Here is a 117,257-nt window from a genome sequence, read left to right as displayed (position 1 = left end):
GTGTGAGGGTTGAGTGGGGTGTGTTTGTGTATAGGGGTGTGTGTGTGTGTGTGTTTGTGTGTTTGTGTGGTGTGTGTAGGGGTTTGTGAGTGTGGTGTGTGTAGGGGTTTGTGTGTGTGGTGTGTGTAGGGGTTTGTGTGTGTGGTGTGTGTAGGGGTTTATGTGTGTGGTGTGTGTAGGGGTTTGTGTGTGTGGTGTGTGTAGGGGTTTGTGTGTGTGGTGTGTGTAGGGGTTTGTGTGTGTGGTGTGTGTAGGGTTGAGTGTGTGTGTTTGTGTGTAGGGGTGTGTGTGTGTATGTGTAGGTGCATCTGTGTGTTTTTTAATTATGAACTCATCCAATCCTCACCTTTAGTTACCTTTGTGTCAAACTAGACTAAAACACTAACATCATGAAGAAGACACTTTCTCCATCCTCCTTTCCCTTCACATGAATCCCTGAATCCCTCAACAGTGGACACCTTTGACACACCTACCTTTCCAACCCCAGCTAAATCAGAACCGTACTAAACACCTGATATAGTCACACAACTCAGCTTTTATTATCACATAAACACTTGTGTATTGCTGACAAGAGTGAGCTCATGTTCCACATAATTCTGGACAGAGTAGAGGACATCAAGCGCTTTTCCTAGATCTTTGAAAATCATCTTGACGTACTGTAGCATTTATCTGATTGGTGTGTTTTTTGAGTTAATGGGATCAGGAGCAGAAGCAGAAGTTTCCAGCAACGTTAAAGAGCTTGTCACTCGAATAATGAAGTCCTGTAAATTTTATACGAGTCCTTCAGCACCGAGCTGGAACTCGGACAAACTTCTCTGTGCTTTGGTAAAAAATAGAAATGAGCAAAAATTTAATTTTATTTATCTCCGTTTCCTGTTTTGTAGGTGAAGGACACCGAGTCTCGACAGAAAAAACAACATAAGGTCAGAAGAAGGAGGAATTGCATTAATGGCAGAACAAGCAGCACAGTCTGGTAAAGCTGAGCAGGAACTGGCAGCTCTCAGTGCTGATGACTTCCTGGATCTGGGGGAGTTATTGAAGATTAGATTCCCTAAAGGGGTTGTGACACCTGAGGCCGTCGCTCAGTCCACACGCTCAAACGTCATTGCAGATGCAGCACTCATTAAACAGGATCTGGAAAACTGCACGCTCCGAATCGCTCAGATTCCTCGACTGGCCTGTGGGAAAATCCATCAGGTGTTGATGCTGAAAGAGGAGAATAAATTTGAAGAAATCACAAAAACTATATTTTTTAGAGACTCGGAAGGAGAAACCCTGAAGAAACGATGGGAAAAAATCACTCAGGCTGGTTGTAGGTTCCGGATGAAAAACACATACCAAGAGACTGTTAGATGTCGCGGGTCAAGAAACTCCTTTAGGAATAATCCCGAAAACCAGTTGATTGCATTGGAGTGCCTCCATTTCTACCTACAACAGCTGGGGCTCACTCCAAATGACGTTGACTACAAAACAAACGGAAGGCCGGAGTTCGGATTCCTCTCTGGAAAGACCAACTTTCTAGTGGAAATGAAACACTCTCCTGAAGACACTTCACCATTTGAGAAAGTCATCATTAAATGTAACAGTTCAACAAGTGAGAGTGGAGGAAATATATTCATTCGACCCAAAGAAGGTCATCAGGCTGAGTTCCACTCTTCCCATCAGTCCTACCTTCAGGCTCAGGGCTGTCTGTTCATCCAGAAAGAGAAAGAGAAGCTGGAAGAGAATCAGCTTCCGATCAGAGCTGTGATGGTGAGAAAAGTTGAACAAACGTTTTACTGGGGCCACGTGAGTGAAGCCACGGAGAAGATCGAACAACTGAACAACTTCTGCAAAAATGAAGCATTGCCTCGATTCCTCGCTGTTCTCAGTCTGATCTTTGAGAAAAACAACTAGAAGTGTTCAGACGCCGTATGTTAGATGTCACTTCATGATTGTTTTACAAGAACCTTCTGTGGTTATTAGAGCCTCAGGAAGATGAAACTCCTTTTGTGTATGACTCTTCTTATTATCTTCTCCTTTTCTGTCACTTTTTTATTTATGATTAATTATAAAATGATTAATAATAAAATACTATGTTGTTTACAATTTTATGAAGTTCATCCAAAAAGAATAAAAACTTGACTAAATGAATTAATGAATCTGGATATGAATAGACTTCAGGTCTGACAAATGACACACAGATACACAACAACACAAAGAAACACAACAGATACACAACAACACAAAGAAACACAACAGATGCACAACAACACAAAGAAACACAACAGATACTGTACACAACAATTCAAAGATAGAAAACAGATACACAACAACACAAAGAAACACAACAGATACACTTCAGGAAACAAACAGAATAAAGATTGTGACAGAACTAACACTAATGATTGTCCTGCACTCGAAATGACTCTCCCCACACACCCACACACACACACACACACACACACACACACACACACACACACACACAGGAGACTCCTTTCACACAGAGCGTTCATTGGAACAGAAATCTTCACAATGTTGATTATTATAAAAACTGTTATTATGGAGTGTGTACTGAAGACATAAGTGTGAATGAGCTGTTACTATGGAAACAATATCAGAGCTAGTGCACTAATACAAACCTGCACTGCTGTCAAAAGTAGAATGAGAATGAATCAACCCTTCTGACCAATCAGAGACCTGATGGTGGTGCTGTGGTGGAACTGTTCATAGTAAATAAAGTGTGTGTGTTTGTGTCAGTGTAAGTGTGGGTTGTGTGAGTGTGAATTGTGTAAGATGTGTGAATTGTGTGTGTGTGAGTTGTGTGAGTGTGAGTTCTGTGTTAATTTCTTTATTAAAGCTCTGAGACCCTCACGCTCTTCCTCTCCCCTGCTGATGTGCCCTCTTCAGTTTCATCAATTATTCACTATCAGTGCCAGCTGAAAGGGTAACGGGAGGTGTGTATCACACAGATAAACACACACACACACACACACACACACACACACACAAAGATGTTGTATTTGTTATTAGGAGGTTGTAAGACATTTTTTTATTTATTGTTGTGTATCATGTAGGTTTTGGAGAAGTACTTATATAGAAATTTAAAGTAATGTAAAAACATTACACTTGTACATAATTATCTAACTGTGTGTGTGTATGTGTGTGTGTGTGTGTGTGTGAGTGTTGGACACATGTATGAGTTGCAGCTGTCATTCAACAGGCAGCAGGATGTGAGGAAGGATGAAGAGAGATTAAATAAAAGAGAGAGAGAGTGAGAGAGAGAGAGAGAGAGAGAGAGAGAGAGAGTGAGAGAGAGTACATCAGCTCTAATCTTTCATCCATTGCGGGTATGATGGAGAGACGGAGTGACACGTCTTTCTCAAGGAAGAGGAGTTTTACGTTTGGAGCGTATGGAGGGTGCGTACACTGTTTATGTGTGTATAAGTGTGTGTGTGTGTGTGTGAGTGTGACACTCAGTGAGTTCATTAGTTTAGAACAGTGGTGTTACAGTGCAGTGGATTATTTCTGTAAACACGATTAGAGACTCAGAGTGTAACTGTCACTGGTATTAATGTACACACACACACACACATACATACACACACAGACAACTATATCTTTATTGTGTTACAGGATTGATCGGTTCATCAGTGACAGTGAGAGCAGGTAGAAAACACACGCGCACACACACACACACACACACACACACACACACACACACACACACACACACACACACACACACACACACACACACACACACACACACACACACAAACACACAGGTTCTCTTTATTCGAAACTTTCAAAGCTTCACTGACTCATATTTGGTTGCTTATGTTCTCGTGTCATGTGCATCCAGTCGCTCTGAGTCTCTTGGTCACAGCATTCTGGATATTTTAGACTCTCCATCCAATGAGACTAAACCCTTCGTCCCCACAAACTCCACCCAGAAGGTAAAATACTCCATTTTAATTTATTTGATCAAAGCTGTTCTTCCATATCCTTTGATTGTAGATCAGAAAATAAAGTATTTTTAACAACACTTACTTAAATAAACTAAAGGTTTAGAATAAAGTATAAGAATAAGGATTTAATCAATTCTGAGAATGTTATTTATTTCTAAACTTTCCTCTTTTCTTTCACTAATTCAAGTAAAAAAAGTTAAAACTTACGGAATATGAACCTTAATGATTTAAACTTCTTGTTGCCTGCAGGTGACGGAGCTGTTCGAGATCATTGAGAAGCTGCAGGTATTCATTCATGTTTACATTCATTCATGAGGTCTTTGTGTGTGTGAGTGTGTACGTGTTTGTAGGTTTGTGTGTTTATGTTTCTGTGTGTCTGTGTATGTGTGTGTTTGTATGTTTGTGTGAACGTGTGTTTGTGTATTTGTGTGTGTGTTTGTGTGTTTTTGTGTATGTGTGTGTTTGTGTGCATGTGTGTGTGTGTGTGTAAAAGTTTTATTTGTTAGTTGATTTTTGCAGGGCAGCAGATTAGATGAACAACGCTGTGAGTTTCCTCCACCTTTTAAAGTACGTTCTCTTCACCACCTCATTTATTTTACATTAAAAACTTTTGTGTTATTTTTATGAAAACATCATCAGATTTTTCGAGACTTATAGAAATTCTTATAGATATTTACAGAATTCTGTGTGTTTGTGTCTGATCCGCACCGTCGGTTGTCTCATAGTCACGGCTGTTGAGGATAGGGGACGGTCTGCCCCTCATTCTGCCCCCAAAATCTGGAGGTTACTGGATCGACCCTCCTTTAGACAGACGTGTGGAGACGAGTCCCACTTCCTTCAGTCCCTCCTTCGGCCTCGAATCCTACGACATCATGGAGCGAGACAGCGAGGCCAAGATCTACCAGGAGTTTTTCAGACACAGGGTCAGAACCTACTGCCCTACTGTCCAGGCTCTCTCACATGCTAACTGCAGGTCTGATCATCTGTCTGATCTCCTGAAGGTTTGGAGTGGGATCAGGATTAAACAGGATGGAGTGATGTTTGGTTAAGAATGAAACAGGAAGTTGTTGTGCCTTGATGTACTTCCTGAATCATTACTGAGTGAGACGCTGAGCTACTCACAGTATTGTGCACTTGTTGTGTTCCCTTGTTCCAGGATTTTATACTGTAGAATTCAGATTAACATCAGTGTTTCTTTTCCTCCCTCAGTACCATCACACGTTCACTGCAGTAGATCCCTCTCTCGGGCCACTCGTTCTTTCCATCTGTCTGGAGGAGGAGGAGAACCGACTGAGGGTCATTCTCAGGTCAGATCTGTCTGTCTGAATCTCTCATTGTCTCATACACACACACACACACACACACACACACACACACACACACACACACACACACACACACACACACTGACGTTTTCCTCTTTAGGATGAACGAGTGCTCCCTGCACGCCACCTTCTCCGTCTTTCTCTTCCAGAACTTTCCAACAGCTGTGGAGCTCACAAAGGTATGAAGGTTTCACAATACACTGTGACACATGTAACTGTTAATGACAGTGAGAGCTGAGATTGAGAGCTGAGAGCAATAGCTGAGAGAATGAGAGTTGAGGGTGAGAGAGCTGAGAGTGATAGTAAGAGTTGAGAGTAATAGTGAGAGCTAAGAACAGGAAGTGATAGTGAGAGCTTAGTGTGAGTGCTGAGAGTGAGAGCTAAGAATGATAGTGAGAGCTGAGAATGTTAGTGAGAGTGAGAGTGAGTGTGAGAGCTCAGAGTGATAGAGCTGAGATTGATAGTAAGAGTGAGAGTGAGATGGAGCTGAGAATAATAGTGAGAGTAATAGTGAGAGCTGAGAGCTGAGAATGATAGTGAGAGCTGAGTGAGAGTTAAGAGTGATAGTGAGAGCTGAGAGCTGAGAATGATAGTGAGAGCTGAGAGTCAGAGCTAAGACTGATAGTGAAATTGAGAGTGAGAGTGATAGTGAGATGTGTGACATATTTGCAGATGCTGTGTTCCAGTGTCACTGTGTCCAACTTTGAAGTGGTCAGTTACCTGAAGGTCAGAGTTTCACTTTAGAAAATATGTTTGCGTTTAACCCAGTGCTTAATATTCCTACTCATACAAACCATTGTGTGTGTGTGTGGTGTGTGTGTGTGTGTGTGTTTGTGGGTGTGGGTGTTTGTGTTTCAGGCTCCAGAGCTGATAACAGCATTTGATGAACACAGAATGTCTCAAAACTTCAAATTTGGTGTTTTATATCAGAAGGAAGGACAAGTAATGCAATTCTTCTTCTTCTTCTTCTTCTTCTTATTATTATTATTATTATTATTATTATTATTATTATTATTATTATTATGTTGGCTTTGTAGAATCCAACATTCTGATTTCCGTTATAAGCTTATTATTATTATTATTATTATTATTATTATTATTATTATTATTATTATTATTCTTAGACAAAAATTTATTTAAAAAAAAGCGGCCTAGGGCATTCGAGCCACATGCACCAAATTCGGATATGTCGTAGACCCTGGTCTGAAGTTTGTTGCTTCTATTTTTCTAAGCGATCGGAATTCCGGCATTCCCGGTACGGAAGCTCAAAGTGGCCTTTTTTCCCATAGACTTCCATTATAAACTTTTGAGGTTTATAACTCGGCAAGTTTTCGAGCGTTTTACACCGAACTCGGACAGGTTCTTTAGGACCTTACTCCGGACGAAGTTTTTATTCCGGAGTTCCGACGGAATTTTCGGTTTTCCCGTAGTCGACAATCGAACATCCCATAGACTTGAATAGGGAATTCCGAAAAGTCCTCTAAGCTCTCATACAAACAATACATCCAACATTAAGAATTGCATGTACTGTTCTATGCAGTATAATAACTAGAATCCCATAATGACTGCAGTATTGACATGAAATGTCCAAACCCTCAGTAGCCACATTTTGCCAAAAGTATTGGCACCCCACCGGGTATTCTGGTGACGTCACTCGAAAACAAGCAAAATCAAAAATTTGCACAACATGGACATGTGACATATCAAAACACTCAGCACAATGAGGGGAACTGCCCCAGGGGTATTCTGGTCACGTCACGTGACGTCACGTGTAGCCCCACCCCCAAAACTATAGAAATCAAAAATTTGCACAACATGGACATGTGACATATCAAAACACTCAGCACATTGAGGAGAACTGCCCCACGGCTATTCTGGTCACGTCACGTGACGTCACGTGTAGCCCCACCCCCAAAACAAGCGAAATCAAAAATTTGCACAACATGGACATGTGACATATCAAAACACTCAGCACATTGAGGGGAACTGCCCCACGGGTATTCTGGTCACGTCACGTGACGTCACGTGTAGCCCCGCCCCCAAAACAAACGAAATCAAAAATTTGCACAACATGGACATGTGACATATCAAAACACTCAGCACATTGAGGGGAACTGCCCCACGGGTATTATGGTCACGTCACGTGACGTCACGTGTACCCCGCCCCAAAACAAGCGAAATCTAAAATTTGCACAACATGGATATGTGACATATCAAAACACTCAGCACAATGAGGGGAACTGCCCCACAGGTATTCTGGTCACGTCACGTGACGTCACGTGTAGCCCCGCCCCCAAAACAAGTGAAATCAAAAACATGCACAACATGGACATGTGACATATCAAAACACTCAGCACAATGAGGGAAACTGCCCCACGGGTATTATAGTCACGTCACATGACGTCACGTATAGCCCCGCCCCCAAAACCATCGAAATCAAAAATTTGCACAACATGGACATGTGACATATCAAAACACTCAGCACATTGAGGGGAACTGCCCCACGGGTATTCTGGTCACGTCACGTGACGTCACGTGTAGCCCCGCCCCCAAAACAAGCGAAATCAAAAATTTGCACAACATGGACATGTGACATATCAAAACACTTAGCACAATGAGGGGAACTGCCCCACGGGTATTTTGGTCATGTCACGTGACGTCACGTGACGACACGTGACGACACGTGAAAATTAAAAATTTGCACAACATGGACATGTGACATATCAAAACACTCAGCACATTGAGGGGAACTGCCCTACAGGTATTCTGGTCACGTCACGTGACGTCACGTGACGACACGTGACGACACGTGAAAATTTAAAATTTGCACAACATGGACATGTGACATATCAAAACACTCAGCACAATGAGGGGAACTGCCCCACGGGTATTCTGGTCACGTCACGTCACGTGAGGTCACGTGACATCACGTGAAAATTAAAAATTTGCAAAACAGGGACATGTGACATATCAAAACACTCAGCACAATGAGGGGACCTGCCCCACGGGTATTATGGTCACGTCACGTGACGTCACGTGAGGTCACGTGACGTCACGTGAAAATTAAAAATTTGCACAACATGGACATGTGACATATCAAAACACTCAGCACAATGAGGGGAACTGCCCCATGGGTATTATGTTCACGTCACATGCTCATGTCCACTCACCTCCAAAAGTATTGGTACCCTAGCGGTCCAGTAGCTTTCACAATCTTTCTGTCCACTCGCCTCCAAAATGCACCGGCCTTTGCGAATACTTGCACCGTCAAAGCCAACATCAAAGTTTGTCGCGACGAACTTTACAAATCTAGTTATTATTATCATTATTATTATTATTATTATTATTCACACACACATGCTCATTTGTCTGCCATGGGTACAGTCAGGTGTGTGTGTGTGTGTGTGTGTGTGTGTGTGTGTGTGTGTGTGTGTGTGTGTGTGTGTGTGTGTGTGTTTTACAGTTAACAGAGGAGGAGATTCTCAGTAATAATGAAGAGAGTGAGGAGTTTAAACACTTCCTGTCTATTCTGGGACAAACCGTTAAACTACGAGGATTCACGGGGTAACACAACACACAACAACACACCAGAATATCACCACACACTAAAATAACACACTCTGTGTGAGACTTGTGGATGTTCAGCGTCTCAGCTCAGGAAGTCTCGGTGTGTCTGGGAGAAACTCATCCAGTTTGTGTATATTATGAAATGAAATATGAATGTTTGTGTAATAAAGTGACCGTGTTGATTGTTCAGCTTCAGAGGGGGCCTTGATGTGTCACATGGCCAAACAGGAAGTGAAGCAGTGTTTACATCCTTTCACGGCCGTGAGATCATGTTCCACGTATCAACTAAACTGCCCTTTACAGACGGAGACACGCAGCAGGTAGGACAAAACAACCCTAATTATTATTATTATTATTATTATTATTATTATTATTATTATTATTATTATTATGTTGACTTCAGAAATCTGACACAATGGATTTAATTATATTAATATTATTATTCTTAAATGTGCAACATTTTTAATGATCACACTTAGAGCCACTATGTGTAGTGAATGTTGGGTGTAGTTTGGGACATGCCCACAGAGCAGTGATTACACTTGGACTCAGCCACATACACTTTCCTCTCATCTCTTTCCTGAACCATGGGCTTTCTCTGCTTTATGTCCACTGAACCCAAGAAGACTTCTTGTTCTGCTCCTTGGCGTTCAGTTGTGCTGTGCAGCAATCTAAGAGAACAAAGTTCAGCAGAGGGAAAGTGGAAGAAATCACAACTTCTGCACAAGCTTCTGCACAAGACCCTCGTAAGCTCCACAACATCTTTTCTTCTCTACTCAACCACCTGGCTCCACCTGCATCCTCCTCCCTGACTGCAGAAGAAATTTGAAGATTGAGAAAATCTGCAGGACCTTCCACCCTCAGATACCACAGCTTCTGTTCGGATCTCAGCATGTCTGGCAGACATATCATTGTGGATGACGACTTATCAGTTGAAGCAAACCAACTAAACTGCTGATCATCCTAGGTGATTCATACCCAGGTCATGATCTTGCACAACAATCTGATCTCCCCTTCAGTCACAGCCTGCAACCTTGGGGTAACCATGGACAATCAACAGTCATTTTCCTTTGCATGTTGCTAATGTGATATGTTCATGTCGGTTCCTTCTCTACAACATTAGAAGGATTCAACCATTTTTTTCCACACAGGCTGCTCAGGTACTCTTGTCATCTCAAGACTGGACTACTGTAACTCACTGCTGGCAGGTCTAATTATAAACGCAATCCATCCTATGCAAATGATCCATTCCTTGTTTACTACCTGCCAAAGTTCTCAGATACCACTCCGCTGCTGCACTCCCTCCACTGGCTTCTGGTAGCTACATGAATCAGATTCAAAACACTGATGCCTACAAAGTCAAAAATGGACCAGCTTCCTTTTACCTCAAAGCCCTTACCACTCCTTGCACTGCACTTTGCACCCTAAGAGCTACCAGCACTGCTTGAATGGTCCCACCATCTCTCAGGCTAAGACGTAGGTATACAAAAAGACTCTTTTCTGTTCGGGCACTGAGGTGGTGGAATAAACTTCCCCTAGAGGTCTGGACAGCTGAATCACTGGCTAGCTTCAAACGTCGGTTGAAGACCTATTTCTTTATGAAAATACTTGAACTAGCATTCTCCCCTGTTTGTTGTATGTGTGTATTTCAAAAAAAAACTTTGGATAGTGTTAAGTCTGCAAACCAGTGAACCAGAGTTAATGTATTCAATGACAGAGAATTAAAAGCATCTTTTGTACATTGCTCTGGATAAGGGCATCTGCCAAATACTGGAAATGTAAATGTAAATGATGACATGGAGTGTGTAGTGAATGTTGTGTGTGGTTTGGGACATACCCATAGTGCACTGGTTGTTTGTTCAGCTCCAGAGGAAGCGTCACATCGGTAATGACATCGTGGCCGTAGTGTATCAGGAAGGCAAAACGCCTTTTCTCTGTGATGTCATCAGCTCCCATTTCCTGCACTGCTTCATCGCTGTGAGGAGAGTCAAACGAGAAAACGGGGCAGATGGAGGGGACGGGGGGGCATTTCAGGTAGATGACTGTGTGTGTTTGTGTGTATGTGTGTCAGAGACAGTAATTTCATGTGCAGTATAACTGACTCTTTTATTGACAGGTGTCCATCACAGCCAGAGAGGATGTGCCCCCGTTTGGCCCGCCTCTCCCAAACCCTCCTATATTTACTGAGGTGAGAATCTGCTCGTATGAAGATGAACAGAAATACGACAAACTCATCTGAAGAGTTTGTGTTAAAAAATACAAAACATCAACACTGCCCAGTGGCTATACAGCCTAGCATACCTGTCTCAGAGCTAGCATGTTAGCATGTATCTCGGAGTTAACGTGTCTCAGAGTTATTGTGTGTTTTAGAGTTAATGTGTGTCTCAGAGTTAGCGTGTCTCTCAGAGTTAGCATGTGTTTCAGATTAAGTGTGTGTCCCAGAGTTGGTTTTAGTCTCAGGGTTAACTTGTGTCGCTGTGTTAACGTGTGTCTCAGAGTTAGCGTGTGTTTCAGAATTAACGTGTGTCTCAGACTTAGCGTGTTAGCATGTGTCTTTCAGGGTTCTGTGTTCCGCGAGTTTCTTCTTACCAAACTGATCAATGCAGAGATTTCATGTTACCGAGCTGAGCGCTTCAGTAAACTGGAGGTAATCAATTCCAACTCTCTCTATCAGTCACTCTACACATGGACACCTGTCTCATTTTCTCTTTATTAGTCTCTCTACACTAAGACACCTATCTTATTCTCAGTTTCTCTCTACACAGACACACATCTCACTCTCTGTCAGTCCCTACACACAGACACCTGTCTCACTCTCTCTCTTTTCCCTGAAGCTGCGCACTCGTTGCTCTCTGTTGGAGGCACTGAGGTCTGAGCTATCCTCACGCTCCCACTGCATGATGGGAAACTCAGCACCGCACACCAGCACAGTAGCCCCGCCTCCAGAAGCAGGGGGGGGATTCATTGAAAACTTTAAAGTGAGACTCGAAGATCATCTCATACAGTGGTTTATTAATAAATTACTAAACCCTGATGTAGTTAATCTGTCTGTCTGTCTCTCTGTCTGTCTGTCCTGTAGAGAGCTATACGGGTGCGCAGTCACTCTTTTGACACATTGGGAGTTGTAAAGAAGACAGGAGGCCAGAAACAACGGGTAAACACACAAACTCACACAAGCACACATACACAAAGCTGATATTTAATGCCATAGTGATCCACACGATCAACACAAGGACGTCTTCTCACTGGTGTTTCTGCTTTTCTTACAGGATGCTGAGAGGTGAGTCAGCTTCTGTTGAAATATTCTGTTTCAGTAAAACTGCCCTGGTTTACATTAAATGAAGAAATAAAACTTTTCTTCCATCCCACAGTGAAGCTGGACACTGCAGCCCACTGGAAGACGTGTGCCAGCCGTGACCCTTATTTCCTGTCTTAGAGGAGATAGAAGACATTCATGACCATAGAGACATCTGCAATTTCTAGTTTTTAAGCTCCAAATTGACTCGTCTCACATCGCATGACAGGACTGGCACAAGGGAAAATCCCTGGGGCTCGGCTAGTTAGCATTAGCATACATGATTAAGAGGACACAGTGACACTAATAAACACATCTACCTTATGTTTCACAAAACACAGCTTCGTAGAATGATTTAATTTAACCTAATGTGGGATATTTTAATATTCAATATAAAGAACATGGCACATACTAATTATTACATATATTACATAAATCACTTTCACAGTCTCACTGTCTACACACAAAAATCCTTCAAATCATTTCATTCTGATTGTAATTCTAATTCATACTCTCGGTGTTGATGTGTGTTTTTCAGACATGGATTATACATTCTATTTATATATTTATCAAGTGATTATATTACTGTGTAATTCATTCTGCAGTCCCCAAATACATAATTCAATAAAGACCAAAGAAAAAAACTGAATATTTGGTTATTTTGTTTCTGATGGAGAAAACTTTAAATTTTCTTTGAGCTGAAACAGAAACTCAGCATGCCCCATGGTGGTCACTCCACTCACTCCTCCACTCTCACATGCACAATTTGTCTCATTAATATTCTTCTATTTTGTTAACAAATCAAAGCCGTACTGGAGTACTGTACAGTACTTAAGTAATGGTGAGAGTTAAACTGTTTAAACGGCTCAAGCCGATCCTCTATTTTCAGTGGCAGATTTAGGCACGGGTGACATAGGTATCCCAGGAAGGCACCTTGCATGCACAAGCCAAAAAATTATTGGGTAAACGGGATCTATGCTGACTGCACAGGCCGTGATGTGAGTGAGCGCTCGCTTGGTGCTTATACTTTGATTGACGGGTCTGCGCAGGCAGGAAGACAGGACCACAGAATCAAATCAAACACACCTGTACTCTTACTGAGCAATACGAGAAGGATGGGCAGGGGATGTTGACAGTTGACCCCTCTTTAGGTGACAATGACATCTACAGAGAACAGCAGGAAAATGGAACAAGCAAGTGAACTTAACACAAATTGTAAGCTAATGATGGACAAGAAAAAACAGCCAAGACCATCAGGGGCCCAATTCAGAAAAAAGAACAGAAGAGGAGGAAATGTGTGATAGATAGTTTGTTTAATGCTAAGAATTTTGTTAAGAGCATGTAATGAAATACGCTAATATATCTCTCATGCTGTGCTATGTAGCTATTGCTAATGCTACTACATTACCTATGGCATATATAACCTATATAGAATATTATATAAATAGTATAGAAATTATCTTTTGTTTTGTATGTTGAGACAGGTTCTATCTTTAATATAATTAGTTCTTCTGTTAGTTGATCAACTGTACTGTACAGTATATTGTTGAGAATGACATGCATTCATTGTGTATTCACAGAAATTGTGCAACAAATGCATTCAAGGTGTCAGAGTAATATGTTGTATTTTGTGCAAATTCAGAAGCTCTTCTGAAATATTTTGGAGTACCTTCTGACACCAGTCAGAATGAAGAGCCATCTAATTCTTCCTTAGCTATATATATATATATATATATATATATATATATATATATATATATATATATATATATATATATATATATTTTTTTTTAATCATGTCACTAAACCAGAAAAATAATAAATAAAATAACTGTTTTTTAATAATTTACTTTTATTCCTGTAACACGAATTGAATGAATTGAAACACAACCCTGTTATCATGAAACTCCATCTATTGTAGTATTGTTCTTTCATTTCAGTTCATTTCATTTTTTGTGTATTTCAGTCCATAATGAACGAGTTAGAGAAAAATTCCCTGAGAGTACCTGAGGAAGAAACCTTGAGAGGAACCAGACTCAAAATGGACCACATCCTCTTGTGTGTGAGGCCGAATAGTGTGATTCTAAATCCTTTGTCTTCCATAGCTGTATGCTGTAAAGTCCAACAGGACCAGTGGCCCTGACGCTGGTGGAGCAGGACCATGTTTTGGTTTAAGGTACATTAAGGTGACATCTCGATATTTCTGCAGGAGTGACTTATATCCTATGGTTCCTAAAACACACAGAAGACAGAAGCGAACTTCAGCGACTTCAAAGTGTGAAGGTGGTGCAGAAACCTGGACTCAAGGGATTTCTTAACCTCGTAATTCTTCTCAAGATGCACGCTGAGTAAGGACAGGTGCTCAGTGTAAACCCGCTGTAGACCATAGCTCTGTGGAGCTCTCTGAGTGTGCTGTGCTAGCATGGGCATGGCTCAGCTTACAGTAGGCTGTCCCTGCTATCCAGGGAGGCAGAGTGGGCAAAGCCACACTTCTCATTATAAATTCATGATCAATCATCTTTTATGGATAGATTTCTTTTTTAGATTTGTGTTGATGAAGTTATCCAGATCCTGGCCATCAGTAGGAGCCTGCAAAGAAAAAGCACACTGTTAGACATCAAACTCACAATAAAATCAGCATTTTCTCAGTTTACATTTTTTCTTTGACATGAGTCTTTGTAATATAACTTCACAGCAATCTCTGTTAGAGAACTCAGCACTGATCCAGTATGATCTCAATACTCTGGATTAATAGTCTCATCTCAGCATCATCAGGTCTAATTCTCTCACCTGGTCTCCAAACTGAATCTCCTCCTTTAACCAGTCATGGCTCAGGATTTCTTCCAGAGTTGGCCGATCTTCAGGGATGAGATCCAGACACCACATGAGCAGGTTGTAGCACTCTGTATGAATTGATGAGACAGAGATTTGAATTCACAAACAAAAATGAATCAAGTTTAATGTCATTCTTTTGAGGCTTACACATTTGTTATACCGGAATCAGTATGACGCTTCTCCAGTTTCTCACCTTTAGACAGACCACGGACGAACGGCAAAAACGAGTCAATAATCTCCTCATCGCAGTAAAAAGGCAAGTCTCCACTGACCAACTCATACAGGACTATACCCAGACTCCAGACAGTAGCAGGAACCGCAAAATACTGACTGAAGAGAACCCACTCAGGAGGGCAGAAAACTGGAGTTCCTGAATTAAAGTCACAGAAAAAAATCCATCAGAAACAAACAGTTCTACACTGCACTCTATGACTCCATATCTGTTGTGAAATTACCTGAATAACTGTTGTACAGATCGTCCTTCATCAAATCACCACAGCCAAAGTCGATCAGCTTCACTTCCAGGGTGTCCGGATTAATGATAATATTATCACTTTTGATGTCGCGGTGAAAAACTCCACGATCACAGCAGTGCTTAGCAGCCCGAGCTACCTGCCTCATGATCATCTGACACGATGCTTCAGACAATTGGCTTCTATAAATTTTACCAAATTTGAGGAGGTCCATGGAGGGGATGGGTTGCTCCAGCACCAAGATGAAAGAGGTGGGCGTCTCGAACCATTCAATCAACTCCACTACATTCTCACAGACAGGAGGCTTAGACACTATCTCCAATAACGCTATCTCCTTAAACAGTTTGCGTGTCTGTCCGGGCTAAAATCACACACACACAAACACACACAATGTGTTAGCATTGGGTTTGCACTGCAGTAAGCAGAGATGGTAGAGGGTAGGAGAGTAGCTTCTCTACAGAATCTCAGATGTAAAGGAAGTTTACTTACGATGGTGATGTACTGATTGTATTTGGTCACATATTTAATGGCAACCTGTTCACACGGACAGAAGAGAATTAATCATCTGTACAAGTCATCGTTTTATTAATGAGTCTAATTATATATGTTTAATTATTTATGTTTACACTTAATTATTACCAGTCTCCCGTCCACTTTACTCATTCCAGAGAGCACAGAGCCGAAGCCTCCACTGCCCAGAGGACTTCCAATAATGTAACGTGACTCGAGTTCCTCTGTGTCACACACCCACACACACACACGCACGCACACACACACACACACACACACACACACACACAGTGGTTATTACATGAGTCTTTGAATCTCTTACACACTCTGCACATGGAAAATCTCAAAACGTCCTTTTTCACATTTCTGTCTATAGTCTATCGTCTATGTTTCTGTCTGGAGTCTACAATAACTTCAACATGGGGCAGATACAGATATCAGGATATTTTATCAACCCCAAAAATAAATCCCCACGAATTCACATAACATCACAAGCATCTCTCAGTCTGTCTATCTGTATCTCTCTCTCTCTCTCTCTCTCTCTCTCTCTCACTAATAAGCTCACGTTTGGACTTCTGATCTGTAGATAAACGTGCCCTGACTTGTAACATTTCAGTAAAAGGGTCAGCACTAGCTGTTTTCTCTCTGTGCAGCTTGTAAAGTTTCCACAGCCACTTAGGTTTTTTCTCCTCATTTTGAAGCAGCGACTCACACAGCTGAAAACACAGAGAAAGTAAACCAACATTGAAGAGTGTGTATTTGAAATTTGGAGATATTTTACAGGACACCAGTTGAAGTCTTTACCCTTATAATCCGCTCCACATAGACGGTTTTGAAGCAGTGAGGTAATGTGAAGATCACAGCAGCCAAGCTCTGGCAGTAATTATACACCTCACCAGTAAGACCAGCCTTAGCTAGCTCACGGGTGTAAAGGTACTTGAAGTGCTAAAGCAGAGAGAGAACATTCATTATCAGTGTGATGGTTCCTGGTTAAATTGGACACGAGAAGAAGAGAAATTCTAACCTGGAAGTATGGCTGGCCGAACCCTGAGGTCAGAGACAACACGTACTCATAGACCTCAGTTCTCTCCATCACCTCCCTCATGGCTGATCTATCATTTGGCCAACTGGTGCAAAGAGGAAGAAGATTAAAAAAAGAGTTAAATAAGGAAACACACACCAAACACACGTACCCGTACACAAACACAGACAGACACAAACACAATACCTTTCGGTTCCAATCAGTTTAAACTGTTGCCGTGATCCAAGCTCCATTTGTACCGCCACATAGCAGATATGTGCTGCATAGATCAATCTATTGGAGGCTGAAGATGAAAAATGAAACAGTATGTGATGATCAGGGGTCTTAAACCTCTTCTCTTTATAAGGAACACTGGCTCAATATGCGATTCTCTAATCAGCCAATCAAATTTCTGAACAAAGAATAAGGTTGTTCCAGTGGAGCATATTCATACCTAAATCATCTCCCATTTTAATAATGGCTTCTCTGTGTTCATCTTCTGGATCAGATGAGGACAAAAGCAAGGCCAGAGGAAGACACCACTCCTCACTTCCTAATCTCCTAGCACGTCCCTGCTGTAGCAGAAAAGGTCATGTTAGTCCAAGTGATTCTCACTATCACAACACACACAGTACAGGCACATGGTGATGCTGGAACACTCACTTGTCTCCTCAGTCTGGCGTAGCCTCTGAAGAGCAGTGCGGAGATTTCAGCCATCATTACTTTCTGGAAAAGAAAAATGTCTTTAACTTGACATCTACAGAACAGATATTTATTAATCTATGAACGTTTTGTTGTTAATCGTCTTGATTAAACCGTCCTAACATAATAAACTCCAGCCTGCATGTACCCTGTTGTTATTATAGCAGTGTTTCATAATCAGCCAGAAAAAAAAGGATTTCTCAGGTTCATCCTGGTCTAGCAGACACTCCTGACATTTCCACCGGATAAATCTGATCAGGTTGTCCTTCTGCAGCTTATGACTGGAACAGATGTTGGAACAGCAGGTTATATGTGGATTACTGAACCACACACACAATTTAAACACCTGATAATCTGCTTTAGAACATTACTGCTGAAACACCGAACATGTGAGAGGAGAGCGACTCACCTTAACAGAGGGCCAGGAAACATTACAGGGTTGTCAGATTTATCATTGGACTGAACATCAGAGGGCAGGGTGCTCGACGTCCCTGGAGTCTCATTCTTAGTTAAAGCTACAAATGAAGCACAGAGTAACAAATGTTAGTCATCAAGGCTGGAACTGGATCCTAACTCATACATTTAGAAGTTCAGAAACAGATCGGAAGCTCCACCTGTCCTGCAGGGATGATGATCAGCTCCTTCTTCATGCTGAGGTGAGAAAACCTCTGTGCTTTTTGTCAGCTCTTGTTCACGCATCACGTTCAGAAACATTTATCTATCTCTAGAACAGAAACAGTTTCTATGTTTCTTGTTGTTTGTACAACACTTTTCACGCGTTTCTTTCGTGCTGAACTTTATTGACGGTCCCTAAGCTTTCAGTGAGAAAATGTTTTCCTCCCTCCGGAGTTTGGATGAAACGGGTGGAGTTTTTGTCCCAGTAAAAATCCATAAACTAAACCTAAATTTATGCCTGAAGTTAAAATCGCCAGAAAACCTCGAAACTCGATAAACCTCGATAAATAATCCATCAGAGGAAACAATAAATAACGGAGGATTTATAAGTTTATTCCGAATGCGACAACGAAAGATTTCAGACTTTAGAGAACATTTTAAAGGCATTTCCAAGTTTTGCTGAATGAAATCTAAGCAGAAATCTCTCTTACCCAAAGGTCTGTGTGTGATTCTGTAGAAATTAAAGATTCAGCAGCGAAAACGGACTTCATTCTAGAGCTGTGTGACGTCACCGAGGTTCACAGGCCACAGAATTAGAGTGAAAAAGACTTTCACTTGGAAACAAAACCTGTTGCAGTTTTCCAAATAACCATTAAATGATGAAATATAACATTTTATTTTGCTGTCAATTATTTTGTCTATAGCTTCAATAAAACTTCCATTTGTGTAAATTATTGCATAAAATGAGAAATAACTTTCATACCATAAAAATAAATAATGCTTCAGGTGCCTTTGAAATGAACAGAAACTAATGTGGGGGTAAAAGGTCAATACAATTCACACATCTACTGTCCACATTTCAAATCTGAGCTGTTGATCCATCAGCTCCAAGATAGTTTACACAAGTATTTAAATGCAAATTTGTGCTCATGGTGTTAAAATGTTTTAATCAAAAAGACCATTTAAATGCCTGATCTTAGTCCAGTCATCTTGTATTTAACAAAACATGAACAAGACTAAACAGTATAGAATTACCATTCACCATGTTTCTGCACTATGTAGCCATTGGTTTCTGTGAAACAGCATGTTAGATACGACCAGAAACATAGATTTAATTTAGTTTCCATCAACACAAACCTTATAAATGCTCTATGAATCCCTTTATGATTCTGTCTGCTAACCATTACAATGAGCAGCAGTCCAAATAACGGACACAGACCGTAACAGCGTCTTAAACATGATTAGGTTGTAGTGAAACTCAGACAAGGATGTGGGTCAGAAAATTGTTTATTGAAAAAAAAAGCAGAGAGATCAGACAGCAGCATCCATATCCCTGTGTGCCGATTTAGTTTAATCCTCCTCCTCGTCATCTCCTCCTCCTGCTCCACCCTGGCCCTTCTTAGCGTTCTTTCTCTTGACACGGCCAGGACGTCCTCCTCCGTATGGAGAGCGCAGGGAGAAGTCGATGTGCTTCTGACTGTCCAGGCGCACCACAAATGATGGGATGTTCACCACCTGCTTACGAACACTACACACACACGAGAATAATTAACACACTGTACTGTAACCAGTCAAATCACATCACTGAAAAGTGCAATCCAAGTTATACTGAGCAAAGCAGACCTTCACTTGTTTGAGGGGACCAAAAAAAAAAAAAAAAAATCATGGTGGAACAGGCAGTTCAAACAGGTCAGTTGTAATTGAATTTGAGTCAGTGAGTAAATCGGCTCACAGTGGGCAATTCAGTGAGTCTTCCCCAAAATATTATGGTCCTGATCAAGCAATTCAGAGTGGTTAATTCAGTCAAGTTAGAGGCAAAGTGAACTAGGATCTAAAGAATCATTACATTCCACTCAAATGGTTCCAAATGAATGAATTAATATTTAACTCAATTCTGAAAGCTGAAGTCAGAGCTGCACAATCATTTTAAAACCTGGACCACGTCATCTTCAACACACAGTCTCATCTCTCACTCAGGCCTCATTGACGAGGAATTCGTGACACCACGGTTAATCTGACGCTGTTGGTTTAAATCATCGGCCGAGAGTGAGAGCGCTATCGTTAGCTTTATAGACAGTATGTTTGGGTCCGGGGGTGTTACCTGAGGTCTGCAAATGGTTCCGGTCCATACAGCCAGCTTGGGGCTCGACACACATTAACACAGGCAAAGGTATACGGCTCAGTGCCGAATTGACCTTGCAGAAATTTCACTTGTGCTCAGCAATGGCTAACGAGACAGGAAGCACAGCCTCAATACAGGAAGTAAACCAACTGTGCCAGAAATTACACAATTCTCTAGTGATGCTTCCACCTACAGGATTTTCAATGTCATTTAAACAGCATTTTGTGACTGGTGACACAGTCAGTGTCATGGTAACAAAATAAGGATAACGTTTAGGTTTGAAGCCTGGTTATAAGGAATGGTTGGTTGGCATGTTAACAGACTATTAACTTTTTGGTAAATTGTTTCGAATCATCCTTACTGTTTAGGGGGTTCAAAGCCACACCCCAAAATCACAGATTAGCATTCTATCTAGTCAATGCTGGGATTTTAACAGAACATGGTGTTCAGTGAAAATTGTATATTTAGCTTAGTTACATATTAAGATCAGGCGATGCATGTAGCACACTAAAATTCATAGCATGTTTAAGACATTAGCAGTAACAAGTGGATGGAAACGTCGCTGGAGTAGCCCTGCCTCGTCAGGGTGCCTGATTAGTGTTCTTACCGGATGTGTCTCTGGCGAATGAGGACACGGGCATGATGGATGCTCTTAGCCAGGCCAAGTTTGAAGACCTGAGTCTGGAGCCTGCGCTCCAGAAAGTCCTCCACCTTCAGACCCAGGATATAATCGAGCTTCATCTTCCCTTCGTCCAGCACACCGATGCGCACTAAACGCCTCAGCAGGGCATTACCTACACACGGAGTTCTTTAATTATAGAAACGTACACATAATTCTGCCACAGGTAACAGCAATTGTGAGGACTGGGACTGAGAAACAATACTACAAGTTAGAGTGAACACACAGCTGTCATCATTGTAACTAAATAAAACCTCACCCTCAAAAAGACGCCTGGGATCCTTCTCATCCAGAGTGAGCAGCTCTCTAGCAGCTTTGCGGATTTTAGCTAGAGTGAACTTCACCCTCCAGACCTCACGCTTATTCCTCAGACCATACTCCCCTGTAACAAACACCACAATACAGGTCAACACATCAGTAAGCTGAAACTAACAATAGTTTATTATAAAAGTTCAAATCCCAGGTTCATCCTCAGCAAAGATTATGCCACACTATTAGTAACAGGTCAAAGTACATGACGTGAATCTGAAACAAATCCTCACCGATGAGCTTGAGCTCCTGGTCAAGACGAGACTTCTCGAAGGGACGACGTGGAGTGACATACGTCTTACTGCACACCCAAGTGCGGGCAACCGGCATGGTGACTTATCCACACCTAACACATACAAGGAAAATAAAGAATTTATATATTTATTAAAAAAAAAAAAAAAGGCTTTTGATCTAAAAAAAAAAACAAACAAAAAAAAAAACTCAGGCCTCATTGACGAGGAATTCATGACACCACAGTCACATCTGATAGAGAGAACTTTAAAATCATCAGCCATGAGAGAAAACAATACAAAACTACTTGCTTTTTCCTTTAAAATAAACTTTTTATAAAATGTGTAATTAGCATGGTTTAGCCACGTGCTCCCTCTTACAGCACTTCTAACAAAATAAATAAAACAGTAATACACAATAAATCAGCCAGGAAAAGGTTTAAACAGTGACTTGTGACACTTTACAGCCTTAACCTGCAAATAAAAATTCATTATTAAGCCCTTCCTCAGTAACACAGCTACACTGAAGCTAACAACATGGCGGCTGAAGGCCTGAGTCTCTGTCTCAGCTCTATACTGTTCTAATCACACACGCAGCTCTTTCACAGGGAATACGGATAAAAATAACATTTAGAACATAAAACATTCAAACGAAACCCAGCGAAAACTGTACGAAGGTAAAAACGTGTCCTAATTCAGTGCAAAGTCAGTCCCCACCTGTCCTCCTCAGAGTCCAAATGAAAAAGAGAACGAGCGGAAGTGACTGAGGGCCTTATAAGATCCACGTGCACGCGCCTCGTGTGCGCGCGCGCCACTAGTGATGCGCATGCGTACATCTAGTCGATTTGTTATACCGAGACCCCGGCTTATGTCCTGTAGATGGCGCTGTGCACGCTGTCTTCACTCCGAAGGCTGCACAAGCAAATACTACTGAAACAAATACTAAAGAAAACATGAAAATTCATGTAAAAGCTGAAAATTCGTGCAAATACAGAAACAAAATTGTGAAAAAACCTGCAAATGCTGAAGAGATAAATGTAAATACTCTAAACAAATACTGAAGAGAGACATGTAAATACTCGAAACGTGCAAATACTGAAAGCGAATATACATGTAGACAACAGCAAGGGGGTTCAGCACCATTCTGTGATGCCGTTCACATAGAGAGCAGTTTTACTGCAAAAAAAAATCTCAATGGATAATTACTACTACCACTAATAATAATAAGTAGGGGCTGAGTAACAGTTATCACATTAAGTAACTTATTAATCTGACCTAGTGCTTGAAGCTAAAATGTCTCCGAGACCCTCTATAGGAGGCCCTTTTTTATTTAATCTTATTTCAAAATTGTATTTTATTTTATTTAACAAGTTACATGAAGACACTAAGCCTAGGATAGTCATTCTCGTAAAGGTAAAACCTTTAGATTCATTTGAATATATATGACTAAGCTGATGAGTTCGGCTTCTTGTCCTAGATCATTTTGTCACACATTCCTCAGAAATATTTCTGTTTTACAGTGTAAATCACACGTGTATTTTCTGGGTTGTTGCAGGGTTCATTTTCAGCTAACACAAAGGCCAGAGTCTCCATATCCATCATCAATGTGTAGAGGTTTTTTTATTGTAAGAGCTATCATTGCACAGAAACAGAAAGTAAATGTGTTACAGGAAACTCTGACTTCATTCACTGAGTGCTGGTGAACTGTAACCGTGTGAAATTACAGGAAATGACATCTAGATCCCCAAAGGAACATGAACAGATTCTTATAAAAATGTTTAGTGGTAAAGAATATACAATTGTGATATAATAAAGCTTAAAATATTAGGATATTAAGATAAGACTGGTTTTAATATCCAGTCCTATTACTCAAACAGCATGAGCAGCAAAAAAAAAAACATCACGTACAGTTATATTGCTTCACGCAAGTATAATAATAATAATAATAATAATAATAATAATAATAATAATAATAATAATAATAATAATAATAACAGTAGTAGTAGTAGTAGTAGTAGTAGTAGTAGTAGTAGTAATAATAATAATAATAATAATAATAATAATAATAATAATAATAATAAATTGGTTAGAGTAACAGTAATAAATTTGAGCTGCGCATAGCCATACATTTTATACACAACACATTTATCTGTTCATCCTTTTTTTGGGTTTAAAAACATTTTACAATTTTGATTTCTTATAGTTCAGTTTTACTTCACTGGAGTTGGATGTTCTGTTCACCAACTGTGTTAGCATTCTCAGTGTCATAGCTGTAATAAACAGAGAAGAAACTCATTCATACACAGTGCATAAACTCAAGGCTCATCTTTTGCACTACATTATCAAGTGGACATGAGTGTGAGTGTGAGTGTGAGTGTGTGTGTGTGTGTGTCTGTGTCTGTGTGTCTGTGCGTGTGTGTGTGTGTGTGTCACATACCCGTGATGTTTCTTATACACCACTATAACAACTCAGCTGAGGAGGAAGAGGAGGACAAGACTGATGAGGCTGATAATCAGTGGAGAACTCATACCACTCATACCATCTGAGCAAGAGAGAGAGAGAGAGAGAGAGAGAGAGAGAGAGAGAGAGAGAGAGAGAGAGAGAGAGAGAGAGAGAGAGATGATGATGATGAGATATATACAACTGAAACTAAACTGTGAGAAAGTGAGAAGCTGTTCCTTGTTCTCATTCATGTTGATATCTGTGATACGCTCCTCTATATCCCATTATGATTTTAAGTTTGTTTCAAGTATAAATATTGCTCATGCTGGCTGAGAGACAGGACAGCTTTGAGTTATTTATTTCTTCATAAATATTTTTGGAGTCTGTCCTAAAACTTAGAAATAAATAAACTACTAAACATTAATGATACTATAACATTATTACTACTATTAATAATAATAAATTATGGATAACGTCTGGGATGTGTGTACTGTATGTGTGCTTGTGTGTAAACTCTCCTGGTTTCTACCATAATGCATCTAAAATCTCACCGTTCATCACCAGATCACCCTTTTCTGATTCACACAGACCTGCTGAAATACAAACACACACCAGACATGAGACATACACACACACATACACACACACACACACACACACACACACACACACACACACACACACACACACACACACACACACACACACATATTCTTTAAATAAACTGATATAGACTATATTAATGTACCTGTGCAGTTGATTACACGCTCCTGTGTAAAAACAGTTAACACATAATTACAATCAGTGTTGTTAAGGAAAATGAAATTATTATGAATATAACAAGAAGTAGTTTAAATGAAACCGCTGACACACCCCCCCAGACAGACAGTCCTCTCTGACCCACACACCAGAGTCTCGACTCTTCATGGTCAGCTCACTGTGTTGGTACGAAACAACACTGTTGGGATCAACATTACCTGAATCGTCCACTACCATCGTTCCCTAAACACACACACACACACACACACACACACACACACACACACACACACACACACACACACACACACACACACATACAGAAAATGTTTTATACATTCAGGTGTCATATTTTTTGATCTGTTGTGTGTGGCTGTGTGTGTGTGTGTGTGTGTGTGTGTGTGTGTGTGTGTGTGTGTGTGTGTGTGTGTGTGTGTGTGTGTGTGTGTGTGTGTGTGTTGAGGATGAATGAATCCACATGCTGCATTTAAACATAGCTTGACTGTGATCTGAAAGGCATGGTGTGTTTGTGAGTTTCACAATCACGTCACCCACATCCTGCATGAGCCAGGTGATGGAGCAGTCAGGAGGCACTTTACCCCAGAGCTTGTAGACCAGAGAGTTGTTTTTATTGCAGCAGTGAAGTTCAGATAGCACCAACTTCACCAGAGAACTCAAACACACACCTACAGAGAGAAGCAGAAGAAGCTCAGTGTTCTCTAAAAAACAATAAGAACCTTCACTTAATGCCACAGTGCAGTGTATCACACTCTTCCACACAATTATTCACTAGATAGAATAAAAAATAAAATATAGCTAAGACGTTGCTAAAGAAGGAGGAGAAGGAGTTACTAAATTATGACGTCATTATGCACTTCCATATTTTGGATCGTTTGGATGTGTGTGTGTGTGTGTGTGTGTGTGTGTGTGTGTGTGTGTGTGTGTGTGTGTGTGTGTGTGTGTGTGTGTGTGTGTGTTTTACACCTTGAGAAAAATGTTAAACGCCAAAAAAAGGCTGTAGTTAGATATAGACATCTAGATCTAGATCCACTCAGTGCTAAATCAAAACTAATAAATAAGGATAAAAAAACAACAACACGTATGCAAATAAAAATACAAGTTTTCTTAGATCATGACTTACTAATCAGAATAAAACTAACCTGCTCCTGGTTCTATAGATGTTGAATAAAGTTATTGTAAAGTTGCAGATACTCACAGCAGAGCAGAGAAGAATTAAACCACCACATGCTGGAGGCAAGTGTGTATGTATGTGCGCGCGTGCGTGTGTGTGTGTGCGCGTGTGTGAATATGAATGCAACGTGAAGTGAGTAACCAGTTTCCGGAAAAAAACAAACAAACACAGCTTACTGTAAGTGATTCTCTGATTGACAAACCAAAGTGTTACTATAGTGAAAACACATCCGCCAATTCATTCACCAATGAATCGAATACTAAAGAAATCAGTTCCTTATGTAACCCTGAACCAGATAAATGCAGGAAGATTATGACCGGTGTTTTTCTTGAAAATGGTTTGATTAATAAGGAATTATTGCACACGTGCACTGAAAACAAATCCAAACACAACATTCAGCAACCATAGAAGCATTAAAACTGAAGATAAACATCACCTCAGAGTCAAGTGTGAAAGACAAAAGGAGGTGAAGGAAAGAAAGAAAAAAAAACCCACATAAATGAAATCAGTAATAAACTGTACACACAGTGGCACAGACTGTGAAGGTACAGATTCTTGACTCTGACACTGTTGCTAGGCATCATAAACACATCTTACAAACACACATTTCCAGGAAAACAGCAGGTTGAGTTGAAGTTTGAAGTCATGTGCAGTATGAATACTGTGCAGAAAACGAACTCATAACCAAAGCGAGAAACACCTTCAGTATGATTAACATTTAAATGGAAGATCATTCTCTTGTGCTTTTTATGCCTGGTTCAATGTTTACTTTACATTGGCACAGAAATGAGAGTTGATGTGTTTACGTTACACAAAACACACTTCAACTTAGAAAGAAGGAACCAGTCTTATGAAGTTGAAAGTGAGTTTCATTTCTACCAGTTTCATAATCTCTCTCTCTCTCTCTCTCTCTCTCTCTCTCTCTCTCTCTCTCTCTCTCTCTCTCTCTCTCTCTCTCCTGTTTTTAATGTCAAAGCACTACACATACAGACGTATATTATCATGGAATTGATGATGTTGAGACGACTGTGTCTAGGGTTTGTTAATAAGATTAATTCATGTTTACCCTGCTAATTAAACGCTTACACACAACTGAATCAAACACTCGACTCATTTAGGAAAAAATAATGACACATTACAGTCACCTAATAAAGTTGAGTCAGTGAGTAGACATTTTTTGTGAATGACACACACATACACACACACACACACACACACACACACACACACACACACACACACACACACACACAAAATGGTGGTTAGACCATTTTGCAAAATGAGCTGTACAATTTCTGCCTGATGAAGTGCGTGTTATGTGACAAGTCCAGAAAACTCCAGGCTCTTTAGGGTTTTTCCTAGTTGAAGGTCGGACAGTAGCTTCAATTCAATTAAATTAAATTCAAGTTTATTTGTATAGTGCTTTTTACAATAGACATTGTCTCAAAGCAGCTTTACAGAACATAAACATAGAGCAGAAGGTAAACATAAGGAATGATAAAAGAAATAATGAATAATAAAAGAAAAAGAATTAACAGAATAAAAAAATTCAAGATTATTATTAGATATATAGTTCACAATCTGTATGTATTTATCCCCCTATGAGCAAGTCGCAGCAGTGGCAAGGAAAAACTGCCTTAAATTGGTAAAGGAAGAAACCTTGAGAGGAACAAGGGGGACCTCATCCTCATATGGGTGACACTGGGGGTGTGATTGTAATATACAGTCAGATAAATGTTGTATTGGTGTAAGGATCATGGACTTCAGATGGACTTCCTTAGTATCACAGAGTCATAGAGTCGGCCTCGGCTCAGTGGACGTCCAAAGGCTACGTCCCACAGAGGACGTTGGGAGCTGGTATAATGTAGCTCCTCCTCATTCTGTCTGTGTTTACCATCATGTAGAGGAAGCGCTGTCCTGAAGGCAGCAGTGGGAAGAGTCCATTGTTCAGGTGGCCAGCATCCTTTACTATACTCCTGGTCTTGGTCAAAAGCCACTTTCTATAGATAGATGGCAGGTTGGGGGGCAGTGCAAATAATATGTTCAGCTGATCGCACAACACTATGGAAAGCCACCTGTCTGGTGCTGTTCCCAATCCAGGATGTGATGCAGGATCCAGGACCTCTCAGGATGCTCTGAAAGGTGCAGAAGGTCCTTAGCACTTAATTGAGCAGGACCATGAGGAGATTGTTCTCCTGGCACCAAATCTCCAGGTTTTTAATGTCCTCTTGGTAAGCTGTCTCATCATTGTTGGAGATCAAGCCCACCACAACTGTGTTCTTGGTGATGGTTGTGGAGACGGAAGAGGCCGTGCAGTCATTATTGTAATGATTAACTGTCTGGATGTTCCTTTAGGTGTCAGAACTGTGCTTGCACATTCTCTGCTGGAACATTAGGGGGCATTCTGGCAGCGTGTTGTGTCACATGCTTTCGCTCAACTGATTAATTAGTCTTTTCTTGTCTTACAGTTTATATTTTCAGTGTTTGCCTTTGCTGTGTTATTTTCCTAGTTTTTGTCATTATTCCCCTGTCTATGTTTGTGTTTTAGTTAATAAATGTGTTGTTTTGGGGGGCGCTGTTGAGCAGCCAATGGAGTAAGATGTGTGATTTGGGACTCCTGCAGAGTTTATGGTAATTGTTATTTTATATCGCAATTTGGATTACCTTTTTGATATATTCACCCGTGGGATATTGTGTTTTTTCACCACTTGGACATAATATCATGGCTGGTAAAACAGCTGGTAAAACAGCTAAAACCCGTGCCACCACGACCCAACAACTGAGGCCTGCTACACAGATAACGACCCCGGACCCTGGTGCTCTGTCTTCACCCCGCAGCTCCACCTCTCCCAGGGAAGTCGCCCAGGTAATTGATGCGGAGTCCCTGAAGCGAGAACTGCTAATCTCTTTAAAGCAAGACATTGCTGAGATTTTTAAGACCGAATTTCGTGCTGCACTGGGTGATGATTTGTCCACAATTAGAGCTGACCTACAGTCAATAAAAACACAGCTGGTGAACGATAAGGGCCCCTCAGACGCAGAGTTGGCCGCACTCAGAGGTACAGATGTAATGTATGCAAGTGTAAGAGTGCAACGTCACTAAGCACGTGACATATACATGTGGAACAACCCGGAAGTAAAGAAAACATGTGAGTTCTAGAGCCAGCGCGTGTCGTCTCATTTTATTGCTTAACAAACAACATTACATGGTGTCAGAAGTTGTGAGTGCAACGGAAAAAAAATGGCACAGTTACAGCCACCACCGAACCTAATTTTACAGGGAAATCTTGCCAAAAGCTGGAAAATTTAGATACAAAAGTTTGACTTCCTAACGGCTAGCGGTATCACGGAAAAGTCAGAAAAAGTGCAATGTGCCACGTTTCTGCACGTCGCGGGTGAGGATGCAATAAAAGTTTGCAATACTTTTGAATTTCAGGAAGATGAGAAGGATAATATTAACATTCTCAAACAGAAATTTAGAAACTATAGTGAACCGAGAAAAAACCTAACTTATATACGTCACATGTTCTTCACGAGGGCACAAGGACCTTCGGAGAATATTGATGCCTACGTCACGGAGCTAAAGAACAAGGCGAAAGACTGTGAGTTTGGAGAATTGCATGATTCACTTATTAGAGACAGAATTGTTTGTGGCATAAGAAATGACACAGTAAGGGCCAGATTGCTAAGAGAAGCAGATCTCACGCTAGCAAAAGCTGTGGACATTTGTCGGGCTAACGAAATAACGTCTAGCCAAGTAAAAGCACTAAATGAAGAAGTAGACATGCACAAGATCAAAACTGTGAAAATTAAGCGAAAAATCAACAAGAATGTGCCAATAAGGAGTGATCTGTGTGAAGACATAAAAAGCAGCAGATGTGGTTATGAACACGAACAGAGAAAATGCCCTGCCTATGGACAAACATGCAAACAGTGTAATAAAAAGAACCACTTCGCAAAAATGTGCAAAAATGAGCAAAAACACGCCAGTAAAATGCACACGCTTGAACAGACAGAGGAAGGTGACAAAAATATGTTCCTGGGCACACTAGAAGTTCAGAGAAACAAGCTAAAAAATGTGCAATCTGTCACTACTGAATTCCATAAAAAAGAAGAGTGGTCTGAAGTGCTCAAGATAAGAGGCAACCATGTGAAATTCAAGTTGGACACTGGTGCAGAATGCAACGTTATGTCATTAAAAACTTTCAAATCACTGAACATAATGGACAAGCTGCTGAAATCCACATGCAAGCTAACTACATACTCTGGACACCAAATGTCACCATTGGGACAGAAACAGCTAACGTGCGAGTACAAAGGTCAAAATCACAAGATTCTGTTCCAGATTGTTGAAAAAGATGCTCCTGCAATATTAGGAAGAGCCACATGTCAGACATTAGGTATGATAAAAAGGATACATGAAGCATGCCAGGATATCATCATATTCAAACTGATCCATCAGTAAAGCCTGTTATTCATGCTCCAAGAAAAGTTCCAGTTGCACTGAAAGAAAGAATAATTGAAGAATTGCACCGGATGGAAGACATGAAAGTTATAAGACAAACAGAGCCAACTGATTGGGTAAGCAGGATGGTAACAATTGTCAAGCCAGACAAAATTCGTATATGCCTCGACCCACAAGATTTAAATAAGGCAATCAAACGTGAACATTATCCTCTACTTACAGTAGAAGAAGTTGTGGCACATATGCCAAATGCCAAGATATTCTCAGTACTTGATGCAAACCAAGGGTTCTGGCAGATCAAATTGGACAATGAAAGCTCCAAGTTGTGTACATTTAATACGCCTATAGGAAGATACAGATTCCTGCATTTACCTTTTGGAATATCGCCTGCATCAGATGCACAGATGATTGAAGACATGGATGGAGTGATAAACATTGTGGATGATTTATTGGTTTGGGGCGAAACAGTACAAGAACATGATGCCAGACTGAGAAAATTGCTCCAAAGGGCAAGAGAATATAACCTCAAGCTGAACAAAAAGAAATGTCAGATCAGAACATCACAAATCAAGTACATCGGTCATGTACTTACAGCAAATGGACTGAAAACAGATGAAGAGAAAGTTAGAGCTGTAGTTCAATCACCTACACCAGAAAACAAGCAAGGGCTACAAAGATTTCTGGATATGTTGCAGTATTTAGGAAAGTTCATTCCCAATTTGTCAGATGTAAGTGCTCCAATCAGACAGCTGCTAGAAAATGACGTGATGAAGAGATGAGGAGAAAACTTTTCAGAGGCTCAAAGCTTTAGCAACGAATGCTCCAACCTTGAAATTCTATGATGTCAAAAAGCCATTAACATTGTCAGTAGATGCCAGCTCCGAAGGCATGGGTGCAGTTTTACTACAAGATAACAGACCTTTAGCATATGGATCAAGAGCGCTCACAGATTGCCAGCGTCGGTATGCTCAAATAGAGAAGGAACTACTTGCAATTGTATATGGATGTGAAAAGTTCCACCAATACGTATATGGCAGAGACATTCAAGCAGAAAGCGATCACAAGCCACTTGAGAGCATATTCAAAAAACCTCTACATCAGACACCATTGAGGCTACAGAGGATGTTGCTCAGACTCCAAAGGTACAATCTGAATGTTACATACAAGCCGGGCAAACAGATGCACATAGCAGATGCATTGAGTTGTGCGTACCTTGATGAACACACAGAAGACCTGCTTGAAGAAGAGTTAGAGGTGAACTATGTCACACCTCAGCTACCTGACCTGCAGATGACCTGCAGAAAAAAGTTCAGTGGATATTCAGAAATATTGGACATTTAAAGAGGAACTCAGCTACACATCAGAGCTGATGTTCAAAGCTGCAAAACTCATAATTCCAAACAAGATGAGAAGTGAAATGCTGGACAGAATTCATGAGTCACATTTGGGCATGGTGAAATGCAAGGAAAGAGCAAGAGACATCATATATTGGCCAGGCATGTCAGCTCAAATTGAGAAAATGGTATCCCAATGTCCCATATGCAACACTCATCGAAATAGTCACACAAATGAACCTCTAATATCTCATGCATTGCCTAGCAGACCATGGGCAAAGGTTGGTACCGATTTGTTTCATCACAATGGCTCTGGGTATTTATTGTGTGTAGATTACTACTCCAAGTTTCCAGAGATTGCAAAACTAATGACACTACAAGCAGAAGTGTTATCATTGCATTAAAATCAATGTTTGCAAGACATGGCATACCGGATGTGATCATATCAGATGATGGTCCACAATATGCAAGTCAAGAATTCAAGTTTTTTGCAGAAAATTGGGAGTTTGAACACAAAACATCTAGTCCGGGATATGCTCAGTTAAACGGACAAGCTGTGAGGATAGTTCAGACAATCCAGGGAATGCTTACAAAGTCACAAAGTGAGCATGGAGATCCACATATTGCGTTGTTAGAATATCGCAATACTCCATTAGATGGCATTGGTATGTCACCAGCACAACTACTAATGGGCAGAAGGTTGAAAAGTAAATTGCCAACTTCCACCACACTGTTGACTCCAAAGGGAACTAAACAAATTCAAGAAAAACTCAGCAACAGACAGTCAAAACAAAAACTTTATTATGACAAAAACGCAAAGCAATTGCCAGACATATCACCAGGAGACAAAGTGAGGATACAGCAAGGACAAATTTGGAATCCTGCAACAGTTCTGAAGAAACATGATTCTCCACGGTCATACATTCTTCGCACACCCGATGGAAGGATTTACAGAAGAAACAGAAGGCATCTGTTAAAGACAAAAGAACAAGAGTTTCCATCCAGAAGTGATCGAGATGACTGTGACAGTGAGTCAAGCACTAAGGCAAACCTGGAAAGTGAAAGGACTCCAGACTTACCTGTTGTGGTAGAGCAAACACATCAAGAAAAATCTTGTGAGAACGAGCCGATTATCATAACAAGATCTGGGAGAGAGGTTAAAGTTCCTGCAAGATTCAAAGACTTTAAAATGCACTAACACAGTTGCTGAAGTAAATGCATCAGAGTAAATGTTTTAGTTATATAGTTAAGGAACAATGTTTGTGTTGATTGATGCATTACTTAATGTTGAGAACTGTTTATTTATTTATTTATTTTTAAAGGGAGATGTAATGTATGCAAGTGTAAGAGTGCAACGTCACTAAGCACGTGACATATACATGTGGAACAACCGGGAAGTAAAGAAAACATGCGAGTTCTAGAGCCAGCGCGTGTCGTCTCATTTTATTGCTTAACAAACAACAGTACAGGAGAAATGGGGGAATTCTCTCTCCGTCTGTACTGATGATGTAGCAGAGCTTAAAAACAAACTCGCACATTTAACCGCTGAGTTTGTTTCGCCCTCGAATCTCGGTCGCGACGTAATAATATTAGGATAGTCGGGATTCCTGAGGATACCGTCATTAACAATACAGTTGTCTCTACACTGCTTAAGGAAACTTTTAAACTTGATGAAACACCGCTAATAGACCGAGCACATAGAACCTCTCAGCCGAAACCCAATACGGTGAGCGACCCCGCACTGTTATTGCCAGGTTTCACTATTATAGCGACTGTGAGAATGTTCTACGGCGTGCCAGAGAGAGACGACAAGAAGCTGTGGGTGAAATAAAGATGTCCGTTTTCCCCGACCACACGGCCAAGGTGGCTCGGGATCGAGCTGCATTTAATGAGGTCGGGAGGCAACTGCGCGGCCTGGAAGGGGTTCGTTATGGTCTTTTCTTTCCGGCTCGTTTGCGGATTACATATAAAGGCGTGGAAAAAGACTTTGTCTCTGCAGAAGAGGCCAAGAAGTATATAAAAACGATGAACATTGGGTAGCGTTTCAGTTTGCAGTAATACGGTAATATCTGTGTGTGTTTACTTCCTGTTTATATAATGGGGTTTTCATTAATAATATTGCCTAATGTTCAGCATTAGACTCTGTGGGAGTTATCTATCTCTCTACTGCAGCTTAGTCTCAGGCTATTCTCCGAGTTGATGTCACAATCCCGTGGCATCAATGTTTTTTTTTCTCTTGTTCTTGTATAGTTTTTACTATTACTGGCCTCTCTCTCTCTCTCTCTTTCCCTTTTTTTCTTTCTTCGGGGTGTTCGTGTGTGTGTGTGTGCGTGTGTGTGTGTGTGTGTGTGGGGGGGGGGGTCCTGGCCATTTGGTACTATTCATGTGCACTTAAATGAGTACTGTTAAATTGAATTCCGGTAATCCTGGTGTAGGCCCATCTGTTCGTTTCACTAGCTGGAATATACGTGGCATGAGTAGCCCATCTAAACGTGGAAAACTTTTTAGCCATTTGAAACGGCTTAATTCCGACATAGTGTTTTTGCAAGAAACTCATCTCAAATCTAAAGATCATTATAGGCTGCAGGTTTCTTGGATAGGGCATGTCTTTCATTCTAACTTTAACTCTAAATCAAGAGAAGTTGCTATTTTGATCAATAAAAATATTCAGTTTCTACCTACTGATGTCATTGCTGATAAAAATGGCAGATATCTTATGGTTGTAGGCATGTTAATGCAAACAAAGGTGCTGCTGGTAAATGTCTATGCACCTAACTTTGATGATGTTGAATTCGCCAACAGATTACTTAGTAGCATACCTCATTTATTGATTTTTGGAGGTGATTTGAATTTTGTACTTGACCCAGTGCTAGATAGATCCAGTTCACGACCAATATCTCAGTCAGCTATGTCAAAATCCTTTTCTGACTTTATGAACCAGAATGGGTTGGTTGACCCTTGGAGAGTTCGTAATCCTTTAATTAAAAAATTCTCCTTTTTCTCTCAGGTTCACCAGTCATACTCAAGAATAGATTATTTCTTCATAGATAACAGCTTGAATTCATCTGTTGCTGCCGTTGATTATTCAAGTATTTTAATATCAGATCTCACACCATTATTTCTGGATATTCAGCTGTCCACACAGAGATCTACTCCCCCCCCCCTTTGGAGATTTAATTCTCTATTGTTGGCAGATAACAAATTTTGTGAATTTCTGTCCAATTCTATTGATTGAGTTTCTCCTTTTTAATCAGAACAAACTTACATCATCATCTTTACTTTTGGAGACACTGAAGGCTTTCCTTAGGGGCAGATTATTTCATACTCTTCACATTATAATAAAAAACATAAGGCCAAGCTTACAGAACTCACTTCTGCCATTGGTATCCTTGACCAAGGGAGTGCGCATCCAAGCCCTTCCCAGAACTGTTTAAGAAACGTCTTAACCTTAAGACAGAATTAGATTTTATCTCCACTAGGGAAGTAGAGCGATTGTTATTACAGACATGCGGCACTTACTATGAACATGGGGATAAAGCGAATCGACTATTGGCTCACCAATTGAAACGTCAATCTGCCTCACGTTTGATACCTAAAATTAATAATAATGTTAATGTAATTGTTACAGACCTGGTAGAAATTAGTGCCACGTTTAAATCATTTTATACCTCTTTGTATAAATCCGAATTTCCGGATGATACCGATATTATGAATCAGTTTTTGGACAATCTTGAAAACCCTATCATTGATTCTGACCATGTACAAAAACTAGATGCCCCACTCTCCCTTGAAGAAATAAAATTCTCAATTAAAGCGATGCAGTCCAATAAAGCCCCGGGACCTGATGGGTATCCTATTGAGTTCTTCAAAAAATTTGTTAATAAATTAGCACCTCTACTTTTGTCAGTGTTTAATGAATCCTTGGAAAATGGTTTGCTCCCAACTACTATGACCCAAGCTTCGATAGCTCTTCTTTTGAAGAGTGACCAAGATCCAACTTTGTGTGGTTCCTATAGGCCTCTATCTTTGTTAAATGCTGATGTTAACGTTCTGGCAAAAACTATAGCTCTGCGCTTAGAGAGAGTGTTGCCCAGCATTATTTCTGAGGAGCAAAACGGTTTTATTAAGGGACGTCATTTATTTTTCAATACTCACACTCTTTTAAATATTATTCATACTGTACATTCCGAAACGGTACCTGAGATTGTGATTTCAATGGATGCCGAAAAAGCATTTGATAGGGTAGAGTGGGAGTATTTATTCGCTGTATTAAAAAGATTTGGTTTTGGTAATAAATTTATTGGTTGGGTGAAATTACTTTATACATCACCTCAAGCCAGCATTCAAACAAACAATGTGTGTTCAGAGTATTTCCCATTAAAACGTGGGACACGTCAGGGCTGCCGTCTCTCCATCTTTATTTGCCTTGGCCATTGAACCATTGGCCATTTCATTACGATCCTCTACTTTATTTAAAGGCGTCACTAGGAACGGCATCGAACACAGACCATCATTGTATGCAGATGATTTGTTGCTCTATGTATCAGACCCTGTGTCTGGTCTGCCTGGTATCTTGTCCACTCTTGATACATTCAGTTCCTTTTCTGGATATAAATTAAATTTTCAGAAGAGTGAATGTTATCCAATTAACACAACTGCTTGCAACTTAAGCATCTGGACATGCCCTTCAAAATCAGTCCCGCTGGATTTAGATATCTTGATATTAATGTGACACGTACATTTTCAAGTCTTTTTTCTGCAAACTTTACTCCACTCGTAACTAAAATGAAGTCTGACCTTCAGAGATGGAATAGTCTGCCTTTGTCTCTGATTGGGAAGATTAATGCTATAAAAATGAATGTTCTGCCTAAATTTCTTTTTTTATTTCTAAAAATCCCATTGTTCTTACCTAAAAAATTCTTTGACTCGTTAGATAAAACGATTAATGGTTTCATTTGGTCTGGGAGATGTCCCAGTAAGTCATTACTCCAGAGATGTAAGTCTATCGGTGGTCTGGCACTACCAAATTTTCAGTTCTATTACTGGGCAGCGCACATCCATAAGATACGGTGCTGGGTTAAGTCACCTCATTTAGCATGGTGTAAGTTAGAAGCCCAGTCATGTTCTTCCTCATCCTCTGTACCTGCTCTTATATACTCTTCTCTTCCAATTAAAATTTCTCTGTATGTTAAAAGTTCTGTTGTGTTTAATACTCTAAAAATCTGGTATCAATTTAGGAAACATTTCAAGTTTGTAACTGCTTCTCCTTTAGGTCCATTATGTAGAAATCATCTTTTTCCCCCTTCGTGTTTGGATTCTTTTTTCTCAGTGTGGTATAGCAAAGGTATACACTGTTTTCTTGACTTATACTCAGAGGGATTTTTTCACAGTTTTGCTAATTTGTCGTCATTGTATGGGCTACCTGCCAGCCACCTCTTTAGATATTTTCAAGTTAGGCATTTTGTTAAAAAATGTTTTCCTAGCTTTCCCTCAGCGCCACCTCTCCAACACTGGGAAGGTTTGCTTAAGTATAAATCACAAGGAAAATGTGCTGTTTGAGATTTATAAACATATTCTGGATTTCAAAACAAAGGCTGCTTGGGAAGGAGAGCTGGGACTTCAGCTTGGGGACGGGTGGGGGGATAGCGTTGTGAATGGCTTCGGTAATGTCTCGTGTGCTCGTCTTGCACTTATCCAGTTTAAGGTCATTTATAGGGTCCATTTTTCTAAATATAGATTGTCTCAAATTTATCCAGATGTCGAGGACAAATGTGACAGATGCTCAAACGCACAATGCCACCTGAGTCGCATGTTTTTCTTTTGTCCACAACTATATAATTATTGGTCGGGTTATTTCAGTAAGATGTCCACTATTCTGGGAGTACATTTGCAACCCTGCCCATTGATTGCTATATTTGGACTTCCAGATGAAGCCTCTCAGTTAAACTGTATCCAAAAAGAAGTTATTAGTTTTACATCATTGTTGGCCAGACGTCGCCGCCTTCTTCAGTGGAAGTCCTCTGTACCACCATCACTCACAATGGCTAAAGGATACAGCGTTTTTTATTAAGCTTGAGAAAATAAAATATATGATAAGAGGTAATACCTCCAAGTTTTTTCATAAATGGCAATCATTTATTTCATATTTCATGGGCCTTCAGGTTTTGCCGGATTAGGTTTTCTTCTTCTTTTGTAAATTTTAAATGACTTGTATTCGATAGTTAAAAAGGGCCAGGACCTGGGGTAAGCGGATGGGGGTGGTTTGTTCTTTTCTTTTTCTTTTTTTTTTTTTTAACTTTCTTTCCATTATTGTTATTATTGTTGTTGTTGTTGTTATACATTTACTTTACTCATTTTTTTCCATGAAAAACTAAAATGGGATTCTGTATTGTTATTTGACTTTGTTTACAATAAAAAGACTTAGCAAAAAAATAAATGTGTTGTTTTTATCCCTGCATTTGCGTCAGGATTTTATCTTTGCCGTGGCAACTGCTTTTTGACAGTATGAGAATAAACAAGCTCCAGTTAGTCCAGAATGCAGCAGCTGGTGTCCTAGCTAGAACTAGAAGATCTGAACACATCACTCCTATTTTCACCACATTGCATTGGCTCCCAGTCAAATTTCACATTGATTATAAAATACTATTACTAACCTATAAAGCACTGAATGTCTCACGCAACAGTACCTGACAGTCTACTTCGATCAAAAGGTGCAGTTTATTTGGTAGTATTTCAACTACAAAGGACTCCAGCAGGGGGCAAAACTTTTTCTCACAGATCCCCACAGTCACTGCTTACCACTCTCACATGTTCATTCAGGTTTGCTGACTGTGGATTGGTGGGTCCCAGGAATTCCTCATGTCTGTGTCACCTTCTGACTCTCCCTTTCAGTTATAATGTAATAGCTAGTCTTGATAGAGTGCCTGCATTTACTTTGCACATAATGTGCATTGTCTTTAATAGGTCTGAAACCTGCACATTTCTACCTGGATTCCAGAGAAAATTTGTGTGTGATTTTGGCATCAAAGTCTCTGTGGATCATTTTTCTTCATTTTGTTTTTTCTATATAATGTAAGATATTACTAGTTTTCTGCTTTCTGGTTCTACTTGCATTCCTACAGTTTTTAATACTTTAATGTGTGCATGTGGTCTTATGCATTCCTACAGTTTTTAATACTTTAACGTGTGTGTGTGTGTGTGTGTGTGTGTGTGTGTGTGGTCTTATACTAGTTTTTGCTCCTTTCAGTGTTCTTTAAATGGTTATGTGTGTATAGTGTTTACTGCCACTTGTCTCAGTCCCTTGTCTCTGTATACCAGACTTGTTAAATGTTTCTTTCTTAGATTCAATGTCAGCCTGACCTTCCTAACATTCTCGGGACCTTCACCATTATAGGCACTTCCAGCTATCAGCAATGGCTATGGAACTCTCTTACTTCCTGGATCATCTTTACAGCACTGAAAGGTCCAACAACTCTTCCACACCTGTGACTATTTTTCTCCCGTGATATTTCTATACAAACTGATCCGGTTTCTACCATCTCGGAGGTATGCCTAAACATGTGGTGGCAGTTTTCATCTAGATGTATAAAACAGACTCAGAGGTGGTAATAGATCGATTTAGCCGATGGGTGGAGGCTGTGGCTAGAGAGGTGATTCCATGGTTCAGAATATGTGATAAATTAAGCTCAGACAATAGATCACATTTTGTAAATTAGGTAATAAAGGCCATAACACAGGCATTATGCATAAGACAGAGAATGGGTTGTATCTCCCACAGTTGCAGGGCATGTTCGAGAGGGCGAATGGAGTGCTGATGGAGAAAATACCAAAATCTGTGCTAGCACTACATTCAATTGACAACAGCTATTGACACAGACACTGTAGGCCAAATAGTCTTCCCCATTGGTGAATCATAACTACACCACCCTGATAAGTCCACACAGAAATGTATCCTGGCCATATTTAGCCTTAACACTCTATGCTGGAGTGGTCATACTCATTGTGAAAACAGTGAGTGTTAGAGTCCCTCAACATGACAATTCTACCATGAATGAATTTTTACTTCCTGGAGGAGCACCGGGCTCAGTTAGAGTCATCATCTCTCGGAGTCGATCCTCTTACCCCATGTTCAGACCCACCAGTTAAATGTTTTTCTTCTGTTCTGGTGTTTGCTGTTTGTCTGTCTGCTAAGTGTTTTGTGTCGATTGAGGTATTTCCAGTCCCCCCGACCTGCCACCTCATGCGATGCAACCCTACATGTGCCATCGTTGACCACTATTCTGGTGGTGTCATGTTCTTCTAATAGTTGTATTTAATATGTCTAATTAGATGTGGTTTTCTTTTTATATATGTCAAAACCTCTTATGCCCCTAATTCTACACTAAGTGTAGCACTTCACTATAAAATTTCCATCTGTTCCATTCCACTTTAGCATAGTACCTGATGTTACATATGAAACACTTAATAGTTCCACATATTTTGTTATAAAGAATTGCTTCTAAACTTATTTAAATGGTGATACCTTATGAAGGTTTGGTTAGTTAATTAAAATATATATTTACATTTACATCATTTGGCAGACGCCCTTATCCAGAGTGACGTACAAAAGTCCTTAAGTCTTTATCATTGGATACATTAACTTTGGTTCACTAGGCTAGTGACTCAGCTGTCCGGACCCCTAGGGGAAATTCATTCCACCACCTCGGTGCCAGAACAGAAAAGAGTCTTGTAGAATATTTACCTCTTACCCTGAGAGATGGTGGAACCAGTCAAGCAGTGCTGGTTGATCTGAGGGTGCGAGGTAAGAGGGAGCTGGTCCATTTTTGGCTTTGTAGGCAAGCATCAGTGTTTTGAATCTGATGCGTGCAGCTACCGGAAGCCAGTGGAGGGATCGCAGCAGCGGGTTGGTATGCGAGAAGCAGTGTAGCTGCAATTTTTGACCTGCCAGTTGTGCTTTCAGTAGTTTAGTCTTGAAATGACAAGAGATTGAACAAGTACCTGAGCAGCCTGTGTGGACAAAAAAGGCAGAATCCTTCTAATGTTGTAGAGAAGGAACCGACATAAGCAAGTCATGTTACCAACATGAGAGGAAAAGGACAGTTGATTGTCCATGGTTGCCCCAAAGTTGCGAACTGTGACTGAAGGGGAGATCGGATTGTTATGCAGGGAAACAGATCTCGTTGCTCCTACCACTACCAGTAGTAGCCCAATTTCTGTGGGCTCCCTGTAGGTCGACAATGCCAGGTAGTTGTTAACCTGGTCCTGGATTGATTGGTATAGAATTCACACTGACAACTTGCATGTTTGCATGTTTATATGCCGGATGCCCTTCCTGACGCAACCCTCTCTATTTATCCAGACTTGGGACTGGCTCAAAAACCACTGCCTTGCAACACCTATGGCTAGATTAATAGGTACTAATGGCTATGCCTACAAAAAAGAAATGGACCGAAATCAATGAAACACAATTGTTTGAAATAATGAATAACTGAATAATGAAACATACTTAAGCTTAGTTAGGTCTCATTTGAACAACCATTCGAGAAAGTAATTTATGACATCATAGTTTGTAGAACTATTATGTGTTTCAAATGTAACATCAGGAACATTATAACAATATATAATTAGCACATAACATTTTCTAATATCTTTACATGTATAGAAGCATTAGCATTTTTTATTTTTGGCAGAGGCAGATTCCACCTTCTGCTTCTCTGATTAGTTATGGTGTTTTTGTGCCGATGGGGACGGTTAGTGGAGAGGGATGGTGTGTTCTTTGCCTGAATGGGGGTGAAGTGTGTCTTCAGCTTCATCTTCCAGCACTTTTGAAAGTGGAGGATTTAAAACAGTTACATCAGGATAATGGTCATCGGGGCATCAAAAGTGCTGTGGTGATGCTACTGGCCAGGAATGTCTTCTGACATCAGAAATTGGTGCCAAGAGAGTGAGCATTGTCAGGTGGCCAAGGATACAGGGTCGGTCCCCCATGGGTCATTTGTTAGCTTCCTGATCCAATGAGATTGTGGCCATAGATTATACTGTCCTTGAACCATTTAGTAATGGGCAGGAAAATGTTTTATTTATGACAGATGTGTTTAGTAAACATATGGTGGCTGTCCCTACTCAGAACCAATGGGCTGCTACGGTGGTGCAGGTCCTTGTAAATGAGTGGTTTTTCAAATTTGGGGTGGCGAGCTGGATCCATTCGGATCAGGGTAAGAGTTTTAAAAGCTCCCTAATACAGCAACTTTGTGATCTGTAAGGAGTAGCTAGATCCTGTACCATCCCACTGGTAACAGGCAGTGTGAGCATTTTAACCAGACTTTCCATAATCTTTTACGCACTTTACCAAAGTCAAAGAAGAAGGCTTGGGCCTATTATAATCCACAGATGCATTTCAGCTATAACACCATGCCCCATAAAGGAATTGGTGAGTCCCCATACTTTTTAAATGTTGGACGAGGGAGCTTTTTCTTGTTAACAACACACATAGTAGTTGATATGCGAGACACAGAGGAGGAAGCCGGAGTGAAAGCAAACAGAGTTTATTGCCAAAAGCACGGAAGTAGAGTAATCCGGTGGTGCGCGGTGGAAGCGCGGCTCACAAAAGGTCCAGAGTTAGAAAGGCAGTCTGTGTAATCCGGTGGTGCGCGGTGGAAGCGCGGCCCACAAAGTCCAGAGTTATGGGAAGAATGGCAGTCGGTGTAATACCCAGGGGAGCGCTTAGGAGAGGCACGAAGCTGAACACTAACACGGGAGTGTAGCGGAATGAACAACCAAACCATGGACAATAACTGACGGTGAGTGGAAGTGAGAGAGGGGATTATATATGGTGGTTGATGAGAGTGAAATGAGAGTCAGGTGTGTGCAATTAGTAAGCCGGCGAGCCGCTCCGTGCGGGCGGGGCACGCACCGGAGAAGAGTGAGAGAGCTCCCTGACACTAGTCTATAATGGACTGCAGCATCAAAAAACGTTTTTAAATAAATAAAACAAATATAGGCCATATCTGATTATAGGTTGCATGTATTCCCCTTGATGTCTATGGTGGTCACAGTGTGAAATAATTTATTTATCTTAAAAATGTACTCAAAATGAATTATAGTATTATAATAAAGTGAATTGTTTGTTTGATGTCCTTTATGTGCCAGGCTTCATATTAGCTTTGTTAACACTACAAAATAACACACTTCACACTTGGTGTGAGAATTGTTTGCTTGATTTACATGCATAGTGCCAAGCTTCAGCTCACTGTATTGGCTGTACCAGTGACCTCTGTATTTGCTTGCAATCTTTCATTTTTCTTTATATTTTCTTTATACACATTTAATGACATATGCTATATGAGATAATATGTTGAAAACACAGGGTTTTTTTCACACACAGTGCATAAGAGTTAATTGTATTAAATTTAATTCATGCATAAATGAATTAAAACTCTGCAACAGTTAATTTGCCAAAGTGAAGAGTGTAGTAGAGGTGTATAGTGTAGAGAACATATTTACTACTTGTTTTGAATCAAAACCATTAAAAGCTGCTTTTTATTACTATTATTACTATAAAAATTAATTACATTTAAGTAACAGGTAAACTCAGAAACGTGTTTTGATAAAAGGATTATATTGTGGGGTAAAATCAATAGAATAAAGAAATTAAAAAATCTGTTGCAGTTCATCTCTCTAAAGAACGAAAACCAGTGCAGTGCGTTATACCCAAAGAGCCGATTCATAGAGTCGACTCTTTCCCGGGCGACACACCTGTAATGAGTCCTTCCAAAAGTGAAAGAGTTTCTTTCCAATCATCGATTACATTTTTGGAGCGTTTAAAAAAGTCAAAAACTATTTTTTAAGGCAGAAACGGATATATTAATGTCACACAACAAGGACCCTTGACAAAAAAGTGAGTTAATTCTTTATTATAAACGACTTTATATAAGAAGAATGCGGAAATATTGTAAATAATAATCTGCGCGCGTGCGGTCCCATACCTGTAAAACAGGCTTTTATTGGGTATTTACTATAGAGGACATTTAGTTTCCTCTGGTTCAGGTTATGGGGAACAAAACATTCAAAATGTTTGGAGGACGTAATTTTATCAGTGTGTAACAAACAATGTGTTTTTAAAATATATTTCGTTACATTTCTTTGACTTTTAGGACTGTAAACAAGTGTTTTACGAACTGCGGTTCAGCCAGTCGCGCTTTCTGTAAACAAGGATAATGAAGCCGCACGCAAATTGTCGAGGGGCGGCTTTTAGATACGTAGCAGTAATATCGCTATAGAAAAAACCCCACTATAACTTACTACAAAACGATCATTTTAAATAAACACGCTACAAAACGAATCCACAACAATTCACAGCAATTTAATTTAATAATTGGTGGTTATTATTCTTGTATAGGATCCACAGAAATATGTTTGTTTTAATGTTTATGGTTAAGTTCTTTACGATCCTAATATTGTATGTGTAGCCTATATATATACGCATACATATACACATACAGTACATATATACAGTAGATAGATACAGTAGATAGATAAGGAGAGCTCTGTAAAAAAAAAAAATAAGAGACCGCTGCAAAATAATCAGGTTCCTGTTTACACCTACAGTATAGTCAAGTCAAGAAGCTTTTATTGTCATTTCAACCATATATAGCTGTTGCAGTACACAGTGAAATGAGACAAAGTTTCTCCAGGATCAAGGTGCTACATAAAACAAAGACAGAGCTAAGGACTTATTAAGTAGTCTTAGCCACATAAAGTGCATCTGTGTAACCTGGTGCAAACAGTGCAGGACAAGACAAAAAGACAAAAGACGATACACAAAAGATAATAAACAGAAACAGTGCCGACTAGTGTAAATACTGTATGTTCAAACAATTTTACGTGTGCGGAAATACTGTAATGAACACATTAGTATTATAGCAGCAAATAAATGAGGTATTGTAAAGTCTTGTGCAACAGCAATCGACTGAGATGTGAGACAGTATGTGCAAAGATCAAAAACAGTGTACAAAACAGCATGTAAATATGATGGTGCTGTATACCTATACCTATATATAATGCTCTCTTGTCACTCTCTCACTCACTCACTCACTCACTCATTTTCTACCGCTTATCCATTAATTTGCATAAAACGACAAATGGTCAGTTTAACAAAAAAGATTAAGACTAATTTTCAGACCTTAAATAATGCAATGAAAACAAGCGCATATTTATTTTTAAAACAGCACAATACTAATGTTTTAATGATTTAAATGTTTATCAATATTTGGTGAAATATACCTGATTTTCAGTCACAGACTTCATGCATCCTGGCATGCTCTCCACTAATCTTTCACATTGCTGTTGGGTGACTTTATGCTACTCCTAATGCAAAACAAATTCAAGCAGCTCAGCTTTGTTTGATGCTTTGCAACCATCCATATTCCTCTTGATCACATTCCATAAGTTTTCAGTGGGGTTCAGGTCTAAAGATTGGGCTGTCCATGATAGAGTCTTGATGTGGGCATCCTTCAGCCACACCATATTCCATTTAAAATATGCTTTCAATTACAGTCCAGTTATTGAACTGGCTACTGTACATATTGGGTTCTTCATTTAGTTTATATATATAACTTTGCTTGTTGTTCAGCCAGGTTCAGGATCTGCTGACACTGATTTTACTCCATGTAGACACACCATAACCTCTGCTCACAGACAATGTGGTTAAACCAGCCGCTCTTTCTGAAAGCACCATTTCTTATATATTTTAGAAATGAGGAAAAAGAAGGATTAAAGAGAAACAAATGTATGATGCAAATGTATAAATGATATATATTCAGGGCTGGCACAGGCTCTGTTTGTTGCCCTAGGTGAGATTTTAGATATTCGCCCAATCACCCACCGGTGTGAGTCAGAACATTTTCAAAATGTTTCAAAAATAAAATAGCAAATAATGATAAGCAGTCACATAAATAAGTAGTAAATAAATTGTGCTAATAGATAACAAAAAAAAACAGTCTAACAGTAACTATTAGACAACTATTAAACAAAGTGCAAATCAACAAAAACGTGCAATAAGCATTTATTATAGTTCTACTATTATGCTGTAGTTACAGAACAGTTTAAAAACTGAACACGCCTTGATGTCTTTGCAGCAAAGTCATCAACGACTGCATCAAATGACAAATTTTGTGAAATATTATTAATGTTGCTGATTATAGCAAGTACACTGAGATGCTCCTGGGCAATGGAAGATCTCAAATATGTTTAAATCAGCTTGAGCTTTGAAAAGCTCCTCCCTACAGCGTGCACCATGCATAATTAATGCGTTATGGTGATGTATTTAACTTAGTTCATGACATGTCAAATCTATTTTTTTTTGTTGATGTCAGTTTTATTTTATTCTAACAATATTTTAATCAGGTCTATTATCAATCAATACTAAAATTATGTCAACTGGCAGAAAAAAAATTTGCTTAATGTATGTGGACAAGAGGACCTAGTTTACTTTAAAACAGAGATTTAAATTGATTCAGTTGGTCAGATTAGAGCATTTGTTAGGCTGGTTTAAGGCTATGGGCTGTATGTTGTACAGTGTTGTATCTACTTCCATGGGTTATCCAGACTAACTAAATATTTAGGGTGAGATTTATATTAATACATTTTCTCTACAAAATATATCAAAACAAAATCAGTGAAAGGCAATCAATGTTTACAATTTTTACAATATTACAAAGAGCCAGCTGCTCTTTCTGAAAGCCCAGTTATAAAAGGCTCATACATATTTCACGGCTCAGCTTTTAGATACTCAGCATACATTTGTAGTTTGTTATTTTGTTGTGGTGTAGGAGCTGACAGACCCCTGCTTTCCTCTTTCAGCACAGGTTTCAAGGGGTAGATTAAACCTACAAAATGTGGCTGGCTTAACCACAGTAGAATATGAACATCCCTTTTGCACTAGGCACTAAACACACAAAACAAATTTAATATACATTTAAGGCATCATATTTAGTTATTTTACACAATCAGTTGCATTAATATATATCCACTCACACTTGGAAACATATTTCTAACAAATTCACTTCATGAAGAATAATATAAAGAACATTAATACAAAGATTTCAACAGTTTTCGCTAATTTACCTTATATATATACTGTATACACACACGTTATACATGCAATCGCTGTTATAGGCATCACTCTTTAACTCATGCAGCCACCAAGGTGTGTGAATGCAGCACCGAAGACTGACACTGACAATGTCTGCCATCCAATGGTAACAGAATTGCTGTTATCGTCAGCTTCTGTTATAACACTTGTTCATTGGATAATACAACGCATTTTAACTTTTCAAAAATGGTGCAATAACCATCTCATTTTCTGGTTCAATAACTTTAAAAAGAATCACATGTTCGTGTAGCACAATACTGTAAATTGTACTACACAAACACATGATTCTTTTTAAATTAAATGAGCAATGAGCAGCATTTTTCTCTAGGATAAAGATGTAAAACTTACTGTGTAAAATTTTAATTGTATATTTGTTTTTGTGTTTTCTAGCATTGTTATCTATTCCAGCAGAAGAGATCAGACTCTCCAGGACTGTGTGTGCAAACCTTACTAATATTCAGCTATGGAGACTCCTGATCTGGACACAGATGTTTCCCCAACATCAAACAACTGGTAACTTACAACATCCTTATTTTTTAGTTATTAAATCTTCATATCTAAATTATTTAGTGAGTACATATTAATTAACTATTAATTAAAATCTAACAGTCACTAATTGGCAGAATAAGAAGCTCTTAATTTGTAAATAAAACTGTTCAGTTTATTAAAAAGTCAGTTTCAAACTGTAAAGAGTGCACATAAATGACTAAAGGACTGTTTATAATGATGTGCAGTAAACTCCAGGGAAAGAGATCAGATTCACCAGCACCCAGCTGTATCTCCATGAAGAGTGATCAGTCCTTGGATCATCCTCTGTTATTTAATGATGGAGACTTCTCACAGCTACACAGGTAACGTCTCCTCATTGATAATGTCACTGCTAAAGTCAAACGTAAAGGCAAATTTAACTAGATAACTAGATTTTTAATAAATCCAACAAACTTTGACATGTTTTGTAATGCAGTGAAATTCATACTTTTGTAAGTGTGGCTTAAGTGTCCCAATACTTATTGGGGTCCCTGTATGTTCAGTTATTGCAGGCTGACAAGCCATAGGTATCTTCTATTGATAGTGTTAGTCTAGCCAACTAGCACTCACTGTCTTCTGAGCTAATTCAATTCAAGTCAAGAAGGTTTTTATTGTTTTTTCAACCATATATAGCTGACACAGTACACATTGAAATGAGACTCAAGGATTCAAAACACAGGCCTAAAAAACAAGAGCTGAAATGTACGTTAACCTAGCCACATAAAGTGCATGTATGCAACGTATTGCAAACCGAGCATGACAAAAAGACAGAGTAAGACAAGAGACAGTGCTATATAACAGACAACACAGTACACTACAGGACAGATACATAAAATAGCACCGATCAGTATACAGTCTGTATGTGACAGGACTCAGCCCGTACTTTGGCCACGTGCTTTTGTTTATATTCTATGTTGACGTGTCTGCCCTGCCCTTGTCTCTTCCTCCCTGTCCCTGCACATCTGTTCCTCATGTGTTTATTTGTCATGTGTATTTAGTATTTGTTATCTGTTGTCGTCTGTCGTCGTGTCATGTCTGGTATCGTCTGCGTCCTTGTCCCTGTTTCATGTTTTTTAGTTAATAAATTCAGTTTATTTTAGCTATCCTGCATTTGGGTCTGTTTTTATACCCACGTCGTTGACAGTATGGGCCATTGTGCAATGAAAAGTATTCTTGTTTATACACATACACATGTTATAGCAGCAGTTTGTAGCAGCATTAACGTGTGATGTACAAAAACAGCATAAATGTGTGATGTTTAAAAAAACAAACAGCTTTGGCAGCAACACAAAAGAGGCGTTCTAAACATTGATGAACATTGAGTGTGTGTGTGTGTGTGTGTGTGTTTGTGTGTATGAGTTCAGTTCTATGTGTTGAGGAGTCTGATGGTTTGAAGAAAGAAAATGTTGGTTGTAAAAGAGTTGAAGAAAGAAAATATCTGGTTTTGAGGACTGAATGCTTCGGTACCCTTTTCCAGAGGGCTGGAGGGTGGAGAGTGTATGGGGTCATCCAAAATGCAGTTGGCTTTTTGTATGCAGCATAGATGTCCATGATAGAGGAAAGAGACACTCTGATGATCTTCTCAGATATTCTCACTATCACCAGAGTGTGATGAAGCTGCTCAGGATGCTCTTGATGGTACATCTATAAAATGTTTATAATAATAATAGGTTTATAATATTTTTATAATTTCACTCAGATTCCTATATATGCTTCTCCATAGATTATTTGTTTAGATTCTTACCAAAGAATTCTAACCAAAGATTCTAACCAAACTTCTTACCAACCAGGTTTTAATTTTTTACACATTAGCACATTTGTATACATGCACGCATTGTAAATGAACATTTTCCATATTATTCTATAATTATTCTGTTATTAAAGCACAGCTGCATTTAGGGATAAATTGCAAAGGTGTTAACCTGGCAGCAGAGAGTTGACAAGTGACTGAACAAGCACCTGACCAACCTGTTTGGATATGAATTGCTAGATCTTTCTGATGTAGAGAAGAAGCCTAGATGAGTGTGTCACTTTGGCAACATGAGACAAAAAATTATTGTCCATGGTTACGCCAAGGTTGCACCAATCATTCCCATTCTGATCCATGTATTCCAAGACTCCTGAAGGTGGAAAAGTGAGTGGTTGTCTGTTGACTGTGAGGTTAAGGAGGATGAGGACAGATAACAGCTTGATTGATCTAGCAGCATGTAGCTTCTCGGACACTGCTAAAAAGGGCAGTCTCTGTGTAATGTGCCACTTTGAAGCCAGGCTGGTTGGGATCTTGTGTGGTTGTTCTATGAGAGACATTTGATTATAAACAATGCATTCAAACATGTTAGAAATAAATGATAAAAGTGACACAGATCTAGAGCAGGTTGGATGGATACAGAACAGGTTTCTCCTGGATGGGAATAATCCTTGCTGCTTTGAATGTAGCTGCATGCTATTTATCCATTGATTATTGTGGTAAGGGCAGGAGGTATTGTGAGATGTTCTGAAGCATAGTGGAAAGGATTGGATCCAGTAGACAGGTGGTAGGATTAAAAGACTGGATGATTTGCAGAATCTATATTGCTGCTATGGTTGTAAAATGTGACAAAGAGTAGGGGGATACTGGCTGTGTAATGTAGGTGTAGTTGGGCCGGATGTAAAGTTCTGGCAGATTTTCTCATTGTAAAAGTTTGCAAAGTCTGAAGCAGGTGGAGACTGGGCTTTAATAGTGAAGAGCAGATGTTATGGAGCTATGATGCCAAGCTATAGAATCTTCTAGACTTACACCAGAATTCAATAAGGAAACCAACAGGTCAGAGTCTTGGGGATCATTCCATTCCATCTGACCCAGGATTATACTGTAGTAAGATGTGAGCAGGGATGTTTAAAATGCTTAGTGTTTAAATTTTAAATTAGTCTGTAGTGTGCCTTTAAAAGTTACTAGCACAGTTCACAGTTACTAGCATCAGAGATCATACAGAAAGATAATGAAAATGTGAGATAGACAGACATGATTATATATATATATATATATATATATATATATATATATATATATATATATATATATATATATATATATATATATATAATGTGTGTGTGTTTGTGTGTGTCTCTGTGTGTGCCTGTGCGTGTGCGTGCGATAAATAGAAATACCAGTTGCTGCCTCACAGCTACAAGAAATCTGACATTTTTTAAAAACTTGATCTCTGTGTGTATCTGTTTAGAATACATTAGCTGCTCATTCAGAGTGATATATCCAGTCACATCTAGACACATCTAGACTATAATTAAAATAGGACCAAAGTGCTAAACCCCCAACACATACAGCTTAATAGAATAGAATAGACTATATGTTGTACAGTATATTATCTCACTGTTTCTTTTATTTTTCTTATTTTCTTTTATATTTATGCCTCTTTCTATTTACATTTTACCTAAATTTGCAATTCCTGCAAGCTGCTAAACAGTGATTTGTTGTTCTAGAAATTTTTTTATTTTATTCTATTCTATATTAATTCAATATTTTATTTTCTAAAACATTACATTTTATTTATAGTTTTTCTCCAGTTTAATAATGTTTTTTATTGGTCATGTTGTATTTATACATTTAGTGTGTAAATAGTGTGTAAATCTAAGGCTAAGTTTAGACTATAGTCTTTAGTTGAAAATGATCTGCTACAATTTTTGTTAACAGTGTTCTACAGAAGGCAGGAGACAGAACAGAAACAGACATCACAGATACAGGGTAAGAACAAACCAATATGACTGTGACACTGACATTCTTGTATTATAAACCTCTCTGCTGTTATTAACTAGAGAGTGATTAGATTATAGAAAACATACAGTAGTAGATGAAGGTAAATACATAGTGAGAACATCATAAAGAACTATCTCCTGTACCCAGTCAGGAAAAAAAAGTGATATTATAGTTTAAGACCATGTCTCACCATATCTTCCTGCTTCAACACACAGGCATGACCCAAAATCTGCTGCTTTAAATGAATCCCAGAAAAAGTTCAAATTAAATCTGATGAAAAAGTTTCAGTGTTTGAATGGCGTGATAATAAACCTGAGAACCCAAACACTCCTGAATGAGATCTACACAGAGCTCTACATCACAGAGGGAGACAGTGGAGAAGTCAATAATGAACATGAGGTGAGACAGATCGAGGCAGCATCCAGGAGAACAATAACAGAGGAAACACCAATCAAATGCAATGACATCTTTAAGCCTTTATCTGGACAAGACAAACCCATCAAAACTGTGCTGACAAAAGGAATTGCTGGCATCGGAAAAACAGTCTCTGTGCAGAAGTTCATACTGGACTGGGCTGAAGGGAAAGCGAATCAGAATGTCCACCTCATATTTCCACTTCCTTTCAGAGAGCTGAACTTGATGAAGGACCAGAAACTGAGTCTGATTGAGCTCCTTCATATCTTTTTTAAGGAAACAAATGAAACCGAAATGTCCAGTTTGGAAAAGGTTCTGTTCATTTTTGACGGATTGGACGAGTTCCGTTTTTGTCTAGATTTCCAGAACACAGTGAGAGTCTGTGATGTAACTGAATCAGCATCAGTGCCTGTGCTCCTGATAAACCTGATCAAAGGGAATCTGCTTCCCTCTGCTCTCATCTGGATCACGTCTCGACCAGGAGCAGCTGATCAAATCCCCTCTGAGTGTGTGCATCGAGTCACAGAGGTACGAGGGTTCAATGAGCCACAGAAAGAGGAGTATTTCAGGAAGAGGATCAGTGATCAGAGCCTGGCCAATAACATCATCAACCACCTGAAGTCATTAAGAAGCCTTTACATCATGTGTCACAACCCAGTCTTCTGCTGGATTTCAGCCACTGTTCTAGAGAGAATATTGGGTGAAGCAGAGAGTGGAATGATCCCCAAGACTCTGACCCAAATGTACACACACTTCCTAATCATTCAGACAAAAATCATCAGAGAAAAATACTCAAAGAACCAGGAGAGTGATGAAGAAATGCTACTTCAACTGGGGCAGCTGGCTTTTCAGCAGCTGATGAAAGGAAACCTGATTTTCTATGAGGAAGACCTGAGAGAGTGTGGCATTGATGGGAGAGAAGCAGCAGTGTACTCCGGTATATGTACGCAGATATTCAGAGAGGAGTTTTGGCTTCACCGGAGTAAAGTGTACTGCTTTGTTCATCTGAGTGTTCAGGAGCATCTTGCAGCTCTGTATGTGCACCTGACTTTCATGAAGGAAAAGAAAAATGTTCTAATAGAGAACAAGGCTTCAATTTTTTTTACATTTTCAGATGTACTCAAAAGTGCTGTAGATCAGGCTTTAAGAAGTCAGACTGGACATCTAGATATTTTCCTTCGCTTTCTTCTGGGACTCTCACTGGATTCCAATATGAATCTCTTACATGCTTTATTGTCACAGACAGGAGGCAGCTCCAAGAGCACAAAGGAAACAGTTCAGTACATTAAGAAGAAGATAAGTGAAGGTCTTCCTACAGAGAAATCCATCAATCTTTTTCACTGTCTGAATGAAGTCGGTGATAATTCTCTAGTGGAAGAAATCCAACGCTACCTGAAATCTGGAACAGAAAGTAAACTCTCTTCTTCACAGTGGTCTGCTCTGGTGTTCATGTTACTGACATCAGCACAGGAGCTGGAAGAATTTGACCTGAGTAAATATTTCAGTACACATAGGATAACAGAAGATGTTGTTCTGAAGATGGTGCCTGTGATTGCAGCATCCAGAAAAGCAATGTAAGTAAAGCTGAATATAAGTGTTCTACTGTTACAGTGTTAGAAAAAGAGAAATTGAAAACACTAATGACTAATGACTAATTTGCATGACTAATTTGCACTTTGGGGTGTTGAAGGTTATGATTTATTATTACACCTACCATTCAGCTGACATATAGAAACATGTTTATTGTAGTAATGCTAAATTTTTATTTTACTTCTTTTTTACTGGGTAAAAGGTTTTATTTGTGAGATTAGAGAGTAAAATAATCTTCAGAGATTTAAAAAACATTTTTTTTAAATAAATAATAATTTTTGTTACTTATATTAATTTTCTGACTACAATTAATCAGCCAATGCAGACACACTCAGTGTGTACAGAGTGTAAGGGGAGAACCAAATACAAGAGGCAATTTACAGTGACAGGGAATTATTTAAAGTTAATTGTACGATAATTTAAAATATCTAAACAGCTCTAATGTACTCCAAATGACTAGAATTAAATATTTTATTTGTCTAAGTATGTAGCTGTAAAATAACTGCGTTGTCAGTGTTGCCATCTCTCTCTCTCTCTCTCTCTCTCTCTCTCTCTCTCTCTCTGCGGAGTCCATGCTGGGAGTGGGTGGGTGGAGCATGTGGAGAGTGAGCGTACTTGTGTCCTCATACATTTCTATCGTTTTGATAGTTTATTTTTTTAATCAGTTACCTCTTTTTTATTTTTTATTTTGCAAAATAACATCTCATTACACTGAGTTGGATTTAAAGAATGCTCTGTGCATCTGCACCAGCATCTCCCTTGAGAGCATGGTGACCCACATCACGGCTGAACGACACGCCTCCGTACGACACTCCATACGACACTCCGTACGTCACAGAGACAGTTCAGTACAGCTTACAGGAGAAAAACACAGAGCTCGACACTGATGTTATTAATAACACACAGAAAAGCACAAGTGATGATATTTCATTGTTTTAGTAAAACAGACACTGATTCAAAAAAGAAAAAAGAATGAAAAGAATGAAGCAATGAAACAAAGAAGCCTTTGTACAAACTGAAATTGACACAGACACAGTGATGTTTCTGATAACAATGTTCCCATCCCTGCTGTAAATAACTTTGTCAGCAAAGAGTATAGTGCAAATGAAATTAAACACGTGCAATGGAAAGCTCACTGAGAATGTCTCGGATATGTGAAAACAAAAAAGAACAGAGATGGATGAATGAAGTTAAACAAAAAGATAAGCTTAAAGGTGGGGTGTACATTGTTTGAAAGCCAATGTTGACATTTGAAATCATCAAAACAAACACGCCCCTAACCCAAATGGGTCCCACCCCTGTATTTATAGCTCCGCCCACACATACATACATAACCCAGGCAACTAATGGAAAGAAATGTCTTTATCACAGCTGAAGGGAAGAACAATACAATTGCAGATAAACAAACAAGTAAAAATGACACACAAGCATAATCATGCAAAGGATGGCATATATTAGTTCTGTGAAACAAAGCAAAACCATTACTCACCTGTTGAGAAGGAAAAAAGCAACATCGGCATCTTAAGTTGGCCACATATTCACAGATTCGAGTTTCCCGAGGCAATAACTCCTGAGCTAAATGCTGCTACTACACAAATAACACCTCTTTTCTATCGTAGTAATGTAGAGAGGCAGCTACAACAAAATTTTCCTTAAAATCAGCTTTCTTCCACAGTGGACAAAATACACAAGCCTCCGTGTGGACGACTGAGAGACAGATTCCAAGGGACCGTCTGCAAAGTGCAAAACACGAAAAGCAAATACTACAATAACAGTCAATAACTTTACTGTAATACACTGTCCTGTCACCAAATTCAGCTCACACTTCACTGATGTCCTGTTAGTTATACTACAACTATTGTTGTGAAGGGAGAGGGCACAGAACTGTAGTTTCTAATGAACCATCAATAGAAGAACCTTTAGAACCTTTCTAATTCATTCCCAGAGGAGGATAAGGGCCACTCGGTTATTGTGCTCACTTTGCTTTGGTCCAGAAAGTACCATCATGGAGGCAGCATTGATGGGTGCTCGGGGATACTCTACTCAGGCCAAGTTGCATGGGTTTCAGTTCCTTGTCTCATACTAAGGAAGGACCCTGTGTATCTGGTACTGGGATGAGTTCAGAACTCAGGCAAGGGTTTCTTCTGGTGGCGATGGGGTGGCAGTGCAGGTGGAAGTGTAATACCATTTTTATGGTAATTGTATGTATGATTGGTTTATTTCAACAACATCTATAATAATAGAAGAAGGATAGTTTAGCATTTTATTATACTTTAATTATTAAACTTTATTTATATTATCAAATAGAAAAGCAATGGATTACCTGGAATTTTGAAGAAAAAAACATTAAAATATATAACAACATATGGTAAATTTAATGGTTTAGTAAAAAATGATGTGTTTGATAATTTGCATTAACGCGAGTTCATTATGTACTATTTGATTTCCTTCAGTATCAGCTGTGATACACTTGGAGTGAAAAGTTGGTCATCTCTGGTCTCAGCACTCAGCTCAGAAACCTCCAATCTGAGAGAACTTCATCTGACTGTGAAAACACTGAATCTGTTTGGGAATAATCTAGGAGACTCAGGAGTGAAGCATCTTTCTGCTGGACTGGAGAATCCGCACTGTAAACTGGAGACACTGAGGTAAGATCATTTCCGTGCGAGTCACAACTCAATAAAAGTAGCAGTTTTATATAGTGTATATTTTCACCCAAAATTTTCTTTAACAGTTCAACATGCAGAAAAAATAGAGTAGTCATTACGTGACTTCCCTCCAGAATCACTTATGCATTAAATAAATAAATGTACTTTATATATATATATATATATATATATATATATATATATATATATATATATATATATATATATATATATATAATGTCTTCAAATGGAAGCAAACATAGAAAACCTGACTAATTACTTTGAACACTTGCTAGTAGCTGTTTCTTTAAGAAGCTGTATTGAGAGACAGTGCTCAGCAACATTAAAGTGTGTGCAATAAAGATTTACACTGTAAATCAGTGGAATATGTTGTCAGTGTAGAGTTTGGACTCACTTGAGGGTTGAAGAGCAGAACTGGTGTTGGTTGAGGAGTGCATGAGGCAACACCAAAACAAAGTCATTTTTAAGTCAAATAAAAAACTGAACAAATGATAGCTCTGTGTAGAACCAGTCCACAGCCCGTTGTTTGGGGAATCCTGTGTTAGGGGTTTTAGTTAAGTAAACAATTGGTAAATGAACAAACATCTTTAATTTGTATGCCACTTTTTACTTTTTACATGTACTGTAAGATCTTTTGAGTGACTGCTGTTTTTTTAGGTTATTTTCAAATGTTTAGGTTCTTTTCAAACTGCCAGTAATGTTTTAGGCAGAGTTAATTAGTTAATTATACATTGCATAATTAATTGTTAATTGTCAAGAGATGAAAAAAACATATTTTGATGAAGAGTGTGCCATTATGTCTCCATACAGGTTGTTCAATTGTGGTGTCTCAGATGAAGGCTGTGCTGCTCTGACTTCAGCTCTGAGATCAAACTCCTCACACCTGAAACAACTGAATCTGTCTGAGAATAAACTAGGAGACTCAGGTGTGAGGAGTCTCTCTGCTCTACTGGAGAATCCTCACTGTAAACTGGAGACACTGAGGTAAGAACAGTGCTGAGTCACATGACCTGCTCCTTAGTAAGACACATTCTCTATTAGTGAGGCTGAAGCAAAAGTCATATCAAGTCAAGAATGTCATTTTAACTATTTACAGTATAGATGATGCAGTACATAGGGCAATGAAACTATGTTTCCTCAGGACCACAGTGCTACACATATAGCACCGTATTGACAACGTATTAACTATTAATAATAAGTGAACGCAGACAATAGGAATTTTGTAAACATGTGTACTCTTAAACTAGCAGCAGTTGGTGGCAGCATTGAATTGTGATGTGCAAAAACAGCCTTTTATACATATATACATACACAGTTGTGATCAAAAGTTTTCATACCCTAAAAGAATTCATTAATTAATCATCTTTAATTATCACATGGTTATTGACTCCTTAAATGACTATAAAAGGAAAGTCAATTTCTTTCTCAGCTAATAAGGGGATTTACTGACTTGGCTGGATACTGCACCATGGGGAAGACAAACTGATCTGCTTAATAAGGTTGTTGAACTTTATAAAGAAGGAAGAAATATAAAAAGATCTAAACACTTGAAAATACCAGTCAGTACTGTTCAAACTCTGATAAGAGGTAAAATAAGAGATTCTCTTGATACTAAGCTATGGTCAGGTAGAAAGATTTTACCCATTACTGCCAGGAGAATTCCCTTTCTCCTGAAAGGAAAACCCAGAAACATTTTCAAGATGCACACAGGCTACTCTGGAAAAAAGTGTTGTTTCAAAAAGCACAATAAGGAGGTACTTGAACACAAATTACCTGCATGGTTGGGTTAAGCTTTTACTGCGCCCATGCCACAAAAAGGCCCATCTTCATCATGCCAGACAGCTGATAAGACCTGAAATTAACTTTATAATCACAACCATGAACACTATGTTTGGAGAGGAGTCACCAAGACCTATGGTGAAAAGTACACCATACCCACTATAAACCATGTGAGCTCCAGTGGCACAGAGAAGTTAGAAAAATTGATGGCAAGATGAATGCAGAATGTTATCTAACAGCTGTGCATGGGATGCTCTTGGATGTTCCAACATGACAATGATCAAAAGTAAGAGGCAAGGTTGACACTCCAATGGAAACCGCAGAAAACGTTGAAGGTTCTGGAGTGGCCATCACAGTGTCCTGACCTTTTGAGCCACTTTGGGGAGATCTCAAATGTGCAGTTTGTGCAAGGCAACAAAAAAATGTACAGGAACTGGAACCATTTTGCCAAAATGAATGGGGAGCTATATCACCTGAGAGAATTAAGGACCTCATGCACAATTATTACAAAAGACTGCATGCCATCATTGATGCTAAAGGGGGCAATAAACAATATTAAGAACTAAAATTCTTAAATGTGTACAAACTTTTGAACAGGGATTAATTCCTCTTTTTTTGTTTGATTCGTGTGCCATTCTGTTATGCCTTTTATATTAACTGAGTCCTATAAAAAACTGGTTTGCTCTGTTACATTCTTGCTGATGAGACCAACTGAGCATGTATCCTTGAGGGGCCCCAGTGTTCAGTGTTGTGGTGCTGGCAAGGCTGTTTCCAATACTGACTGACTGATATCTCCCAGTCAAGAATCCCAGTTTCCAGAAAAGGAAAAGGGATGGTCCTCCTCACCAATGTGCTGGTCTGCATGCTTTAGACTCATCATCAGTGTCATGAGAAGGAAGATCGTTTCTTTTCACTGCACACAGATTTATAGACTTTGATGTGACAGTGATGTGTCTGAAATTACTGTAAAATTTATTAAAACCAAACTAAATGCACTGTGTGAGCTGCAGGGTTCAGCAGTGAAATGGAAATGATGTGTGGAAAAAATAGAACTAATGCGAATTTAGCTTACAAGTTAACTAACAAGAAATTCAATTTAAATTTCAATTACAGATTAGCTTACAAAAATTTCAAGCCACAGCAACAACATGCAGGGTTAACAAGTTTTTAATTTGATAGGACTAAAAAAATTTAATTTTAAGAATTTAATTTGACCCTGCCTGTTGTAGCATCTGGTACAGGTCATTTTAGATTTCATGTCCCAGGCACCCTAAATTTCAACATCTACTCTTCAATCAACCTATGAGCAACCCAGTTTTACACACACACACAACTGGCTCCAGAATGACTGGAGCCTACACAAAGACCAGATAACCCCATGCGGCTTCTCTGATTGAACTCATAGGGGCCCTCAACCAGAACACACACACGCACACAACACAACACAATGAGACATTCCTTTAACTAATAAAACAAGTAGATATGATACTCTAAGATTCTGATTCTTATAACCCTGCTGTAATGTATTTCTTCTGTTAAGGCTTGCCTGACTTAAAATTATTTGCTCCTTACTTTCCTGACAAGGGTGTATTTTTATTCATGTGTCAGAAAACAACATTGTATTTAACATCAGTTATAATCTAATTACTGATCATGGCATGTATACCTGTTTTAACGCTGTATGCCCCTTTAAGGTCTGATGTCAGAATGTATACGAAGCTATCGTTTTCTTTTTACTTCCCTAATGAAAGTGCATTTTGTTTTGTGTTTCATCTTTGTTTCTTTGCCTTTATAAGAACACAATATCGTATTAACATCAGTTACCCTTTGATTACTGATCTGTGTATGTAATGTACCACTGCCTTTATACCGTCATTACCCTTCATGTTTAGTATCCAAATGACCACAAAATTATCGGTTACTCATTTTTCAAACACTGGTGTATTTTATTTGAGCACGAAAGGTGCCATAACTTGAGAGAGAGAGAGAGAGAGAGTGTGTACAATGTTAGGTATGATTGTAATCATGTATTGGGCAATGTAGAAAAGTGCAGACGGAGACTCCGGAAAGACTAGCTATGCCCGTGTAAAAAGTGAGATCCAGAAGGTAACACAGACATGAGGGCTTCCTAGAATGTAAAGCGACCCGTCTTGCAACAGTCAGCAAAGCTGAGTGAGGGTGATAGGGTGACAGCATCCATGCACCTATGCCCATGAACATTCCAGATCTCTGTTGCCTAAAAAGGATATTCATAAAAAGCTAGACTAAACAAATGTGTTTTAAGCCTGGACTTGAACAATGAGACTGTGTCCTGTCTTTACAGGTTTTGTTAAAGAACATGTGACTATTGTTTTTTTAATTCTGTGGAGCCACATTTGAGATGAGGTTGTGTTATAAAGAATCTGTTTGTGTGTGTGTTTGTATGTGCTACATAAACAACAGGTAAATGAAGAAGCATCTTTTAACTCATTGGTCACTTTTTCAACCAAGTAATTTCTGCTGGCTTTTGCATTTCTTTTCAAACCTGTGCCCACCCACCTTGTATTACCCAGGCCCACCAAACTGTTCCAAACCTGCCAGTAATATTTTGCCAAGTGTTAATTATATAATTAAAATCTGCTGATGAACAGTATGATACTGTGTCTCTCTACAGGTTGTGTAATTGTGGTGTCTCAGATGAAGGTTGTGCTGCTCTGACTTCAGCACTGAGATCAAACCCCTCACACCTGAGACAACTGAATCTGTCTGAGAATAAAATCGGAGATTCAGGAGTAAAAAGTCTCTCTGCTGTACTGGGGAATCCTCACTGTAAAATGCAGAAACTGAGGTAAGATCAGTAACCAACATTCTCTAATAGTGATACTTAAACAATTTTATATTTTTTTTTCTTGATCTGAGATCAGGTTTATTCTGTCAGTGGAGGTTCATTCAGTATATCTTCGGCTAGCTTTTATGAACAGGTTGCCTAATCTGTTTTAAAGAAGCAGCACATTTTTATGGTTTTAGACATCCGTTTGGTCATTTTCTCTGATCATAGCTTGGTGCAGTGTTTCTTCCAGTGCAACAGAAAAATCTCAGGCAGGTAATGAGGAGTAGCAGCATAGAGAATAAGAATAATAAAGCTTGACAGAAGAATACAGAGAATTAACATCAGCCAGGCCTCAGATAAAGTGCCATTGTCTCTTAGAGCAAAGGGCTTTCTAGAAGGTTTTAGAGCCATGGTGAGACCTCGGAGTCTGGCAGCATGCAGAAGCCTCTTGAACACAGCAGAATGCATGCATAAAAAGCATGCAAAAAGCCTTTTACCTTCTGGGAAGTACTGCTCCCTATTCAGCTTGGCCTTCTCTCCTAGAGGGTAAGGAGTTAGTAGATCTCCTCTGATTGTTTGTGCTATTTTTGCTGTGCTTTTCCATATTTTTAATTACTTCCTATATATTTTTTAGTATTTTAGAATTTTAGTATTACTATGTACAGACAAATAATATTTATGTATATTTTGTGTGGCAGTAGATTGATTTTGTAATTTTTTTATTATTTGCATAATGTAAAATGTAATGTGGTGACCAATGATATTGTGGAGGACTGGCTGCAGGTATTCTAATGTCAAAAATGATTAGTGTGGACAGTGCTGTTCATCAACACTGTTGACTGTGTTATGGGCCAATGAGTTGACAGAAAAGGGTGCTTCATCTCAAGTAAGACTTGTCAAATGTTCCTCCATTTATTAAAGATGAGGCTCTTTATTTGGCAAACTTGTTTCCCCAAATTAAGAAAATTGGGGTAAATTCAACTGAATCATTGAAATGGCACCTTGTGCATTCATGTACTGAAGATAAAGGCAGTGAAAACAGTGAGGGTGATGAGAGCAGCGTTTTACCTTGGGGTAGTAGCAGACCAGAGTGGTCTGCTCAGGTAGGCAGGTGTTGCTAGAGCTTCCACTAGTGGAGGAGTTGCTGTTTTATTCATGAGAAATTATTAGAAATTATTGAAATTACTTTCTCAGTGGCATGGAAGGCCCTCGCAAAATGAACCCTGCCTAGAATAAATATAATGTTGGTAAGAGAGAACTGCTGTCTATTAAGGAAGTGCTAGACAAGTGGAGACTTGTGCCCCAGTAAAATGTTCTTGATGAATCACTGTCTGATGAGGTAGATTACAGGAGATATGTCTGAAAATAGTCTTTCCTGTTCACCAAAATTTAACATTCTTCGAGAGCCTGTGTTCCAAAAGTGATCCAACACTAAAAAAAGCCTCTGTCTACAACAAGATCCAGGTTGATGTTACCTTTAGATTGTAAGGACATTTAAGCCACACTTAATGATGCACTCTTGAAGTACTCATTATCATTGTGTGTCTCTACAGGTTGCATAAATGTGGTGTCTCTGATGAAGGCTTTGCTGCTCTGGCATCAGCTTTGAGATCAAACCCCTCACACATGAGAGAACTGGATCTGTCCTCTAATAATCTAGGAGACTCAGGAATGTATAGTCTCTCTGCTGTACTGGAGAACCCTTACTGTAAATTGGAGACACTGAGGTAAGATTATCTCTCTGAGTCACATGGCCTGCTCCTCTATAATAGTGAGACTGAAGCAGAAGTTAATGTCTTGAGGAGGAAGATCTCAGACCTTTTCACTGCACACTAATTATTCTTTACAGACTCTGATGTGACTGCAGTGTGCTGAAACTACTGTGAAATTTAGAGTAAACCCACTTACTTTAATGCATCTATATAGTAACACAGAGATGAATTTAAGAATAGGATGAATTGATGTGTGTATGGGAGATTACAGCACATGAACACTACTCTATATTTAAACATACAGATATGACTAAAATAATAAAAATAAAATAAACATAAATATAAATGTCCAAACTCCAGTGCACATCCAAAGAAAAGAAATCAATACAGTCTGGTGAGTCAAAATGAGCTCAGTTCCTCATTAAACCCTAGGACCTGGTAACTGCTTCCAACAACACACTTGATGATAATTGATACCTGGTTTTGAGATAACGTGCAAAACTGATGACTGCTAATCTCACAAACTTTATTAAATTGATCAGAATATGTTACCAGACACACTTCCAATTTTTCCACTTCCTTCCTCAAAATGCACAAAAAGCTTTGTCATCAAGAGATTAAAATTAATCTTTTGATTTTACAGGTTGCATAATTGTGGTGTCTCAGATAAAGGCTGTGCTAATCTGACATCAGCTCTGAGATCAAACCCTTCACACCTGAGAGAACTGGATCTGTTTGAGAATAAACTAGGAGATTCAGGAGTGAAGAGTCTCTCTGCTGTACTGGAGAATCCTAACTGTAAACTGGAGACACTGAAGTAAGATTAAGAAGTTTTTAGAACATTAATGAAAAACCATGGTCTAATCTTCATCCAAGTTATAATAATAGATAAACACGTTCTGTATAAATAAATCACAGTCACAGATGCTCTTGTCAACACTGAATAAATCATTTACATTTTAACAGTCAGGGTTTAAAAAAGAAACCAATGAGCTAAAAACGTCTCCAAAAACTAATCAGAGTAAATACTTTTTAACTCCACATGACATCAATGTGAAATAAAATAGAATTATTAAAAAAGTTATAGTTAAAAAATAGAAATTGTTATCTGTACAAGGGGAAAAAATAAAAACTGAAAAAATGTGAAGAAAAGTCCAGAAAAAGTTCTAGTCTTATGTGTTGTCCTAAAGTTTCTAAAGTGTGTTACTCAGTCCACAATAATAAACTGTCTGAATCCTGGTTTTCACTCATGGTTTAAATTGCTCTTGATGAATCACTGTCTGGTGAGGTAGATTACAGTAGACACAACCCCTGGAAAAATATATGGAATCAACACACTTGTAAGAAATTTATTCAGATTTTTTACTTTATAGCAAACACACAAATCACTAATATGGCACAAAAAAGGTTTTGAATCAATATTTATTTATTTTTTAATGTCTTTTTCCAGATCAAGTATAGAAAACAAAATTGGAATCACGTTTTGAATTTCATTTCTAAAACAAAATACCAGGTCAAGTCTAAAAATACTAATTAGTCATCAGTTAAACGGAGTGCTTACACACCATAACGAGCTGTTGGACTTGGCTAATTGAAAAGAAATATGGTTCCAATGAAAGAGTAGTCAGTTGAAACTGTGAAAAGGATTATAAAACTCATTCAACAAGGAATTTAACACAAAGGTTGGTTGCTCCCAGTCTGCTGTGTCTAAAATTTGGTGAATGTATAAACTGAATGATAAGATTATAAAAGGCAAACGTACAGGTAGACCAAGGAAGACATCAAAGCATTAGGATATAAAACTCAAAGCAATATTCATTGAAAACAGAAAATGCACAACAACACAAATGTGTGGAAACAGGAGTCATTGTTTGTGAAAGAACTGTAAGATACCGGCTGAATGAAATGGCATTTAAATATAAAAAAGCCAAACGAAAACCATCACTAACACCAAAAAAGTAGAAAACTTGTTTACAGTGGGCTAATAAGAAACAATCATGTAGTATGGATGATTGGATGAAAGTGATATTCAGTGATGAATCACAAATCTGCGTTGGCCAAAGAGATGCTGGAACCTTTCTCTGGTGCCATTCTAACAAAACGTACTGTATAAAGATGACTGCCACAATCAAAAACAATCACATTTCCCAACTCATTTATGATATGGGGCTACATGTCAGGTAACCTGGTTTTGAGATAACCTGCAAAACTGATGACTGCTAATCTCACAAACTTTATTAAATTTATCAGAATATGTTACCAGACACTTCCAATTTTTCCACTTCCTTCCTCAAAATGCACAAAAAGCTTTGTCATCATGAGATTAAAATTAATCTTTTGATTTTACAGGTTGCATAATTGTGGTGTCTCAGATAAAGGCTGTGCTAATCTGACTTCCAGAGCCTTTCTCCAGTTTTAATTTTGTGCCTGTTTTTGATTATGTATATGGATTACTGTTTTGGATTGTTATGAGAATAAACTCTGTTTATGGATTCAGCACCGTCTATTTCCAATGGATCATTGCATTATCATTGTGTCTCTCTACAGGTTGTGTAATTGTGGTGTCTCAGATGAAGGCTGTGCTGCTCTGACTTCAGCTCTGAGATCAAACCCCTCACACTTGAAAGAACTGGATCTGTCTTTTAATAAAATAGGCGCCTCAGAAAAAAAGCTGCTATTTGCTCTTAAGGATGATGAACATTACAAACTACTGACACTGAAGTGAGTAATGACTTTTTATTAAAAGTTCAACCTCATTATCATTAGTTTATACTTTCTCTTTAGTTACAATAAATATCAGGTTACCAGGTCAGGAAATAAAATCAGTTTTAGAAAATTTCACTATATTTAATCAAATTTGGAACAATTGACTTCTGTTTTGTGTTTAGTAATGTATGTTGGTTTAATAGTCATTTGAAGGCAGGAAACAGGAATTCAGATTGTCTGCCTTAAATTTAAATGTAGAACAAGAGCTATAAAGACACAGTTTTTTATTAGCATTATTTAAAAAAACATCTGTGATTTAGATAAGAGCAGTGATAAATATTTGCTAATTATCCTGTAGATCTTGTAGAAGTTCACGGTTGCTGTGTTGAAATTCAAATGTTAGTAAGAATGAAGAAATGTTGAACAATTATAAACAGGAGATGATCATGGTTTTTCTTAGAGCAGAGATGATTGCATTCTGTTGATCAAAAGTAGCACATGCTAGTTTTTTAATAATGTCTGTGTTTTTCTTTTATATTCAGGCTGTAATGAATATCAGAGAGCATGAGGAAGACTCTGGTGTTCTTGCATTTCTATGTTGGGGAAGAGAACATGTTTATAAATACATAATTTATTTAGTAAACATAAACAGACTCAAAGACTTGCAAGCAATTATGTACTGTATAGAGTGTATAATGATCCCTAATCACTGGATAAAATTCCCCCAACCTCAATCCCATAATAACCTGATGGATAAACCATACCAATCAGTGAGAAGGAGAGGAATAACATGGACAGGAACAGTTTCACGACATTTGTGGAATTCTCACCTGATAGGACTGGCATGTGAGGAGTTTATCTACAGATTTTGTCTGAGGAAGCTTCTAGTTGACTTGCTGCAGTTCTCATGTATCACTGTCTTTTGGGTAATTAATTTAATAATAATAATACATTTTATTTAAAGGCACCTTTCTGAACACTCAAGGTCACTGTACAAAAAACAACAAAGACCATCAGAATCGAATAGCTACATTGCGATACAAATTAGACCAGCAGTACAAATTATGATGTAGAATAAGCTAAACTAAACAGATGAGTTTTAAGCTGAGATTTATATAATGAAAGAGAATCAATATTACAGAGTTCAGATGGAAGTGAGTTCCAGAGCTGAGGTGCAGAGTAACTGAAAGCTCTGTTCCCCATAGTTACAAGACAGACAGAGGGAACAATGAAATGAGTGGAAGATTTAAGATCTAAGAGTGCGAGTTGGTTTTGGAGTATGAAGAAGATCAAGAAGATATGAAGGTGCAAGATTGTGGATAGCTTTAAATTTTAGAAGAAGAATTTTATACTTGATACGAAAATTAATGGGAACCCAGTGTAGCTGTTCCAGAACAGGTGTAATATGATGGATAGAGGAAGTACGAGTAATAATGCGGACAGAAGAATTTTGAACGAGTTGCAGCTTATGAAGGGTTTTGTGAGGAAGACCAATAAGAATGGAATTACAATAGTCAAGCCGGGAGGTTACTGTGAACAAGAGTGGTGGTTGAATGAGCCTATTGATATTTCGAAGGTGAAAGTATGCAGCTCGAGTAACATTATTTACATGAGAGGTAAAAGAAAGGGTTTATCAAAGATGACACCAAGACTCTTAACCTGAGATGAGGGAGCTATGAGAGATTCATCATTGGAAATAAGAAAATTTTAAAATTTGTTAAGCACAGATTTTGTGCCTATAATGAGAAATTCTGTTTTATTACTATTTAGTTTAAGTGGAAAGGTGGAAAGTGGTTTTGTGGAAAGGTAGAGCTGGACCAGTGACCGCCGTTCCTTGGTGGGCATCTAACAGCTGACCATAACGACTTTATATCACTGGAGAGCCACGATGAATGTATTTCCGTCTTGGCAGATACAAGATGTCCGGATGAGCAGCAGTGCAAGAGGTGTTGAATCATACAAACATGGACGGAAACTCAAAAGTTCAGCAGCAGAGTATCGAAACAGTACTGCGGACTGTACAAGAGTCAGTACAGTCCAGGCTTACAAGCCATAAACAATAGATCCTCATTGTAGTCTACACAGTGTGTATGATGTTAATAATGATGTTAATTCCCCAGTGCTGTTATACTAAATATCAGTACACTTGGAAGAGCACAAACTACTGAACCAGAATATATAATAGTTCATGTTATTTTTCTGTATTGTGATTGGTATTGGTGTTTTATATTGTAATATGTTATACTTTCACACATGCATAGTTACTGTATAGTGTAATGTAATTGCTGACCAATTAATGTATGAGAAAATATGATTCATCAGTCTATGCCATCAGTCTGACTGCTCTGCATTTACACACTGCATAAACAGCAAGCTGTTTATGTGTCCTGACTCGTTTTTATTAGAGCCAGAAATTACATTTTATTCTCTCCCTACATGCATGAAAGAGCCTTAGGCATACATGACCCTGTCTATCGATTGTCCTTCCTTGGGGCACTTTTGATAGGTACTAATCACTGCTTAACATGAACACCACACAAAAACTGCCAGAGATGCTCGTGGCTTAAAATATCACAGCACATTACAGGTGCCATTGAAACCAGACAATGTCAGTGGTTTTATGTTATGGCTGATCAGTTTACATAACTTAAATCATTGTAAATTTAAATACTCACACTTTCTTGCATATCTCTATCACTTACATTTTATATAAAAGTTTATTTAAGAAATGTTGTCCTTCAGTGAGAACAGGATGCTGCTTATGTATTTTGATAACGGGATTTCATTTTTTTTTTTTTTTGACTGATTGAGAGTTTGCCTAAATGAAATGATAAAATGCCTATTTTTTTCACTTGGTGGTTATTTTGATTTGTCTCATTTTTTTCTTGTTTTCTCTCTTGCAGTTTTTTTTATTTTTTTATCATCATACAAATTTATTCTGCTTATGCATGAACAAGATCTTGGCTATTCATGTGTTTAACCTGACTTACCAAAGTACATAGACACCAGAGACAGTGGTGTTTATGTATATAACCACCAGTCATCTACAGTACAGTAATCATGCAACAATCAACCAGCATGATGATGTTCTGAAGAAGCTTCGTGACCTTGAACTTTGAGCAACATCACCTATTTTAGCATTTTAAAATAAACTGAGACACCCATTTAATTGGTTAATTCAGTTTGAGGGGATGGGAACTCAAATACTAACCAATGTCCATTTTGCTTCTTCTTTTCAGCACGTGTGCACATGTCACACAGCTCCATATTTTCTCTAATTAAAAGTGCACTAAATTTTCATACAATCACTAAAAACAACCTTAGTTACCTTCCTTTTACCAAGTCCCTGTATACAAGCTGTTACTAAATAAATAATTCATATCAATGCATTAATTATTATATTATTAAAATTATGCATCAATCATACAGTAAATACAATACAGTGAAATCATTATTTCACTGAACTCTACTGCAAAAATAATGGTACTAAAATTCTTATGTTCTTTTCCTTCTATCATTTAAGTTTTTGTAAACAGGCTACAATTTAAATTTGGAATGTATCTTTTGAATTTATTAGACATTGTATAATATTGACAGAATTTAGCTGACAATTTTAATCAAAAATTGACAAAGAATGCAGTTTAGCAATAAGGATCAAATGTTTGCACTCATGGATTTTTGATCCACAGAAGTAACATTGGTTTACCGTATTTTCCACACCATAAGGCGCACTGGATTATAAGGTGCAGTTTCAATTACAGGGTCTATTTCTGTACGTAACCCATACATAAGGCGCATGCTAAAACATACGGTCCACAAAAAAAGGTAACGGAAGCAAAACAGTGTTTAGTTGAACTTCATTCTACCATTTAACAATACCCACGCTATTTTTTAATCAATCTTCTCCCATAAATCCATCAAAGTCCTCATCTACCGGAGGCGTGGCGGATGTAAGCGTACGTACTGTACGTATTACGTAATGTTCTCTGGTTGGTTTATCGCTCCTCCTACCCTCACCTATGGTCTATAGCAGGCTCTTTCATCCCTCTGCTGCGGCTCCCTGTAGATTTGGAAAATAAAATTTAAATTTATTTTATTTTAGTTAGTTAGTTATTTTAAAAAAGTAATTCTAAATTCTAAGATTATGATGCTCTTGTAACATTAAAATAAACTGTGTTTAATTTTTTTTTGTCGCTCAAAATATGCGTCGTAACTGCCGACTTGTGAAATCCGACACACAGAAGCAGACGCATTTTTGGTTTGCTGCAGCCGGCAAGTTAAAATTTTGAAGTCAAGTGTCACGCATTGAGAGTGACAGTCACGCATTTGGGTCTTTTATCACGCTTTCCCGCCACACATCGTATTTCTCATGCAGAAAAACTTTTTGACTATTTATCATATATTTAATAAGCTGCCTCGCCCAAAATGTATCAGTCCGCACCGCTGTCTGAACCGCGCAGGAATCAAGCGCGTCTCCCCTGAAGTTATTAGTCGAGCCTGACACTTATCAGCCAATCAAAAAAGAGGCTACACAATAGCCAATCAGAAAATAGCAATATCTGGGAAAGATTTAACCCAACAACCAATGAAAAAAATTGGGGTTGGGGAGATGTTACGCTTGCCTGTCTTCAAAACTTGAGAGCCAAAGAGGACTCAATTAGACATTGAACATTTTATTTGAAAGTAACCTTCAACCCAGCGTCTTTTTACTTAAGGTTAGTTCAAACTGTTCAAAATATTTTTGTTTGCCTGCAGAAATAAAATTTCGTTTTTACTCGGTAGCAGTTCACTGATTTCATAAATGCAACACTACAGTTTTTTCTGTACTTTCCATAAAGGTAAAAAACGATATATGCAGTGTTATCTTCATTTTGGATGTCAAATGGGTTTTGTGGCTCCCTGTGTTTTTTTTCTGTGTGAAACGGGTCCAAATGACTCTTTGAGTGTTTAAGGTTGGCGACCCCTGGTCTATAGCTTTGGGTCATGACCGAAAGGACAAGATCCCGGATACAGGCGGCCGAAATGAGTTTCCTCCGCAGGGTGGCTGGGCGCTCCCTTAGAGATAGGGTGAGGAGCTCGGTCACTCGGGAGGAGCTCAGAGTAGAGCCGCTGCTCCTCCACATCGAGAGGAGTTAGTTGAGGTGGCTCGGGCATCTGTTCCGGATGCCTCCTGGACGCCTTCCTGGGGAGGTGTTCCAGGCATGTCCAACCGGGAGGAGGCCCCGGGGAAGACCTAGGACACGCTGGAGGGACTATGTCTCTCGGCTGGTCTGGGAACGCTCGGTATTCCCCCGGAATAGCTGGAGGAAGTGTCTGGGAAGAGGGAAGTCTGGGCATCCCTGCTTAGACTGCTGCCCCCGCGACCCGGTCCCGGATAAACGGTAGAAAATGGATGGATGGGTGGATGGTTTATCGCTGGCAGCGTATGTATTGTACGTATTCCCCCTGTTTCAGGGGGAAATGGTCCGACAGCCAATCAAGCGGAGCGCTTACCTAAGTCGCACAACAACATTTTTACAGATTTTGGAACTCAGCGCACACATAAGGCGCACCGGATTATTAGGTGCACGGCTGATTTTTGAGAAAATTTAATGCTCTTGAGTGCGCCTTATAGTGCGGAAAATACGGTACTCATTGATCCACCACCTGGTAGTGAGCACTAATGTGCAGCTCTCATGCAGTGGTGTAGTCTAGTTTTTTGTAGTGAGTATACTGTGATTTTTTTCCCCCTCCCAGCCTCATATGCACCCATCCTAGAGCAACACCCCATAGGCACCACCACAATCACTAATGCATAAAATATGATTCTACATGTAATTTAGAGCATTATTAAAGACTGCTTATGTGTTATCAACATTCCAATTTATTATAAGCAACAAAAGACAGTCAGCTGATAAACCTGTGCTCCAGGTCCCATATTCATATAACATTTAGGGCTAAATGTAGCTCTTAAAGGTATAGTTAACCCAAAAATGAAAATTGTGCAGTTTCTTTCTTCTGTGTAGCACAAAAGGAGATATTTTTAAAAAATAACAAAATTTTCATTTTTGGGTGAACTACACCTTTAAGAGCTACATTTAGCTTTAAATGTTATATGAATATGGGGCCTGGAGCACAGGTTTTATCAGCTGTCAATTTTCAATGTACATTTAAGAGTGAACAATAAACATTTGTTCAGTTTTATCACCAACACTCTTTCATTGCAGAATATTATGAACTGAATGAACTGGTAGTTTACAAAGCTTTCCAAATACATTTGTACTCGGGCTGTGGGTGAAATGTCACCCGAAGCTGCTGTAGCTTTAGGCGCAGGCTTCCGAAAACACTCAGAGTGTAGTTTGAGTCTGCTTTCGTTTCAGACCTTCTTTTACATTAGTTAGTTAATTTCAAATTTGCGCCAAAAAACACCGCCAAGCAACTAATTTTCCTCCCTGTTAGGTGACGTCAGATCAGGTCACAGCCCCAATGGTCCAAAAACGTTAGTGATTCGCAATCACAACCACAGTCTGCGTTCGCAACACAGACGGGGTGAATTGATGAATGAAAGTTCTGTCACAAAACTATATTGTTACGTATCCTCACGCTTTTTAAGTGGGTATACGGAAATCCTTGGCCTTTCCTAGTGGGTATACGGCATATACCTGCATATCACATAGACTATACCACTGCTCTAATGACAGCTGCATCTTTAATTACTTAATGAACGGAGATTGACTGACTTATTCTAGTTATATACATGGAAAAGCTTTCCCAGGATTACTGGGTGTGATAATAAAAACAAAAAATCCATTACATGCAGCGTGTGCACACATTCACACCCAGGGACAAAGTATTATTATTTTTTATATTAAAGCCAGAGGAAACCAGATTTTTCTTTTTGAAGACATAAAAGTGTAGCCCTCTCACTCAATCCTCTTTGTCGAGAATGATACCCAATATCATACCAGTATCGAGAACTCACCCAGTGCATGGGAGGATAATTAGTGATTATTTTACATTATCCTAAGCATCTGGTGGCTGGGGTTCCTCCTTCTTGAATTGTAGTGCATGTCTTATTATCTGTGTGTTTCAGCAGGTCCACAGGTCAGTCTTGGCCCAGACCCAGTACCAGAAGTGTAGCAGATCGATCTGCCAATAAAAAAACCCACCTACATTCCATCTCCAACAATATCTGCTTAAACTTTACTTAGAGAGTTGTTTTTGCTGAAATAACATTATGCAAATAGCCAAGCATTAGCCAAACACTCTCAGATATTGCATTGATTTTTTTTTTTTTTTTAACAGTACCCACATTTCCAATCTGGAAATCCTCTGATCAAATTCTGACTGAAAACATCACAAACAGTTTTAAATTCATTATAAAATGGACAGTTTTAATTAGTTGATTTTAGTTGTTTTTCAGTAGATCAATGTACACAGGAAAATTATTACACTACTGACGTGACTAATAAAGATGAGGGAGGGAAGCAGGTAAAAAGGCACAACAGATAGGAGATTCTTCCCATATTCACTAATTCCCAGGTAAGTCTACACGTAAAGTGCATAAAATTACTGAGATAAACATAATGTTTGTATTCACCACTGTGTACAATGTGGATTAATCCTGTCTGAGTTGTTTTAACTCAGCAATGTTGGGTTATGATGCTCTCTCCAAAAAACCTTCTGTAACAATATATTGTGTTAGTCACAATTAAAGAACTGTTACAAAAATTATGGCAACATTGTATTTATGTATTTTATTTCTTTAAAACATACTTGATACATTTATGCAAGCCATTTTAAGTAACTAAATACAATATAATTTTCTATCATTTTTTTAATAATTTGATCTCTAATATGATCAGTCACAAACGTAATCCCTATACAGTACACGAAAACTTATAATAGACCAGATTTTACAGCTGTTCCTTTTTTTTATATTTTATTTATTGGACAACCAATCACAGTCTTCAAAAGAATGTGTCATACCTAGTAACAGGTTTAGCCTACCCTCTCTCTCAGATAAAAGTTGTTATACTTGCTCAGAGTTACTCTGAGTTTGGTCCTGAATCAGTCTTAAGAGAAGATTCCTACTTAGAATTTTCTGTAGCACATTTCTCACATGGGCCTCCTCAGTTGAATTAGTTCAACAGCCAAACTCCTCAGATGCCAATCCTATCAGGCAAGTTTTTGTCCACAGTCATGAAGCTGTTCCTGTCTATTTTATTTCTCTCTTCCACTGACTGGGTTCAGCTTGAGTGCAAGTGGTTTTTCATCTGTTCTAAATAATCCCTCAGGTTTTTATGGAATTGAGGTCCAGGGAACTTTATCCAAAGATCAGAGTTGATTAGAGTAGAATTGTGTGCAGTCTGATTCACTGTACATGATAAACTTTTCACTTTTCTCCAAATCTGTTTAAGATGTTATAATTGAATGAGTGTTCTCTATTCCCTACACAAGTTCTCTATTCCCTGTCAGGGAAATGCAGGAATACCGAACATCATCACACACGGATATTCACCATGAATCTAAAAGAAAAAACTCAAATTAATAACCCCACAGCTGACTGTGGTACTTAATGATCAACAACATGTTATAATCTCTGCTTCAACAGAATCATTATCATCTCCCATTTATATAATTAATCACTCATGCAGCTGCCAGGCAGGAGGCAAAGAGGAAGGCCAAAGAGTAGGTATATGGATGTAATTAATGAGGATATGAAGCTAATGGGTGCAAGTGTTGAGGATGCAGAAGATAGGGACAGGTGGAGAGAGACAATTCGCTGTGAAGACCCCTGAAGGGAAAAGCCGAAAGAAGAAGAAGACACTTTACTGAACACAAAGAGCATTAAAGCTAAATGTTAGAAAAAATCTGATTGAAATAAAATATATTGAACTGGTTTTAATTCCTAACCTGGTAATCTGATTTTTATAAACTAATGATAATGAGGTTGAACTTTTAGTAAAGGTCATTACTCACTTCAGTGTATGTAGTTTGTAATGTTCATCATTCTTAAGAGCAGAGAGCAGCTTCATTCCTGAGGCTCCTATTTTATTACCAGACAGATTCAATTCTCTCAGGTGTGGGGGTTTTGATACGAGGGCTGAAGTCAGAGCAGCACAACCTTCATCTGAGACACCACACTTGTACAATCTGCAGAAAGACACAATAACACATTTTTCCCCTTGCTTGTATAAATGTTTGTTTTTGGTAACTCCACTTTTTTTTAGCTTTCGATTTTATTCTACTTTTATGTGGATGTTTACAACGTCAATATATAGTTACGAATGTGACAAATGTTGAATTTGTATGTATAAATGGTTTATTTAGTATCGAGAAGAACAACTGTTTTATTCATACAGATGTGATTATATATTATTATGGCCTGGATGAAGATAGTTTTAAAATACGATCTTACCTCAGTGTCTCCAGTTTACAGTGAGGATTCTCCAGTACAGAGGACAGACGCTTCACTCCTAAGTCTCCTAGATTATGCCAGGACAGATCCAGATATCTCAGGTGAGAGGGGTTTGATCTCAGAACTGAAGTTAGAGCAACACAGCCTTCATGTGAGACACCACACTCCCACAACCTACAGAGAGACAACAATCTTCAGTGGTTGCAGACAAGGTCGTGTGTAGAGTTTGATCACTACTGGAGCACAGGCCACCTAAGAGTTATTTATTGCGTTCCGTTTTTGAATTGTGTCTTTGGATTGTTTACATCACTGATTGGTTCCCTGCTTTTATGATACTGTATCTGCCAGTTTTGTTCTCACTCTGACTTCGTCATTGTTTGCTGTGTTGCTTTCGTAATCTCTGCAAATTCTTCTGCTTTTCTGACTGGTGCTTCACAACAGTTTTGTTTGTTAAATTTTACACTTTAATTTACATTAAAAATGTTTTGTTTTACTAAAAATTGCAATTTTTCAGAAAACCTATTTTTAAAAATATATAAAAACCTTAAATCCACAACTCCTCTGTCATCAGCTATAATGTTTTATTATGAATTATCATCTGACTGCAAGTTGGAAAAGTCCAGAAGAGGAGAAGTGCAGTCAGAGGATGGGGCAAAGTGAGAGGGAGAAGGGTTTATGACTGAAGAGTAGGGGTGTGCAAAGCAGTCGGTATTTGCATCTGTATTTGCTGAGGGGGTAAAAGTATTTGTATTCGAGTAAAAATCCATTTTTTGCGTTACACTTCTAATTTACGTTATAGTGTAAGTATTCTTTAATAATAATTATTATGGATATGCAATATTGGTTGATGTTTTTGAAAATGTAACAAGGAGCGTCATTGAAAAGAAAATAACATAACAGCCATTACCTCATCCATGGTTAAACCAACAACTAATAAAATACCATTGTGAGCATTATGAACCCCACCACCAGTTCTTGTTGGAGGATGCTGAACAGACAGAATAAAAACAAATAATACTTCAAAGAACTGTTCTTCTTCTGAAATAACTTCTTTCTAATGCACAGAATTCCAAGAACTAAACTTTATCAACCCCTGACTGGGAGATCTGGCAGAACAAAAGTTGTATTCTATATAATACTAAAAGATACAGCAATGCTATTGTCAACTGTATGCCAAAAAAAGGACACAAAGTTTTTTTTATGTTTTATGTTTTTAATTCTTTTCTTTTTTTTATTTTTTTTTATGTTTTTAATTTTTATTAAATGTTTTATGTTAACCATAACTTAACCATACTTCACTTGGAAGATGATAAATGCTTCCACACAGAACTTGAGCAAGTTTTTTTGGCTGGTGGAAGACCAAGAGATGGCTCAGCAGCAGCCACACTCTTTTCATCTTTTCAAGATGTAGCCTATAGCCTACATCTTGCTGCCTGCAAAAGACAGGGTAACTTAAACGTACCATATATAACTCCCACAAGTGCATACAATTCGACACATCTACACAAGCATTGTTTATCCTTTTTAACCAAACGTTAACGTTACTCTGTCAACAGCCTTGTTTAAATTACCGAGCTAACAGAGCTACATAAACAGAGCGAAAATAAGAGCACCCGACTGCAGACGTCAATAATGCAGCGTAATGAAATAATCTCCCGATCAAACCCCGCTTCCCGAAAGTTATAGACTGCCTCCGGAACCCAGTTAAGGTACAAAAATCTATTCAACAAAAATAGTGATGCAGTGAAGTATTTTTTCGCTCAGCAGAGACATCTCTGTTTCTGTGTGAGCAAGCAGTCTGTGTCAGTCACCTCTTTTACCACTTAAGTAAAGTTGGCCTCATATTCACAGATTCGAGTTTCCCGAGTCAATAACTCTTGAATTAAGGGTGTTACTACACAAATAACATCTCTTTTTTTATCGTAGTAATGTAGAGAGGCAGCTAAAACCAAATTTTTCTCAAAATCGGCTTTCCTCCGCGGTGGACAAAATACACAATCTCTATGTGCAGACAACTGAGAAACAGATTCCAAGGGACCGTCTGCAAAGTGCAAAACCTGAAAAGCGAATACTATAAAAACAGTCAATAACTTTACTGTAGTACACTGTACCAAATTCAACTGACACATCACTGATGTCCTAGTTGATGTACTACAACACTTATTTTGGGGAAATGTTTTTTTGTTTATTTTTTATGGTTTTTTATAATATTAAAAAATCAATAGCTTTACTGTAATACACTGTACTGTCACCAAACTCAGAACACACATCACTGATGTCCTAATACATATACTAAAACACTTATTTTGGGGAAATGTCTTTTTGTTTATTTTTTATGATTTTTCATAATATAAAAAAATCAATAAATTGATTATTATGGAAACATGCATTGTATTTTTACTGTATAAGAGACAGTACATGTGTTATGCTATCCGTACAGATGGCCAAGTGGACAATGAAAGAATTCCCAAACATTCCACAAATGTTTGAAATTGACCTATCACAAGAATCACTTAATAAGCAAAGAAGAGACATGGCTGAAGTAATTCTAAAAGGATCAGGTATTATTGTATTTGAAATTTCTGTATACTTTTTGCAAACTAAAGGTTGTGTATGAGCATCTGTGTATATATTGTATATACTTGATATACAGTGAAACCCAAATTTATTTGGACACCTTATACATTTTATTCATTATTACAGTGTAGTCACCATAGTTAAAAAATAATAAATAAATATGACAAAATCTCGGACGTAAACTGTGTTAGGAAAAGTATCTAAATTATGTCAGATAACACTAAAGCAAAACATGTTCAGGTTCATGTTTTTTTGTTTGTTTGTTTTTCAAGTTCCAAACACAGATTTCTGCTCCTTTTGTGGAAACAAGGACCTACCAAAAGCTGTGGCTGCTGTTTGGGTGAGATTTATACTTCAGTTGTTTAAAACTGTACAGTAAACATTGTAGTGGATAATCTGAAGGTTGAGGTTATCTATGGATAAATTTAAAGTAATTAAATTTTTCAATAAATTTATGCATTACAGGATTTTTAAAGCAAAGATTTTATAGGTATAATTTGCATATTTTCCCCCTTATAGATTCAGTGTGGAACCTGCACAAAATGGTTCCACATAATATGCCTTGGGATGACAGACAAAGAAATACCGAACAGACATATCCCTTGGTATTGTGAATTGTGCATTGAGCTAAACCAAGTACAGAGACCATAGCATGTTATGAAATAGCATATATTATGAGCATATATTATGAAAAATCAGAAAAAATCAACAAAAAGACAGTTCCCCAAAATAAGTGTTTTAGTATATGTATTAGGACATCAGTGATGTGTGTTCTGAGTTTGGTGACAGTACATTGTATTACAGTAAAGCTATTGATTTTTTTTTAAATGATAAAAAATCATAAAAAATCAACAAAAAGACATTTCCCCAAAATAAGTGTTTTTGTATATGTATTAGGACATCAGTGATGTGTGATCTGAGTTTGGTGACAGTACAGTGTATTACAGTAGTTATTGATTTTTTTGTATTCGCTTTTCGGGGTTTGCACTTTGCAGACGGTCCCTTGGAATCTGTCTCTTCGGTGTTCGCACATAGAGAATTATGTATTTTGTCCAACGCGGAGGAAAGCTGATATTGAGGAAAATTAGGTTGTAGCTGCATTGTAGCTGCCTCTCTACAGTACATTACTAAGATAAAAATGCTTAAGTTCTTTTACCCCCCACCCCCCGACTCCTGAATGTCACTCACTCACTCATGCGGGCATGCACTGCGGTCTCATGAGAAAACGCAGCTTTTTGATATAAAGTTTTTCTTGTTCCCGAATACAAATATTTTTGAAGTATTTGTGCGAAATATGTATTAGTAAAAAACCACGCTATTTGTGCATTTCCGAATACCGTATTCGGTTTCGGCTCCTCATCTACTGAAGATGATGCACAGGATATTTTCATTTCAACCTTCATGTGTCAAACCAGTCAAGTAACGTAAATGATAACATTTAATGAACAGAAAAACCTATTTTTAGACTTATCTACTGTAATACTCTAAAAACCAGAAAATATCAGGAACATTTTACTGTAGACAAACGTCCTATGTGGACTGTGCAACACACATTAGGTCTATAAGACCAGGTCCATAAGACTAGAACTTAGACTTTTCTATTGTACTTCTTAGATAATTAGTAAGTAACATGTGGTCAGACTCTAATTAGCTTTTGGAAAAGTTATTAGTTCATTGTTCATTATTATGTCCTGGATGATAGACCATGATTTATCACTAATATTTTAAAATATGATCTTACTCCAGTTTCTGCATTTTACAATGAGGATTCACCAGAACATCAGAGAGACTCTTCACTCCTGAGCCTCCTATTTTATTCCCAGACAGATTCAGTTGTCTCAGGTGTGAGGGGTTTGATCTCAGAGCTGAAGTCAGAGCAGCACAGCCTTCATCTGAGACACCACAATTACACAACCTGTAGAGAGACACAATAACACACACTTCATCAACAGATTTCTATTTTTGTTACTTTAAAGATTATGTGTTTGTAAATTATGACTAAAGAATTAAATATCCATTAAATATCCATTTCATTTTGGAATAAGGTGCTGTGGAGTGATGAAACAAAGATTGAGTTATTTGGTCATAACAAGGGGCGTTATGCATGGTGGCAAAAGAACACAGCATTCCAAGAAAAACACTTGCTACCCACAGTAAAATTTGGTGGAGGTTCCATCATGTTGTGGGGCTGTGTGGCCAGTGCCGCTACTGGGAATCTGGTTAAAGTTGAAGGTTGCATGGATTCCACTCAATATCAGCAGATTCTTGAGAATAATGTTGAGGAATCAGTCTCAAAGTTGAAGATACGCCGGGGCTGGATATTTCAACAAAACAACGACCCAAAACACTGATCAAATTCTACTCTGGCATTTATGCAGAGGAACAAGTACAATGTTCTGGAATGACCATCCCAGTCCTCGGACCATAGAATATCCAGAATATCATTGAACATCTGTGGGTGATTTGAAGCGGGCTTTCCATACTCGGCAACCATCAAACCTAACTGAACCTACCAGACACTCATTACAGGCTAAAGGACGCGTCTAGAGGCTGTATTTCTTCTAAAGGAGACGCTACTAAATATTGATGTGATTTTTCTCTTGGGGTATATATAAATTTTTTAATTTTTAATTTTTAATTTTTTTCCATTTATTCAAGTACTTTTCATTTGTCAAAGTGACCCTTTACATTTTCAACAACTCATTCAAAAGGATAATGCATAAATACTCCACCTCTTTAACACCAAAGGTATATCAAACTCTCACTGGATGAAGATAAACTATCCAAAATGCATCAATCTAATCCAATATGGCGTCACTTTAAATCAGATAAACACATCTGTAAACTTGAAAGTTGTTTAGGAGTGGCTCTATTGCTAAAGTGTACAACATACCAGACAAGACACAATCTTGTCCAAAATTTCTACAAAATTTAAAAGGAGTATGTTAGTCACTTTCAGTATACTTTCAACATTATCATACAAAACCTTTAGCATAGATAAAAAATCAGGACTAAAACTAAATGCTGTTAACACATTCCATAAATTGTTGTGCACGACTCTGTTAAAAACCTTTTGTTGGTTTTGACACTTGTATTGCCACTTGACCAAAAACTAGGTAAAGACTCTTACTGATATCCAAAATATCTCTGATAAATATCAAAAATTAATCTTCCTGGGACACAATCTGTCTGATCAGGATGGATAACTTGTTATTAGACTTCAGCCAATCTGTTGCCCAAAACCTTGGAGAGCAATTTATAATCACTGTATAAAAACTTACCAGTCTCCAATTTAGGTCACCATTTATGTTAAAAACATTTAGATAAAATTAATTTTATGTTATAAAAGAAAAAAATAGACAAAATTCATTCTATGTTATAGAATGAATTTTATCTAAATGTTTTTATGTTATAAAAAACAAACGGAACAGAAATGCAATAGGTCTCTATATTTAAAAAGAAAAAATTTTTTTGAAAATATTACATTTCTTTCAAAATCTGTTAATATCAGGTTATGTGACTGTAGGTAGGCCTACAGTTACACAGGTCACAGTTATGTGTGTATGTGGCCTATGTGTGTATAAGGCCTACAGATACACAGGTCACACTTTCAAAATACAGAATTGTATTCTGTATTTTGAAAGTGTGACCTAACCAGAGCCACTTATGTAACTTTTGTTTTTAAGCACTATTTTTCACATCACTTCCATTTCACTGCTGCTTTTAAAACCCTGCAACTCACACAGTACATTCAGTTGTGTCCCAGCTGCAGTTTGTGTAATTATTTACAATGTTAGGGGTAAATTTCACAGTACTTTCAGACACATTATCATGTAAGAGTCTGTGAAGAATCATTAGTGCTCAGTGAAAATTTTCCTCCTCAGGACATGATGATGAACCTAAAACATCTGCCTCAGTCTCACTATTAGAGAATGTGTCTTACGGAGGAGCAGGTCATGTGACTCTCTGAGAGATGATCTTACCTCAGTGTCTCCAGTTTACAGTGAGGATTGTTCAGTACAGTAGAGAGACTCTTCACTCCAGAGTCTCCTAGATTATTAAAGGACAAATCCAGTTTTCTCAGTTGTGAGCAGTTTGATCTCAAAGCTGAAGTCAGTGCAGCACAGCCTTTATCTGAGACACCACAATTACACAACCTGTAGAAAGATACAACCTTAATATAACCTTGAATTGAATATCACAAATTTTGAGCAACTTCCCCTAATTAATATCTACACAACAAACAAGACAGATAATTTAATATTTTATTATCAGTGTGTATGGACACTTCACATAGTGTGGTTTGAGCATAGCATTTTTATAAAAACGTATAGTTTCTTATATTCTATGATGTTACAGTAAATCATGAGGGAAAATCTAAGTAATGATATTAGGACAAAATATTGTTTCAGAAGAAATCAAGAAATCACACAAATTGTTTTAGATGAGATTAATTTTCACTTAATGAGGAGAACCATTATAATTGTCTGATTATTATTTGATTTGGTGATATTTAAAACTAATTTTATTCAAATGATTAGCAAAAGAAACAGAATAGACCACTGCCCAATCATATATTATTTAAATAAATTCATTCACACATTGAACTAGAATGAAAGCCTTTCCACTGAAAAAAGGTCCACTCTAGTTCTTTTGAGTAAAGATCATTTGTACAGACACAGCTATCATTTTGTTCAGTGTTTTTGAGTTAAAATGACTTTGTTTTGGCATTGCCCCTTGCTCTTCTCAAACAACTACAGATCTGTTCTTGATGAGTCCTTTCTACTCTGAGAGTGTGCTCCAGTGTTAACACAAAGTTAAACACATTTAATCTTAAATGTGTACACTGTATGAGTTTCAGGGGGGAAAGACATGACTTGGCTTCTGTTTCAGACAAGATAAGTCTTCTAGGTTTGGTTTATGGTTACACATCACGCAGAAATGTTACTGATCAACATCACTTAATGTACAGTAGCTTCTTAAAGCAGCAGCTCATAGTGAGTGAGAACTGGGGCTTATGAATAATGGTCACATTATAACAGAGCTTAATTATGGGGGTCCCTCAAGGATCAGTTCTAGGACCTCTGCTTTTCTCAATATACATGCTTCCCTTAGGGAACATCATTAGAAGGCATGGAATTAGTTTCCACTGTTATGCTGTTATAATATACAGTTATATATCTCATCAAAACCAGATGAAATTGATAAATAGTCCAAATTAACTGAATGTGTTATAGAGATAAAAGACTGGATGACCTGAAATCTTCTGTTGTTAAACTTTAATAAGACAGAAATACTACTTATCGGTCCAAAAACCAGTACACAGAAGCTCTCACAATTCAACTTCCATTTAGAAGGATGTACCGTTGCTAGTAGCTCAACAGTGAAAGACCTGGGTGTTATATTAGACAGCAACTTGTCTTTTGAAAATCATACCACCCATACTGCAAAAACAGCCTTCTTCCACCTAAGAAATATTGCCAAGCTGAGAAACATCCTGTCTTTATCTGATGCTGAGAAGCTAGTTCATGCATTCATGACCTCTATACTGGACTATTTTAATGAATGCATGAACTAGCTTCTCAGCATCAGATACAGACAGGATGTTTCTCAGCTTGGCAATATTTCTTAGGTGGAAGATAGCTGTGTCATTTTGGACTAACTGTATTCTATTTATTAAAGCTGACAGTCCAAAATGCAGCTGCCAGAGTTCTTACCATGACAAGAAAATATGATCATAAAACCCCAATTTTATCATCTCTACACTGGCTACCTGTTAAGTTTAGAATTGATTACAAACTGCTGCTACTTACATACAAGGCTCTTATGGTTTAGCACCACTTTCTGAGATCACAAAACTCAGGACTTCTGGTAGTTCCCAGAATATCTAAGCCTATTAAAGGCGGTAGAGTGTTTTTCGTATTTAGCTCCCAAACTTTAGAATAGTCTTCCTGATAGTGTTTGGGGCCCAGGCACACTTTCCCAGGTTAAATGTAGATTAAAAACTCATGTCTTTAGTAAGGCGTACACATAATACATCCAATAATATTGTGCTCTATTACATCAGACCAAATGCACATTATCACCTAGTGCTCGCTAATATTATGAACAACAGCTACGTTAATCCCTCTCTACTGCTTCTCTCTTTCCACCCATCCCGAGGCATCCACTGCTTCTCTCTTTCCACCCTTCCCGAGGCATCCAGAAATTGTACCAGCTCCAATTGTCTTCCGTGTGATGAAGATTTTGGACCTCCACTGAGATGAGGCTGACTCTGTGAGAATCCTGAGGCATCTAGAGATCTACCAGCTCCAGTTAGACTCTGTGATACTAAGAGGAGATGCCAACTCCATGTTTTCCTTGCCACTGCTGCCTGAGTCACCTCAGACTTGCTCATTGGTGATAAATACAAACACATTTAAATATATCTAATACTGATCTTGAATTTTGTATTATATTAATCTTTATAATAACCTTTTGTACTATGTTTTTGTTCTATAAGGCTGCTTCGTGACAATGTCAATTTTTTTTTACTCTCATTTACTCTTATTTTATAACTTTAATGCAAAAGGGTATCTGAAGAACAGCAAAGTAAAAAACAACAACACTGTAATAAATAAATGCTGCATTTACTGCATTATTGTAACTTGCAACTTATTCATGATCTTACCTCAGTGTCTCCACATTACAGTGAGGATTCACTAGTCCAGCAAAGAGACTCTTCACTTCTGAGTCTCCTAGATTATTACAGGATAGATCCAGTGTTTTCACAGTTAGATGAAGTTCTCTCAGACTGGAGGTTTCTGAGCTGACTTTTGAGACCAGGGCTAACCAACTTTTTACTCCGAGTGAATCACACCTGATACTGAAGGAAAAACAATAATACATAATGAACTTACAAGTTATCAAACAAGTCCTCAAAGCTTTCACTGAACTTTCTCATTTTCATATATGCTGTAAGCACAAACATAAGTTAGACAATATGCTTAAATGACAATGCAGCCAACATCTTAAACTGAGCCATCAATACATCTGTGGTAAACATCCCCAGAGTCGTTTCTTCCTGTGTGTGTTACAAGCATTAGTTTAAGGCCCCTGGACCACCAGGAGACACCAGGAGTTTGCTATCATTTGGTTATAAATCTTGTGTGTAAAAACACAAAAAAGAAAAAGTAGAAGAAACAAAACACCAGTAAAACTATTTACATTAATTAATATGTTTTAGATTTGTTCATTTTCTTGCTTCAACATGTTGATGTCATTAAAATGGGTAAAGTTATTAGTTAACTACAGCTAACTAGCGAGTATCTAGTTTAGGGTTGCCACTCATCAGTGTATAATATAGAATTGTCTAGTATTGAAAAATAAAACACTGTGTCACTTAATGAGTTAACACATGATGTGGTTTGTCTTGTATTCTCATATATTTTGTTTCATGCACATACTTGACAGTGTTGAGAAAAACATAATGGTGAATGAAATTAATCCAGTTCCATAAGACATTGCGTGTACACATGCTGCATGAGCTCACATTTCAACATCTCATCTGTTCAGTAAGAACATGACTGATGAAGCGATATACATGTTTGTAAAAGCAATATGAATTTGTCATGTTGGTTAACCATTAGATTAAGCTGGTTATATTCTTAGTTAGATCACCAATTTTACTGAGAGTTAGCTATGGAGTTGACAGAAAAGGTGTGCAGCAAAGATGGAGAAACTCAGAACAGGAAATATTCCACCAAACTGCTGTAAAAACAATCATCTTCTGTTGTCTTGGAATCATAACTGGGACTATAGTATGTGCGAGTCAAGTCAAGTCAGTTGTACAAACAACATCCAACATGCAGAACAGCAGAATAATTAGAAAAACAAAGTCTGCTCGGAGCTCGCAACATGGCCGCCATGCTCGGCGCCATCTTTCATCTTCATCTTACAATGCAACATTTTAGAAAAGAAATTCTGGCTTGAGTTTAAAAATCACTAAAGTCTCACTGTTTTTCCCCCATATGATATCACAACATTATTACAATACCACTGTGTTTTGTTCACACGAAATACTGTACATCAGAGGGAGACATCAGATTGAAATGCCTTAGTCAGAGGTATAGAGTGGATGATCACAGAGATTCCCAAAGGTTGAGTTATATTTTGGAGTTTTATATTGCATGTTGGGTATTGTAGTATTCAGGTAAATAAAATCATGAATTTTGCTTAAATAGAGACACTAAGCATGAGTCAGTCAATACAGCAAAATCACAGTCTGGGGTGGGGGAACAGGCAGTTAACGTGTGATGATTCTTACCTGTGCCTTGTTACTGATACATTTACAGCACATAGAACACAAACCTTGAACCTGATCAGCAAGTTAGCAAGTTATTGCCCCTTTTTTAGTTGATTTGTTTGGGGTTTTTTTTAAGTATGCTGAAAAGTATGGTGAAAAATAATCATGAGTCTGGAGCTCTGCAGACATTCCACCTGCCTTCCTCCCCCCCCCCCCACACACACACAGAGAGAGAGAGAGAGAGAGAGAGAGAGAAAGAGAGAGAGAGAGTTCTACAACTACATACTATGACAAACAACAATTATTATGTGGACCCTTATTATGTGGACAAACCCCTGGTTCTCATATTGAGTCCCACTATTATTGTGTGTCATCATTGCAAGATTCTTTTCACTCCAGGAGTGCATGATCGGAAGCAGGCTTACTGCTAAGTCATCAGCAGAGGATCTGAGAATGGCATCTCCACCTGCAGGTGGTGGAATGCATATGGTAATTAAAATAAATAATAAAAAAAGACCAGAAGTGGCAGGGAGTTACCAGCACCTAAACTCCCAAAATTGTGGAGACTATGTTCAACAATTTTTTTTAGACAAATAGAAGCTGAAGTAATGTTACATAGAAGCATTTTAATGGTTCTACTGTATGCTCCACTTCATCACAGGTCTGTAATACCATGCATTTATATGCCCAAATTTATCTATTTTCATTAACTCCACCCTGTATTGCCTTCAGGTCAAAACATCCCAGAGAACATATTAATTAGTGTTTGTACTTTCTCTTTTCTCCTTTCTAACACTGTAATAGTAGAACACTTATATTCAGCTTTACTTACACAGCTTTTTTAGTTGCTGCAATCACAGGCATCATCTTCAGAACAACATCTTCTGTTATCTTATCTGTACTGAAATATTTACTCAGGTCAAATTCATCCAGCTCCTTTGTTGATGTTAGTAACATGAACACCAGAGCAGACCACTGTGAAGAAGAGAGTTCATTTTGTTTTCCAGATTTCAGGTAGTGTTGGATTTCTTCCATTAGAGAATTATCACCCAGTTCATTCAAACAGTGGAACAGATTGATGGATTTCTCTGTAGGAAGACCTTCACTTATCTTCTTCTTAATGTACTGAACTGTTTCCTTTGTGCTCTGCAAGCTACTTTCGGTCTGTGTTACTAAAGCTTGTAAGAGTTTCTGATTGGACTTCAGTGAGACACCCACAAGAAAGCGAAGGAACAGATCCAGATGTCCAGTCGGACTTTCTAAAGCCTGATCTACAGCACTTCTGTGTAAACTGGAGATTGTGTTTTTTATTATCATCCATATAAACCCTGCAGTCTGGTTAAGAACATTTCTCCTCTTCTTCATGAAAGTCAGGTGCACATACAGAGCTGCAAGATGCTCCTGAACACTCAGATGAACAAAGCAGTACACTTTACTCTGGTGAAGCCCAAACTCCTCTCTGAAGACCTGTGTACATATACCTGAGTACACTGCTGCTTCTCTCACATCAATGCCGCACTCTCTCAGGTATTCCTCATAGAAGATCAGGTTCCCTTTCATCAGCTGCTGAAAAGCCAGCTGCCCCAGTTGAAGTAGCATTTCTTCATCACTCTCCTGGTTCTTTGAGTATTTTTCTCTGATGATGTTTGTCTGAATGATTAGGAAGTGTGTGTACATTTGGGTCAGAGTCTTGGGGATCATTCCACTCTCTGCTTCACCAAACATTCTCTCTAGAACAGTGGCTGAAATCCAGCAGAAGACTGGGTTGTGACACATGATGTAAAGGCTTCTTAATGACTTCAGGTGTGTGATGATGTTATTGGCCAGGCTCTGATCACTGATCCTCTTCCTGAAATACTCCTCTTTCTGTGGCTCACTGAACCCTCGTACCTCTGTGACTCAATGCACACACTCAGAGGGGATTTGATCAGCTGCTCCTGGTCGAGACGTGATCCAGATGAGAGCAGAGGGAAGCAGATTCCCTTTGATCAGGTTTATCAGCAGCACAGGTACTGATGCTGATTCAGTTACATCACACACTCTCACTGTGTTCTGGAAATCTAGACAAAAACGGAACTCGTCCAATCCGTCAAAAATGAACAGAACCTTTGCCAAACTGGACATTTCGGTTTCATTTGTTTCCTTAAAAAAGACATGAAGAAGCTCAATCAGACTCCTGTCCTTCATCAAGTTCAGCTCTCTGAAAGGAAGTGGAAATATGAGGTGGACATTCTGATTTGCTTTCCCTTCAGCCCAGTCCAGTATGAACTTCTGCACAGAGACTGTTTTTCCGATGCCAGAAACTCCTTTTGTCAGCACAGTTTTGATGGGTTTGTCTTGTCCAGATAAAGGCTTAAAGATGTCATTGCATTTGATTGGTGTTTCCACTGTTGTTGTTTTCCTGGATGCTGCCTCGGTCTGTCTCACCTCATGTTCATTATTGACTTCTCCACTTTCTCCCTCTGTGATATAGAGCTCTGTGTAGATCTCAGTCAGGAGTGTTTGGGTTCCCAGGTTTATTACCACTTCATTCAAACACTGAAACTTCATCAGATTTAATTTGAAACTTTTCTGGAATTCATTTATGGCAGCAGATTGTGGGTTTTGCCTATGATATGGTGAAACAGAAAGATGTGGTGAGACATGGTCTTCAATTATTAGATTTTAGATCACATTTTTCTGACTGGTTACCAGAGATAGTTCTTTATGTTAACATATGCTTGCCTTAATATACTACTATAGATTAACATACTAATCTACTACTGTATCTTTTCTATTATATAATCAGTCTGTAGTTAATAACAGCAGAGAGGTTTGTTAGTGTCAGAATCATTTTGGTTTTGATCTTACCCTGTATCTGTGATGTTTGTTTCTTTACTGTATCCTGCCTTCTGTAAAACACTGAACAATAAACGGTAACTGAACATTTTCACCACTTTAACACTATAGTTTAATTTTACACTAAAAAAATGTGACTGTTACAAATCTTAGGAGGAAGACAGGATAAGATTCAGGATAGTTCAAATGAACAGGGTTTTAATAAATAATATACACAAAACAGGAACACAGACGAATCTAGACAGGACAAAGGACGAGGAAACGCTGATGTACACTGACGAGGATGGTTAAATACGTCTCTAGGTTACGACCGTAACCCTAGGTCCCAGAGGAACGAGACGCTGCGTCAAAACGCTATGGGAACGCCCCTGCGTGACCGCGATTTGAACCACGTGTGTAATCTGACCAATAGGCTTTGGGACATGACGTCATCGGCGGGTGACGTCGTGTAAACAGGAAGCTACAAATGGCTGCGAGATGGACAAGACGCTAGCTCCTTCAAGAGAAGGTAAGCGCCGCAGGGATGCAGGGATGCAGGGAGTGTGGTGGAACTAGGGTTACGGTCGTAACCTAGAGACCTTCCCCTTCGGAACTCGAGCTGCGTCGAAACACTATGGGAACTAGTGTCCAATCACGCCACACTGACCAGACCCTGCTTAGAGAGTGAGGGCCTCGGCACCTGCACGTAGGACAGAGGAGTCTGCTTAGTGGCCGGGAAACCTTTCCTATTAGGGCCATAGCAGACGAGCAGCTGCTCCTACTTTCTCCACGGACTCGTCCTGCGGAGGTAGGTGACCAGTGCTCGCACTTGGCACAGTCGGTTCTGTCGCTCCTGTTCAGGGGCTGTGAATGGAGGAGGGCAGAATGCCTGCAACACGACAGGTCTTGAGGGGGCTGAAGGCACCTTAGGTACGTACCCAGGTTTCGGATAGAGAAACACTCTGGCCATGCAAGGGGCAAACTCCAGGTGAGACGGGGCCACGGACAGGGCCTGCAGATCCCCGATCCTCTTCAGGGAGGATATCGCCAAGAGGAAGGTGGTCTTAAGAGACAGAAACCTAAGGGCCACTTCGGTCAATGGCTCGAAGGGGGGCTCTGATAGAGCCACCAGCACAACTGCCAGATCCCAGACAGGCACTCTGGGTCGCGTCCCGGGCCTCGGCCTCCGGGCGCCGTGAAGGAAACATGTCATCAGTGGGTGCCTACCCAGCGACTGCCCCGCCGGCGGGGTGCTATATGCCACGATGGCAGACACGAAAACCTTCTCCCATTTAAATTTACATTACAAGTATTTGTGTATGTAAATGAAAGTATTATCACTAAACCTATTATAGTATAATATAAAAGACAAAATCTGAAATTTAACTACTGGAGGGTTTTAAAGATCCTTGTTCACATCCTACAATGATCCCACAGTGACTATCTAGATCTGATTAAATTCTGGTGTAACTCCAGAAGATGGTATGGCCATCCCATTAATCTAATTAAATGTTACATTTCATTTAAATCTAAAAGTTTACATTCTAAAACTTCTATGTAAACTTTTTTAAGTGTAGCATTAGCAGTGGCATTAATACTGAGATGTTACTTGTGTAAAAGTGAGGAGTTTTCATCTTTAAACTTCAGAGGAAAATCCTTAGACCAATCACTCTTCATGGAGATGCAGCTAGGTGCTGGTGAGTCTGATTCTTCTTGATTCTTTCCCTGGAGTTGACTGCACAATATTAGAAACAGTCCTTTAGTCATATACACTAATTTTTAACAAACTTTTTAATATAATGAGAACTTATTTTATTTACAATGAACAATTTTTTTCTTAATTCTTATCTTAATCTACATCTTAATTTTCATTAATATTAGAACCTTTGGTTGAATTATTCCTTCTTGTGTACTCACAAAATAATTTACACATGAATATATAATGACAAGAACACAAGGATACTTTAAGTTACCAGATGTCTGAGGGTGAGGAAACATTATCTGTGTCCAGATCAGGAGTTTCCATTGTTGAATATTAGTAAAGTTTGCAAAAACAGACAGCTGGGTCCTGAAGAGTTTGATCTCTTCTGCTGGAATCACACTCGTAGAAATGATAAAAAGTACACAAAGGTTTCACATCTTTATCCTTATAGAAAAATGCCGCTCCTGTGTTTACAGTATTGAGTGACTGGCCTACACCCTCGGACTGGCTGCTCACATTATTATCACCAAATCATTTTCAATCAGTCTGAAGCCAAACCTGTAAACATACAGTGTATTCAGGTTCAAGTGCTGCTGACTCTGATTTCACTCCATAAAACACCTGTTTACAGCCTGTAGACAACTTTTGCTTTCAGATGCCAAATGACAGAATACATATTTTAAAAACACATTGTGTTTGTTCCACACTAATAAAACTATATTCCCCAAACATTCTGAATATTTTGTTCATGAGAAATTAAAGAGAGAAAACTGAAAGCCCTATAAATACATACCCGGCATAACCTGTTTTATAGCTAAGGTACTTTGTACCTGTACCTGGATCTCACGCACCACCCGCTTTCTACAGCTGATTTTACACAATTATTATTTACAATATTTTCGCATATATCTTATAGTAATAAAGTCGTTTATATATATATAAAAAAAAATCACCTTCCGTTAGTCCTTGTTGTTTAACAATAATATCTTCGTTTTTGTCTTAAAGATTCTTGTCTTAACAGTCCGATATACATCCTCTTTAGGCAGGAGAATTCAGTACAAGTAATGTGTCGTTCGGGAATGAATCGACTCTTGGGTAAAGGTCGGGAGCGTTTACTCCTGTACAGAGCCGATCGGCCCTATACGCTCACTACGCAAGTTACGCAAGGCCCCGCCTCGCCTGACTCATTTTACAGCTCGTGTTAATGTTTACTGTTTAGATGACAATATGAAGCGGAGCTATCCATCTGGTCATGAAAAGAGAAAAAAGAAACAAAATGAGAGTGAAATGCGAAGACAGCAATCAGGTAAACTTGTGTTCTCTTCAAGTTAAGTAAAACAGTAAAGTTAAGTTGATGTGATTCTGTCTCTAGTGTCTATCTGACTAGCTAAATTAGCTGTGCAGTGCTGCCAGTGCATCCCTTGGACTGTCTGTCTGTCACACAAAAATTTATTGCGTGAACATTCGCGTGAATAAACGCCCAAGGGCAACGGTGTTTATAAACGGCAGCTCGATAACCGCGCCACGCGTGAACATGCGTTCATATGCGCGTGCAATCGTGCACGAAATGACACGCGCGCTTTCCAGCAGCACTCCTAAATATGGGGTCAGAATTATTTCGTTATTCTGAGTAAATATACTATGATCCACAAATAAATATAAAGAGTTTCACAAATATTTTTTAAATCAACAAATGCACAATAAGCAAACCGTAAATATATGTCACAAATTTCACAAAAAGAAATGAAATTCACAAATAAATAAAATGGGATTTGCAAATAAAAAAAATATTTAAAAATAGTATTTGTTTGTGAATGGCGTTCTGTGCAATTGTGAATGGTCTGTTGTTTGATTGGCTGGCGTAGACGGTGGGCGGAGTCCAACTATTTGTGGATTCTTGTGCACGTCTTGACGTTAGAAATGTTTCAAATCCACAAATGCGTGCAGTGATTCACAATTGCACAGAACGCGATTCACAAATGAGCAGGAAGCCATTCACAAATAAATACAATTAAATATATATATAAATATTTTTTATTTGCAAATCCCATTTTATTTATTTGTGAATTTCATTTCTTTTTGTGAAATTTGTAGCATATATTTACGGTTTGCTTATTGTGCATTTGTTGATTTAAAAATATTTGTGAAACTCTTTATATTTATTTGTGGATCATAGTATATTTATTCAGAATAACGAAACAATTCTGACCCAGCATTTTTTCAACACAAATGCTGGGTTGAGACTGCTGCGTAGGACTTTGGGCTGTTTTAACCCAAGTTTGGGTTGAAAATTGTTTTGAGCTGTAACCCAGCGGCGCTGGGTTGCGAACACGGACGTGAAAGAGAGCATGCACGTCAACGTAAAATCAGATGACACCAGTGCGAGAAGCCGCCATTTTCTTTGCGCCTTCAGTTATTCAATATGTATTTAACGATGTTCATAGCCATAGAAAAATCTGCTTTACTGTATAAACGAATGTTATACGCGCAATTTAGCCTTTCAGTCAGTTAAACCGAGATTACCTCACGGCCAAGTGACAGCCGTGCTCCGACTCACGACAGATCCCAGATCAGTGAACAGGAGAGCGCGCATGGCATCGGAGCTTGGAAGGAATAAGGTAAATGCTTTTTGAATATTACTTTTGTACATGTTAAATCTACTTTATTATAAATGATTTCTGTGTTAGATACAGTTTTGTTACAGCAGAGTTTACCAGCACTAAGAGTTCTGCGAGCATTAATTTTTGCAGACAAACTGTAACTTTTTATTTTTATTTTTTATCATTAATTAAACTGTGTATCGTTAATAAACTTTTATTATTATTATTATTATTATTATTATTACTGTGACCTGACTGTTTCATTGGATTCTGTGTTCTTTAACTTGTACACTGTTACATGAAATGTTTTCATATTTCACACATTTAATTGGATGTAAATTTTTCTGACTGGAGTTAGTGAAGCATTTATTGTCATATTTGATACATTTTCATAGAATGCAAGCGTTTTACATGCTGTTATGATGAAATCAGCTCTTTATATTTGACATATTATATATTAGATTTAAGGATTGCTATTAGAGCCTAGACATCCTTTACAAAAATAAGAAAACGTGTATTAATAAAACGAAGGACGACATTTTATTTAGATGAAGCAATTTGGGTGATCTAAATAAAATGTCGTCCTTCGTTTTATTAATACACGTTTTCTTATTTTTGTAAAGGATGTCTAGGCTAAAATACGTGACGTCACATAACGTGACCAGAATACCCGTGGGGCAGTTCCCCTCATTGTGCTGAGTGTTTTGATATGTCACCTGTCCATGTTGTGCAAATTTTTAATTTTGCATGTTTTTGGGGCGGGGCTACATGTGACGTCACGTGACGTCACGTGACGTGACTATAATACCCGTGGGGCAGTTTCCCTCAATGTGCTGAGTGTTTTGATATGTCACATGTCCATTTTGTGCAGATTTTTGATTTCGCTTGTTTTGGGGGCGTGGCTACACGTGACGTCACGTGATGTAACCAGAATACCTGTGGGGCAGTTCCCCTCATTGTGCTGAGTGTTTTTATATGTCACATGTCCATGTTGTGCAAATTTTTGATTTCGCTTGTTTTAGGGGCGGGGCTATATGTGACGTCACGTGGTGTCGAGTGAAGTCACCAGAATATCCGGTGGGGTGCCAATACTTTTGGCAAAAAGTGGCTACTGAGGGTTTGGACATTTCATGTCAATACTGCAGTCATTATGGGATTCTAATTATTATTATACTGCGTGGGTCACAGAGAGAGAGAAGCCGTGCCTGAGCTCTGCACACGGTGTGTGTGTGAGAGCTTACAGGACTTTTCGGAATTCCCCATTCAAGTCGGGGATGGGATGGGAATGGGATGTTCGATCATCGACTACGGGAAAACTGAAAATTCCGTCGTGACGTCACGTGACGTGGCCAGAATACCCATGGGGCAGTTCCCCTCATTGTGCTGAGTGTTTTGATATGTCACATGTCCCTGTTGTGCAAATTTGTAAATTTCACGTGATGTCACGTGACCTCATGTGACGTGACGTGACCAGAATACCTGTGGGGCAGTTCCCCTCATTGTGCTGAGTGTTTTGATATGTCACATGTCCATGTTGTGCAAATTTTTAATTTTGCTTGTTTTGGGGGCGGGGCTACACATGAAGTCACGTGACATGACCAGAATACACGTGGGGCAATTCCCCTCATTGTGCTGAGTGTTTTGATATGTCACATGTCCATGTTGTGCAATTTTTTTATTTTTCTTGTTTTGGGGGCGGAGCTACATGTGACATCACGTGACGTCACGTGACGTGACCATAATACCCGTGGGGCAGTTCCTCTCATTGTGCTGAGTGTTTTGATATGTCACATGTCCATGTTGTGCAAATTTTTAATTTTGCTTGTTTTTGGGGCGGGGCTACATGTGACGTCACGTCACGTGACCAGAATACCCGTGGGGCAGTTCCCCTCATTGTGCTGAGTGTTTTGATATGTCACATTTCAATGTTGTGCAAATTTTTGATTTCGCTTGTTTTGGGGGCGGGCCTACATGTGACGTCATGTGGTGTCGAGTGACGTCACCAGAATACCCGGTGGGGTGCCAATACTTTTGGCAAAAAGTGGCTACTGAGGGTTTGGACATTTCATGTCAATACTGCAGTCATTATGGGATTCTACTTATAATACTGCATAGAACAGTACATGCAATTCTTAATGTTGGATGTATTGTGTGTGTGAGAGCTTAGAGGACTTTTCAAGTCTATGGGATGTTCGACCGTCGACTACAGGAAAACCGAAAATTCCGTCGGAACTCCGAAATAAAAACTTCGTCCGGAGTAAGGTCCTAAAGAACCTGAGTTTGGTGTAAATCTCTCGAAAACTTGTCGAGTTATAAACCTCAAAAGTTTATAATGGAAGTCTATGGGAAAAAAGGCCAATTTGAGCTTCCGTACCGAGAATGCCGGAATTCCGATTGCTTAGAAAAATACAAGCAACAAACTTCAGACCAGGGTCTACGACATATCCGAATTTGGTGCATGTGGCTCGAATGCCCTAGGCCGCATTTTTTTCAATACATTTTTGTCAAAGAATAATAATAATAATAATAATAATAATAATAATAATAAGCTTATAACGGAAATCAGAATGTTGGCTTCTACAAAGCCAACATAATAATAATAATAATAATAATAATAATAATAATAAATATAGCTGCAAGCCATACCATACCAAATTTCGTAGCGATATGGAATTGTTTATAAAATCTCGTTGCCAATAGGTGGCGCTGTCACAAAACGTTGCATGCACTCTCAGGTCATGACTGTAATGACATTTACCAAGTTTCATGTCGACACGCATAAGTTTTGCGAACATACAGCCTCATGTCTGTTTTAGCGTGCTCGCCGCCATGTATGTTGCCACGGTTTGGTATTGTTTGACTCAGCATGCCTCAAGGAGTCTAACAACACCTCCTTCATGATTTTAGACTAAAGTTTGCAGTAGTTATAAGTGAAAATAGCTGTTATTAAAATCTTGTGGCCACTAGGTGGCGCTGTCACGAAACGTTGCATGCACCATCAGGTCATGACTATAATGACATACACCAAGTTTCGTGTCAACACGCATAAGTTTTGCGAAGATACAGCCTCACGTCTGTTTTGGCGTGCTCGCCACCACACAAAATGGCCGTCCAAAAACCATTTGGTATCGTTTGAGTCGGCATGCCTCAAGGAGTCTAACAACACTCCCTTCATGATTTTAGACTCACGTTTGCTGTAGTTATAAGCAAAAATAGCTGTTTTTAAAATCTCGTGGCCACTATTTGGACAAACGGTCTAGGAGGAGTTCGAAAAAGTAGGTTTTACGGAAAATTCAAAATGGCGGAAAGGTATTCATGACAGAAATGATGTCATATGGTGTATTCGAATCGGCATGAGCAAAGGATCCAAAATGTGCAAGAACTGTGTCTCCAGGCCTTACGAGTCAGCAGTTATGAACATAATCATAGATGGATTTTGGACTGTTGGTGGCGCTAAAGGGTTTGAGCTAGACACACCAAAGTTGCTAGAGTTACTTCTAAGCCTGGCCTCTACATGTGTGCTAAATTACATAACTTTCCTACATACGGTTCTATGGGCTGCCATTGATTTCAATGGAAGAAGAGGAATAATAATAATAATAAGAAGAAGAAGAAGAAGAAGAAGAAAACTGACAATAACAATAGGTGTCTACACCCCTTCGGGGCTTGACCCCTAATAATAATAATAATAAGAAAACCGACAATAACAATAGGTGTCTACGCCCCTTCGGGGCTTGACCCCTAATAATAAGAAAACCGACAATAACAATAGGTGTCTACGCCCCTTCGGGGCTTGACCCCTAATAATAATAAGAAGAAGAAGAAGAAGAAGAAGAAGAAGAAAACTGACAATAACAATAGGTGTCTACGCCCCTTCGGGGCTTGACCCCTAAGTATAGCTGCAAGCAGCCATTCCGGGGTCAAGCCGATCACATGTGCTCAGAACACATAAGACTGGCCTCTACATGTGTGCCAAATTACATAACTTTCCTACATACGGTTCTATGGGCTGCCATTGACTTCAATGGAAGAAGAGGAAGAAGAATAATAATAAAAAGAAGAAGAAAACCGACAATAACAATAGGTGTCTACGCCCCTTCGGGGCTTGACCCCTAATAATAATAATAATAAGAAAACCGACAATAACAATAGGTGTCTACGCCCCTTCGGGGCTTGACCCCTAATAAATATAGCTGCAAGCAGCCATTCCGGGGTCAAGCCGATCACATGCGCTCAGAACATGTCGCTGATGAACCAAACCGAGTTTTCATAGCGATATGGCATTGTTTTTAACATCTCATTGCAACTAGGTGGCGCTGTCACGAAACATTGCATGCACCCTCAGGTCATGACTATACTGACATACACCAAGTTTCGTGTCAACACGCATAAGTTTTGCGAAGATACAGCCTCACGTCTGTTTTGGCGTGCTCGCCACCACACAAAATGGCCGTCCAAAAACCATTTGGTATCGTTTGAGTCGGCATGCCTCAAGGAGTCTAACAACACTCCCTTCATGATTTTAGACTCACGTTTGCTGTAGTTATAAGCAAAAATAGCTGTTTTTAAAATCTCGTGGCCACTAGGTGGCGCTGTCACGAAACGTTGCATACACCCTCAGGTCATAACTATAATGACATATACCAAGTTTTGTGTCGACCCACATAGGTTTTGCGAAGATACAGCCTCACGTCTGTTTTGGCATGATCGCCACCATGTATGTTGCCACGGTTTGGTATCGTTTAACTCAGCATGCATCAAGGAGTCTAATAACACTTCCTTCATGATTTTAGGCTAAAGTTTGCAGTAGTTATGAGCAAAAATAGCTGTGTTTAAAATCTTTTGACCACTAGGTGGCGCTGTCACGAAACGTTGCATGCACCCTCAGGTCATGACTATAATGACATACACCAAGTTTTGTGTCAACACACACAAGTTTTGCAAAGATACAGCCTCACGTCTGTTTTGGCGTGCTCGCCACCACACAAAATGGCCGTCCAAAAACCGTTTGTTATCGTTTGACTTGGCATGCCTCAAGGAGTCTAACAACACTCCCTTCATGATTTTAGACTCACATTTGCAGTAGTTATAAGCAAAAATAGCTGTTTTTAAAATCTCGTGGCCACTAGGAGGCGCTGTCACAAAACGTTGCATACACCCTTAGGTCATGACTATAATGACATACACCAAGTTTTGTGTCGACACACAAGTTTTGCGAAGATACAGCCTCACGTCTGTTTTGGCGTGCTCGCCACCATGTATGTTGCCACGGTATACGAGAAGGCATTGGTCTATCAAAAAGCTTTTGATAACTTTTTGTCTCGGGTGTCTCTAGATGCTAGATACCAAAGGACATGCAAATCGGACAAACGATCTAGGAGGAGTTCGACAACGTATGTATCACGGAAAATTCAAAATGGCGGAAAGGTATTCATGACAGAAATGATGTCATATGGTGCATTCGATTCGGCATGAGCAAAGGGTCCAAAATATCCAAGAACTGTGTCTCTAGGCCTTACGAGTCAGCAGTTATGAACATGAACATAATTGGATGTTTGGACTGTTGGTGGCGCTAAAGGGTTTGATCTAGACACACCAAAGTTGCTAGAATAACTTCTAACACTTGCCTCTACATGTGTGCCAAATTACATAACTTTCCTATGTACGGTTCTATGGGCTGCTATTGACTTCAATGGAAGAAGAGGAAGAATAATAATAATAAATATAGCTGCAAGCAGCCATTCCGGGGTCAAGCCGATCATATGCGCTCAGAACATGTCGCTGATGAACCATACCAAGATTCGTAGCGATATGGCATTGTTTTTAAAATCTCGTTGCCACTAGGTGGCGCTGTCACAAAACGTTGCATGCACTCTCAGGTCATGACTATAATGACATAGCCCAAGTTTCGTGTCGAGACGCATAAGTTTTCCGAACATACAGCCTCATGTCTGTTTTGGCATGCTCGCCGCCACGTATGATGCGACGGTTGGGTTTCGTTTGACTCAGCATGACTCAGGAGTCTAACAACACCTCCTTCATAAATTTAGACTAAAGTTTGCAGTAGTTATAAGCGACAACAGCTGTTTTTACAATCTTGTGACCACTAGGTGGTGCTGTCATGAAACGTTGCATGCACCCTCAGGTCATGACTATAATGACATATCCCAAGTTTCGTGTCGACACGCATACGTTTTGCGAAGATACAGTCTCACGTCTGTTTCGGCGTGCTCGCCACCACACAAAATGGCCGTCCGAAAACCGTTTGGTATCGTTTGACTCAGCATGCCTCATGGAGTCTAACAACACTCCATTCATGATTTTAGACTAAAGTTTGCAGTAGTTATAAGCGAAAATAGCTATTTTTAAAATCTCGTGGCCACTAGGTGGCGCTGTCACGAACCTTTGCATGCACCCTCAGGTCATGACTATAATGACATGTAGCAAGTTTCGTGTCGACACGCATAAGTTTTGCAAAGATACTGTCTCACGTCCATTTTGGCGTGCTCGCCACCATGTATGTTGCCACGGTATACGAGAAGGCATTGGTCTATCAAAAAGCTTTTGATAACTTTTTGTCTCGGGTGTCTCTAGATGCTAGATACCAAAGGACATGCAAATTGGACAAACGGTCTAGGAGGAGTTCGAAAAAGTAGGTTTTACGGAAAATTCAAAATGGCGGAAAGGTATTCATGACAGAAATGATGTCATATGGTGTATTCGAATCGGCATGAGCAAAGGATCCAAAATGTGCAAGAACTGTGTCTCCAGGCCTTACGAGTCAGCAGTTATGAACATAATCATAGATGGATTTTGGACTGTTGGTGGCGCTAAAGGGTTTGAGCTAGACACACCAAAGTTGCTAGAGTTACTTCTAAGCCTGGCCTCTACATGTGTGCTAAATTACATAACTTTCCTACATACGGTTCTATGGGCTGCCATTGATTTCAATGGAAGAAGAGGAATAATAATAATAAGAAGAAGAAGAAGAAGAAGAAGAAGAAGAAGAAAACTGACAATAACAATAGGTGTCTACACCCCTTCGGGGCTTGACCCCTAATAATAATAATAATAAGAAAACCGACAATAACAATAGGTGTCTACGCCCCTTCGGGGCTTGACCCCTAATAATAAGAAAACCGACAATAACAATAGGTGTCTACGCCCCTTCGGGGCTTGACCCCTAATAATAATAATAATAATAAGAAGAAGAAGAAGAAGAAGAAAACTGACAATAACAATAGGTGTCTACGCCCCTTCGGGGCTTGACCCCTAAGTATAGCTGCAAGCAGCCATTCCGGGGTCAAGCCGATCACATGTGCTCAGAACACATAAGACTGGCCTCTACATGTGTGCCAAATTACATAACTTTCCTACATACGGTTCTATGGGCTGCCATTGACTTCAATGGAAGAAGAGGAAGAAGAAGAATAATAAAAAGAAGAAGAAAACCGACAATAACAATAGGTGTCTACGCCCCTTCGGGGCTTGACCCCTAATAATAAGAAGAAGAAAACCGACAATAACAATAGGTGTCTACGCCCCTTCGGGGCTTGACCCCTAATAAATATAGCTGCAAGCAGCCATTCCGGGGTCAAGCCGATCAAATGCGCTCAGAACATGTCGCTGATGAACCAAACCGAGTTTTCATAGCGATATGGCATTGTTTTTAACATCTCATTGCAACTAGGTGGCGCTGTCACGAAACATTGCATGCACCCTCAGGTCATGACTATACTGACATATACCAAGTCTCGTGTCAACACGCATAAGTTTTGCGAAGATACGGCCTTATGTCTGTTTTGACGTCATCGCCACCATGTATTTTGCCACGGTTTGGTATCGTTTGACTCAGCATGCCTCAAGGAGTCTAACAACACCTCCTTCATGATTTTAGACTAAAGATTGCAGTAGTTATAAGCGAAAATAGCTGTTTTTAAAATCTTGTGACCACTAGGTGGCGCTGTCACGAAACGTTGCATGCACACTCAGCTCATGACTATAATGACATATACCAAGTTTCGTGTCGATACGCATACGTTTTGCGAAGATACAGCCTCACGTCTGTTTTGGCGTGCTCGCCACCACACAAAATGGTCGTCCGAAAACCGTTTGACTCAGCATGCCTAATGGAGTCTAACAACACTCCATTCATGATTTTAGACTAAAGTTTGCAGTAGTTATAAGCGAAAATAGCTATTTTTAAAATCTCGTGGCCACTAGGTGGCGCTGTCACGAAACATTGCATGCACCCTCAGGTCATTACTATAATGACATTTACGAAGTTTCGTGTCGACACGCATAAGTTTTGCGAAGATACAGCCTCACGTCTGTTTTGGCGTGCTTGCCATCATGTATGCTGACACAGTATACGAGAAGGCATTGGTCTATCAAAAAGCTTTTGATAACTTTTTGTCTCGGGTGTCTCTAGATGCTAGATACAAAAGGACATGCAAATCAGACAAACGTTTAGGAGGAGTTAGAAAAATTAGGTTTTATGGAAAATTCAAAATGGCGGAAAGGTATTCATGACGGAAATGATGTCATATGGTGCATTCGAATTAGCATGAGCAAAGGATCCAAAATATGCAAGAACTGTGTCTCTAGGCCTTACCAGTCAGCAGTTATGAACATGCACATAATTGGATTTTGGACTGTTGGTGGCGCTAAAGGGTTTGAGCTAGACACACCAAAGTTGCTATAGTAACTTCTAAGAATGGCCTCTACATGTGTGCCAAATTACATAACTTTCCTACGTACGGTTCTATGGGCTGCCATTGACTTCAATGGAAGAAGAGGAATAATAATAAGAAGAAGAAGAAGAAGAAGAAAACCGACAATAACAATAGGTGTCTACGCCCCTTCGGGGCTTGACCCCTAATAAATATAGCTGCAAGCAGCCATTCTGGGCTCAAGCCGATCACATGCGCTCAGAACATGTCGCTGATGAACCAAACCGAGTTTTCATAGCGATATGGCATTGTTTTTAACATCTCATTGCAACTAGGTGGCGCTGTCACGAAACATTGCATGCACCCTCAGGTCATGACTATACTGACATATACCAAGTCTCGTGTCAACACGCATAAGTTTTGCGAAGATACAGCCTTATGTCTGTTTTGACGTCATCGCCACCATGTATTTTGCCACGGTTTGGTATCGTTTGACTCAGCATGCCTCAAGGAGTCTAACAACACCTCCTTCATGATTTTAGACTAAAGATTGCAGTAGTTATAAGCGAAAATAGCTGTTTTTAAAATCTTGTGACCACTAGGTGGCGCTGTCACGAAATGTTGCATGCACCCTCAGGTCATGACTATAATGACATTTACCAAGTTTCGTGTCGACACGCATAAGTTTTGCAAAGATACAGCCTCAAGTCTGTTTTGGCGTGCTCGCCACCATGTATGTTGCCACGGTATACGAGAAGGCATTGGTCTATCAAAAAGCTTTTGATAAATTTTTGTCTAGGGTGTCTCTTGATGCTAGATACCAAAGGACATGCAAATCGGACAAACGGTCTAGGAGGAGTTCGACAAAGTACGTATTACGGAAAATTCAACATGGCGGAAAGGTATTCATGACAGAAATGATTTCATGTGGTGCATTCGATTCGGCATGAGCAAAGGATCCAAAATATGCAATAACTGTGTCTCTAGGCCTTACCAGTCAGCAGTTATGAACATGAACATAATTGGATGTTTGGACTGTTGGTGGCGCTAAAGGGTTTGAGCTAGACACACCAAACTTGCTAGAATAACTTTTAAGACTGGCCTCTACATGTGTGCCAAATTACATAACTTTCCTACATACGGTTCTATGGGCTGCCATTGACTTCAATGGAAGAAAAGGAAGAATAATAATAAGAAGAAGACAATAACAATAGGTGTCTACGCCCCTTCGGGGCTTGATCCCTAATAATAATAATAATAAATATAGCTGCAAGCAGCCATTCCGGGGTCAAGCCGATCATATGCGTTCAGAACATGTCGCTGATGAACCATACCAAGTTTCGTAGCGATATGGCATTGTTTTTAAAATCACGTTGCCCCTAGGTGGCGCTGTCACAAAATGTTGCATGCACCCTCAGGTCATGACTATAATGACATATCCCAAGTTTCGTGTTGACACGCATAAGTTTTGGGAAGATACGGCCTCACGTCTGTTTTGGCGTGCTCGCCATCATGTATGTTGACACCGTATACGAGAAGGCATTGGTCTATCAAAAAACTTTTGATTTGACTTTTGACTTTTTGTCTAGGGTGTCTCCAGATGCTAGATACCAAAGGACATGCAAATCGGACAAACGGTCTAGGACAGGGGTCGGCAACCCGCGGCTCTGGAGCCGCAAGTGGCTCTTTCATCCCTCTGCTGCGGCTCCCTGTAGATTTGTAAAATAAATATTTTATTTTATTTTATTTTTTTGTTAGTTAGTTTTTTAAAAAATGTAATTCTAAATCCTAAAATCATGATGCTCTTGTAACATTAAAATAAACCGTGCTTATTTTATTTATTTATTTTTGGTCGCTCAAAATATGCGTCATAACTGCCGACTTGCAAAATCCGACACACAGAAGCAGGCGCATTTTTGGTTTGCTGCAGCCGGCAAGTATATATAATATATTTTTTATGTTATGCATGGCTGTCAAGTGTCATGCATTGAGAGTGACAGTCACGCATTTCGGTCTTTTCTCACACTCTCCCGCCGCACATCATATTCTCACGCAGAAAAACTTTTTGACTATCATATATTTAATAAGCCGCAGCGCCCAAACTGTATCAGTCCGCACCGCTGTCTCTGTGGAACCGGGCAGGAATCAAGCGCGTCTCAGTTCTTAGTCGAGCCTGACACTTATCAGCCAATCAAAAAAGAGGCTACACAATAGCCAATCAGAAAATAGCACTATCGGGGAAAGATTTAATGCAACATCCAATGAAAAAAGTGAGGGGTTGGAGATGTCATGCTTGCCTGTCTTCAAAACTTGAGAGCCCTGGTCATGAATACGAAGGACTCAATTATATATTAAACATTTTATTGGAAAGTAACCTTCAACCCAGCGTCTTGTTACTTAAGGTTAGTTCAAACTGTTCAAAATATTTTTGTTTGGCTGCAGGAATAAAATTGCGTTTAGCAATTTTATCGGTAGCAGTTAATTGATTTCATAAATGCACACATTACAGTTTTTTTCTATACTTTCCATAAAGGTAAAAAACGATATATGCAGTGTTATCTTCGTTTTAGATGTCAAAAGGGTTTTGTGGCTCCCTGTGGTAAGGCAAACGGGTCCAAATGGCTCTTTGAGTGTTTAAGATTGCCGATCCCTGGTCTAGGAGGAGTTCGAAAAATGAGGTTTTACAGAAAATAATAATAATAATAATAATAATAATAATTATTATTATTATTATTATTATTATTATTATTATTATAATAATAATAAAACCGACAATAACAATAGGTGTCTACGCCCCTTCGGGGCTTGACCCCTAATAATAATAATAATAATAATAAGAAGAAGAAGAAGCAGAAGAAGAAGAAAACCGATAATAACAATAGGTGTCTTCGCCCCTTCGGGGCTTGACCCCTAATAATAATAATAATAATAATAATAATAATAATAATAATAAGCTTATAACGGAAATCAGAATGTTGGCATCTAAAAAGCCAACATAATAAGCTTATAACGGAAATCAGAATGTTGGCTTCGACAAAGCCAACATAATAAGCTTATAACGGAAATCAGAATGTTGGCTTCTACAAAGCCAACATAACTAGATTTGTAAAGTTTGTCACGACAAACTTTGATGTTGGCTTTGATGGTGCAAGTATTCGCAAAGGCCGGTGGACAGAAAGATTGTGAAAGCTACTGGACCGCTGGGGTGCCAATACTTTTGGAGGTGAGCGGACATGAGCATGTGACATGATCTGAAAACCCGTGAGGTAGTTCCCCTCATTGTGCTGAGTGTTTTGATATGTCACATGTCCATGTTGTGCAAATTTTTGATTTCGCTTCTTTTGAGGGCGGGGCTACACGTGACGTCACGTGACCAGAATACCCGTGGGGCAGTTCCCCTCATTGTGCTGAGTGTTTTGATATGTCACATGTCCATGTTGTGCAAATTTTTAATTTTGCTTGTTTTTGGGGAGGGGCTACATGTGACATCACGTGACGTCACGTGACATGACCATAATACCCGTGGGGCAGTTCCCCTCATTGTGCTGAGTGTTTTGATATGTCACATGTCCATGTTGTGCAAATTTTTGATTTCACTTGTTTTGGGGGCGGGGCTATACGTGATGTCACGTGACGTGACTATAATACCAGTGGGGCAGTTTCCTTCATTGTGCTGAGTAATTTGATATGTCACATGTCCATGTTGTGCAAGTTTTTGATTTTGCTTTTTATGGGGGTGGGGCTACACGTGACGTCATGTGACGTGACCAGAATACCCATGGGGCAGTTCCCCTCATTGTGCTGAGTGTTTTGATATGTCACATGTCCATGTTATGCAAATTTTTGATTTCGCTTGTTTTGGGGGCTGGGCTACATGTGATGTCACGTGACGTGACCAGAATACCCATGGGGCAGTGCCCCTCAATGTGCTGAGTGTTTTGATATGACACATGTCCATGTTGTGCAAATTTTTAATTTCGCTGGTTTTGGGGGCGGTGCTACACGTGACGTCACGTCACGTGACTATAATACCCATGGGGCAGTTTCCCTCATTGTGCTGAGTGTTTTGATATGTCACATGTCCATGTTGTGCAAGTTTTTGATTTCGCTTGTTTTGGGGGCGGGGCTACACGTGACGTCATGTGGTGTCGTGTGACGTCACCAGAATACCCGGTGGGGTGCCAATACTTTTGGCAAAAAGTGGCTACTGAGGGTTTGGACATTTCATGTCAATACTGCAGTCATTTTGGGATTCTACTTATTATATTGCATAGAAAAGTACATGCAATTCTTAATGTTGGATGTATTGTGTGTGTGAGAGCTTAGAGGACTTTTCGGAATTCCCTATTCAAGTCTATGGGATGTTCGATCGTCGACTACGGGAAAACCGAAAATTCCGTCGGAAGTCCGAAATAAAAACTTCGTCCGGAGTGAGGTCCAAAAGAACCTGTCCGAGTTCGGTGTAAATCACTCAAACTTGCCAAGTTACAAACCTCAAAAGTTTATAATGGAAGTCTATGGGAAAAAAGGCCACTTTGAGCTTCCGTACCGGGAATGCCGGAATTCCGATCGCTTAGAAAAATAGAAGCAACAAACTTCAGACCAGGGTCTACGACATATCCGAATTTGGTGCATGTGGCTCGAACGCCCTGGGCCGCATTTTTTTAAATAAATTTTTGTCTAAGAATAATAATAATAACTAGATTTGTAAAGTTCGTCGTGACAAACTTTGATGTTGGCTTTGACGGTGCAAGTATTCGCAAAGGCCGGTGCATTTTGGAGGCGAGTTGACAAAAAGCTTGTGAAAGCTACTGGACCGCTAGAGTGCCAATACTATTGGAGGTGAGCGGATATGAGCATGTGACGTGATCCGAATACCCGTGAGGTAGTTCCTCTCATAGTGCTGAGTGTTTTGATATGTCACATGTCCATGTTGTGCAAATTTTTAATTTCGCTTGTTTTGGGGGCGGGGCTACACGTGACGTCACGTGCCGTTAACAGAATACCCGTGGGGCAGTTCCCCTCGATGTGCTGAGTGTTTTGATATGTCACATGTCCATGTTGTGCAAATTTTTGATTTCGCTTGTTTTGGGGGCGGGGCTACACGTGACGTCACGTGACATGACCAGAATACCCGTGGGGCAGTTCCCCTCATTGTGCTGAGTGTTTTGATATGTCACATGTCCATGTTGTGCAAATTTTTAATTTTCACGTGTCGTCACGTGACGTGGCCAGAATACCCGTGGGGCAGTTCCCCTCATTGTGCTGAGTGTTTTGATATGTCACATGTCCATGTTGTGCAAATTTTTGATTTCACTTGTTTTGGGGCGGGGCTACACGTGATGTCACGGGACGTGACCAGAATACCCCTGGGGCAGTTCCCCTCAATGTGCTGAGTGTTTTGATATGTCACATGTCCATGTTGTGCAAATTTTTGATTTCGTCAGTTTTGGGGGCGGGGCTACACGTGATGTCACGTGACGTGACCAGAATACCCGTGGGGCAGTTCCCCTCAATGTGCTGAGTGTTTTGATATGTCACATGTCCATGTTGTGCAAATTTTTGATTTCGCTTGTTTTGGGGCGGGGCTACACGTGATGTCACGTGACGTGACCAGAATACCCCTTTGGCAGTTCCCCTCAATGTGCTGAGTGTTTTGATATGTCACATGATTATGTTGTGCAAATTTTTGATTTCGTTTGTTTTGGGGGCGGGGCTACACGTGACGTCACATGACGTGACCAGATTACCCGTGGGGCAGTTCCCCTCAATGTGCTGAGTGTTTTGATATGTCACATGTCCATGTTGTGCAAATTTTTGATTTCGCTTCTTTTGGGGGCGGTGCTACACGTGACCTCATGTGATGTCACGTGACGTGACCAGAATAGCCGTGGGGCAGTTCCCCTCAATGTGCTGAGTGTTTTGATATGTCACATGTCCATGTTGTGCAAATTTTCAATTTTCACGTGATGTCACGTGACCTCACGTGACGTGACCAGAATACCCGTGGGGCAGTTCCCCTCATTGTGCTGAGTGTTTTGATATGTCACATGTCCATGTTGTGCAAATTTTTTATTTCGCTTGTTTTGGGGGCTGGGCTACACGTGACGTCACGTGACGTCACCAGAATACCCGGTGGGGTGCCAATACTTTTGGCAAAAAAATCTACTGAGGGTTTGGACATTTCATGTCAATACTGCAGTCATTATGGGATTCTACTTATTATACTGCATAGAACAGTACATGCAATTCTTAATGTTGGATGTATTGTGTGTGTGAGAGCTTAGAGGACTTTTCGGAATTCCCTATTCAAGTCTATGGGATGTTCAATCGTCGACTACAGGAAAACCGAAAATTCCATCGGAACTCCGAAATAAAAATTTGGTCCGGAGTAAGGTCCTAAAGAACCTGTCCGAGTTCGGTATAAATCGCTCGAAAACTTGCCGAATAACAAACTTCAGAAGTTTATAATGGAAGTCTATGGGAAAAAAGGCCACTTTGAGCTTCCGAACCGGGAATGCCAGAATTCCGATCGCTTAGAAAAATAGAAGCAACAAACTTCAGACCAGGGTCTACGACATATCCGAATTTGGTGCATGTGGCTCGAATGCCCTGGGCCGCATTTTTTTTAATAAATTTTTGTCTAAGAATAATAATAATAATAATAATAATAATAATAATAATAATAAGCTTATAACGGAAATCAGAATGTTGAACATAACTAGATTTGTAAAGTTCGTCGCGACAAACTTTGATGTTGGCTTTGATGGTGCAAGTATTCGCAAAGACCGGTGCATTTTGGAGGTGAGTGGACAGAAAGATTGTGAAAGCTACTGGACCGCTAGGGTGCCAATACTTTTGGAGGTGAGTGGACATGAGCATTTGACGTGAACATAATACCCATGGGGCAGTTCCCCTCATTGTGCTGAGTGTTTTGATATGTCACATGTCGATGTTGTGCAAATTTTTAATTTCGCTTGTATTGGGGGCGTGGCTACACATGACGTCACGTGACGTGACCAGAATACCGGTGGGGCAGTTCCCCTCATTGTGCTGAGTTTTTTGATATGTCACATGTCCATGTTGTGCAAATTTTTAATTTTCACGTGACCTCACATGACCAGAATATCCGTGGGGCAGTTCCCCTCATTGTGCTGAGTGTTTTGATATGTCACATATCCATGTTGTGCAAATTTTTGATTTCGCTTGTATAACGTTTTCTACTGGATTTGAAATGTATAAAAAAAGATCATCTGAATATAAAGAGACCTTGTGTTCCATCCCCATCCCCAAAATTTTCTTACGTACTTAATCCCTGGTCTTTGGTAACTGTAATACCTAGAGGAATTTGGTCTTTGTTTTTTAAGAACAGTGTAGTATCATCTGCCAATTGACTAATTGCTATACTTTTACCAAATACTTCATTAACCATTAGGGAAACAATACTGTTTTTGGATTGCCGTCTTCTTTCTAACCTACAAAAATAGGACGTGCTCTTCTCTCCCTCTTCTATCCACTTGGCCTTTGAGCGAATGTATGCACCTTTAGCTTTTTTAATGTACAAGTTATCCCAGTTGTGTTTGAAGAGAAATAAAGTAACTTTTCTCTGAGCTACTCAGAGAAGTTTTACTGCAGTACTTATTAATTTCAGATATAATTGTGTGTTCATTTTGTCTTCTTATTTTGGCAAGCATTTTACTATAGTTTATAGAAAATTCACAAATTTTAAATTTACGGAATTCCCACCTGGCTTTATGAGAACTGAAGTCATTACTATTTTCAATTTCCCTAATTAAATCTTTTAGCTTAGCACAAAATCCCTCATTTACAAGCAAATCAGAATTAAACTTCCAATATCCCTTACTATGTAAAATTTTATGTGTTGGCGTAACATTCACGGTAATAGCACAGTGATCTGTTAGGGGTGCTGGTGAAATAATGCAATGCTTAACAAAATGTAAAAAATTATCTGAAATTAACCAATAGTCGATTCTCGATTTGCTAGAGGCATTAGGTCTAAACCAAGAAAACTGTTTGGTGTTAGGGTTAAGATGTCTCCATACATCCAATACTTTAAGATTATTGCAAAAATTTGTAATCATAGAGTTAAGTTGAGGGGTACTTTTAGGTGGATGTCTGTCAAGACTTTCATCTGGTGTAACATTGAAGTCTCCACCTATAACATAACATTGACTCAACCAAAAAGCAGCATCAGCAACAGTAGAGTGTGTCTCTTGTAAAAAAAAAAAAATACAATGTGAACCAGTTCCTTTACAAAATAAAAACATAGCCTTTCTTTTGACCTTGTTTTGAATTGTTACATTTTGTAAAGTCTTATAACAGCCTGAATAGGAGCTAACTCTCACAATAGAGGTTACATCATGAAGCATTAATTATCCTCTAAATAAATTCACACTCATCGTTTTTAAATAATTTCATAATTCTCTCTTTCTCAGCGCTAGAGAATGTGATGTGGGGAGAAATTGCAGGATTCTTTTCTCTGTGATGCGCATTCTTACTTGTCACATCTGTACACAGATGTTCATTTTATATTTTTATCCTGACATTAGAACCTTGTGCTCAGGTAGAAACTTTATTTCTCACTGATGGAAACACCTCAATTCACTATCAGAGAATTAAATCAAACACTTCATTATTTCTCTTCCAGGCTGTGGGAGTGTAATCTGACAGAGGAAAGCTGTAGAGTTCTGTCCTCAGTTCTCAGCTCAAACTCCTCAAGTCTGAAAGAACTGGACCTGAGTGACAATGAACTGCAGGATTCAGGAGTGAAGCTGTTCTCTGATGGACTGAAGGATCCACACTGTACACTGGAGATACTGAGGTACACACACACACACACACACACACACACAAAGATTGCTTGTTGCCATCTATCTTCTGCAGTGCTTCAAAAGTGTACCTGAGTTCTGTAGGGCAGCACAAGTTCAATGCATATATCAGCACTATCAGCTTGGCTGTGACATACACTACATTGTTGAGATCTTCAAGAACTCTCACACCCTCCAATATCACTCCAACATCTACTGGGCAATTTTCTATGTTTGAACCTTTTATAACAAACAATCCCAACACAGTCTTCTGGATTGAGTCCTGAGTACTGTGTGTGCCAATATCCTAAAGAGGAGAATTACAATGATAGTTATTCGTAAAAGTTAAAGGAATAGTTCACCCAAAATAAAACATTTAGTCACCCTTGTGTCATTTAAAACCTACTGTATATATAACTCTTCTGTAGAAGACAAAAATATTAAGAAATGTCTCATTGGTTATGTGCCTATACAGTACAATGGACACAAAAGTCAATGGGGTTCAGTGTTGTACAGTTCAAACATATTCGGCAGGAGAAAGCAAATCAAACACGATTGGAATGACATGAGAGTGGGTAAAAGCTGAAATATTTATAGTTATGGAAATAGTTCACCAAAAAATGACATTTCTTTCATTACCCTCATGTCCTTTTTTTTCCCCCGTGTGGATTACTTTATTTCTCGTCAATCGAACTTCCGGTTTCGAGACTGTTACGCCCGTGGCGTCAGACTAGTCCCTCTGCCGCTGCATTCTGTAGGGGGTACAGCCCAACACTTTGCCCGGCTACATCCTCTGTGCATTTATGCATTTATATATAGACATTTTAATAAATTCTCTTTTTTTGGACCCTGCGTTTGGGTTCTTCTTCCCAGCACCCTCATCTGTTTTGCTGATAATGATACTAGATCACATAACCACATTGAGGCTTTAGGCGAGCTTGTTGACTTCCACTCCAATAATATTCTTCTTCTTCCTAATAAGGTGGCAAAAGCAATAACATTTTTTACTTTATTTGTCAGTAATACTCCATGTTCTGGTACTCCAAAAATAGCAACTTCAACACTGGGTTTTATATTCAAACTAAAGGCCTCATTTAATATTTTGAATATGCATGTCCAATAGTCACAAGCCCAAAACACATGAAAATGGTCTACCTTGTCACCTTTACACCGATTACATAAATCGTCAACATTTGGGTAAATTTTTGAAAGTCTACATTTTGTGTAGTAGGCACGATGGAGGACTTTAAGTTGTATAAGGCTGAGGCGTGCACAGGAGGTTGGTCCATTTACTCTATTAAGAGCCTCATCCCAAATTTCATCAGGTATTTCGCTTCCTATGTCCTTTACCCACTCTTATTCTGTCAATTAAAAAATCATTTGAGGACATAATCATCTTATATAATGCTGCAATTTGACCTTTAAGAGAAGTAGGAGATTGTAGAATTTTATCCAATAGTGAAGTAGGTGGTAAGTCAGGAAAAGTTGAGCTCTAAGATTGAATGAAATGTCGGACTTGAAAGTAACGGAATAGGTTGGACTGTGACAGTTGGAATTTCTCTGAAACAGATTAAAACTGGCAAATGTGTTGTTTATATAAAAATCACTACACCTGGCCAAGCCTATCCTCTGCCATTGTGCATACGTGTGATCTATTTTACCATCTGGAAACAAATGGTTATTACAGAGAGGGCTTAGCATAGAAGAGTTGCTGAGTTTATGCCTTTGTCTAACATACATCTGGGCTCGATGAGTATTTAGAGGGAGAGAATGGTAGCTTCATTGTTATTACAGAAAGTGATGTAGAAGTACAAGTATTTGCCTCCGCCTTACACCAATCAACCTCAGGGGAATTATACCAACAAATAATTTTTTGGAGATTTGCAGCCCAGTAGTAGCCCATAAAAGCAGGAAGAGCTACAGTAAGCCTCCCTGGGGCCTTTGCCTTTCGAGAAGCTCCTTACAAATTCTAGGGTTCTTCCCCTAGATAATATATTAATTTTTATACAATTTACTCTGCCTGCTAGAGACAAGTGCAATGTATCCTATCTCTGAAGGTCAGACTTAATATTACTAATGAGTGTTAAAATTTTTTTGTATATAAACATGAGAAAGTATGAGTAATATGAACTCCCAAATATTTAAAACCAAATTGAGAGATGTGAAATTGGAGGGATGCAGCTTTAATTTGTAAAGCAAGAGGGTTAATCGGGAAACATTCACTTTTAGAAAGGTTAAGTTTGTATCCTGAAAACCTGCCAAAAATAGTTTCCACACTATTTTTGGGACGTTTTCTACTGGATTTGAAATGTATAAAAAAAGATCATCTGAATATAAAGAGACCTTGTGTTCCATCCCCATTCGGTCAATGCCCTGTATAGACTGCAAGGATTTAAGCATAAAGGAAAGAGGCTCTATTGCTAATGCAAAAAGAAGAGGGCTTAAAGGGTAACCCTGTCTTGTGCCCCTTAGTATTGGGAAAAATTGTGAACGTATTTTATTTGTTATAACAGATACTTTAGGGTTAGAATAGAGTAATTGGACCCAGGATATAAATTTTTGGCCAAAACCAAACTTTTCCAATACTGCGAATAGATAGCTCCATTCTATGCTATCAAATGCCTTCTCTGCATCCAGGGATACCACCACCTCCGGGACCTCCCTGGATGCAGGAGAATACAAAATACCAAGAAGTCTGGATATTCAGGTCATACAAAAAGGCTGACATGCCTGTTCTATCCCCACGAAATTCTGAAGTATATAAATTTGAATAAAATGCTTTAAAAGTTTCATTAATTTATTTAGGATCCACTGTCAGTTGTTGTGATTGTGTTGCGAATCTGTGGAATTAATCTGGAAGCTGATTGACACTTTATCTGATGTGAGAATAAACGGCCCGCTTTTCCCCCATGTTCATAAAAATTACCTTTAGACCAAAGCAGATTTTGTTGGGTTTTTTCAATTGATATCTGATCATATTGTGCTTTAATTTCCCAAGTGGGAATGGAAGACTTGACCAATCCATGTTTTTTTTTTTTTTGAGTCTTATATGATCTGCTACCTGTAAATGTGTTTCTTTCAAGAATGCTATTTCAGTATTCAATTTTTTAAGATGAGCAAAAATACGAGCTCTTTTATTTGGCCCATTCATACCTTTAACGTTCCAACTAGTGAATCGAATGGTAGACCCTCCTGTACTATTTGAATAAAAAATTGAAACATTAATCAATAGTTATTTTATAAAAGAACAATGAATAAGACCATGTCTCTGATGCATGACAGTCAAGTAAAGAGAGAGAGAGAGAAAGAGAGAGAGAGAGAGAGAGAAGAAAAAAAAAAAGAAAAAACACTTTGGCAGTTACCATCCCAACCCAGAAAACACTGAACTTTTCCTATATTTGCCTCAAGAACAGAGTCTGAAGAGAGTCTGATTGGACTCCAGTGAGAGACCCAGAAGGAAGCGGAGGAACAGGTCCAGGTGTCCATTCTTACTCTGTAAGGCCTTGTCCACTGAACTCCTGAGGAGATCAAGCATGTTTGACTTCCTGAAAAGATCACACAGGTAAGAGGTTTGATGTTCTGTTACATTTCTGTTGATGAAGGAGAGAAACGTGAACACCTTCCCCAGGTGAAGCCCAAACTCCTCTCTGAAGATCTGGGTACACACTACTGAGTACACGGACACTTCTCTGACATCAATGCCACACTCTCTCAGGTCTTCCTCATAGAAGATCAGGTTTCCTTTTTCCAGCTGCTGGAAAGCCAGTTTTCCCAGTGCCATGATACTCTCTCTGGTCTGCTGAGGATCAGGGTCACATTTCTGATGGTACTTTTGGTCCTTGTGTTTGATCTGAAAAATCAGGAAGTGTGTGAACATTTGAGTCAGAGTCTTGGGGATCTTTCCACCCTCTGCTTCACTCAACATTCTCTCTAGAACAGTGGCTGCGATCCAGCAGAAGACTGGGATGTGGCACATGATGTAGAGGCTTCTTGAAGCCTTCAGGTGTGTGATGATTTTATTGGCCAGGCTCTGGTCACTGATCCTCTTCCTCTTCCTCTTTTTCAGGATCACTGAAGCACCGTACCTCTGTTACCTGGTCTACACAGTCAGGAGGGATCTGATTGGCTGCTCCTGGTCGAGAGGTTATCCAGAGTAGAGCAGAGGGAAGCAGATTCCCCTTGATGAGGTTCGTCAGCAGAACATCCACTGAGGCTGACGCGGTCACATCACACAATCTCTCATTCTTCTGGAAATTTAGAGGAAGTCGACACTCATCCAGACCATCAAAGATCAACACCACTTTGTAGGAGTCACAATCTATTGATTCTAGTTTTCTTATTTCCGGGGGAAAATTATGAAGAAGATTCATGAGACTGAGATTTTGCTGCTTCATCAGATTCAGCTCTCTAAAGGGAAGTGGGAACATGAAGGTGACATCCTGATTTGCTTTTCCTTCAGCCCAGTCCAGAATGAACTTCTGCACACAGACTGTTTTTCCAATTCCAGCAACTCCTTTAGTCAGCACAGTTCTGATGGACTTGTCTTTAAAGAGCTCATTACATTTGATGGGTTTCTCCTGTGTTGCTGGTCTCCTGGACGCTGTCTCAATCTGTCTCACTTCATGTTCATTATTGACGTCTCCACTCAAACCCTCTGTGATGTAGAGATCTGTGTAGATCTTATTCAGACGTGCTGAGCTTCCATGCTGTGGGATTCCTTCATTAATTCTTTTAAACTTCTCTCTCAGCTTGGACTTCAACTTTGGCTGATACACAGAGGAGGGTTCTAATAAACAAAGTAATAACATGATTTAATGCAAATTCAGTTCTGTCAGGACCACTTTGTCACAAGGGAATTAGATGATGTGCATACAGTTAGTGTTGGCGGTATGGTTCTGTTCTGGGCAAGAATCCATGTGCCCGTCCAAGCGCATGCATGGACAGAGTGGGGAGAGCAGCGACTAGAAAATAGAATAGACCCCCCCTAACAGAACCACTAGCATGCATAATATTGATAAGCAAAGTAATAAAAGTACTGATGTAAGTATTGATAATAAAAGTATTGATATTTACATGTTATTGGAAAGAATAAATGAATGGATAGATAGATAATCAAATAATTAGGGAGAGAGAGAGAAAAAGGTATGTGGAGATTTAAGACAACTGGTACAGCGAACACTCCGTTCCGGCATGGAACGGCATGGTTCCGGTGTGGTGGGCTCTAGGTTGGACAGAGCGGGGAGAGCAGCGACTAGAAATTAGAATAGACCCCCAAAACAAAACCATGTGCCAAGGGGAAAAACCCCCAACATAACTGTAGCAGTTTGAAGCTGGTCATCCGTAACTGATCAAAAATCAGAGGAGCGTCGTCCTGGTTGAGCGAATAACGGCATAATGCAACGAGCACTTTGCTGAGTCAATTAAAGCGAAGTGTGGAGCAAAGGGGGGCGTGATGCACCCCTGTGCAGCGCTATGAACGAGCATGTTGGATATCCACTAATAATAAAATGATGGGTAGGGGAGCACGCATCCTGCTGAGTGAAGCAGCATATTGTGACAAGCATGTTTGCTGTAGTCTGTAGAGCCGAGTGTGAGTCGTAGAGGGGGAAGCATGATACGCCCCTGCGGCAGCGATGAAACGATGAGCATGTATTATATATGCTAGGCTTATGGGGAACAGGTAGGGGAAGCATGCACCCTGTAGAGGACTCTAGTTGCTCGTGGGGCTTGGTATTCGAACATACTTTTAAAGGCTATTCCGGGGCTAATCGACAGTCAGGGGAAGCATCGCCCTGGGCTGAGCAGATGGCGGCATATGTGCACGAACTTGCAGCTGCAGAAGTTGAGGCCGAGTGTGCAGCGTAACGGAGAGAGTGGGATACGCCCCGTGGCAGTAATATAGCGATGGCATGTTGTGCATACGCTAAGTTAGCAACGAGCATGTATTAAATCCACTCAGCTAGTGCAGCAGTGGAAGCTTCCCCTGAGCTGAGCGGATGGCGGCATATGCATTTTTTTTTTTTTGTGTAACAAGCATGATGTGAATCCACTCAGCTAAGTGCAGCAGGGGAAGCTTCCCCTGAGCTGAGCGGATGGTGGCATATTTGCAACGAGCATGTTGCTGTAGTAAGTTGAAAAGCTATCCCTCGGTTGGCTAGTGCGTGATTGGATGCTGCGGAGACGTCTTCCTGAGGGAGAGAGAGAGGGACGGGTGTGTGGAGTCATGATGATCCTCCGGGCTTTCCTTATACGCTGCCTGGTGCAGATGTCCTGGAGGGAGGGAAGCTCACCTCCGACGATGTGGCTGGCGGTACGCGCAACCCTTCCAGAACTTTAAGGTTGCCAGCGTGCTGTTTCCGAACCAACAGTGGTGCAGCCCGTCAGGATGCTCTTTATTGTGCAGTTGTAAAATGTTCTGGGGATGCTGGGGCTTGTTCCTATCTTCCTCGGCCATCTTGGAAAGAAGAGACGTTGAGTGCCTTCTTCGGCGCTGCCTCAGTGTGTAGGTCCAGGTGAGATCCTTGCTGACGTTAAACGAGAACTTAGCTGCTCACTCGCTCCGCAGAGGTCCGTCGATAGTAGTGGGTTTGTGTTCTATGCTCTGTCTCCTGAAGCTCCTTCTGCGATGTCAGCTTTGCCTGTCCATGCCGCTTTTCGACTGTTTTAATGAGCTGGGTAGCATATCAACTGAAGCAAAAACAGAATTGGGGAGAGGAATGATGTAACCTGCATAACATAGCTAACATTCCGTAGCGTAGCCTAGCAAGGTGTAGCATGACCTAGCGTGTCATAACGTGGCCTAGCAAGGCATGACTTAACCTGGCATAAAATGATGGAACATGGCGTAGCATGCGTAACCTTGCATAGCAGGCATATCGAGGACCTAGCAAAACGTAACATAGCAAAGCTAGCATTGCATGGCATGGCCCGTCCTGACATGCATGCAAAACATAGCTTAACATGGCGAAGCATGCATGGCATGACGTAGCGTGACATGACGTAGCGTGAAATGACTAGCCTAGCTTGCGTAACGTAGCGTAGCACGCGAGGCGTGGCATAACGGACTGGACAACACACCAGCCCTAAGGTTGCTTCCGGCTCAACCTTAAAGCATATTCAAACGTTCCTTTCGGCTTGGGTAACCGGTAGTAATCAGGCATAGCATTACCTAGCAAAACGTAACATAGCAAAGCTAGCATTGCATGGCATGGCCCGTCGTGACATGCATGCAAAACATAGCTTAACGTAGCGAAGCATGCATGGCATGACGTAGCTTAACACCGCGAGGCATGCACTAACCTAGCATGACATGGCGTGTCCTAGCATGACGTAGCGTGACAATGACTAGCCTAGCTTGTGTAACGTAGCGTAGCACGCGAGGCGTGGCATAACGGACTGGACAACACACCAGCCCTAAGGTTGCTTCCGGCTCAACCTTA

General features: G+C 39.2%; 5 protein-coding genes, 1 long non-coding RNA gene and 1 pseudogene across 18 annotated transcripts in view; 4 read left to right on the top strand and 3 right to left on the bottom strand.

Moving 5' to 3' along the window:
- Positions 1 to 2,133, top strand: part of LOC113647908 — a 12,387-nt gene extending 10,254 nt beyond the window's left edge. Inside the window, exon 2 of the mRNA XM_027154910.2 lies at positions 885 to 2,133. The gene's annotated coding sequence lies outside the window, so the exon portion shown is untranslated. The remainder of the gene's footprint in view (positions 1 to 884) is intronic.
- A 921-nt stretch (positions 2,134 to 3,054) lies between these two features.
- rap1gapl (RAP1 GTPase activating protein-like) lies at positions 3,055 to 12,751 on the top strand. Its single transcript, XM_027155183.2, has 19 exons — positions 3,055 to 3,402; positions 3,619 to 3,651; positions 3,848 to 3,941; positions 4,203 to 4,238; positions 4,473 to 4,520; positions 4,679 to 4,876; positions 5,163 to 5,260; positions 5,379 to 5,457; positions 5,951 to 6,004; positions 6,137 to 6,220; positions 8,742 to 8,842; positions 9,036 to 9,165; positions 10,709 to 10,879; positions 10,962 to 11,033; positions 11,406 to 11,492; positions 11,680 to 11,823; positions 11,925 to 11,999; positions 12,115 to 12,125; positions 12,217 to 12,751. Exons 1-19 carry the CDS (start codon positions 3,335 to 3,337, stop codon positions 12,260 to 12,262), a joined length of 1,629 nt encoding a protein of 542 aa, XP_027010984.1. The 5' UTR covers positions 3,055 to 3,334; the 3' UTR covers positions 12,263 to 12,751.
- Positions 12,049 to 19,426, bottom strand: LOC113647731. 7 transcript variants are annotated; one of them, XR_007140130.1, is made up of 17 exons: positions 18,788 to 19,426; positions 18,296 to 18,405; positions 18,091 to 18,196; positions 17,830 to 17,962; positions 17,643 to 17,705; positions 17,434 to 17,554; positions 17,187 to 17,283; positions 16,983 to 17,085; positions 16,763 to 16,903; positions 16,524 to 16,674; positions 16,088 to 16,182; positions 15,938 to 15,982; positions 15,431 to 15,809; positions 15,169 to 15,345; positions 14,931 to 15,043; positions 14,147 to 14,729; positions 12,049 to 12,137 (listed from the first exon to the last, which is right to left on the bottom strand). XR_007140130.1 is itself a non-coding variant. In XM_027154631.2 (16 exons), exons 2-16 carry the CDS (start codon positions 18,393 to 18,395, stop codon positions 14,655 to 14,657), a joined length of 1,899 nt encoding a protein of 632 aa, XP_027010432.1. In that variant the 5' UTR covers positions 18,396 to 18,405; positions 18,788 to 19,426; the 3' UTR covers positions 13,973 to 14,654. The 7 variants fall into 7 exon arrangements, 3 of the variants coding, with proteins under 3 accessions (XP_027010432.1, XP_047667184.1, XP_027010452.1); XR_007140131.1 differs by lacking the exon at positions 12,049 to 12,137 and adding an exon at positions 12,258 to 12,276; XR_007140129.1 differs by lacking the exon at positions 12,049 to 12,137 and adding an exon at positions 12,761 to 13,304.
- Positions 19,427 to 19,567: 141 nt separating this feature from the next.
- rps9 (ribosomal protein S9) lies at positions 19,568 to 22,465 on the bottom strand. Of its 2 annotated transcripts, XR_003441819.2 has the most exons (6): positions 22,354 to 22,465; positions 21,640 to 21,752; positions 21,357 to 21,479; positions 21,026 to 21,212; positions 20,398 to 20,523; positions 19,568 to 19,824 (listed from the first exon to the last, which is right to left on the bottom strand). XR_003441819.2 is itself a non-coding variant. In XM_027155083.2 (5 exons), exons 2-5 carry the CDS (start codon positions 21,734 to 21,736, stop codon positions 19,647 to 19,649), a joined length of 585 nt encoding a protein of 194 aa, XP_027010884.1. In that variant the 5' UTR covers positions 21,737 to 21,752; positions 22,354 to 22,402; the 3' UTR covers positions 19,568 to 19,646. The 2 variants fall into 2 exon arrangements, 1 of the variants encoding a protein (XP_027010884.1); XM_027155083.2 differs by lacking the exon at positions 20,398 to 20,523 and having other exon boundaries at positions 22,354 to 22,402.
- Positions 22,466 to 39,174: 16,709 nt separating this feature from the next.
- LOC113647676 (NACHT, LRR and PYD domains-containing protein 12-like) lies at positions 39,175 to 66,136 on the top strand. Of its 5 annotated transcripts, none has more exons than XM_047811211.1 (12): positions 39,175 to 39,374; positions 47,371 to 47,493; positions 47,715 to 47,831; positions 51,197 to 51,247; positions 51,475 to 53,247; positions 55,717 to 55,911; positions 56,743 to 56,916; positions 60,365 to 60,538; positions 62,074 to 62,247; positions 62,876 to 63,049; positions 64,780 to 64,953; positions 65,481 to 66,136. In XM_047811211.1, the coding sequence occupies exons 2-12, from the start codon at positions 47,444 to 47,446 to the stop codon at positions 65,485 to 65,487; spliced, it is 3,063 nt and encodes a 1,020-aa protein (XP_047667167.1). In that variant the 5' UTR covers positions 39,175 to 39,374; positions 47,371 to 47,443; the 3' UTR covers positions 65,488 to 66,136. The 5 variants fall into 5 exon arrangements, with proteins under 5 accessions (XP_047667167.1, XP_027010325.1, XP_047667166.1 ...); XM_027154524.2 differs by lacking the exon at positions 39,175 to 39,374 and adding an exon at positions 42,117 to 42,628; XM_047811210.1 differs by lacking the exon at positions 39,175 to 39,374 and adding an exon at positions 43,577 to 43,725.
- A 5,331-nt stretch (positions 66,137 to 71,467) lies between these two features.
- LOC113647692 lies at positions 71,468 to 90,968 on the bottom strand (annotated as a pseudogene).
- An 18,803-nt stretch (positions 90,969 to 109,771) lies between these two features.
- On the top strand, positions 109,772 to 113,945 carry LOC125140820. 2 transcript variants are annotated; one of them, XR_007140072.1, is made up of 3 exons: positions 109,772 to 109,832; positions 113,232 to 113,380; positions 113,885 to 113,945. It is a non-coding gene; the product is annotated as an uncharacterized LOC125140820 (long non-coding RNA). The 2 variants fall into 2 exon arrangements; XR_007140071.1 differs by having other exon boundaries at positions 113,227 to 113,380.
- The last annotated feature ends 3,312 nt before the right edge of the window (positions 113,946 to 117,257 follow it).

This window comes from Tachysurus fulvidraco, chromosome 3, assembly GCF_022655615.1.
Source record: "Tachysurus fulvidraco isolate hzauxx_2018 chromosome 3, HZAU_PFXX_2.0, whole genome shotgun sequence".
NCBI lineage: Eukaryota > Metazoa > Chordata > Actinopteri > Siluriformes > Bagridae > Tachysurus > Tachysurus fulvidraco.
The sequence above is the reverse complement of the archived record's forward strand: the minus strand, read 5'-3'. Positions and strand labels throughout refer to the sequence as shown.

Bases quoted from the DNA above. Each gene is read 5' to 3' on its own strand.
- LOC113647676 (XM_047811211.1), top strand. From the start codon at position 47,444: ATGGAGACTCCTGATCTGGACACAGATGTTTCCCCAACATCAAACAAC. The intron at 47,832-51,196 runs GTAACGTCTCCT...TTTTGTTAACAG, and splicing joins GACTTCTCACAGCTACACAG to TGTTCTACAGAAGGCAGGAG. The intron at 62,248-62,875 runs GTAAGATTATCT...TTGATTTTACAG, and splicing joins TGTAAATTGGAGACACTGAG to GTTGCATAATTGTGGTGTCT.
- rps9 (XM_027155083.2), bottom strand. From the start codon at position 21,736: ATGCCGGTTGCCCGCACTTGGGTGTGCAGTAAGACGTATGTCACTCCA. The intron at 21,480-21,639 runs GTGAGGATTTGT...TGTTTGTTACAG, and splicing joins CCAGGAGCTCAAGCTCATCG to GGGAGTATGGTCTGAGGAAT. The intron at 19,825-21,025 runs GTAAGAACACTA...GTGTGTGTGTAG, and splicing joins ATTCGCCAGAGACACATCCG to TGTTCGTAAGCAGGTGGTGA.
- LOC113647731 (XM_027154631.2), bottom strand. From the start codon at position 18,395: ATGTTTCTGAACGTGATGCGTGAACAAGAGCTGACAAAAAGCACAGAG. The intron at 18,197-18,295 runs GTGGAGCTTCCG...CTTCATTTGTAG, and splicing joins TCATCATCCCTGCAGGACAG to CTTTAACTAAGAATGAGACT. The intron at 17,963-18,090 runs GTGAGTCGCTCT...CATCTGTTCCAG, and splicing joins TTTCCTGGCCCTCTGTTAAG to TCATAAGCTGCAGAAGGACA.
- rap1gapl (XM_027155183.2), top strand. From the start codon at position 3,335: ATGATGGAGAGACGGAGTGACACGTCTTTCTCAAGGAAGAGGAGTTTT. The intron at 3,652-3,847 runs GTAGAAAACACA...ATGTGCATCCAG, and splicing joins ATCAGTGACAGTGAGAGCAG to TCGCTCTGAGTCTCTTGGTC. The intron at 5,261-5,378 runs GTCAGATCTGTC...TTTCCTCTTTAG, and splicing joins CGACTGAGGGTCATTCTCAG to GATGAACGAGTGCTCCCTGC.